This window comes from Nyctereutes procyonoides, unplaced genomic scaffold (assembly GCF_905146905.1).
Source record: "Nyctereutes procyonoides isolate TBG_1078 unplaced genomic scaffold, NYPRO_anot_genome, whole genome shotgun sequence".
Classification (NCBI taxonomy): Eukaryota; Metazoa; Chordata; class Mammalia; order Carnivora; family Canidae; genus Nyctereutes; species Nyctereutes procyonoides.
In genome coordinates, this window is record NW_026575135.1 from 33,036,526 (window position 1) to 33,180,704 (window position 144,179).

Consider the following 144,179-nt stretch of genomic DNA (forward strand, 5'->3'; position numbering starts at 1 on the left):
AAAAAAAAAAAAAAAGGCGTGGTTACTCCTTTGTTCAGACAATATTTATTGAGCACCTATTAGGGCACCTTGTCATGAGAAAGGAGGGGAAAGGCATCAACTAATGAACATACAAACACATGACTAAAAATTTAAACATCAATTTCATTGACTGGAAGATAGTATTTTTTTCTAAAAGGTAAATGGATGCTGCAGTAAGAGTACATAGCATGGATATTAAGACATCTGGATTTCAGACGATAAACTGTCAAGAGCTGGATCTTTTAAGATGGATGAAATGGGGAAGAGAAACTCCAGGGAGACTTCAAATTACCAGACTCACATTTGGCCTTCCATTACTTATTTGGCTGTAGGAGATGAGCCTCTCAAGATTTGGGGTATTTTGCCCTAAGCTCCACAGAAATATATGACAGAGTGGTCCACAACCACAAAGCCAGCCTCTGCAGCCTGCTGGGGGGGGGGGTGTCTGACCGAAGCTGCCCCCACGATGCCCCACCCAGCGCTCTAGAACTCCCCCACAGTGGCTACACAGGGCTGTGAAGAACCTACTCACCACCACTCAAATCAAAAGCAACTCCAGCTTCTCTGCCACAGCAGGAGGAGGAACATGCGTGGCACTAACTTCCGTGGAGGCCCAGAGGCCATGCTGCCTCCTCTGCAGCAGGGAACCATACCTTCATGACTTGTTTTTTGAGGTGCAATTCACAGAAAATTAACAATTTTAAACTGTACAGTTTGGTGGCATTTAGTAAACTTACAATGTTGTGCATCACCATTTATCTAGTTCCAAAACATTTTGATCACCTCCAAATGAGACCCTATACCTACTAACCATACTCATTAAATCCTCCCTGTCCCCACGCCCTGGCCACCACTAATCTTTTGTCTCTATGGATTTACCTAGTCTGTACATTTCATATAATTGGAAGCATACAATATGTCGCCTTTTGCATCTGGCTTCTTTCATTTGGCGTATTTGCAGTTCATCCATGTTGTAGCATATACCACTACTTCATTCCTCTTAATGGCTGAATAGTATTCCATTATTTACTCTATATCATAATGAATATTTGGGTTGTTCCCGCATTTTAGCTATTGTGATGAGTGCTATATTCCGTTATGAGTATTTGTTTGATGGCTTGTTTTCAATTCTTTGGGGTATATACCTAGGAGTGAAATTGCTGGGTCATATAATAGTTCAATGTTTAACTTTTTCAAGAACTGTCAAACTGTTTTGCACAGTAGCTGCACCATCAAATATTCTCACAACAATATACAAGGGTTCCAGTATCTCCTTATCCTTTGTAACACTTGTTATGGGTGTTTGTTTTTTTTTTCAGAAGCCATCCCAGTGGGGTTTGATTTGCATTTCCTTAATGACTACAGATGTTGAATATCTTTTCATGTGTTTATTGGTTATTTGCATATTTTCTTAGGAGAAATGTTTATTCAAGTCCTTTGCCCATTTTTAAATTGAGTAGTTCTTGTCTATGGCCACACCACCCTGAACACGCCCAATGTCATCTGAGTTGTTTTCCTTTTTGTTGTTAAGTTGTAAGACTTCTTTGTATATTATAGATACTAGACCTTTATCAAATAAATGGTTTATAAACATTTTCTCTCATTCTGTATGTTATCATTTCACTTTCTTGATAGTGTCCTTTCATGCACAAAAAACTAATTTTTATGGAGTTTGTTTTTCCCTATAGTAGAAGGTAGAGCTCTAACTTCATTCTTTTTCATGTGGATATCCAATTGTCCTAGCACCATTTGTTAAAGAGGCTATTCTTTGCCAGTTGAATGATCTAGGAATCTTGTCAAAAACTAATTGACTATAGAGGTATTGGTTTGTTTCTCAACTCTCAATTCTCTTCCATGAAGATATGTTTATCTTTGTGCCGGTTCTATACTATTTTGATTACTGTAACTTTGTAGTATGTTTTCAAAATGGGAACTGTGAGTACCCTAACTTTGTTCTTCTTTTTCAAAATTATTTTAATCTGTTTTTTTTTTATAAAGTTTTATTTATTTATGATAGTCACACACAGAGAGAGAGAGAGAGGCAGAGACACAGGCAGAGGGAGAAGCAGGCTCCATGCACCGGGAGCCCGACGTGGGATTTGATCCCGGGTCTCCAGGATCGCGCCCTGGGTCAAAGGCAGGCGCCAAACCGCTGCGCCACCCAGGGATCCCTATTTTAATCTGTTTAAAGCTTGTATCTGGGGTTCCTTGCAATTGCATACACACTTATGGATCAGTTTTTACATTCTACCAAAAAAAAAAAAAAAAAAGGCCCTGGGACTTTCATGGGAACTGCATTGCATATGTAGATCATTTTGGGTCCTACTGCCTGCCACCATTTAATATTAAGCTTTCCAATTCATGAACACAGGATGTCTTTCCATTCATTTAGCCTTTAATTCCAGCAAAGTTTTGTGATTTTTAGTGTACAAATAATGCACATACTTATTCCTATTTTATTCTTTTTTGATGCTACTAAAAATCCAGCTGTTTTCTTTTTTTCTTTTATTTGGACTTTTTCTTGTTAGTGTATAGAAACACAACTGATTCTGGTCTATTAGTCTTTTATCTTGCAGCTTCACTAAAATTGCTTATTTTATTTTTAGTGGATTCTTCAGGATTTTCTATAAATATGATCATGTGATTATCTGCAAAGAAGGTTAGTTTTACTTATTCCTTTCCAATTTGGATGCCTCATCTATTTTTTCTTGCCTAATTTCTTAGGTTATGATTCAGGACAATGTAATCTGTACACTTTTGAACAGAAGAAACAAAAACAGGCATTCTTTTCTTGTGCCTGATATTAGTAAGAAACTTCCTAGTCTTTCACCACTGATTATCATATTCACTATGGAAAAAAAAAACAAACAAACAACAAACCCTTAACCAGATTGAAGAAGTTCTGTTCATTCCTACTTTGTTGATTTTTTTTTCTTTTCATGAAAGAGTGTTGGATTTTCTCAAATTCTTTTTCCGCATCAACATGATGGTATGTTTTTTTCTTCATTCTATTAATATGATATATTACATTGATTGACTTTTATATGTCAAACCCCTTGCATTCCTGGGATAAATTTCACTTGATCACAGTGTAATTATTTTAACATTCTGCTAGGTTTGGTTTGCAAAGATTTTGTTGAGGATATATATTTTTTTCATCTATATTCCAAAGGGGTATTGGCCTGTAATTTTCTTTTCTTGTAATGTCTTTGCCTGATATTGGTATCAGGGTAATGTTGGCCCAATTGAATGAGTCAGGAAGTGTTCATATTCTATTTCTTAGGAGAATTAGAGAAGGACTGGTGTTAATTGTTCTTTAAACATTTGATACAATTCACTACTGAAGCCATCTGCTCCTGGACTTTTGTCAGGAGGTTTTTTTTTTAATTTTTATTTATTTATGATAGTCACAGAGAGAGAGAGAGAGAGAGAGAGAGAGAGGCAGAGACACAGGCAGAGGGAGAAGCAGGCTCCATGCACCGGGAGCCCGACGTGGGATTCGATCCCGGGTCTCCAGGATGGCGCCCTGGGCCAAAGGCAGGCGCCAAACCGCTGCGCCACCCAGGGATCCCTGTCAGGAGGTTTTTGAGTAAGTTTTGGTAGTCAGTGTATTTCTATGGGATTTGTCTATTTTATTTAGGTTTGCTAGCATACATTGTTCATAGTTTTCTCTTATAATCCCTTGTATCCCTTTAAGGTTGCTAGTGCTGTGTTTAAGTCTTTTTCCTGATCAGGAAGTTCACTTGGTTGCTGTAAATCAGTGACTACTTACTTTCTAGAGTTCCCACAAGGTGAATTCTGACGCTCATCTTTTTGGTGTGTCTGTTTAGGGATGGGCTCTTGGAGCTTCCAACCCTGTTATTTGCACTGATGTCACTTCTATTTTTTGTTTTCTATCAGAGTAGAAAGGCCAGCTGTCTGATGCTCCAAGTTCCTTCCCCCCTACATCCCGCCTGACTGGGATCCAGTGCCCCACTCCTGGCCCTCCTGCCATCTGGGTAACTGTCCCCCACTATTTCTCTGAATATCTCTAGCTCTGACACTGGGCTACGTTCCTTCAAATGTTTTCCACCTTTTCCCCTCCTCCCCAGGCTCCTCTGGACTGCAGGAGCCCACTCCTTTTTACTCCAGTCTCTTGCGCACACGCGCGCGTACACACACACCCACTCTTCTGCTCCAGTCTCTTGCGCACACGCGCGCGTACACACACACACACACACACACACACACTTTTTTTGCTCCAGTCTCTTGCACACACGCGCGCGTACACACACACACACACTCTTCTGCTCCAGTCTCTTGCACATACGCGCGCGTACACACACACACACACACACACTTCTGCTCCAGTCTCTTGCGCACACGCGCGCGTACACACACACACACACACACACACACACTCTTTTGCTCCAGTCTCTTGCGCACACTTGCGCGTGTACACGCACACGCACACGCACAGTCACTCTCCTACCTTCGGCCAGCAGGCTCCGCTGTGGCTCGGGCGCCGCCGGAACCGCGCTGGCACCGGCTCCCAGGCCCCGGGGCCTCCACGCGGCCCTGCGCCGCCGGGAACCCGCGGCGGCTCCACGTGCGCGTCTCCCGCCGGCCGAGCGCGCGCACGCCCGTCCGCCCGCCCGCGCGTCCGCCCGCCGGTCCGCCCGCCCGCACGCACGGCCGCGCCCCCGCGGAGGGGCCGAGGAGGCCCGCGCCGGGCCGGGCCGGGCCGGGCCGGGCCTGGGTCGCGCAGGTGCGCGCCGAGGGTAACGCGAGCTCGGCTTCTTCTGGTTAGAAAGGAAGAGCGGGGGAATCCCTGGGTGGCGCAGCGGTTTGGCGCCTGCCTTTGGCCCCAGGGCGCGATCCTGGAGATCCGGGATCGAATCCCACATCGGGCTCCCAGTGCATGGAGCCTGCTTCTCCCTCTGCCTGTGTCTCTGCCTCTCTCTCTCTCTCTGTGACTATCATAAAAAAATAAAAATTAAGAAAAGAAAAGGAAGAGCGGGCGAGAGAGAGGAGGGAGGGTGCGAGAAAGGGAGAGGAAGAAGAAAGCGCGAGGCAAGGCGAGGCGAGGCCGCCGGACCGCAACCCGGCGCCGCCGAGGCCGGGGCTTTCCCGTGGTAACCGACCGAACGTCCGAGCCACCCCCCCCGCCCGGGGGAGTGGGTGCGGGGCGCGGGCGGTAGGGAATGAAGGTAACTGGGAAAGGCGGTGCTGGACTGCGGCCTTTTGAAGCCGGCAGCCTGGGGCGGGGACTGGGCGCCGGGAAGCCGTCTTGGCCCCGTGGGCCCCGCGCACCCCAGGCAGGCGGCCCGCTCCCCGCCGCTCGGGTCCCACGTTCGCGGGTTAAGCAGCAACACTCAGATAAGCCCAGAAACATAGTTTTTGAATGAATACATTATTATGGGCCACCCCCGCCGCCCCACCCCCGCTTGAGCTTTTCGTTGAGTGAATGGCCTTCCGACGATTTAGTTTTCTGAATTCTCAGTTGTCCATCAGACAGCGGACAGGATCCTCTGGTGTTGCCGCAGCCCTTTCTGTACCTAATTTGGTCTTAGAGAACTATGTCTCTGGAGAGATTGCAGCCAAGGAACCGAGAAAACCGCTCTTAAGCGTTTTCTGCCTTGGACTGCTCGCTGAGATTAAGTTGACCTTTAAAGTCTTTCTGAACATACTGAGAATAATCATTGCCTAACTCCTGTCTCCTTTGAGGTGGGTGATAGAGCTGCCTCGGGTCCTACTTGCGCTCTTGTTTACTAGCAAAATGTGAGATCTGAAGGAGAGGAGGAGAGAGGTTCTAACGGGGAAAAATTATTGACAGACTAAAATCTCACCTGTTCCCCAACCAAGCCAGCCTTCTTGATGGGGTAAAGATTGCCAAAATTAATTTTTAATGAATAAGAGAACAAATCAGCATGTTCTACCTAGAAGCTATTGATAGTATTTTTTTCTTTATGGGAGGTGAAGAGAAGACAGAAATTGTGTTCCTCTCATTATAAATCACTCAATGGACTGATTTTTGTTGCTCTCATTAACTTTTGGTGTGAAAACTGTTATAGATGAAATATGAAGTTAAAAAAAAAAGAAATATGAAGTTAGCCACAACCCAGGAAGTAAATCAGGTAGGAAGATTTAGGATTTACTTCCTATGATTTACTTCCTACCCGCCAACTTCTAAGTAACCAAGTCTGATAAATTGCTATATGATTTTAAAGCTATTTTAACATGTACAAAGTTGTTTTTAAGATTTTATTTATTTATTCATTAGAGACAGAGAAAGAGAGAGAGAGGCAGAAACATAGGCAGAGGGAGAAGCAGGCTTCCCTGTGGGTGAGCCTGATGTGGGACTCGATCCCAGGACCCCAGGATCAGGCCCTGAGCCAAAGGCAGATGATCAACCACTAAGTCACCCAGGCGTCCCAACATGTAAAAAGTTTTTATTAGTTGCCATACTCTCATGTTTAGGTAGGAACAGCAAGGCAAAATAAAATTTGGCCTTACACATCAAGGAAGCTATATAGATGGGAAACTGAGAAAACTACCTTGCATAAAACTAGACAATAATCAAATAACATATTTTCTTAAGGATCCTTGAGATGAGATTGACGAAAGGGAAAAGAGAAATGGGGAAAGTGTGTATTTCTTTTTTGCTAGGGGAAGTACCTCCAGTAATTAGTTCTCAGAAAGGGGCAGGGGCAGTTGTCTACTGGGTTCACCATAGAACCAAAGGTAGATACTTCTGGAAAGTGCAATCAGAAAGTGACCCAGGGTGGCGAAGGGCCAGTCTGCCTCAAAGCAGGGTTGTCTGCTATATGGAAGAGCAGAATTAATCATTTCCATGCCCATCCTATGTGAAATAGATCAATCATGTATAAAGTCTTCAGAAGAGAAGGGAATAGATTTTACAGTTTCAGTTAGAAGGTAGTACTGTTTCAGGAAATGTGGGTGGTTGATGCAACTGCATTACCAACCCCTGGGTAAAGCTAAAAAAAACCTGTTTCATGCCTATATGCAAATAAGATAAATTTTTCCCCCTTTTCTTTCTTTTCCTCTTGTACAAAGAGTTTTCATAGTGTCAGGATGTGGATATATTGCTGGGGGGTGGTAGATTTATATAACATCCACAGAGAAAAATTAGTATTGAAAAATTTAAAGGAACATCTCTTTAAGTAATTCCACCTCTAGAATTTATCCACCAGACACATTTACACATTTGCAAAATGGCCCATGCGTAAGAATAGTAACTGTAGCTTTGTAATAACAAAAGATACAAGACAATTTCAGTGGCCGTGAATGGGGAAGGATCAGTGAAATTATGAGGCTTCCCTAAAATTAATCTTATATAGCTATTAAACAGAATGCAGCAGATCTAACAAAAATGTAGTTATTTTCAAGATACATTATTGAGTAAAAAAAGAATGGTATAAGATAATGTATATAAAATAGTTCATATTAAATTTTAGAGATATTTGTATATGTCCTTATACATACATAGAATATATCTGGAAAGACACACAAAATGTTCTTGACCGTTGCCTCAGGGGAAGGATGTGGATAGCTGGGGGGTGTGTGGAGGAAGATTTATTTTGAAAATTTATTTATTTGCCACCAGTTTTAAAAGTGTTTGAACTACCTAATACAAATAAATAACTAATGAGATAAGGCAAGCACTGGTAGCAGGAAGTTTTTCTAGAAGTGACCACATTCTATTTCATAAGAATTCTGCAACTGTCAAAGCTGCATTAACAGGAAGAGAAAAAAACAAGACATCAGGGTAAGTAATTCAGTTAGTTAGGTCTTCTCTAAGCCTTATTTTTCCTCAATTGTAAAATGGGTACAAGGGTGACTATTTTGCAAAGTTGTTATCTGGGTTAGATATAAAGGGTATAAATTATTAGACATACTAGTACACACACACACACACACACACACACACACACACACACTCCTCTGGCTCAGGCCTTCAGTTTAGCCAAAATAGTTCCCAGAGAAAGACCAAGCTGCATTTGAAGCAGGAAGAATTTAGGCAGATTGTGGTATCTTCTCACCAGCACAAGACTTAGCATTAGCAGTAAGTCCCATCCCTTTGGACTTCTTTTATTAAACAGACTACCCGTGCAGTACTGAGCTAGGTTCTTGGATACAATGATGAGCAAGACAAAAACTGTGCTTTAAACTATATTATGCAGTTTATACATGAGTGGGTTTGCATTCAGATTATATTGAACAAAACTAATGTTTCCCTTTGCTGCTACCCTTCTCTCCAGAGGTAACTGCTGATATCATAAAGGTGGGGGAGATCCTTTATGACTTGTGGTTTTGTTTGGTGTGTGTGGCATCATAAAGCTTGCACTGTTCTATTAACTGGCTAAAATATCAGTATGTCTTGGATTTTTTTTTAAAGATTTTATTTATCTATTCATGAGAAACACACAGAGAAGCAGAGGCATAGGTAGAGGGAGAAGCATGCTTCCTCAGGGAGCCTGATGCGGGACTAGATCCCAGGACCCTGGCATCACAACCTGAGCCAAAGGTAGACACTCAACCACTGAGCCACCCAGATGCCCCTTGTCTTGAAGATTTTTGCTTTGTAGGTCATAAAGATTCTCCCCTGTTCTTTAAACTGCTGCAGGTAGCCTGTTGTATGGATAAATGTACCATTTATTCAATCATTCCTCTATGGACGTTTAAGTTGTTTTCAGTTTTTATTAGTATGAAATGCCCTAAAGAACATAGTTATGCATAAATCTGTTTCATGTATTCAAACGCTTGTTTTTTCTTTTCCTTTGAGGCTATTAGTCCTTGGTTATACACATTACAAATGTTGTCTGCCAGCTTGTTGCTTATAACACTACTTTGTATATGATACTATTCAACCTACAGAATTTAAATTTTTCCAGGAAACACAAATGTTCCATACCAACCAACCTTTAAAGAAGATATCTTACAACTTTGTTGTCATGTTTAAGGTCTTTTACACACCCAGGATTATATGTACACATTCTTCTATACATTCTGTTATTATTTGACATTTACATGTTTTATCAACCTAAAATTTATTTTCAGTGTATGTTAAGTTGTGGTAGGCAGGATAATGTTCCTCCCCACAAGATGTAGGTGTTCTAATCTTTAGAACCTGTGAACATGTTAGGTTACAAGGCAAAATGAAATTAATGTTGGAGATGGAATTAAGGTTGGTAATCAGACTTTAAGATGATGTATTAGTTTCCTATTGCTGCTATGACAAATTACCAAAAATGTAGTAGCTTAAAACAACACAAATTTATCCTTTTACTGTTCTGTAGGACAGAAGGCTAAATGAAATAAATTTCACTGGGCTAGATTGAAAATGTAGGGCAGGTTCTTTCTGGAAGCTCTGTGGGGGAAGTCCCATACCTTGCTTTTTTACTGATAGTGGCTACTTGTATTGCTTGACTTTCTTTGCCTTTGAAGCACATCTCTCTATTCTCTGCTTCTGTCATTGTATCTCCTTCACCTTCGTGTTGTCAAATCTCCTCAGTCTCTCTCTTATAAGGATGCTTGTGAGTATATTTAGAGCTCACCCAGATAATCCAGTACAACTTCCTCATTGCAGGATCCTTAATTACATATGCAAGGTCCCTTTTTCCATGTAAAGTAACAATCATAGGTTCCAGGAATTCAAGTCCAGATATTTGAGGGGACATTATTCAGTCTGCCACATATGGAGAGATTATTTTGGGTTATCCAGATGGGCCCAACATACCACAACTCTTATAAATAAAAGAGGGAGGCAGAACAAAGAGAACTAGAGAGATGGCAGTGTGAAAAAGACACAGCTTAACGTTGCTGGCTTTCATGATGGGAGGAGGACACAATAAATCAAGGAATGTGGGTGACCTCTAAGAGAGTGGAAAAGGCAAGAAACAAATTCTCCCCCAGAGCCTCAAAAGGGAACACAACCATGTTATTATTAACACATTAGTTGTAACCCAGTGAGACCTATCTTGGAATTCTTTTTAAAACCTTTAATTTTAGGGGGCTCCTGGGTGACTTAGTTGGTTGAGCGTCCAGCTCTTGATTTTGGCTCAAGTCATGATCTCAGGGTCCTAGGATTGAGCTCCACATCAGGCTCCTTTCTCAGCTGGGAGTCTGCTTGGGATTCTGTCTCTCCTGCCCCCCTTCTCCCATCCTCCCCCCATGCCCCTCCCCAGCCCCAGTTCACGTCCATGTGTATACCCTCTCTCTCTCATAAATCCTTTTTAAAAGCTTTAATTTTAGTAAGAACAGTTAAGTGAGATTTATTCTCTTAACAATGTTTTTTAAAGATTTATTTATTGGGGTGCCTTGGTGGCTCAGTCAGGTAAGCAGTCTGACTTTGGCTCAGGTCATGATCTCAGGGTCCTGGAATGAAACCCCATGTCATTGGGCTCCCTGCTCAGCGGGGAATCTGTTTGTCCCTCTGCCCCTCCCCTCACTTGTGCATGCTTTCTCTCTCAAAATATTTTTTTAAATAAAAATCTTTTATTTATTTATTTTGTGGAGAGAGAGAGAGAAAGAATGCACATGCAGGAGGAGCAGGGGAGAGAGAGAGAATGAGAAAGAATCTCAAGCAGACTCCCCACTGAGTGCAGAGCCCAGTGCAGGACTTGTTCCCATGACCTTGAGCTCATGACCTGAGTCAAAATCAAGAGTTGGATGCTTAACTGACTGAGCCACTCAGGCAACCCTACCCTCTTAACAATTTTTTAAGTATACAGCACAGTATTGTTGACTATAGGTATAATGTAGAACAAATCTCTAGAACTTATTCATCTTGCTTAACTAAAACTTCATGGCTGTTGATTAATAATTCACATTTCCCCTTTCTCTAGTCCCTAGCAACCACAGTTACACATTTTGATTTATGAATCTGACTATTTTAGGTATCGCATGTAAGTGAAATCATGCAATATTTGTCTTTCTGTGACTAGTTTACTCCATTTAGCGTAGTGTCTTCAAGTTTCATCCATGTTGTTGCATATGACAGTTGCTTTCTTTTTAAAGTCTTCTTTTCCATTGTATATGTATACCACCATTTCTTTATTCATCTGTTGATGAACATTTATGTTGTTTCCACATCTTGGCTATTGTGCATGGTGCTACAATGAATGTGGGAATGCTAATATGCTAATATTTTTAAAAATATGTTATTTATTTATGGGAGACACAAAGAGAGGCAGAGATACAGGCAGAGGGAGAAGCAGGCTCGCTATGGGGAGCCTGATACAGGACTCGATCCCAGGAGCCCAGGACCACAACCTGCCTTGGGTTGACCCAAGGCAGATGCTTAACCACTGAGCCACCGAGTTGCCCCAGGGAATGCTAATATTTTTTAAAGATCCTTTTTCAGTTCTTTTGGATAAATATCCAGAAGTTGGATTGCTGGATCATATAGTAGTTTTATTTTTAATTTTAATCTCCATTCTGTTTACCATAGTGTTTACACCATTTTACATTCCCACCAGCAGTGCACAAGGGTTCCAAATTCCCTATATCCTTTACCCACACTTGTGGGTTTTTTGTTTCTGTTTTGTTTATAATAGACATCCTGACGAATGTGAAGTGATATCTCATTGTGGTTTTGATTTGCATTCCCTAGTGACTAGTGATGTTGGGGCATTTTTTCATATACCTGATAACCATTTATATGTCTTCTTTAGAGAAATGTCTATTCAACTCCTTGGCTCCTTTTCTCTTTTTAAGATTTTATTTACTCATGAGAGACACAAAGAGAGACGCAGATATAGGCAGAGGGAGAAGCAGGCTTCTGCAGGGAGCCTGATGTGGGACTTGATCCCAGGACTCCAGGATCACAACCTGAGCCAAGGGCAGATACTCAATCACTGAGCCACCCAGGCACCCCACCTTAGCTCATTTTTAAATCAAGTTTTAGGTTTTGTTTGTATGTTTGTTTTCCTATTGAGTTGTAGGAGTTCCTTACATATTTTTGGATATCAACCCCTTACCAGATATATGGCTTGAACATATTTTCTCCCATGCTGTAAGTTGCCTTTTCACTCTGCTAATTGTTTTCATTGCTGTAAAGAAGCTTTTTAGTGATGTAGTCCCACTTGACTGTGATGCCTTTAGCTTTGTTCTTTCTCAATATTGTTTGGCTATTCTGTGCCTTTTGTAGTTCTATTTGAATTTTAGAATTTTTTTTTCTACTTCTGAAAAAAAAAGCCATTAGGATTTTGATAGAGAATGCTTTGAATTGGTAGATCACTTTGGGTAGTGTGGACATTTTAACAATATCAGTTATTCCAATCCATGAATATAGGATTTTTTTCATTGATTCCATTGATTTATGTCTTTTAAAGTGTCATTTATCAATTTTTTAAAGTAGGCTCTGTGCTTAATGTGGGGCTTGAACTCACAACCCTGAGATCAAGAACGCATGCTCTACTGCCTGAGCCAGCCAGGCACCCCTCCTTTATCAATGTTCTGAAGTATTTGGTATACAAATCTTTCACCTCATTAGTTAAGTTTATTTCAAAGCATTTTACTCTTTTTGATTCTATTGCAAATGGTACTTTTTCTTTCTGCATAGTTCATTGTTAGTGTATAGAAACACAACTGATTTTTCTATATTGGCTTTGCATTATACCACTTTACTGAGTTAATAATTCTAATAGTTGGGTTTTTTTAAGTCTTTAGAGCTTTCTGCACAGATAATTTTACTACTTTCTTTACAATTTGGATGCTTTTTATTTTCTTGTCTAATTATAGTGGCTAAGACTTTCAGTACCCTGTTGAAGTGGAAAGTATAGGTATCTTTGCCTTGTTGCTGATTTTTCAGTTTTAGGAACAACTTTCCGTTTTTCACTGTTCAGTATATTAATCATAGGCTTTTCATATATGAACTTTATTATGTTAATTTTCTTCAATTCCTAGTTTATTGACAGTTTTATCGTGAAAGGGAATTGAATTTTGTCAAATGTTTTTCTGTATCGAAATAATCATTGTGGATCATGTTTTTCTTACTAATTTAATCTCTTATTATAGGTCTATTCAGACTGTCTTTTTATTCTCAAGTCAATTTGTACATTGTGTGTTTCCAGGACTTTGCCTACTTTATTTGGGATATCTAATTAGTTGACATACAGCTGTTCATTAGTATTCTTTTATACTAATAAAGAATACTTTTTATTTCTTCTTTTAAAGATTTTATTTATTTATTCATAAGGGTCAGAGAGAGAGAGAGAGAGGCAGAGACACAGCCAGAGGGAGAAGCAGGCTCCTTGCAGGGAACCTGATGTGGGACTTGACCCCCCGGGACTCCCAAGATCACACTGTGGGCCAAAGGCAGGCATTAAACCACTGAGCTACCCAGGGATCCCCTCCTTTTTATTTCTTTAAGAACAGTAGGAGTGTCTCATCTTTCATTTCTAATGCAGCAATTTGAATGCCATCTTTTTGTCTTGATTAATCAAGCTGAAGTTTTGTCAATTCTGTTGCTCTTTTCAGAGAATCAGCTTTTTAATTGATTTTCTGTTTTATTTATTTCCATTCTAATATTACTTCTTTTCTTCTTCTCTTAAAAGTTTTTAAAGATTTTATTTATTTATTCATGAGAGACACAGAGAGAGAGAGAGAGAGAGAGGCAGAGACACAGGCAGAAGGAGTAGCAGGCTCCATGCAGGGAGCCCGATGTGGGACTAGATCCTGGGTCTCCAGGATCAGGCCCTGGACTGAAGACGGAGCTAAACTGCTGAGCCACCCAGGCTGCCCTCTTTTCTTCTTCTCACTTTAGGTTTATTTTGCTCTGAAGCTCTGTTCCTTTTTCTTCATACTTTTGTCTCTGCTCTTCAGGTTGTATAACCTCTCTTGAACTTTATTAAAATTTGCTAAGTATAACCTCTAGTTATTTCTTAATCAAATCTACTGCTGAGCCCCTTGAGTGAATTTTTTAGTTATTGTACTTTTCTACTCTAGAATTTCCATTTTTAAAAAATAATTCCTATCTATTGATATTCTCTAATTGCTTCAACATGTTCTTTTTTTTAAAGATTTTATTTATTTATTCATGAGAGACAGAGAGAGGCAGAGACACAGGCAGAGGGAGAAGCAGGCTCCATGCAGGGAGCCCAATGTGGGACTTGATCCCGGGACTTCAGAACCACACCCCGGGCCAAAGGCAGGCGCCAAACCACCGAGCCACCCAGGGATCCCCATCAACATGTTCATCATACCTTTTTAACTCTTGAATCATGATTCCCTTTAGTTCACTGAACATGTTTATAATGGCTACATTGAAGACTTTGTTAAATTTGACATCTGGTTCTCTACAGGCAGTTTCTGTTGTCTGCTTTTTTCTCCCCAGTGTATGGGTCATACTTTCCTGTTTCCTTGCATGACTAATCATTTTTATTGGAATTTGAACACTTTAGATAATATATTGTAGCAAATCTGAATACTGATGCCTCCCCTCTGGTGCTTGTTATTATTGTACTTATTATTATTTACTTATTTGTTTAGTAACCAGTTTGTTCTCTCTCTCTTTCTTTTCTTTTCTTTCTTTCTTTCTTTTCTTTCTCTTTCTTTCTTTCTTTCTTTCTTCTTTCTCTCTCTCCATCTCTTTTTTAGTAACATTATTTTAGCAGAATCTTTTATTTATTTTTAATTTTTTTTATTTTATCAGAATCTTTTTGTCTCTGGCATCAATAAGCTTCTGATATTGTTCTTCAGAGAGCATACCCATGGGTTATGCACACAGTCACCCTGTTTAACAGTGAGGGTTTTTTCAAGGTTTTCTTTGGTTGTCTCTTTCCCTGATAAGATCCAGCTGTTAAACAATGGCTGGGTGATTTCTTTATTGCCTACAACAATATGCTGAGGCATAAGTTGCTCATAAACTAAACCACTGAAATTCATATTCCTTCAGAGGGATTGTTCTGGAAGTCAGTTATCAATATTTGTTCTGACCCCAGACAGCCTCCTGTCAGCTATGTTTTTCTAGGTAGTCTCATGCACACTTGCTGGTCTACAGTTTAGCTTATATGTCAAATGGTTCTACCAATATCATCTCAGTTGCTCTTCACTACTACCTTCACTGTATTGGGAGGCACCCTTAAGCTTAAACTTCTCCACACTGTTGCAAATGAAGTCAGTTCCTTTAGGAAAAGAATTGGAATCCTCTGGTTTATTGCCTACTGTTCCTCCAAGGCAAAATCTCTGACTTATGGCCATGGAGCTGGAAGTGAGGACAATGGCAAGCTTCTTGCTGAATGGCACTCCCAGTTTAGGAGCTGAGTGCTCAGTGGTGGTGGTTGTTGGTGGTAGAGGACAGTACCTTCAGCTTATTTTTGTAAAAATATTTATTTTATTTTAGAAAGAGTGAGCACAGGCGTACACATGCAAGCAGGTGGAAAGTGCAGAGGGAAAAGGAGGAGAAGCAGACTCCTCACTGTGTTGGGGAGCCCAACATGGGCTTGATCCCACAACCCTGAGACTATGACCCAAGTGGAAATCAAGAGTTGGATGCTCAACCAACTGCCAGCCAGTCACTCCTTCAGCTTTTTTTTTTTTTTTTTTTGATTCTTCCAGCATGTAGTCAGTGTCTTACAGGCTGGGGGAAGGATGATTGGGGTCCCAGTATTCTCAGCAATAGCACACCCAGGGTAGAGTTCCTTAGGGGCTGGGTAGAAAAAGAAAGACTCTACCCCTCACCTATGCTTGCCTCTTAGCCTCTTAACCAGCAGATATATGGGGCTAGGATGAGAAGTAGTGATGTCCTGCCCCTTCTGGGATGATAGCTCTCCAATTGAGAACTAAAGGAGATGATACTCTGCATTCTTGGCTGCATCAGTCTTAAGTAAAGTTTCCATCTTGTTGAATTGGGAGGGAGAAAGGGGGAAGCAGATCTTTCAGTTCAAATATCACAGACTGCCATGGTTCCTAATACATTTTAATAAGTTCTCTTGAATGTGTGTTTATTTCATTGCTAAGTGTGCTTCAACCATATCCAAAGGTTTTAACTAGTTGTTTAAAAATAATTTTCACTGGTTTTACTGGTGAGCTTGTCCAGAGTTCCTTATGCTGTCATGCTGAGAGTCAGAAGAATGCCACCCATCTTCTTTATTTCCTGTTTCTGGAACATGTATTCTCTTCAGTAAGCCTTATGATGGAACTTCTGCTGTGTTTTACCTGTCAAGCTGTCTGTCATGTTTTGTCTCTATTTCTCTGTACATTCTGAGTTTATTTTTAGTTCATAATCCAGAATCAATTTTCTCTCCAACCCTAATATTCTGAATTACTCTTTTGAGTTTCTAATTTTATTGGTTATATTTTAAATTTTCTTCAGTACTATTTAGTTTTTTTTTAATCTGCCTGGTATTTTAAGATAGTCTCATTGTTTTCTTATATTTTCTCTTCCCATGGCTTTGTTTCTATTTATCCCATATGTATTTCATAGTATATATCTGATCCATTCTTAAATTCTAAGGAATTTCTATTTTTTGTTTACTAACATTGTTTGCCATAAAGGACTGTTGAACTTTATGAAATGCTCTTTCTGTGTATATATTAAGATATCTATTTTTAAAATGTATTTATTCGAGGGAAGGAAGGGGCAGAGGGAAAGGGAGAGAATCTCAAGCAGGCTCCACACTCAGCCGCAGAGCCTGTTGGGGGCTCAAACTCATGGCCCTGAGATCATGACCTGAGCTGAAATCAAGAGTTGGACACTTAACCGACTAAGCCACCCAGGCACCCCAAGATATTTGAACTTTTGAGTATTCATTGCATATTTGATGCTATGAAGGAATTTTAATTTATTTTTAAATGTGCACTACTGGTATTGTGGCTCCCTTAAAAATACTTATCCTTTAGAAGTAACAATGAAAATACTCATGGATGAAATTATATGATGTATGTGAAATGCTTCAAAATAACATGGAAGGAGTGTAGTAGGTGAGAATATAGAAAAAACACATTAGCTATGAGATGATTTTTTTTAAAGATTTTATCCAATTATTCATGAGAGATACACACAGAGAGAGAGGCAGAGACATAGACAGAGGGAAAAGCAGGCTCCATGCCGGAAGCTCGATGTGAGACTTGGTCCCGGGACTCTGGGGTTACACCCTGAGTCAAAGGCAGACACTCAACTGCTGAGCCACCCAGGCGTCCCTGAGATGAAAATTCTTGAAGCTGGGTAATAGATAAAGGTTCATTACTATTCTTTGTTTTTGTATACATTTGGAACTGACTTTCCTAAAACTTACTGCTTTAACCTTGTAATCTTGATTCTTACAGGGAGGGATTTGTAAACTAAGGTGAGGTCAAAAAGAGCAGTTAAGGAACACATCATCACATTCCGATGTGTAGACTTTTTAAATCTGAATCATCTATAAAACTGAGAGCATCGTTTGAAAACACCAACAATCTCCTGTTAATTTTCTCTAAATGAAATCACCAAATGCTTTTGTTTTTGTTCTGAAACAAATGTTCTCTGTGGCAAAATACCTATGAAATCAAGCACACATCTTTTTCAATTATATGCTGAATTCTAAAACATTTAAGTATTTTGGTATTTGTACTTTTTCAAAAATCATTTCCTCAAGATCCTATTGATATGACCAGCTGTTCAATTTCTGTGTGTGTTCAATTTAAACTACTGATTGAGGTAACACCAACAACTTTTTATTGGTTGCTCATTAAATGTAAGGCATGGGCCAGGCCCTTGGGAATCAGTCCACCACTCACAGAAAACTACAATCTCCTTGGGAAAACAAATTACATGCCAAGATGAACAAGAAAGATGTAAATAATAGTAAAGGCAACAAATTATATATTTTTAAACTCAAGATTCAATACCCAGAATTCCTCATTCCCTCCATCTGAGGAATTTTTCAATTGTATTAAAACCTGACCAACCCCCAAATCTGCTAAGATAACAAGGGGACATAAATTGGGAAAATAGAAGAGAATGGATAGGGGGCTCTAGTAACATTCATTAAGGTACCAACATAATATCTGTAAATATATTCATTCCCTTCTTGGAAAATATGGACTTTCAGTGTCTGCCATGCCAGGACACTATGATTTTTATCATGAATTGAACTACTACAAGGAGCCAGACTCTGGGCCTGGGGAGAAGTTATTTGGAAATGGATGCATAACTAAAATATCCACAGGTAGAAGTGTCATGGATTTATACATTTAATCAATATATATAGTAACTCTTATGTGTCAGTCACTATGCTAATCACAATGAACTGGGCAATTATAGTGTGACAAGTAACAACTATAAATAGACAAGTACTATAGTAGAGCAGGGCATTTGGGGATCAGAAAAAGGACAGCCAGGCAATGAGCCAAATAAAGGAAGGTGGTGGTGGAGCAGTCTTTCAGGTAGAGACAACAAAGGGCAGAAGCAAGGAGAAAGTCCAGCCTGCTTGGATCTGAAGTGAAGAGCTGCTCTGTCCCATATGGTGGCTGTTAGACAAATGTGGTCATCAAACACTTGAAATGTAGCTAATTGAGAAATGGAATTTATAATTTTATTTTTTAAGATTTTAGTTATTTGAGAGAGACAGAGTGAGCATGGGGTAGGGAGAAGGACAAGCAGACCAGTACTGAGCACAAAGTCCAACTCAGGACTTGATCCCACAACACTGAGATCATGGCCTGAATGAAGAGTTGGACACTTGACCAACTGAACAACCCAGGTGCCCTGAATTTATAATTTTAGTACAAAATTTTAATGAACCAAAAATTGATGTTTCATTATACTTGCAATGACTTGGGTTTGTGGATCTACCTTTCATAGTAAAATTTAATACAGATCAAATTATTTCTGATAAAAATTTAGCACCTGACTTGAAATGTGCTGTTAGTGTAAAATACACAATCGATTCCAAAGATTTAGTATTTGAAAAAGAATGCATAAAATTTTTTGACTTAATATTGATTACAGGTTGACATGGTACTTTGGGTCAATTAGGTTAATATATTATTACAATTTCAATTTCATTTTTAAAAATGTGGCTTCTAGATTCAAAATTACATACTGGTTCGCATTATGTTTTCTATGGACAGCGCTGGTCTGGAGTGCCATCAGGTGTTGGAGGTAGAGAGAAGAGGCTGGAGTAAGCCAGAAATGTCAGAACATGCAGGGCTTTGCAAATATTGTGATAATCAGTAGGAAGCTGTACATTCAAAACAGTATTGGCTCAAAGTTTACGAAGGCCACATTCTGGCCACTTGGGATATATATCAGTGAACAAAATTTCTGCCTTCACAGAATTTTTATTTTGTAGGGAATGGGGGTGGAAGATACCAACAAACAATAGCAAGCAAGCAAACACAAATATTAAGGGTATGTTGGGAGGTGTTAAGAGCTTATGGAAAAACAAAAGTTGATTCAGGTGAGAATGGGCAGGAGTACTGGGGATGTGTAGTGAGAATCATTGCCCTGCATTAAATAGGATGGTTGGTGGGGCAGCCCCGTGGCACAGCGGTTTGGCGCTGCCTGCAGCCGGGGGCGTGATCCTGGAGACCCTGGATCAAGTCCCACATCAGGCTCTCTGTATGATGCCTGCTTCTCCCTCTGCCTGTGTCTCTGCCTCTCTCTCTCTGTCTCTATGAATAAATAAATAAAATCTTTAAAAAAAAGAAATAGGATGGTTGGGATTGATCCAGTGGGGTGATTTTTGAGCAGAGGTTTGAAGGTGATAGAGTGAATGACGTGATTATCTGGGAGATGTTTCCCAGGTAGAAGAAACATAAAGCAAGTACTCTAGCATTAAAGGCTGAAAAGGGCATGGTGTGTTCTAGGAAAAGCATGGTCAGTGGTACAGAGGACGGCAGGAAGTTCGAGATTAGGATACGTGCAGATCCCATGAGGATTCATGCACTACTGTGAGGATTTGGGCTCTTATTCTGAGTGAAATTAGCAGAAGAATGACTCATGTTTTACAAGGATCATTCTAGCTTCTGGGTTTCTATTAGAGTAGAAGCAGGAGAACCAGTTAGATTATTGCAGCACCCAGGTGAGAGGCGAGTGACTCAGGCCAGGGTAGAGGCAGTAGCTGATGTGAGGAAGTCAGTTTCTTTATATATATAATAAGATTTTATTTGAGGGAGAGTGGGTGGGGGAGGAGCAGAGGCAAAGGGAGAAGCAGGCTTCCCACAGAGCAGGGAGCCAAACATGGGGCTCGATCCTACAACCCTGAGATCACGATCTGAGCCAAAGGCAGACACTTAATCAACTGAGCCACCCACGCGCCACATTTCCTATATAAATATATATGTTTTTTTAAAGATTTTATTTATCTATTCATGAGACACAGAGAGGCAGAGACACAGGCAGAGGGAGAAGCAGGCTCCACGCAGGGAGCCCGACACGGGACTCGATCCCGGGTCTCCAGGATCAGGCCCTGGGCTGAAGGCGGCGCTTCAGCCGCCCGGGTTGCCCTCCTGGATATATTTTGGATGGTAGGTAGAGTGAACAAATATCTTGCTGGTGCAAATGTAGGTTTTGAAGAGTTAAGAATAACTCCACGTTTTTGATCTGAGGGATTGGAAGGATGAAACTGCCAACAACCGAGATGGGAGAGTGCTGGGAGAGATCGGGAGGGGGGCTGGAAACAGGAATGAGTGAAGAATGAGTGCTGGAGCAGGTGACACTAAAAGATCTGAGAGAACAGCAAAAACCAGAAAAGACTGAATAGCAACCATCGAGGTAGAAGGAAAACCAATTGTGGTGTCCTCGGAAGACATGTGAAGAATATTTATCAAGGAGGAGGGAGGGATTAAATGTATCAAATGCTGCTGATAGGAAAAGAAAGATGAAGTCTGAGAAAACTCACCAGTAGATTTAGTAAGGAGGTGACCTTGAGGATGGTGGTGATGTTGAAAATGGGTAGCACAATCTAGATTGGAGTGAGCTAAAGAAACAAGAAGAGGAATTGGAGACAGAGATCTTTGGGGACTTTATCCCAATACAAGGCAAAGCAATCAGACAGACACCACACTGAATTGTAGCCAAGAATTTTTTTATTGGGAGAAGTACCAGCATATTTGTGCCCTCGGAAAAATGATCCAATGAGGGAAAATTTGAGCATGGAGATGGGCAACCACTAGAGTGAGGTCTTTGACCAGCTGAGAGTGATGTAGGAAAGACAGGATTAGATTTTCCTTTTTCTTTTTTTTTTAAAGATTTTTATTTAGTTATTCATGAGAGACACAGAGGGAGAAGCAGGCTCCATGCAGGGAGCCCGATGTGGGACTCGATCCTGGGTCTCCAGGATCACACCCTGGGCTGAAGGCGGCGCTAAACCACCAAGCCACCAGGGCTGCCCGGGTTAGATTTTCATTTACACAAAGATTCCTTGAACTTGTGCTAAGTTCAAGGAACTCAGGATCCCAAGTGAAAAAGACAAAGGTTTTCCTTTTATGGAAGTTCATCAGATAGGGAGATGGGAAAGTCCTTAACTGCATACATCCCTTTAAATATTTTATCTCAAAGTTTTTCCTAAGCATTTGCTTATTATAAACAACTCCAGGATGCACTGGGGCTAATTTGCAAAACATTTCAGGTCTCAAATATAACCCTGGTATTCCAGGCTTCTCCATCTTTTCTTGGGGTAACACTCTACAGATAGAACTATTCAGGTTCATCTACAGAATCAATGAAAAACAATGCAAAATGATGCATTACCAATAGAGTAGATGCAAATACACTTATCAATAACTTGGCACTCTCCCAAAGGACTAGGTCACTAAGCCACAGCTTTTCCATTATGCCCATAATCCACTGGGGAAACTGAAATAAACTGTTCACCGTGTTTACTTAATTTTTTAGCTTAAAAAAGAAAAAGTGAAAGATCATATAAGTAAAAAGCACTCCAGGAAGAAATCAGGAAGATTATGTTGGTTTTGAATTAAGGAGCAGCTGATGGGAAATAGCAACAAAACAGGAGTATACTCCATGTGAGAAGTCTGAAAGTGAGGTTGCTACTCAAGACTGCTGAATCAAGGAAAGTGCCCCTTGGGATCCCTGGGTGGCTCAGCGGTTTGGCGCCTGCCTTTGGCCCAGGGCGCAATCCCGGAGACCCGGGATCGAATCCCACGTCGGGCTCCCTGCATGGAGCCTGCTTCTCCCTATGCCTGTGTCTCTGCCTCTCTCTGTGTGTGACTATCATGAATAAATACATAAAATCTTAAAAAAAAGAAAAGTGCCCCTAGAAGTTGGTGAGGGAGAACTGTGCTTTCTGAAGGCAGCAAAATGCTCACATTTTTGCCTTGACATCATCAGATATGTACTAAGAATGAAAGAAAAGTATATATATAGTATTACAGAGTGGCAGATCAGGGTTTACGGAGACAGGGAGCCCTGGATTCAGATCTGTTATGTGATGTGTGTTTAACTAATGTCCAGCCAGGGTTGAATCACTGCATTGGGGAATGTGAGAACCATAATCACTTGTAACCCAAACAGCTCAATATTAATGCTGGGGTGGGTGGGTAACTGGTTTATTTTGTTGATTACAACTAGCAGCTTATTATCTTGAGGACAGTCTCCTTAGACACAAACACACTGACTTTACACTCTTTAAACAGACAAGCTATATGACTAACAGACCCAGTAACAGACCACAGTGAAAAGTAGTAATTCTGAAGAAAAAAAGATCTCTTTATGACAGAAAACAAAACACATTCCTATAAAACAACAAAAAAGAGTAAGAAGCAAGCTTCTGTTTTATGAAAAAAATCCAAACCACTCACTCATGTAAAATAATCAACTCATAAAAAGTAGAAACAAAGGCCAAATATTAATTTTAAAAAAACTTGACACACTAGAATGTCTATTATCTCTCACAGAGTTTCAGACTCTGTGAGGATTAAACATTTTTTAAAGATTTTATTTATTTATTCATAGAGACACAGAGAGAGAGAGAGAGAGAGAGAGAGAGAGAGGCGCAGAGACACAGGCAGAGGGAGAAGCAGGCTCCATGTAGGGAACCCGACGTGGGACTCGATCCTGGGTCTCCAGGATCACACCTTGGGCTGCAGGCAGTGCTAAACCGCTGTGCCACCAGAGCTGCCCCTAAATTTTTTTTAAACATTTTTTTTTTTAAGATTTTATTTACTCTGTGATGATTAAACACCCACCTTTTCTCAAGTTGTTGCAAGCCCAATTATCGTTCTTACTATATACAGTTATCATTGATCTTTTTTTTTTTTTTTTTTTTTTTAACAAAATGAAGATGGAACTCAAACAGAACTCCTCTTAGGATTACCATCTTAAACTTTGCTTCACACCAGTATGTTTTCAAGAGCTGGATCTTTTTATTTTTAAGACAACTTTATTATTTGGTTATATTCATTGTAGAAAAATGTGAAGACAGAAAAATATAAAGAAAATTAAAATGATTCAGTGTCCCAACCCCAAATACAGTTAATAAAAGATTATATATCCATTTCTGGTCTTTTTGTACATTAATGTAGAACTTTAAAACAACATTAGCAATGTAAAATGTGTACACATACCCTTTTTTCATTTCATATTATAGAGCAACCATTTCTTTAGGACATCAAATATTATGTGAAAACAGGATCTTCAGTTGGCTGCTTCACAATCTAATTAGAACTATACCATAATTTACCTCTGACTGTTGGGATATTAAGATTGTTTTGAATATTTGCTATTATGACTAATGCTATATTAGACATCCTTCCTTATACACAGTTCTTTGTATCCCTGATAATTTTTTAAAGATAAATTCCTAGGAGTGGGGTAACCAGCACAAAGAGTATAAGTATTTTTAAGCCTTTTGATACATTTTACCAAACTGCCCTCCAAAAAGACTGTATGAAATTTATAGTCACACCAATAAACAGTCTAAGAATTCCCATTTCTTCTTCATATTTCCTTGGTAACATGGGAAACCCTTTATTATCACAAATTTACAAAGGTAAATGAGGTCTTATTTTTTTTCTAAAGTGTCAGATGTCAGAATTTTTCCACATGTTCATTGGTCATTTTTCTGAAGCAGTCTAACCCTTCTAGAAGGCATCTCTGATATGTGCACGTGTGGTCTAATTATGTTCTTCCTTAGTAGGCGAGGGCATGAGAGCTGCATGTCTTTTCCATGTTTTTTTCCAAGTTAAGCCGAAATTTCCCAAATGACTGGAATTAGCAAGTCTTCTTGTCCTCTAGGTGGCCATGCTAGTTTAATGTCTTGGTAATAAAACAGAAAACTGGGCCATATTCTAAAAGAAAGAAAACAGGCACAGATCACAGCTTGCTATAGGTTGTGATTCTTAAGATCAGGATAATCACCAGGAGTCCTTATTAAAAACCAGATTTTGATTTCAGAGACTTGAGGGCCCAGGGTATCCACACTTTCAATAAACTCAGAAAATTCTCATGTTCATTAAAACTTAAAAATAACCAACTAGACGTGGAACTTGCAATACAGCTCCTAACTCGTAGTTCCTCACTCTCCTTTCCTGCTAAGTGAGTTTTGCTTATCTCAAGAGGGCTGTCCAGGTTTTCCCAGATCTCCACCCTCTTTCATATCCACTAGGATATGTATTACGCACTAACCTCCAGCCTGGATTAATGTATATCAACCTCTGTCATTCACCTTATCCCACTGGAAAACACCCTTGAAATTTTAGTACATCAGTATCTCTAAACATAAGAGGATCATCTTCATCACCACAGGTCTTTTTTTTTTTATTTTTTATTTTTTTTTTAATTTTATAAATTAATTTTTATTGGTGTTCAATTTACCAACATACAGAATAACACCCAGTGCTCATCCCGTCAAGTGTCCCCCTCCGCATCACCACAGGTCTTATGTACCTTTGTAAACTACAGTTGGCCATATGGCAGGTGCTCACAGTTTCTGAAATGAGTGAATGCATGACACACATTTCAGTGTACAGAGGACTGAACACACTACCCCCAAAATACCCCCAAGAATAAAGGGTTATTAGTAGGGTGTGCCTTAATGTGTCACAACAAAGGCCATGATTCTCAGTTTCGCCTAGAGCAAAATGCTTCATTTTCTTTCTTTAGATCATATAACTCTTTGAGAATCTGATGAAAGCTATAAATATTAACCCTCTTTAAAAATGCACACATAGGGAAACACACTATAATTGCATACTTTCAGAAACTTCTCAGAAGGAAAGGAGAGCATGGATTTCTACCATCTAAGATTTATTTAAAAATGAAGCTGAAATGATAAATTTTACTCCTTGAGAAATTATATTCAAATTCGAAAGACTATGGTCAAAATGGGGTCAGTTGAAAAACCTAAAGAAAAAAATAAAACCCATCACGTCTTGCAGGTGACACTAGCCTCAGCAGCAGCAAAAAGTATGAGTCATATTTCCCACAATCAATAGTGTGCTTATTTAGACAAGCTAACGTCATGCTTTTCTTATTGCACTGCACCCAGGGAGATATAACGGTTTCCAGTTTAAACGGACTTTCCTCAGTTCTTAGAATTACTTTGTTTCCCTTTTCTTTGTAATTATTAACAAGGTTTGTCTCCATTTCAATTATGATGAAACACTTCATGGGGGAAAGAGGGGCTATCATTTAGTCATTTAGAATATTTAGCTCCTAGGTATAAAGGCTGAAACCAACACATGTATTTCCTGTCTCTTATGCACTTGAAGTCTAGTGGGAAAGACTGGAATACAAATTCCAATATTCCTGACTTGCCAGTCCTTAGGGCTGAGAGACACCTTGTTAGAGGGGTGTGTAGTGTAGCCTGCTGTATCAGTTTGCAAGAATCAGCTCTTTGGATCCATCAGTGGTTTTGGATTGATGGACTGAAATCGGCTATGCTGGAGCACTTAAACCATGGCTCCTCTGTGCCCAGCAGCTGTCAATCACTGACCACCATGCGGTGTCTTCATCACACTAAAATTGTGACTCTCATTCTAGGGCTCCTTGGTGGTAGTAGTTCAGGTAGGGAGGGCTTTTATCAACTTTTCAAATCCTCTCTCAACTACCTGTCATAAGACCTAAGAGTACAGTATGTTCAACACCTTAGGCCATGCTAGCTACTTTCTCTGGATAGTAGGGGAATATCCAATCAATTTGAGGCAACTCCTTATCCAGTATGGTTAATCAAGAGAATCAAAAAATGTCCAAATAAAAATCATGAGTCTCTGAGTTTAGCACTCAGTTTAAATGATATTCTGGGAACTAATGCTAGAGTTGAAAAGCTACCAATCTACAACCCATCCCATGTTTATCATTAATCACTGTCTTAGTCTGATATAACATCAATCCTAAGTACACTCCTGGCACCGTTTTGGTATTGCTATTCGTGTTTTGGCTTTAAAGGCTGCCAACACTTTGCCTGGGTCTGCCAAAGAGCAAACAGCTTTGTCAGGGATATAAGCCATGTACAGAACAAGCACTATCTTCAACCTTCTGTAGTATGACTTAGGAATATCCTGTAGAGCATGACAATATTAAGAACTTGGCAGACTAGATAATAAAACTCTCACCACCTCAACTTTCAGCAGCCTTGTATTACTAGCCAAAATCCGTAACTACTCGATTTCACACTGGTAGTATGGTAGGCAAGAGCATGAAAACTGGTAGAGAACCTCTAGACTAGTGTAAGGCAGATGATGGTCCATGGAAGTGTCTGCTTGCAGATGGCTGAGGGTACTTACCTTCAGGTTATGGAGGGTTTCTGACCATTCCATGGAACCTATCTGAGGTATGGTAGTGAGGAGTAAACTTTTGGCTTTATTGGCATTTTCTTTCAGGGTCTTTAAGACCCGGTCCACTGAAACCTAGAGAAAAAAAAAACAGCAGAAAATGTTACTAGCAATTTTACAATTCCACTGCTGTTCACAGAACTGTAGAGTCAGTTCACTCCAATTCCAATCCCCTGGGCACTAGCTCTGCACTTTTCAAGGCAGGCTTGGTCCCAGAGGGGAGATGGTGGAGGAATCCAATGGTATCTCTGAAAAAAACTGCTGGTTTTCAATATAACGTTTGAGAAACTTTCTCAGATGTATAATATGTTATCAGGTCTGGAAAGATGTGGCTAATGCTCCTTACATCCACAGTAGAATGGATTCCAGTCTTAAAACTGCTGCTACACTGGCTAGCCAATCACAAGATAAGCACATTTATCTTTCAAGAAGTCTTCCAGCTAATAAAGAGAAATGCTGGAATCAGAGTATTGTCATTTTTATAGCTCCCAATGAATTAATGGATGGACAGCTAACATCACAGAACAACGACAAAAACAAATCCCAAAACAAACAATCCACTTTAATGAGCTTCCTTACAGGAATCATATTAATTCAACACTTTTTTTTAAGATTTATTTATTAGTTATTTTTTTAAAGATTATTATTCATGAGAGAGAGAGAGAGAGAGAGAGAGAGAGAGAGGCAGGCAGAGAAGCAGGGAGAGGGAGAAGCAGGCTCCATGCAGGGAGCCTGACATGGGACTCAATCCCGGGACCCCAGGATCACGCCCTGGGCTGACGACAGGCGCTTAAACCGCTGAGCCACCCAGGCTGCCCCTCAACACTAGTTTTGACACCTGAATTGGGACAAATCTCTAGAACCAGCTGTCAATTTAAAGGAAATACAGAGGACAGAGGAATCTGTCAAACTACCCCCAAGGAGATGAGTTCAGTGATCCAGAAAGTTTCCTGTGGGAAACTCTACAGGACAAAAGACCTAGTTTCTCTTCAGAACACTTGGAGGTAAAAAGTTATGATATTTGGTATAACTAGAAATGTGAACTGTGCTTTGAAATATTAAGGAATTACCATTGGGATGTGATAATGATAATGTGGTTATGTTAGGTGTTTATGGATAAAATTATGGATCAGAGTCCAGATGAAATAGATTTGGCCCTAAGATGATACATTTACAATTGAAGCTGGATGTTGATTTACAAAAGCTCATACTATGGTCAACTTCTGTATATCACCAAAATTGCTTCCATAAAAACGTTGAAAAAAAGTTGTGAATGTAAGATGGCTATCAGAGGTAGAATACTTGTCACACCTCACTATACTTAGAGGGAATCTGGGGTTCAAGCGCACAAAGATTACATCTTTCTATTTCTTAGAGTTTATATAAACTCCAGACCCATCCCACAAACACGGAAATGTATTTAGAAAAAAATGACAAGCACTGTAGCCAATGGGAGTTCCATCACTGTGGGAATTCAAAGCAGTGACTAGCTGGGTGTTGCCAAGTACCTGCAGAAGCAAGTTTTAAGCAGAGTCTTCCAGTGCAGGCTCATGAAGCATCCAAGAGATTTACCTTATATTTACTGTTTTTCCTTTGATTGATGTGTTTTTTTAAGACTTTGAGAGCAAGAGAGAGAGAGCAAGAGACTTTGAGAGCAAGAGAGAGGGGGGTAGGGAGCAGAAGGAGAAGCAGACTCCCTGATGAACAGGGAGCTCCCAATGCAGGGCTTGATCCCACGACCCCGAGGTCATGACCTGAGCTGAAGGTAGACACTGAACTGACTGAGGCACTCCTTCTTTTGACTGATAATTGACTTCTTTGGACTCTGACCTCTCTTTTCTCTTTGTTTCTGCTGTTGGGCTCCATCCAAAATGCCCATTCTACTAACCTCTTCACAGCAAAATCTAACCCTCTGCTTAATGTCCAGCCTAAACAACAAGTTTTCTTCTCAAACATTTCTGCACCACCTCTCTCCATCATAGCTGCCTGGTGATAACCACCCTCTCTTAGGAGCTGGCACTATAGCAGCTACTCTACATTTGGTTTAATTCTCCCAGAAATCCTGCAAGGTTAGAAGTGTAAGTGAAAAACCTCCACCCCTCACCTCTGGCTCCATCCCACATAGGAGTAGATGGATTAGAGAACTTGTCCAGTCTCACAAGTAAATGGAGCAACAGGAATTTGAAGGTGGGTGTAGGCAACTCAAATCTTTGCACCACACCAGGCCGCACATCTGGTTTAAAGCTCAATGACACACATGGCTGGGTGATGATGTGATCTCCGTCTGTGCTTTTCTTGTGGCATTTAGCATTATCTGCCTTCGTGCCTTACCACTTACACACAGCTTAGCTTCTCTGCTTTCAACTCAAGTGGCTCCAACTGACTTCTTTCCAAACCTCATGTAGTAAAGGAAAGCACCATTTGATCTGCAGGAGGCAAATATTACTAGACTGAGCAGAAAGCCAGAGGCAGGAAGCAACCTGCTCTTAGGGTGTGGCAGAGGCTGGAGCCTCCTGCTAATTGGAAGAAGCTTCTTAACATCCAGAAGGTTGAGCGTGTCCCTTAGGTGACCAGAGCTGCCAAGTTAGAGATTATGCTGTGTCAGGATCTGGAAGTTTCTTACACACAAAATACCTTAGTAGTGCAGTGGTTAATTACACTGAGGAATCAGGACAAGGTACCCATGCAAAACAAAGAACCTGTGTTCAAGTACAACCCAAATTCCAAATACATAGATGGACTGACAGATGGATATCTTACGGTTTTACATGAAAATGGACAGCACAACAAGCATCTCTGAGATGGTGGGAAGGGTCATCTCGGAGAAGACGTCACCTCCCATAAATGTGCTCATAATAGCTACCCGTGCACTTGTTCTTTACTTCAAAACTCCTTGACTGGGGGTGCCTGGGTGGCTCAGTGGTTGAGTGTCTGCCTTTGGCTCAGATCATGATCCTGGAGTTCTGGGATCAAGTCCCACATCAGGCTCGCTGCGTGGAGCCTGCTTCTCTGTCTGCCTGCGTCTCTGCCTCTGTGCGTGTCTCATGAATAAACAAATAAAATCTTCAAAACTCCTTGCCTGTAATTTTGTCCCTTTTTCTATTTTATTTTTAAAAGATTTTTATTTATTTATTTGAGAGAGAGCAAGCAAGTGCGCACATGTACATGTTAAGGGGGAGGAGGGGCAGAGGGAGAGAATCTCCAGCAGACTCCCTGAGTGGGGAGCCTGACATGGGGCTTGATCCCATGACCCTGAGATCATGACCTGAGCTGAAATCAAGAGTCAGATGCTCAATAGACTGGCCACCCAAGCACCCTCTGCCCCTTTTCTCTATTTTAAAATCAGACAGGGGACAAGACAAATGATTCAGCTTCTTCCAGGGAAATGTAAGGAGTGAAAAGACAGATGGGGAATATCAGAAGAGATTTAAGAGGCAGATCATTCAAATGCAATGTGTGGATTATAAGGGACCCTGATTTGAACGTTTATATGAGACAAGAAGGAAAATGTAAACAGTCTGGATATTTGGTTACACTAAGCAATTAATATCAATATTTCTTGGTTACAATAGTGGTATTGAAGTTATTTTGTTATTATTTTAGTTTAAAAAAGAGGCCTTCTGGAAAAATATTTACTTCAAAGTAATGAAGGCAGGGGAGAGAGAAGTGGGTAGGGGCACTATATATAGGACACAAGACTGGCCATGGCTAACTGGAAAGCTGTGTGATGGGTAATTGGAGGTTCATCATACTAGACTATCAACTTTTTACAGATGTTTGAAGTTTTCCACAATAAGTAGAATATTTATTGGGACGCCTGGGTGGCTCAGTGGTAGAGTATCTGCCTTTGGCTCAGGGTGTGATCCCACCCCAGGATGAGTCCCAGGATGGAGTTCCACATTGGGCTCCCTGCATGGAGCCCGCTTCTCCCTCTGCCTATGTCTCTGCCTCTCTCTCTCTGTGTCTCTCATGAATAAATAAATAAAATCTTAAAAAAAAAGTATATTTATTTTGGAAGCCTGGCTGAAGTGGTCTAGTGTCTTCACACATCAGCTGGACCTTGCTATCTTTCCTGCCCAGAACCCATAATTGATCTCCCCTCTGAAATACTTACATAGTCTACTCCTTCTTTTCCACTCCACCCAAGGATGCCTGTCTATCCCACCATTCTTACACCAGAAAGCCTTTTCAGACTGCAAATATTTGGTTGGGTCAATTGGATATGTACTGTTCACCATACTATTTCTGTAGAACCCTGAGCTTCCTTATACTGGTCAGCTTAACCTCTGCACTTCCCCCCGCCCCCAACCCCCCAAAAGCCTCAGAATGTTTGCTTCTCACAGGCTTGTCTATCTGCTGTCATATTCCTACACCAACATCATCTAGTCATGGTAGGTTAAACAGATATGAATAGAGTCCTCTTATAGGGAAGAGGTAATAGGTCTTTCCCTTTGAAAACAAACATAATAACCAGTAGCACAGGATAAAGAAATGATAACCAAAACACATTTTCATCCTTAAAATAAGGCCCAAGTCGCAATATGATTCCCATCACACCTACATGTCCAAAATGTACTGTTTATCCTTGGATCAGTGTCTTTTTCTTCCCTGTGGAGATCATATCTTCCAAGGAGAAGTATAAAGAAAATACCTGACCACATAGGGAAAGCTAACTTTAAAACCTGGTAGAAAGGCACTTTCCAGACCCAATACAATGGAACTAATAGTTAAGACACTCCCATGATGCCTGGAAACCCAGGTCATACATGTTGAGAAGAGAATTCTACGTACCACTTCCTCATGCTCCTTCCAGCAATCATAATCTGTTGCCATGGCAATACTTGCGTAGCAAATTCCAGCCTCCTTAGCAAGAACCACCTCTGGAACCGTGGTCATGTTGATAACATCCGCCCCCCAGGTGCGGAACATGAAACTTTCTGCCCGGGAGCTAAAACGAGGTCCCTCGATTGTGACCATTGCCCCTTTTGAATGGCACCGGAGTCCTAACTTTTTAGCCGTCTCTATGAGGACCTAGAAAACAAAGAACCACAAACTCAAAACTTACAAACATAAGTAACAGCTGAGTTATTTTGGGGTTTTCCCTGATGTTCAACATGTTCCATTACTTAAAATTTTTACTGTAAATGGTCAGTACCTCAGGTCCTCAGACAGTGCCTGGAGATCACAAAAGGGTGTTTTCTAGACCCTCACCCACTTACGTAACCCTGTTCCCCCAGCCCCTTGCACACACAGCTTACAGATACAAAAGCAAACTGTGAACTTTTTCTATATACCGGCATTTGTTTATATACTTTAATTTCACTTATTTCTTTACAACTTGAAGAGACTAAGCTGGGTTGTGAACATGGATTTGAGTCTGATCCCTTCCCCTCCCAGGCTGAGCTAGGGTGCCAGTCCGACTCACATCTACTCAAAGACATGCTAAGAATGGTTTCCAAGCTCCTGATTGGTATTTCACACAAGAGCTAAAGACTTTTCTAGAACCCTTTTTTGGTTAGAAAACAATTTCTGGGTGGCTCAGCTAGGTAAGCATCCAACTCTTTGTTTTGGCACAGATCATGATCTCAGGGTTGTGAGATGGAGCCCTGTATCGGACTCCAAACTGGGCATGGAGATGGAGCCTGCTTCAGATTCTCTCTCTCTCTTTCCACACCCCCCAAAAAGAAAATGGTTTCTTCATAATCTCTTTAGCCTGTTGCCTCTCCCAAAACACATACAAAAACAGAATGAAGCTATTCTGGTTTTTTTCTAAGAATAAATTTATCATGATACCACTTTAAGGCCATGCATGGGTTTTAAAAACATTATTTAAAAGAATGATCACGGGCAGCTCGGTGGCTCAGCTGTTTAGTGCTGCCTTTAGCCAGGGGCCTGATCCTGGAGTCCCAGGATTGAGTTCCGTGTCAGGCTCCCTGCATGGAGGCTGCTTCTCCCTATGCCACTCTCGCTCTCTCTCTAATAAATAAATTAAATCTTTAAAAAAAATAAAAGAATGATCATTTTTTCCATAGTCTAATTATTAATACACATCTAATCCTCAGGTTATCAATTTCTAGCCTTTTTTAAAAAAAGATTTTATTTATTTATTAATGAGAGACACAGGGGTGGGGGGTGGGGACAGAGACATAGGCAGAGGGAGAAGCAGGCTCCATGCAGGGAGCCGGACATGGGACTCGATTCCAGGTCTCCGGGATCAGGACCTGGACTGAAAGCGGTGCTAAACTACTGAGCCACCCGGGCTGCCTAATTTCTAGCCTTTGCTTCAACATTCCTTTCTAATTAAAAAATAAATTTAGCTGGAAAAAAAAATTAACTGTTGGGATGCCTGAGTGGCTCAGCGGTTGAGCATCTGTCTGCCTTTTTTGATCAGAGCATGATTCCAGTCTGGGGATCGAGTCCTGCATCAGGCTCCCTGTGAGCTTCTCCCTCTGCCTATGTCTCTGCCTCTCTCTGTGTCTCTCATGAATGAATGAATGAATGAATGAATGAATGAATAAATAAATAAATAAATAAAATCTTTAAAAAAATCAATTAATTAATTGTTAACCTGATTAAGCACTGCCAAAAATTCACTTAATCTTTTAATGTTTTCGTTTTCTCATCTGTAAAATGGGAATAATTAGATTGTATTATAGAAGTATTGTGAGGATTAAATGAGCTAAAAAATAACACAGCAAAGAATTGTATCGGACACATTGTAAACACTGGATAAAGCTAAACCAGTCTTCTAACAATTACACTGGCACCTTCTACACTTATTTGCCAAATAATTGGCAAAGATTCCTGGGGTACTCTATATATAAAATAGTGTGACTCAGTGTCAATAAAGGCTCCAATTTAGGCCAAAGTCTAGCCTGCACATGTCAGAACCACATAGGCAAATTAACCTATTTCTTTAAAAATAATTTTCATTATGCTATAGCAACGGGAGAAAGAATTTTAATGAGAGCCCTGGCAACTCCAAATTTAGAAGCATGACAAGTCACAGACAATGAACAGTTGAGGTTATATCATGTTTATTTATTATACTATATATGCTGAAAATAGGATTTTGCTGCTTAAAAACTTTCCCCTAGAGTACAGATTATAAATTTGTGGGCCTAAATCATTCCTCCTACCCCTACCTATCTCCCCCATCCCCAAATTAAAATACAGCCAGCCCAGTCCTGTTTTCATTAAATATCTTTTAAAATCCTGAATAACAAAGCTGTATGTCTTAAGCAAACTTCAGTACTTCTAAAGATAAGTGAAGGAATATCACAACAACCTTGTATACTGGGCTGTGGCATATTGAGTTCTCACGTCACCCTGGGAGGCAGGTGCCATGATAGTGAGGAGGAGGAAGTGAAGGATTATGGATGTGGACCGGCCATAGAGACAGACTCTGGGGTCTTGTCACTTGAACCAGCACTTTGCACCAAACCACAGGCTAAGAGATCTCTGGGTCTGAGGCGAAGACTCTTTCATTTGCATGTTTGGAGCAAAGATAATGGAAATCCTGAATTTCCCACTATCCTGCAAATGTATTAGCAATATTAAATTACCCAAGCTAAATATATTTTATGTGTCTGGACTTTTGAAAAACTTGGCTTCTGATTACCTCCTAAAATGACTAGAGGTGAAAATATTTTTGGGGTAAAAGTGACATGGAACAAAACATTTACCCCACTAATGTGACAAGTATTTTTTTGTAGCAAACCACTTCATCCCTCCCAAGGGAAAAAAAAAAAAAAACTACCAGTTTTTTGGTTCAATTTTCCAAAAACACTATTTGCATGTAAATACTTTCATATTTACCTCTTTATATATACACAAGAATATGGTACAACCACTGTTCACATCTTGTTCACCACTTGACAGTTCACCTTGACAGTCCTTCCTCATCCGTACATGAAAGGTCATGTGAATGTTGAAAGTTAAAGAGATAATTATCAGGGGACACAGCACCAACTTCTCTACATTTCTGGATGGTATTTACAAATCTCTTTCAGAGTATGTAGGAATGAGGTCATATTTCAAAGACTTATTTTTTTCCTGTTTTCTTAAACCTAGTGTTCTTTTAGTCTTACATGGGAAGGTCCCCTGGCTTAGCTAAACCAAGAAGAGCTGAGTTAGTGTGGTCTCAAGGGAGGCCAAACCCTATTACTGGGAACAATCACCAAGCCACCACATTTGCATGTGTCTGTATACATCATTAGTATTTCCCCTCTCTTATCTTTACTGCTAGTACCTGAAATCAGTGTTCCCTCCCTGGGACAAAATCTCAGGCCTATTCTCTCCTTAGTCTATTTCTTCCTAAGCTGTCCCGATTTTGAAATGAACAAGAATCTTATATACATCTAATACCCTTGGAAAGCAAATCTATTATGTGGACAGATCTGTGTTTCAGAGGGAAGACTACCAGCAGCATTTGATATATTCTGTTGGTATCTGGAAACATATATTTCCCAAATACCCAAATACAAACTTAACCTGCCATTTTTTTTTTAAACAAACAAACAAAAAATGTATTTTCACAGAAATCACAGAGAAATCAACAAGCAGTGATATATCTGAAATGGCTCCCCCTGACTCCTGGCTTCAGATTCTAGATTTTTGTTTGGGTCCACAGTGAGGTTAAGGTGCCCTTGCTGTTAACTACAAGAAAACTACTTTTACACACTTAGGAGGGCTGGACATAGAAATTACAATAAATCTAAAAAAAAAAGTTACAATAAATCTGCTTTCCATAAGTAGGTGTTAAAATTATCTGAATGAGTAACATGCTTAAGTTGTTCCACTAATCTTTGTAGGGCTACCCCCTTAGTTTTAAGATTTTACTATAATTCTAGAGAGGAGGCTGAACAGTAATAGCCAAACTCAGCTCAAAGGCCAATGATACCAATCTGACAATTTATAGATTATCAAAAACTGAATTAATAAAAGCAGTTACCAGTTGTTGGATGTTGCATAACTTGACAGGTAGAGTTCAAAGCACTTTGTAAGTAATAACTCATTTATCCCTCACACAGTTCTATGAGGTACACGTTATCATTACCTTCACTTTCCAAACAAGGAAACTGAGGCCTGGGGGCATGGAATAACTTGGCCAACAACACACAACTCTTAAGCACAAGAGCAGAGATTGGATCCCAAGTAATCTAGTTCCAGACTATACACTCTTGGTTAATATGCTGTCCTACACTAAATTATTTAAAAGACTTCTGACAGCAAAATCAAAACCTATAAAAAAGGTAGGTCGCAACTTTGAGTGACAGAGAGTAGTGGAGGCAGTACTAACAAGGGGAGTCTTCTAGAAACCTTGCATAAGAAGCAAGCTTGAGAGAGGGAAAAGGGATCACCTGCTTAGCCAATTAATATAACTCTAGATGCCACCCAAGCCCTCCACAACTTATTTCGGTGCACCTTCCCAAAAGACTACGAACCTCTCTCGTTTTGGGGCAGAATGGTTCAGCCATGGGAATATGGCATACTCCTCTGGCACAGGCATGACTTCCATCATAGAAGGTCTGAGGCCTTTTGGTGGTCCTACAAAATAAAGTGAAAAGTTTTTTTTTTTTTTTTTTTTTTAAAAAAAAGCTATCACTCCATCCTCCAGGGGCTGGTGAATCCCCTGTATCGAGGTCAACACCTTGGTCCTTCATCCAGAATCAGGAGCTCTGGATAAGCTGAAGGCAATTGTTGGAAAAGCCCCTTCAGGACAGAATTCAGTTTTTCTGGCTCTGGGTTGGTGGCAACATGCCTTCTAACAGGAATTCAAGGGTGTGGTCTCGTGACTGATAGGACAACTGCAGCGGACAGCAGGTACAACTCAACTTTGAGCTTGGCAGGTTGGGTAAAACACTTAAGGAAGTCACTAGGAAATTCTGTCATTGTAGATGTAGAGAGCTGTACAGTGAGCCCCACACATCGCCATTACCTAGATTCAACCATTCAAATTTTGTCCACCTTGTTTCCTCTGTTAGCTTTTCCATGGTTGCAAACCTCAGACTTTGACGTTTCATGCCTACTTCAGATGTACCAAAATACGGGATTTTTCACTGTAATGTGATGATCACATTCAATAAAAATTAATTCCTCAATACCAACTAATACACAGACCATACACAAATCTTCCTGATGTCCTCAGAAGTGTCTTTCATTTATGTATTTTTAATTATTATTTCTCTTTAACAAATGCTTCTTTAGTTTCAAGTTCCAAGCAAGGTCCTAAACTTGGCATTTGCTTGGCCTGTCTCTGACGAGAGTAGCTCCTGCCCTCCACCCCCAACCTTAGTCTTTCATGCCTTTGACCCACTGAAGAATGCAGCTATTTGTCCTGCTCCGCGTTGGGGACTCTCTCTGCCACATTATTTAGCTTGTTTCTCTACCCGCTAGAATTGGTTCGGAAGTCTCTTAGTTCATCTTTTTGGTAAAACGTTTTGAATCCACAAAATAGAGGCTAAAATTAACCCGGAGCCAAGTCACCCTGCAATTTTTTACCCAAAGTTTTCAGAATAAAGCACCTTCTATGTCCTTTATATTGTTCTCAACTTGAACTCATGAGTAATACAGGAAAGAGAGTCTTCATCTTTCCTACAGAGGGGAGGGCCGGGGAGGGACAGCTCAAGGGAAAGGAGGGGGAGGCGGATGGCTCAACATCTACTTCCGGGAGCAGGAGGGAAAGAACAGCGTGGAGAAAATATACTGGTTGGGTTTATACAGCTGGTGTGCCCACCTACCAAAATTCATCTGTTACTTCCATCCTGTCACATTCTAAAAACAGTAGCACTAGCTGGCACCAAAGTCACCTGGCTTAATAACGAGGCCTCAGTGCTCTGCAGGGATGAAAACCTAGCCTGTGCTCCTCCCAGCCCTCTGTCCTATGTGTCTTAGGGGAAGGCCAAGTTAACACCAAAGCAGTCCCAGATGGGGTTGAAGCCAGGTCAAATGGCTGTCCTAGCCCACATACACAGAGGCTTTTCTCTTTTTGTACAATTAACCAATAAAATCGTGCCTCGTACTCCAGCTCTGGCTTGGTATCAGCCTTCCATGAGTCAAGGATTAGCAATATCCCCATTTACAACCGTGATGAAGTACGAAAACAGGGTCACAGAAACCTCCAGCAGCTATACACCCATAAATACCATAACACCCCTACCTTACCTATCTATGCCCTCTCCCTTCTTTTTCTACCCCTTCTTTGCCTACTCACTCCACTTCATTCTGAACTCCCATCTGAAGACAAAAACAGGCATTAGTTATGTCACATAAACTCAATACTCATTAACTATGGTTTTCACTCCTCTATCAAGTGGAACATTTTCCATTTTTCTCTTTAAACAAAGCTCTTGAGCTACTAGCTATAGGGCTTAGAGAGCAAACAGCCATATCTTTTTGATTCTCAATTTCTAATCATAAAATGTAGTTTATCCACCCAGCTTTTTTTTTTTTTTTTAAGATTTTATTTAGTCATGAGAGACACACAGAGAGAGAGGCAGAGACATAGCCAGAGGGAGAAGCAGTCTTCCTGCAGAGACCCCGGTGTGGGACTCGATCCCAGGACTCTGGGATCACAACCTGTACCAAAGGCAGATGCTTAACCACTGAGCCTCCCAGAAGCCCCAGCAATGAAGACTTTAATACCATTATTTCTAATAGTTTCTAATATTTCTAATGGCTATGTTGTTTAAGATCTAGGAAAAGGAAGGAGCAGCACATGAGAAACACCTCTTCACACAGCCTGCCCACCTCTCCGTGCTGTTCCACATAACTAACTTATGCATCAAACATTCAATGAAACATCTAATAACCTAAACTTAAATCACTGTAAATAATAATACTCCTGTCCAGCATAAAGTAAGGCATGATTAATGCTGAAGGCATTCTGACTAAGAGTGATGGGATTTACAATCACTGGGGTGGTGAGTGGAGCACACTTTTTCCTTAATACAGTATAGTGTATAAATGTCTTTTTCTCTTTCTTATGATTTTCTGTAGCATGCTTTACCATAAGAATATAGTACATAATATGTATAACAGATAAAATAGGTATTAATCGACTGTGTGTTATCAGGAAGGCTTCTAGTCAATGGTAGGCTATTAGCAGTTAAGTTTTTGGGAGGTCAAAAGTTATACATGGATTTTCAGCTCAACAGGCATGGGTGTCAGTGTCAACTGTAATTTGTTACAGCAGCAACAGGACACTAATACATGTACTTCTGTGGTTTAAGATATAATCAACCCCAGTAATGGCTTCCACAGCAATAAAGAAACAATGCTGAAGGTTGGCCCCCACTCTGGCTTCTTTAGCAAGGGGACTGTGAGTTTCACTTCCCCATTAGCTTGGGAGCCTCTGGGAGAACAGATTCTGGGACTGACTAATCCAGCTGGCTTTATCATTCACTTAGTGACTGTGTGCTTCAGGGAAAAGTCAATCTCATTTCTCTGCACCTCAGTTGGTATCCATTTTCTCATATTTAGAATGGGGAATAAATAACCCCACCTACCTTCCAAGGTCGATATGACGACTTAAGGAGATCCAGGAAGCAAGTGCTCAGCACTACCAACTGCCATTTATGGGAAATCTGACTCTGTACTTCTCACTTGCCAACTGGAGGGCCTGACACGTTTACGGACCTCGCGTTCAAAGTATACAAAAACCGTGGAGGCCAGCAAACAGGGATCCAGGCTAAGAGAAGTCAAGTGTGCTTACACAAAAAAACTGCCCATGGAAGAGTGAAGGAGGCAAAATTGTGTTGTGTATTGGCAAGGGAAGTAAGTTCCAGACTGCCAAGGAGAAAACACTGGGCACTTACACATACAGAACAGGGACAAGCCCAGAAAAAAACTGACTGGTAGGTTGTTTCTGAATCAAGACTCTTGAATTGGCTCTCTGAGAGCCATTGGTTAATAATTTTCCTCCAAGAAAAAGTTGAGCAAACAACAAGGAAAACACTTGTCCTACCACAGAAGCAAACACAACTGCACATCTCTGAGGAGGCACATGTCCCCAACAAGCCTCAGCATGCAGGAACATGAGTCAATTAATCTACTGGCAAAGCAGGGCCAACGGCTGCTTCTAAATAGCATAGTTTTGGGGAAATGATTCCACTCATGTCTTAAAAGATATCCAAAAAAAAAAAAAAAAAAAAAAGAAAGATATCCAAGTAGTAATGCGCATGGACAAACTCAAACTCAGTTTCTAAGAAAACAAAATAAAACAAAAAATCCTCCCAATCTCTCTTTTCTTCCTCTTTCTCTTTCTCTTTCTTTCTTAAGATTACTTATTTGCCCCAAAGAGAGGGAGAGTGGGGGATGGGGAGACAGAAGGATAGAATGCAAGCAGGGAGATGGGCAGAGGGAGAGGACAGGATCTCTAGCAGACTCTCCACTGAACTCAAGTACAACTCAGGGTTCAAGGGCTCGATCCAACGACTCTGAAATCATGACCTGAGCCAAAATCAAGAGTTGGACTCCCAACTGATGGAGCCACCTGGGTGCCCCCAATCTCTTTTCATTAAAGCCTGAGCTCAGAGAGAAAGTGGAGGTATTCTCCGTAGCAAGTTTGTCACAGCCACCCTGACACCCAGTAGCTCTGCTAGCAATTTATCCTACAGGGATATTCACACAAATAAAAGACGAGTGGGCATGACATTGTTACCTGAACCACAGTCAATAAAAACTGATTTCCCACTGAGAAGGCAGCTTAAATAAACCACATACCCAACACTGGAAGAGTGTACATGTGTTAGGAAGAACACAGTGGTATCTGACTTCAAGTGTGGAAAGCTAAGAGAGATGGTTAAAAGGGAAGACAACACATTGTGAGCTAGGATAGAATAAAAAGAAAAACTGTTCTTTTTCTAGCATTCCTACAGTCACATATTGTTTTTTTTTTCGTGTTAAAAAATACATAAATGGTATGCAATATGGACAGTCTCACAATATGCTTGATTTAATGATGACAGACCATTAAGACTTTTCTCTATTAGCACATATAAATCTTGTTTCAAGTTTTGAATAGAAGGCGATGGATATATCAGTATATTTAAGTAAATATACAAAAAAAAAAAGGTAATTAAAGCGGTGCCTAGGTGGCTTAATAGATTAAACATCCGCTTTTGGCTCAGGTCATGATCCTAGGAACCTGAGATCGAGTCCCTTGTCAGGCTCCCTCCTCCACAGGGAGCCTGCTTCTCCCTCTCCCTCTGCTATTCCCCCTGCCTTGTGCTCATGCTGTCAAATAAAATCTTTTTTTTTTTTTTAAGAATTTATTTATTTATTCATGAGAGACACACAGAGAGAGAAAGAGAGGCAGAGACACAGGCAGAGGGAGAAGCAGGCTCCATGCAGGGACCCTGACGTGGGGCTTGATCCCGGGACTCTAGGATCACGCCCTGGGCAGAAAGCAGGCACTAAACCACTGAGCCACCCAGGGATCCCCTGTCAAATAAAATCTTTAAAACACAATGGGTAATTAAAAATGGCATAACCAGTATCTCCACATGAACTGTCTTGTGCATGGTTCTCAAAAAATGAAGAGGGGATCCCTGGGTGGCTCGGCGGTTTAGCAACTGCCTTTGGCCCAGGACGCGATCCTGGAGTCCCAGAATCGAGTCCCGCATTGGGCTCCCGGCATGGGGCCTGCTTCTCCCTCCTCCTGTGTCTCTGCCTCTCTCTCTCTCTCTCTGTGTGTCTATCATAAATAAAAAAATATAAATAAATAAATCTTAAAAAAAATGAAGAAAAGCAATTTCCAGTGAAAGGTCACACACATTTTCAAGTTTAATGGTGAGATTTCACCAATTTTCCTTCAAAGGGCTATAGCAAGGCATACACCCACCAGAAACATAAGAGGGTTTCACTTTTGCCATATTTCCTTTTTTTTTTTTTTAAGATTTTATTTATTTATTCATGAGAGACACAGAGAGAGAGAGGCAGAGACACAGGCAGAGGGAGGAGCAGGCTCCATGCAGGGAGCCTGATGTGGGACTCGATCCAGACTCCAGGATCACACCCTGGGCCAAAGGCAGGTGCCAAACCACTGAGCCACCCAGGGATCCCCACCATATTTCCTCCTATACTTTTTAAAATTTATCTCATTATAAGTATCATTCTTTAAATGCTCTAAAACACAGGTATGTTGGATATCATTTTAGTTTTGGCATACACTAGAACCCTAAAGACAATTTAAGTTAAAAATGTTAAAGTATACAACAAATAGGTGAAGATGGCAAAAAACAACAACAAAAATAAGGCCAAGTCACCAACTGTTTAAATCAAAATGATACTTACATTCTAGGAAATATGAGTAATTTTAAGATCAACAGGATTGGGATCCCTGGGTGGCGCAGCGGTTTGGCGCCTGCCTTTGGCCCGGGGCGCGATCCTGGAGACCCAGGATCGAATCCCACGTCGGGCTCCCAGTGCATGGAGCCTGCTTCTCCCTCTGCCTGTGTCTCTGCCTCTCTCTCTCTCTCTCTCTCTCTCTCTCTCTCTCTGTGTGTGACTATCATAAATAAAAAAAAAAAAAAAAAAAAAAAAAAAAAAAGATCAACAGGATTATGAGAAAGTCTTCTAAATTTCTAGGTGTGGGTGTGCACATGTGTGGATGTGCACACACATATTTATGGACAGCACTGTTGTGAGCATGTTTATTAATTAAAAAATTTAAAAAAGATTTAAAGAAAGAGAGAGAGAGTGCACAAGTGGGAGGGACAGAAAGAGAGGTAAAAAGAATCTCAAGTAGATTCTGTACTGAGTGCAGAGCCTGACACAGGGCTCGATCTCACAACCCTGAAGATCATGACCCGAGCCAAAACCAAGAGTGAGATGGTCAACCAACTACCCCACCTTGTTGTGAGCATGTATGTAAGTGAAGGATCAAATCTTAGAAGATTTGGGTCATGGAGTTAGGGCATATAAGGTTCTTATCTGGAGCAGAAATGTAGGGCACCTAGGGGGAGGAAGAGAGTTTAAAACTGCAGTGGGAAGGGGCACCTGGGTGGCTCAGTCCATTAAGCATCTGCCTCTTGATTTCACTCAGGTCATGATCTCAGAGTCCTGAGATTGAGAACCATGTCTGGGTTCTGCACTGAGAGCAGAATCCACTTAAGATTCTCTCTCTCCCTCTCCCTCTGCTCCCTGCTGCTCCCCTTATTCTCTCTCTCTCTCTCTCTCAAAAAAAAAAAAATTAAAACTCAAGTGGAGAGAAGTAGAGGAAACTTTGACATGAGTGACAGGAACGGCAACTCATTATGACATGGAATGAATCTGTTCTATTAATCAGAAGGCAAATAAATAAATAAATAAATAAAATCAGAAGGAACTGAGAGTTTCTGTATTTGGACAAATCATTAAGATCTCACTATTGGTCTATCTAATGAGTGATTATGGTGCCATGGGAAAGAAAAAAAAATCAATAATGTTTAGATTCCAATGAGGCAAGACTGCCTAATAAACATGTACAGTTCTCCCTTCTTATTTTCTACTTTTCATGAGGTCTTGCTAAACAAAGCATGCAGAGCAGCAGTGCAAGAACAAAATCCTGGCTCTGACATTGGTGGTGAATAAAGTCTCTACGGGCCTTGGTTTTCTCATCTGTACAAGGGGGTCATAGGGTACATTAATGACGCTGTGATAATTAGCAGCGCCAGGAATATAGTTAGGACCACAGAAGCAGCTTTGTTTCACAATCAAGTATCATGCATATGGCTCCCGGTCAATGTATGATTTAACAAATCCTGTTTACAACTTCACTACATTCCATAGGATGGCTGTTCAACCACTGCTTTAGGCTCTTCACTCAAGAAGCCATCACTGTACATGTGTCTAGAAAAATACACCATTTGGTGGTTTTATTCTTAGGACTACAAGTCACAAAAGGGAAGGCTTGTTGGAAAGGCATGTATATTTTAAAACTTATTAGTAAGTCAGACTGCCTTTTAATGAGTTCTAGGGGCACCTGGGTGACTTGGTCAGTTAAGTGTCCAACTCTTGCTTTTGACTCAGGTCATGATCTCATGGGCTGTGACACTGAGCCTGGCACTGGGCTCTATGCTTAACACAAACTCTGCCTGAAAATTCTCTCTCCTTCTGTCCCTCTTCTTACTCGTGTGCTCTTCCTCTCTAAAAATAAGTAAATTTCTTTAACAAAATTAAAAAAAAAAAAAAAAGAGTCCTAACTATCTCTACCAGCAATAGGCATGTGAATGTTAATTATCCAGGACCAAATAGCATTTGACATGTGGGAAGAGCTTAATATTTCTTCACTTAAAAATTATCCAGAAATAACAACTTCATGTTCAGAAGAATAGATGTAACCAGTTAATAAGCATTAATATTTCACTGGGGAGAGGGAAATGGGCAGGGATACTTAGTACAGAGGCAATGGAAGAAACTGCCACAAAGGTGATGATATTTTTAAGTACACGTCAAAGATCATCAGCATTGATGACAAAAGGAACTAGGAAAAAAAATCACATCAAATTACAGGAAGAGCTGAGGTTTTCTATATAGAGAGCTTGTTAGGACATTCTTTCCTCTCGGACTGTGCTATTAACTCCGAGCTGGTATTAATCACTGCTCGGTAACAACCTCAATCGAAGATGAAGTTCCAGGGCAAGACCTCCCAGAGAGGACCAGATGCTGTTTTCAGCACTTTTTTTTTTTTTTTTTTAAAGTAGATTCCATGCTGGGCATGGAGCTCAATGCAGGGCTTAAACTCAACCCTGAGATCAAGAGTTGGGCATTCAACGGACTAAGCCACCCAGGCATCTCTCCAGTACTTTTCTGATCATATCTTCCTTTCTATTATATTTTCAGGGAGTAGTCTCAAAACTGGCTTTGCAGGAGGCATGCTGGTTAAAAAAAAAAAAAAAGAACAACAGTGATATTAAAGAAAGCACTGATCAAGTGAAGGCAGTGGTGACAAAGAGTGGAGGATGGCTCCAAGCACCAACACGCATGACCTGAAGCCGGTCTCTCCATGCAGGGGTGGCAGAGAGCCATAGCAGTTGACTGCCAGGCCATGGCAGTGCCACAGTACGATCAACCTCGTAATTTACCAAGTAGGGAAGAAGGAGCTGAGGTGGGGTGAGAGTGTAAGTGTGGGGTTAGAAGGCATCCAAGGGGACTCATTTAATCTTGAATTATAAAGCACGAGGTATCTTTGGGACCCTGTCCCATACCTGGAGGCCAGTGTGAATCTGAAGCGGGGAGAGCAGAGCTGGAAGTCTGTGTGTAAGGTCACAGGCTTTGGACGTTCACAGAATTCAAACTCCACAGGTCCCACTTACTAGGCAATGACTAATATTTTTGGGTTTCAAGCTTCCTCAACCATACACTGCGAAAACTACCCTTGTATGAGGTGAACGGATTAAGTGATTTGTGGCACTCGGTAGTAACTCAAAAATTCGGAGCTGACCAGATTTTTATTAAGGGAAGGGCTCTCAGGTGAGGCAGTGATAAGACAACTAGGTTGTGGAGAATGTGGGAACTTTGGGAACATGTCCTGCTTCCAGGACAGGTGTAGGCAGGGAGATGACAAAAGGCAGGCAGGTACACAGCTGGTGAGAGGGAGGGGGTAGGAACATGGCCCGCTGATATCTAATGGTTTCTGTTTTCTTATAAAGAGGTGACATTCTCAACTCAGAGTGCAGGAGATGGGCGGGAAGCTGCGAGAACAGTAAGAGTTTGAAATAGCTGCTAAGAGGAATGGGAAAAGAGCCAAGGGAGGGCTTCCTGTGCAGACTCTTTACCAGAACCCCGACGTAGGTGTATAAAAATCCACCCTCTGCCCCACAGATTCAAAGCTGGTGATTAATGGACATCAGAGCGCATCTCAGCCTCTGGAATAGTCCTTCACAGGGGCGGGTACCAACAACTTACATCATGACATGGAGATCAAGGGGAAAGCACAGAGCTCTGGGAGGGGGAAATAAAGTGACATAATCCCTTACCACTGTTTACAGCGGGACTTTCCTGATGAATAAGCCAGCAAGCATCAGAGGCACAGTTTAGTCAAACCTTGCCCTATTCTAGTGAACAAACAGGCCTCCTAAAAGGGACGACATTAGAACTCAGGAATCGACGCAACACCCTCAGTGTGCAGATGAGGACACTAAGTGACAAAAGAATTTGGGGACAGAGCCAGGAAACAATTCTGGATGTTCCCACTTCCAAGCTGGGGCTTCTCCCACTGCATTCTTCAAGCAGAACCTAGCTGGGTGGCTCAGGCATATCAGGCCAATGTGTTAACAGTGTTTTACAGAAAACATGTGCCTCTAGGCATCACACTCCACTGTTTTTCATCTTAATTTTTTTTTGTTGTATTCTTCTCATTGTCCAAAAAGAAAAAGTCCTTATCTGCAAAACATTCCTGATAAAGACCACTATTAAAAGTATGAATCCCAGGACGTCTGGGTGGCTCAGCAGTTGAGCGTCTGCCTTCAGCTGAGGGCTTGACCCTGGGTCTGGGGATCAAGTCCCACATCGGGCTATCTGGGAGAAGCCTGCTTTTCCCTCTGCCTATGTCTCTACCTCCCTCTCTCTGTGTGTCTCATGAATAAATAGATAAAAATCTTTAAAAAAATTAATAAAGTATGAATCCTATCCTTGTCCTTAATGGATACATTTGCTGGACCCAGCTTTAGACAGTGACAACAGCCAGAGCAGTTTAATGGGTCCTCCTAATTTGCATCCTTCTTTCCTTTTTTAAGATCTTATTTATTTATTCATGAGAGACATAGAGAGAGGCAGAGACACAGGCAGAGGGAGAAGCAGGCTCCCCTGTGGGTGAGCCTGATTTGGGATTTGATCCCAGGACTCCAGGATCACAACCTGAGCCAAAGGCAGACCGCCAACTACTGAGCCACCCAGGCGTCCCCTGCATCTTTTTTTTTTTTTAAACTTAATAGAATGTGGGCATATTTCCAAACAGTTTATAGATATGTGGGGAGTTCAATCCTTTTCCATGCTAACAATCAGAAGTGATGGTGAAAAGGAGAAAGGTCATGTGTTCAAGTGCTAGAATTCTCTACCCTTGTGTACCCTGCATGGCATAGCTCGTTAGTAGTCTGGGTTGACAGGTAATGCTGCACATAAAGGGTCTGTATCATAGAAGAATCCCCAAATTATGGATCTTGGAGTACCTCCCTTGTGAGATCCTTTTAAAGTGTAAATAGCCTCACAAGGGTCTCCTGGGGCAGAAGAAAGGTCAGATGCACTCTTTCCCTAGTTCAGATGGACTGTGGAATGGCCATCAAGAAGTGAAATTAGATCTATTCTTAACCAGGTTTTATATCCCAAATTGTCGAATGACTTGTGGCTCTGACAGCAAGGACCTCCATCAAGGCAGAAGAAACGGGATCAGTCAAACCCAATTCATCAGGCACTGAAGGAACTTATCGTGGACCAGCCTCCTGTGAGTTCTTCGTATTAACTATTTTTAACTTTGGTACCGTGATTGCATGTGGAGCCCCCAGACCCTGGGGCAAAGGAAGAGTCAAGCAACCCATCACTGTACGTAAGAATGGGAAAGTGACAAAACCAACCCAGTACTGATATTTAAATTCGAGGACGAGAACCATTTTGCTTTCCATAGCTGCCCTGATCACAAACACCAAGAGGATTATTTTCACTTTATATATTAGCTAAGGCATCTCCTTGCATGTCTGAGAACGAGACACACGACTGCACACATCCCCAAAAACACCTGGAGCCACTCCCGTCCCCACCTGTCTGTTGTCCTGTGCTCTCCAGGTCAGCCACACCCCAGATTCCCCTTTTCTCAGGCCCGGCTTTCCACTTTTCACAGGTTGGAACACAGCTCGAGAGAAAACAATTATTTTTCAGAAGACAACAAGCTTATTTTCTTAAAAAAACCTTCCAGCCCATTAGACTCCTTTAAGGGTATATTCCATTTTTAGAGTAGAAATCTAATGTTTTTAAAAACAACCATAAAATCAGAGCCACCTGTCAGTCTTCAACATTTTAATGGCCTCGAAGGTATACACACATGGCTGATAGACCAGAACGGTGGTGTTCTTCCCTATGCTGGGCACCAGGGGCAGAGGACGTAAGGGAGCTTTAGTTCTGCCATCTAGTAAGAACAGCCACACTACTCCATCCTGATTCTTCATCACAAATTTATGTTAGGAAGATTAAAAAGATTCCTCTAAACCCCTGAAGACCCCCTTAGGACAAGAATATTTTTTTCTAAGATAATGTGCCAGCAAAGTGGTGGCAATAAGGAAACATGAGTTTCCAGATCAGTCCCTGGGGAAGTGACTGGGTAGGGAGAAGATGCCTCAGCCATGGTGGAGCTCAACCTTGGATTCTGAAGAGAGAGCCACAGGTCATTGATTTGCCTGAGGCCAAACAGCCAAGACAAAACTTCTTGACCCAGGGCTCCTATCCCCAGGATTATAATCCACTGGCTTTGTAAGGTGCTGCAATTTTGTCACCCAAGCTGAGGCTGGGGACACAGCAGTGGGAACCAGGCTATGAACTGCACAGCCTCTAGCCCACCATTGTATGCCTGAGAACGCACCAAGAGGACACATCAGGTGCCTGCCTGAACACACTAAGATTTACCTTAAACAATGTGTTATTAGTACAACACATAAAGGCCATTACTCATAAAAGCAGAAAGTGCTGATTCTCTTCTCTTCTGAGACATACAGTGAATCATGTATGTACTGAAGCTTGGTGAAATGACTCAGCCAGTGGCAGCATCATTCAGAAACACTGTCCAACAGCAATATAATTCAAGCCACTTAACATAATATTAAATCTCCTAACAGTGATATAAAGAAAACGGGAAAGAAACAGGTAAAATTAGCTTTAAAATCTTATCTAACTCAATAAACTCAAAATGTTATCATTGTAGTAGCAATGTAAAATTTGAGATTTCTTCTAAATGATACTCCCGCAGGGATCTTCCTTTTAAGAGAACTTTTCTTCTGCTGTTAACTACAGACCCCTTCAGCCAACACACCATATTCAAAATAATGGCACCCATGTACTGGGCAGGCAACAGGTGCTAGATCCCATAAAAGGCACTTGCTAGAGACTTTGAATTTCCAAGGCAAGAATAAGGAGTCAGGTTATCCACACACCACCTAAAACAAGATAGATACCAGAAGATCTTAAGGTTACACGGCTAAGGAGTGCTACGACAGAATGAAACCAGATATGATGGTAACACCGGTTTTCTTTCTATTCTTCATCTTTCTGCCCCAACTACTTTCTTCAAAGAACCAGGACGTAACATTTACATTTGCTATTTGTGAAGAAAAGATCCGGCAAATGTGACAGTGTACAGTTACACCTTTTATGTAACAGATTAATCTGAGGTTTAATACCCAAGTCAGACTTTTCTTTCCAGGAGCATCTATGATACTTTATATATCTGGATCAGTCTGAATAGGAAGCTTTATATTCTGCTTTATTTTTTTAAGTAGTCCCCATGCCGACTGTGGGGCTTGAACTTATGACCCTGAGATCAAGTGTCCCATGCTCTATGGACTGAGCCAGGCAAGCAGCACATACACTGCTTTATTAAACAAGCATATTACAATCATTTTCTTAAATCATCACTTCCAAACAAATGGACTTTCATAACCACAGGGATCTTCGTCAAGAATTCCAGTCTCTCTTTTCTTCGAATGATCATTTTCATTCAATTGCTCTAAAAATAATGACTGAGCAACTACATGCACTGTTGTGAGTGTTAGGGATAAAGTGGCAGATAGGATTTTTGTCCTCACATGGCCTGTATTCTAGAGGGAAAGATGAATAATACATACATAGTGTCAGGTGTTGAAAAAATAATAGTAAAAGTGATAAGTAAAGGGCATATGATTTTAGTCTATCCCTGTTATTTATTAGGCTAAGCTACATGAAAGTGCTGATTTTCTTTTTTTAAAAAATTTTTATTGGAGTTCGATTTGCCAATATATAGCATAAGACCCAGTGCTCTTCCCGTCAAGTGCCCCCCTCAGTACCCGTCACCCAGGCACCCCAACAATCCCACCCACCTCCCCTTCCAATACCCCTGGTTCGTTTCCCAGAGTTAGGGGTCTCTCACGTTCCGTCACCCTCACTGACATTTCCCACTCATTTTCCCTCCTTTCCCCTTTATTCCCTTTCACTATTTTTTATATTCCCTGTATGGGTGAAACCATATGTTTGTCCTTCTCTGACTGACTTACTTCACTCAGCATAATACACTCCAGTTCCAGCCACTTCGAAGCAAATGGTGGGTATTTGTCGTGTCTAATGGGTAATATTCCATTGTATATATAGACCATATCTTTTTTATCCATTCATCTTTCGATGGACACTGAGGTTCCTTCCACAGTTTGGCTATTGGGGACATTGCTGCTATAAACATTAGGGTGCAGGTGTCTCGGTTCTTCACTGCATCTGTACCTTTGGGGTAAATCCCCAACAGTGCAATTGCTGGGGCACAGGGTACTCTATTTTTAACTCTTTGAGGAACCTTCACAGTTTTCCAGAGTGGCTGGACCAGTTCACATTCCCACCAACAGTGCAAGAGGCTTCCCCTTTCTACACATCCTCTCCAACGTTTGTGGTTTCCTATCTTGTTAATTTTCCCCATTCTCACTGATGTGAGGTGGTATCTCACTGTGGTTTTGATTTGTATTTCCCTGATGGCAAGTGATGCAGAGCATTTTCTCCTGTGCTTGTTGGCCATGACTATGTCTTCTTTGGGGAAATTTCTGTTCATGTCTGTTGCCAATTTCATGATTGGATTGTTTCTTTGCTGTTGAGCTTAATCAGTTCTTTATAGATCTTGGAAACTAGCCCTTTATCTGATAATGTCATTTGCAAATATCCTCTCCCATTCTGTAGGTTGTCCTTTAGTTCTGTTGACTGTTTCTTTTGCTGTGCAGAAGCTTCTTATCTTGATGAAGTCCCAATAGTTCATTTTTGCTTTTGTTTCCGTTGCCTTCATAGATGTCTCTTGCAAGAAGTTGCTGTGGCCAAGTTCAAAAAGGGTGTTGTCTGTGTTCTCCTCTAGGATTTTGATGCATTCTTGTCTCACATTTAGATCTTTCATCCATTCTGAGTTTATCTTTGTGTATGGTGTAAGAGAATGGTCTAGTTTCATTCTTCTGCATGTGGATGTCCAATTTTCCCAGCACCATTTATTGAAGAGACTGTCCTTTTTCCAGTGGATAGTCTTTCCTGCTGTCGAATATTAGTTGACTATAGAGTTGAGGACCCATTTCTGGGTTCTTTATTCTGTTCCATTGATCTATGTGTCTGTTTTTGTGCCAGTACCATACTGTCTTGATGACCATAGCTTTTTAGTACAACCTGAAATCCGGCATTGTGTTGCCCCAGCTTTGGTTTTCTTTTTCAATATTCCCCTGGCTATTCGGGGTCTTTCCTGATTCCACACAAATCTTAAGATGATTTGTTCCAACTCTCTGAAGAAAGTCCATGGTATTTTGATAGGGATTGCATTAAACGTGTAAATTCCCCTGAGTAGCATTGACATTTTCATAATATTAATTCTTCCAACCCATGAGCATGGAATATTTTTCCATCTCTTTGTGTCTTCCTTAATTTCTTTCAGAAGTGTTCTGTAGTTTTTAGGGTAGAGATCCTTTACCTCTTTGGTTAGATTTATTCCTAGGTATCTTATGCTTTTGGGTGCAACTCTAAATGGGATTGATTCCTTAATTTCTCTTTCTTCAGTTTCATTATTAGTGTATAGAAATGCCACTGATTTCTGGGCATTGATTTTGTATCCTGCCACACTGCCAAATTGCTGTATGAGTTCTAGCAATCTTGGGGTGGAGCCTTTGGGTTTTCTTTGTACAGTATCATGTCATCTGTGAAGAGAGTTTGACTTCTTCTTTGCCAATCTGAATGCCTTTTATCTCTTTTTGTTGCCTGACTGCTGATGCTAGGACTTCTAATACTATGTTGAATAGCAGTGGTGAGAGTGGACATCCCTGTCTTGTTCCTGATCTTAGGGGAAAGGCTCCCAGTGTTTCCCCCTTAAGAATGATATTTGCTGGGGGCTTTTCATAGATGGCTTTTAAGATGCTGAGGAATGTTCCCTCTATCCCTACAATCTGAAGAGTTTTGATCAGGAATGGATGCTGTATTTTGTCAAATGCTTTCTCTGCATCTATTGAGAGGATCATATGGTTCTTGATTTTTCTCTTGATGATATGATCTATCACATTGATTGCTTTACCAGTGTTGAACCAGCCTTGCATCCGGGAATAAATCCCACTTGGTCATGGTGAATAATCTTCTTAATGTACTGTTGGATCCTATTGGCTAGTATCTTGTTGAGAATTTTTGCATCTGTGTTCATCAGGGATATTGGTCTATAATTCTCCTTTTTGGTGGGGTCTATGTCTGGTTTTGGAATTAAGGTGATGCTGGCCTCATAAGATGAGTTTGGCAGTATTCCATCCCTATCTATCTTTCAGAACAGCTTTAGTAGAACAGGTATTGCTTCTTCTTTAAGCTTTTGATAGAACTCCTCTAGGAAGCCATCTTGCCCCGAACTTTTGTGTCTTTGGAGGTTTTTGATGACTGCTTCAATTTCCTCCCTGGTTATTGGCCTTTTCAGGTTTTCTATTTCTTCCTGTTCCAGTTTTGGTAGTTTGTGGTTTTCCAGAAATGTGTCCATTTCTTCCAGATTGCCTAATTTATTGGCATATAGTGGCTCATAATGTTTTAAAATTTGTTTGTATTTCCTTGGTATTGGTTGTGATCTCTCCTTTTTCATTTGTGATATTATTAGAGTGTTTTCTCTTTTGTTTTTAATAAGGCTGGCTAATGGTTTATCTATCTTATTCTTTCAAAGAACTAACTCCTGGTTTTGTTGATCTGTTCCACAGTTCTTCTGGTCTCTATTTCATTGAGTTCTGCTCGAATCTTTGTTAACTCTCTTCTTCTGCTTGGTGTAGGTTTCACTTGCTGTTCTTTCTCCAGTTCCTTTAGGTGCAAGCTTAGCTTGTGTATTTGAGTTCTTTCCAATTTTTTGAGGGGCGCTTGTATTGCGATGTATTTCCCTCTTAGGACTGCTTTTGCTGTATCCCAAAGATTTTGAATGGTTGTATCTTCATTTTCATTAGTTTCCATGAATCTTTTTAATTCTCTAACTTCCTGGTTGACCCTTTCATCTTTTAGCAGGATGCTCTTTAACCTCCACGTGTTTGAGTTTCTTCCAAATTTCTTCCTGTGATTGAGTTCAAGTTTCAAAGCATTATGGTCTGAAAATATGCAGGGGACAATCCCAATCTTTTGGTATCGGTTGAGACCTGATTTGTGACCCAGTATGTGGTCTATTCTGGAGAAAGTTCCATGTGTACTTGAGAAGAATGTGTATTCAGTTGCGTTTGGATGTAAAGGTCTGTAAATATCTGTAAAATCCATCTGGTCCAGTGTATCATTTAAAGCTCTTGTTTCTTTGGAGATGTTGTGCTTAGAATATTAGTCATTTGCAGAAAGTGCCATGTTGAAGTCTCCCAGTATTAGTATATTATTATCTAAGTAGGTCTTTACTTTGGTTATTAATTGATTGATATACTTGGCAGCTCCCACATTAGGGGCATAAATATTCATGACTGTTAGGTCCTCTTGTTGGATAGATCCTAGTGTCCCCTCTTCATCTCTTACTACAGTCTTTGGGATAAACTTTAATTGATCTGATATGAGGATGGCTACCCCTTTCTTTTGAGGACCATTTGAATGGTAAATGGTTCTCCAACCTTTTATTTTCAGGCTGTAGGTGTCCTTACGTCTAAAATGAGTCTCTTGTAGACAGCAAATAGATGGGTCCTGCTTTTTTTATCCAGTCTGAAACCCTGCACCTTTTGATGGGATCATTTAGCCCATTCACATTCAGAGTTACTACTGAAAGATATGAATTTAGTGTCATCATAATACCTCTTCAGTCCCTGTTTTTGCCGATTATATCTTAGGGCTTCCTCTTTTCTTAGAGTCCCCCTTAATATTTCTTGCAGACCTGGTTCGGTGGTCACATATTCTTTCAGTTTCTGCCTATCTTGGAAGCTCTTTATCTCTCCTTCTATTCTGAATGAGAGCCTTGCTGGATAAAGTATTCTTGGTTGTATGTTCTTCTCATTTAGGACCCTGAATATATCCTGCCAGCCCTTTCTGGCCTGCCAGGTCTCTGTGGAGAGGTTGTTGTTAATCTAATATTTCTCCCCCATGTAAGTTAGGGATCTCTTGTCTCTTGCTACTTTAAGGATTTTCTCTTTATCTTTGGAATTTGCAAGTTTCACTATTAAATGTCGAGGTGTTGAACAGTCTTTGATTTTAGGGGGGTACCTCTCTATCTCCTGGATCTGAATGCCTGTTTCCCTCCCCAAATTAGGGAAGTTCTCAGCTATGATTTGTTCAAATATGCTTTCCGGCTCTCTGTCCCTCTTGGTGCCCTCTGCAACCCCAATTATACATAGATTTTTTCCTTCTGAGGCTGCCATTTATTTTCTTTAACCTTTCCTCATGGTCTTTTAATTCTTTTTCTCTTTTTTCCTCAGCTTCTTTCCTTGCCATCAAATTGTCTTCTATGTCACTCACTCTTTCTTCTACCTTATTAACTCTCCTTAGGACCTCCAGTTTGGATTTCATCTCATTTAATTGATTTTTAATTTCAGCCTGATTAGATCTAAATTCTGCAGCCATGAAGTCTCTTGATTCCTTTATGCTCTTTTCCAGAGCCACCAGTAGCTTTATAATTGTGCTTCTAAATTGGCTTTCTGACATCGAATTGTAATCCAGATTCTGTAACTCTGTGGCAGAGAGTACTGTGTCTGATTCTTTCTTTTGTGGTGAGTTCTTGTTTCTAGTCATTTTGCTCATTGCAGAGTGGCTGTATGAGTGGGCTGCATCAAGAGTATCAACCACAACCTGAGTAAATTTCACCCCAGATGATTCTGCTAAAGTCAGAGACCAGAAATTGAAAACAGAGATCAGAACGAAATAAAACAAAAGAACCACTAAAATGAAAAACAAATTTTAAAACAAAGTAGTAAAAAATAAAAGGCCAGGAATCCTAAAGAAGAGAGAAAAAGAAAAACAAAGAAAAAAAAAGGGGAGGGGGGACTGGGAGATGGTGGTGATGACGAAGTGGTAGTGGAGGGAGAATGTAGTCTACCTGAGGGGTCCTAGAAGGGTGATCCTCTTGTTTCTGAGTATATTAAGTTATGTATGTTAGAAGATGCTCAGTCCCAAATTTATATAAACCAGAAATACTTCTAGAAGGCCCCAGTATTGACCACCAAAACATAATAAAGGAGATAAAAGAGGGAGGCAGAATGGGAATGAAGAATCTCACAGAATGAATCAGCACAGTATACCACTTGGTTCTGGGTGCATACTGGTCATGTTTTAGAAGGTATTAACTTCCACCATTGTAAAACAAAATGAGGCAGATTTCTCAAAAAACGCAAAACAAAAACAACATATCTTGTATATCTCCCAAAATTAAGTTGCATATGTTGAAGAGAATCTAGAAGTGGAAAATATATCTAGGACCTGTAATTGTAGAAATTAATATTAAAGTCAAAAAGGAAGGATCTTAAAAATGAAGAGGTGGTAAAATATTGTAGTTAAGGTGGGAAAAGAGAAAAAAATTGGAAATTTATAGTCTGATATAAAAATGAGTTGTACTGGAAAAAGAGAAAAAAAAAGGAGGGGTATTCTTTGGTTCTACATACTGTAAACCCCTCAACTTCCCCTGGAGCTTTCCAGCACTGCTTGGTCAAGAACTTGTTCTTCCCATTCTTCCAGCTGGTCTTCTGGGGGAGGGGCTGCTGTGCTGGTTCTCAGGTGTGTGCACCTGGGGGAGCTGCCCCACACCCCGCTGGGTGCCAGGCTCAGTGGGAGCTGTTTGTCCTGTGAGGCCCCTGTTCCCTGGCGGCCCCACCTCTCCCAGGCACAGGGTGACATCAGGAAGAACAACAGTGGCGGTGGCCAGCTCTCCAGTTCTGGAATCAGCTCCCGCAGTAACCATTGCATCCCCCATTGGATTCTTTTTTTTTTTTTTTTTTTTTTGCCTTCCTACCCTGTTAGAACAAAAACCCTTCTCTCTGTAGTGTTCCGGCTATTCTCTTTTTAAATCTTAGGTTGAATTCGTAGGTTTTCAGGATGATTTGACAGTAATCTGGGTAAGTTGGTGGAGCCTGGTGAGGTGAGGACCCTACTCCTCTGCCATCTTGCCCTCCCCCCTACAAAGTGCTGATTTTCAATAATTTCTTCTTCTTCTTTTTTTTTTTTTTATATATTTTATTTGACACACAGAGCTAGCGCAAGCAAGAGGAGCAGCAGACAGAAGGAGAGGGAGAAGCAGGCTCCCCACTGAGCAGGAAGCCTGATGCGGGGCTCAATCCCAGGACCCCAGGATCATGGCCTGAGCTGAAGGTAGACACTTAACTGACTGAGCTACCCAGGTGCCCCTCAACCGTTTCTGACCTACAGAATGGTCAATTTCACACGGTTCAACCTAATAGTCTCACTCCATCAGGAAACCATCAAGAATGCTTCTGATAGACTCTAAATTAGATCCCTAACAGGAAGAAGACTCAGAGAACTGAACTGAATAAACTTTCCTCCCATGGAAGAGGTAAGAGGCAGTAAACTCAGAGGCGGCAGATGGGGAGGGTAGGACAGAGATGATGCTCTGGGGACTTCAGCAGGATCCACCAAATGGCTTATACTCTGTGCGACTTCTCCCCACCATTGACTCCAGGCATGGAGTGCAGACACCTGTCTCTATCCAGAACATCTTGGGAGGTGGTTCCTTTCACTAGGAATTGTAAGGGGGCAGGGCACCGTGGGAAGCAATCCCCTGGAGACCACTCGGTTTCCCTTGTGATTTCTTCAACTTTTTTTTTTTAAAGATTTTATTTATTTTTTTATTTGAGAGAGAAAGTGGGGAAAGGGGGGAGGGAGAGAGAATCTCAAGCAGACTCCACGCTGAGGGTGAAGCCCAATGCAGGGCTCAATCTCACGACCCAGAGATCATGACCAGAGTCTAAATCAAGAGCTGGATGCTTAACCAACTGACCCACCCAGGTGCCCCTCTTCAACTAATTCTAAATGCTGAAAAAGCCCAGGATCTTGCAGTCTAATACTGGTGATTTTTTTGGGGGGGACAATTAAATAATAAAAGTCCCTAACTCCCAAACCAATTGGTCAATCTTAACACCAAAGACAACCAGACATTACACGCCTGCTGATTTGATGCAGAAGGGAGGTTTCTTGCCAAGAATTTGAACCCGGTTCTCATTCGGCCCTCAGAGCTAATGCTGGTTTACAAGTAACCTGTGTTGGCAGCAGGGGAAGACACTAAGTGACACTTAAGGATGCGGTCAGTAAAATCCGGACTGGGGACACCATAGGACAACAAAAAAAAAGGAAAAAAGGTGGCCAAAACATTATCAGCTCATGCATGTAATGAGTGGAGCCCCTCTGGCACCTTTTTGGAAAAAAACAAACAAGGTCTGTGAGACAACAAGGAAAAGAGGAGCACTGTCTAGATAGCCAAGACTAGGGAACTATTAGGTGATGTGCTTGTTTCTAGGAGAGTCCTTATCTATTCAAGTTACAGATTGCAGTGAACTGATAAATGGCAAAGCTGGGAACTGGTAACCTGAGAGTTGATTCTTATTCTGGTTTGCAGATGTTTAAAAACATCCCACAATGAAAAGCTAAGAGCAAGTCTGTGGGCCTGCCTCCCCCTTCTCTCCTGGGTCCCCATACAACATCTGCTTGAGTTGGGAATGATTTTACATGAGCCTAAAGCATCTCAGATGACCTGCTCACCTGTCAATGAACTGATCAATAATGACGATATCGCCAGGCTGAATCTCTTCCCTCAAGGAACCGCAAGCTGTGGTCACTATGACATGTGTACAGCCCTCCTCCTTCAGAGCCCAGATGTTCGCCTGGTAGTTGACATTTGAAGGCATGATGCTGTGCTGTCTCCCGTGCCTGCGAGGAGTGAATGCAGAGGGTGAGTGAACGGGGCACTCGAATACCGGTAAGAAGAGAAAACTAATGTACAGCAGTGCCTTCTAGCCCTTTCCATCAGAGCACATTTATGGTCACAGAAAGAATGGGCAGAGGCGAGGCTGTAACTAGCCTACTGCAAATACAAACTATTTGGTCTTAAAGTGCAGGCTGCCTTTATGTGGTATGTATTTATGTTCCTATCAAGAGCAGGTAAGAAAAAAAAAAAAAGAGCAGGTAAGGAAGACATAGACTGTGTCTATCCTCTGGTGCACCCACTCCCCCAGAGTCTGAGGCAGATGGTTTCACAGGAGCCCCAACATGGAAAACAAGAGGTGCCAATGAAGAAAGGTACAAAAGAGAAATAGAAACTCAAATTTCCAGTTGACCTCTCCATTCCTTTGTCTGATCTGATCACCCAAGTAAGTCAATGAAACCTTAAAAATAATTCCCTGCTGTTATGACACTAGCAGGTTTCATCCAAGAACTAGTCGCCTCACATATGACCACCTGTTAGTGCCTGAATTGTGTGCCTGTCCCCCGTGGTTCTTATTTTGAAGTTCCAATCCCCAGTATGCCAGAATGTACCTGTATTTGCAGAGACTCTAGTAAGATAATGAAGTTAAAATTAGGTCATTATGGTAGACCCCAATCCAGTGTCCTTACAAGAAGAGGAGATCTGGATACAGACTTGCACACTGGGAAGAATGTGGGAAGGCACAGGCAGATGGCCATCTGCAAGCCAAAAAAAAAAACCACAAAAAAACAAAAAAAAGAGGCCTGGAATAGGTCCTTCCCTCCAGGCCCTCAGAAGGCCCATTCTGCTGACACCTTCATCTTGGAATTCTAGCTTCCAGGAACGGTGAACAATCAAATTTCTGTTTTCACCTATTCTGTGCCAGCTCCAGCAAACTAATACAACCACCAATGACTTCCTACCATACTTCAAATAAAATCCAAACACCTAATGATGGCCCTCATACCACTTGGGTACCAGTGTACTATGCAGCCTCAGCTCTTGACCGCGTTCCTCCCATCCTAAGTCAGCCTTACTGGCCTTCTGGCTCATTCCTGCTTCAGTCTCTGGCCGGTTTAGGTCTCGACTCCAACATCAGCTCTGCAGAGAAGTGCTTTCCATAACCAGTGGGTCAGAATCACATCACTATCTTCTTTTCTTTCTATCACCTGTTGTTAGCTCAAACCACAGTTCCTTTTCCATGTCTATCTTTCCCACTAGAATTAGCCCCGAGAGGGTAAGGCCCTTATCTCTGCTCCTCGCTGGAATGCAGAACACGACCAGGAGTGCCAGTAAATGGCCAGTCAAGGGAACCCAATTTCTAAAATTATTTTTTAAAATTCACATGTTAGGTGATACACTTATCTATATATTTAAAGATTTTATTTATTTACTCATGAGAGACACACAGAGAGAGGCAGAGACATAGAGGGAGAAGAGGGTTCCCTGTGAGGAGCCCGATGTGCAACTCGACCCCAGGACCATGACCCGAGCCAAAGACAGAGATACTCAACCACTGAACCACCCAGGTGCCCTGATGATACATTATATAAGCAGCATTTCATAAAGAGTTAAAATTATTCTGGGCCACTTGAGAAACTACCAATAGAAGGGTGAAACGGTCCACCACAAAAAGGCAGTGTTGAGTCCAGGGTCCTTTATGTGTGATAATGCAGAAACAGGCTTTCAAGAAGTAGGTGAACACACAGAAATCTCACTTTCTACACTGACGATTAAGTTTGGGCTTTAGAGTAAAACTGCCTGGTTTCAAGTCTTAGCTTTGCCATTCACTAGTGGTGGGGCCCCCTCATAGCCACTCAGTGCTCTCAGCCTGATTTTTTCCCATTTGTAAAATGGTTAATAATACTCCCTGCACATAGGATTATTTTTTAAAGATTTTTAAAAAATTTTATTTATTCATGAGACAGAGAGAGAGAGAGAGAGGCAGAGACATAGGCAGAGGGAGAAGCAGGCTCCCTGGAGGGAGTCCGATGTGGGACTCGATCCCAGGACCCCGGGTTCATGACCTGAGCCAAAGGCAGATGCTTAACCACTGAGCCACCCACATGTACCACATGTTGGATTGTTATTAAACAACCCTTGCTTAATCTCGTATTAATATTGAGAAAAAACTTTTCTGTTCACCAACAGGACTGTGAAAAACATCAGAATGCTCTGTATGTAATTTCAGAGAGGCAGAGCACGTCAGGGTTTTTACCGAGCAGACAGATAACCTCTCAGAAGGTGGAGGTCCACGTAAGCCCAGGAAGTGTATGCATCTTCCTAAGGCTAGTTTCCAATACACTAATCAGGATTCTCAATAGAAATTAAAAAATCCAAAGTCGTTAAGAAACATGTGCATCAGAGGGACAGAGTCCACAGTCCAAGGCGATTCCGTTCAATGAGTGGGAGCATAAAAGCCTCACCAGAGGGCCACACCACCAGCTGCTTTCTCCTAGAGCCTAGAAAAAAAATGAATCAATCCTCCAATAAAGGAGGTTGCCTAAAATGGACTCCATGTGACCATCTAAAACTACAATTTAGTTTTACTGGATTCAGCAAAGTCACTTCTATTTCAGAACTGTGGCGTGGCAGACAGATTATAGGGTGATCCTGCCACTGCAGGTGGACCTGAGATTTGCTTCTGGCCAATGGGCTCCACCAAAGGTGCTGGCGGTCACCTCCATGATGAGGTTTCCACCTCACCAGCATGCCCTCGAGAGCCCCTCGGGAACCTGGAGGACACCACATGACCAAGAAGGTGAACAAGCCCACAGGAGCTGAAGGCCCCAGGCCTCCAACTGTGAGGATGCCCATTCTGTCAGCAAGCAGGTAAGCCTGAATGAGAACCTGGGGCTCCAGGTGAGAACCAGGCCCTGAGTTGACCTTATGGGATCCTGAGCAGAGTAGCCAGTTAAGCTGCACCCACGCTCCTGGTGCTCAGAAAATGCAGGATGCTATGTTGTCAGAAGCCGCTACATGTGTGATCATTTGTTCCACAGCAAGAGAAAACTCATACATGTAGTCTTACTAAATCCCAACTGTGTGGTAAAAATGATGTGCCCCTGCTAGTCTTGTCCAGGAAACAGTGTGGATACCAAAGGGAACCCACTCCTGGTAAACCCGTAACTATTATTCCACAAGGAACAAATGAAGCATTCTTCCTGAATGAAGAAGTTATCTTGTTACTTAGGAGAAAAACAATAAACAAGGGAAAGCATCTCCCCTCTTGCAGTTAGAACTAAAACCAGAAGCTTTGATTTTAATCAGACTCCTTCCATGGCTCACTGAGGATGCTGACTACTTTTCCAGCCTAAGGGGGGTGGGGGAGTGGGTGAGATCTCTGACCTCCAAAGTCACTACAGTTTGCTCCCAAACTGTGAGTGGGGTATAAAAGTGCCCGAGATGCTCTGGCTCTAACACCAGACACTCACACACCCACACCATTACACTCTCCAGAATTTCATCCCTCCTTTAGCAGCAACATTCAAAAAGCTTAAAAGTATCTTACCTTGCAAGGAGGACACAATCGACATTCTTGATCTTCCCCAAAATTAAGGCATCAGAAGGCTTGAACATAAGGGAAAATGGTTACAACCTAAGACTTGAAAACATTCACAGGACAATTTAAAAACCATCATTTCAGTTGTTTGACCACAACAGGATTCATGGAAACTTGGAAGATCCACTGGAAGGAAGAAGAGTCCAGATTTCACCAACTTAATCACTCAATAAGGAATGCTTACTGAGCCCTCTGCAAGCACAGAGGTTCATGGGACTGGGAGGGTTGTCTTGGGTGCATGAACAGATACTACCTAGTATGATCTATTTGGAGCAAGCACCCCGGGGGACTCTGATGTCACACTGCTCAAATACAGATGTGTCAACGGTATTTGGTAGCTATGAGAAGAGATGTGCAAGTGACAGGCAATAAGGAGGCCACTGTCACAGAATTTAAGAACTCAGCATTGGAACCGCTTGTCGGGTTAACCAAGTCTAAGGCGGCCACAGGATACCCTGAGGCAAGGAAGGGGATGGCCATGGGATGACTTAACGTAAGGGAGGGGGTGGCCATGGGATGGCCTGAAGTAAGGGAGGGGAAGGTCCTGAAAACTGGAGACGGTTAACCAAACATGAGGCCTTGAGATGAGCTAAGCTGAGAGCAGGTCCTAGAGAACATGAGGTCTGAGGACCTGGCTGGAAAGAAGGGTTGGGTTGGGCTGCCAGATGCAGGGATCCTCACAGGAGGACCAGAAGAACTGCTGTGTTTGGAAGCAGCACTATGGAATTAGAAGGTAGACACCTCATCCTGATGGATGACACAGGAGCTAGGAGAACATCATTTTAACAGAAATGGGAGAGTGTGTGATTTTTAGTTCAGTTATGCCATTGCTTTCTGGATCCTCAGGAAATCCCCTTGGGCTAGGGCTTACTAAAAAAGGGCTACTTTGCATTATTTATTTCTGTTTGCCATCAGTCTGTCTAATGAGCGTGGAAGACGTAGAAGCAAATGAGGACCTAATGTGAATGCAGAGATCTGAAGAAGTAGTTGCTATCTCTGAAATGAGAATCTGGTTTCTAGAGATAAAAATTATAAAGTCATATGTGCATGTTCATAATCTGTGAAGTCTAAGGCATTCTTAGGAACACTGTCTCAGCTGTTAGGACCCAATGACAGGGCCAGTGACCCCTCTCACCCTGGGGCAGACAGCTCTGTGCTTCCAAGATGAAGGTAATTAAAACAATTTTTTTGTGAACTTAAAAATCAAGCCAGCAAGAAGAAAGGAAAAAGCTGGTATGTCTCCACTAAATGGATATTAACCTTGCCAAATGGAGTATCCACATATTTTTCAGTTCTTCCTTCTAAGATTTCTGGATCATCCAGGCCTGTTCCACCAATTATCCCAATCTAAAGGAGACAATAAAAAGACAACAGATTTGATCATTTTTCATTAGAAACAAAATCATTATTTCAAGCAAACTCTCCCCCCCCATATATATACACTCTTCTCCATTCCTAAGCCCCAGTTGCTTTTTTAAAAAAAATTAGTTCCAGAGATAGAATTTAGTGATCTATCAGATGCACGTAACACCCAGTGCTCATTACATCAAGTACTCTCCTAAATGCCCATCACCCAGTTACCCCACCCCCCACACCTCTCCTCTATCAACCCTCAGTTTGTTTCCTAGAGTTGAGCGTCTCTTAGTTTGCCTCCCTCTCTATTGTCGTCTTATTTTTCCTCCCTTTCCCCTATGTTCGTCGTTTTTATTTCTTAAATTCCACATGGGTGAAATCATATGGTATTTGTCTTTCTCTGACTTACTTCGCTTAGCATAATACCCTCTAGTTCCATCCATGTTGTTGCAGATGGCAAGATTTCAATCTTTCTGATGGCTAATATTCCATTGTACATATACACCACATCTTCTTTATCCATTCACCTGCTGACGGACATCTGGGCTCTTTCCATAGTTTGGCTATTGTGGACATTGCTGCTGTAAACATTGGGGGGCAGGCGCCCCTTCAAATCACTATGTTTGTATCCTGTGGACAAACACCTAGTAGTGCAATTGCTGGGTGGTAGGGTAGTTCTTTTTTTAACTTTTTGAGGAATCTCCATACTATTTTCCAGAGTGGTCCACCAGTTTGCATTCCCACCAACAGTGTAAAAAGGTTCCCTTTCCTCTGCATTCTCACCAACATCTATTGTTTCCTGAGTTGTTAATTTTAGCCATTCTGACCAGTGTGAGGTGGAATTTCATCACGGTTTTGTTTTGTATTTCCCTGATGCCGAGTGATGTTGCGCATTCTTTCGTGTGTCTGTTGGCCTTTGGTATGTCTTCTTCTGCTCATTTCTTGACTGGATTGTTTGCCTTTTGGGTGTTGAGTTTGATAAGTTCTTTATAGATTTGGATACTAGCCCTTTATCTGATAAGACATTTGCAAATATAGTCTCCCATTCTGTAGGTTGTCTTACAGTTTTGTTGACAGTTTCCTTTGCTGGGCAGAAGCATTTATCCTGATGAAGTCCCAATAGTTCATTTTTGCTTTTGTTTCCCTTGCCTTTGGAGACGTGTCTAGCAAGAAGTTGCTGTGGCTGAGGTCAAAGAGGTTGCTGCCTGTGTTCTCCTCTAGGATTTTGATGGATTCCTGTCTCACATTTAGGTCTTCAATCCATTTTGAGTCAATTTTTGCACATGGGGTGAGGAACTGGTCCATTTTCATTCTTCTGCATGTGGCTGGCCAATTTTGCCAACATCATTTGTGGAAGAGACTTTTTTCCCATGGGATATTCTTTCCTGCTTTGTCAAAGATGAGTTAACCATAGAGTTGAGGGTCCATTTCTGGATTCTCTGTTCTGTTCCACTGGTCTATGTGTCTGTTTTTTGTGCCAGTACCATACGGTCTTGATGATCAAACTTTTTAACATAGCGTGAAGTCAGGCATTGTAATGCCCCCAGCTTTTTCTTTTTCAATATTCCTTTGGCTATTTGGGGTCTTTTCATACAAATTTTAGGATTGCTTGTTCCAGCTCTGCGAAAAATGCTGATGGTATTTTGATGGGGATTGCATTGAATGTATAGACTGCTTTGAGTAGCATAGACATTTTAGCAATATTTGTTCTTCTAACCCCTGAGCATAGAATGTTTTTCCATTTCTTTGTGTCTTCCTCACTTTCTTTCATCAGTGTTCTAATGTTCAGGGTACAGATCCTTTACTTCTTTGGTCTTATTCCTACATATCTCATGGGTTTTGGTGCGGTTGTAGATGGGATCAATTCCCTGATTTCTCTTTCTTCTGCCTCATTGGCAGTGTACAGAAATGCAACTGGCTTCTGTGTGTTGATTTTATATCCTGCCACTTTGCTGAATTCCTGTATCTGTTCTAGCAATGTTGGGGTGGAGTTTTTGGGATTTCTATATGGAGTATTATCTATGAAGAAGAGTGAGAGTTTGACTTCTTTGCCAATCTGGATGCCTTTTATTTCTTTTTGTTGTCTGATTGCTGAGGCTAGGACTTCTAGTACTATGTTGAATAGCAGTGGTGAGAGTGGACACCTCTCTCGCATTCCTGATCTTAGGGGAAAGGCTCTGGGTTTTTCCCCCATTGAGAATGATATTCGCTGTGGGCTTTTCATAGATAGCTTTTAAGATATTGAGGAATGTTCCCTCTATCCCTACCCTACAAGGAGGGGGGGTCTGGTGCTTGCTGGGCCCTACTTGGAGAGCAGTCACCCAACCGCAAAGCAGTCAGGACCGTGCCACGGTTAGTGCTTTATGCCGTCCCCGAGCCGAGATCTCACCTCTGGGCTCGCTGACGGCAGCCTGCAGCCGGCTGCCCCTGGTTTTCCTGTGACCCGTGCACTGTCCCACCTAGCATTCAGCCCTGTGCCACCCCAGTGCCTTTCAGCAGGGACGTCCCTCAGCACAGCAGAATCCTTGAGGTTCCCATCTCGGGCTCTGCTGCTCTGTCGCTCCCTAGCGCCAGCTGCCAGAGGCTCCCTCCCCAGAACGTATCCTCCAAGGTATCACCCCAGATGCATGTCTCCGCACCTCCTACCTTCCAAAAAGTGGTCACTTTTCTATTTGTAGAATTGCACCATTTCTTTTCTCAGATCTCGGACTGATTTCACAGGTGTTCAGAATGATGTGATAGCAATCTAGCTGAATTCGTGGGACCAGGCAAACTTAGGGTCCCCTACTCCTCTGTCATCCTAACTCCTCTCAGCCCCAGTCCTTTTTAAAAATTGTACATTACTGAAAAACAATCACCCATTCAATAAATATTTGAGGGCCTTCCATACTCCAGAAATAACCAAAACAGGGGTCATGCTTTTGGACTATAGGACATTTATTGCTGACTCTGCAAATAACAAATTAGCACAGAAAGATACTTTAGCTAGCTTAAGTTAGAAAACTAAACCTAGGGGCACCTGGGTGGCTAAGTGGCTGAGTGTCTGCCTTTGGTTTAGGTTGTGATCCCAGGGTCCTGGGATTGAGTCCTGAGCCAGGCTCTCTGCTCTACAAGGAGCTTGCTTCTCCCTCTGCTCTGCAAGGAGCCTGCTTCTCCCTCTGCCTCTCTCTGTCTCTCATGAGTAAATAAATAAAATCTTAAAAAAAAAAAAAACCCAAGAAATACATGTGTGGTTGCAGACAGTACTTTCTAATGAATTTTATTTTGTCTTCTAAATGGGTTATGAAATAAGGAATGTTCAAAAGACCTCCAGGACAGAAAATATTCTGTATACCAAGCTGGTAATGTTTCCTCCTCATTATACCATTTGATAAAGAAACAAGAAAGATTCTCTTTCCTATGCCACTAAAATCACAGAGCTGTAAGAGATCATGGATAAGAGTCTGGAAAAGAAGAAAGTTAGCCTCATGTATATTTATAAAATCAAACCATCCCTCTTATATAGTCAATATGAATAATGCAAAGGTAGTTCTGGATTTTTTAAAAATTTCAAGTGTTGTATTGCATTTTGCAGAGATGAACTTAACAGCTATCTTCGAGGGCTAATGGGAGTTACAGGAATCTGGTACTGTGGGCAGCCCCGGTGACCCAGTGGTTTGGCGCCGCCTTCGGCCCAGGGTGTGATCCTGGAGACCCGGGATCGAGTCCCACATTGGGCTCCCTGTATGGAGCCTGCTTCTCCCTCTGCCTGTGTCTCTGCCTCTCTCTCTGTGTCTGCCATGAATAAATAAATAAAATCTTAAAAAAAAAAATTAAAAAAAAGAAAAAAAGGAATCTGGTACTGCAACTCCAGGGTTAATCTAATTTGATGACTAAGAAACACAAACAAGAACAGTTACAAAGACAACTAAATATTAACTGAGGTGTTGACTAAAAATTAAGTGACTGAAATCATTAAAGCTTCACTGGGTTGATAATTCCTAAAGGAAAAATAATTTTTAAATTATCAGTGACAGGTTAGAGAGAGGACACTTTTACTAAAAACTGAATGGAAAGCGACTATTGTTATTTTTTCAATGAAAAGCTTTAAGCCTATTGTTGCTTGAGTAAAATTTCTACTAAATGAAAAACACAGCTCCTTGAGAAAGAAAAAAAAAATCCCAGAGTTAAGAATTCACTGAACATTTGAATAATTTTCAGATCAGGTTACACAAGTTGACTTTATATTAATATATGGGGAAATGGTGATCTCTCTGGCTCCCAGTTTTCTGGAAACGAAACAAAACCATAGGGGCAATTTAGTGAGATTTTACTGAAGAACTGCTAGTTACGTGATTCAGAACTTGGAAGTGTCCCCACAACTTCCTAAAGTTGGCTAAACTAGCTTTTGAAGTTGGTGCCACCTTGTGGTAGGTTGTTGAAACCACAGCAGGTTACACATTCTGTGCCAACCCCACAGCTCTCTCCTACCTTGCTACCACATTAACATCCTAAGATTAACCAATATTCCAGTTTTCCCATCAACAGAAGTGTTCGTTTAAGTCAGTACACTTAAATCATGCCAATGTACTAGAAAAAAAAACTTTAAATAGGTTTTATAGAATCTTAATCCTTCCTCTAACTGGCTACTCCATTTTATCCTTCATTTCATACATCCCTGAAGCACCCCAGATCATGGGATGGTGGGGACCCAATAAGCTGCCCAGCCTGTGTCCTCACCCCAGGTCACAAAACTGAACTAACTCTGAAATTATACTCAGCAGTTGGGGGATTCTGTTGCTCTTGAAAATTTCTGCCTTTTTTCTCCCCTCTTTTTTTTTTAAGATTTTATTTATTTATTCATAGAGACACAGAGAGAGAATGAGGCAGAGACACAGGCAGAGGGAGAAGCAGGCTCCATGCAGAGAGCCTCACGCAGGACTCGATCCAGGGTCTCCAGGATCACGCCCTGGGCTGCAGGAGGCAATAAACCGCTGCGCCACCAGGGCTGCCCGCTCTCCTCTTTTTAGAGGTTTCTTACCACTTTGACTTGGCTCTTTCTGGAGGTCCCCTGGGCCATGGCATCTCATATTCTGGATTCAACACTGGAGTCTCAGATTTGCACATACAAAACAAAACTGACTGTGGTGAAACCACCTCTCGGTTTGGGGCATGCTAGCCTAGCATCACAGCAGTGACTAGGAAACGCCCACCAGAGAGGTCCTGCCAAAGTTCAGCAGCCTTAAGCCCGAGAGGTCAGCAGCCTCAAGCTTCAGGCCACAGCTCCCAGGCTGCATGACTGCATTAGGAAGCCCTGGAAGAGAAACATGTACTGGCCATGAAAGCAAGACCTGCTACTGCTCCCCAGAAACGCTGGGATGGGGTCTCTGGCGCTGGAATGATCTGTAGGTGAGCGTGTCCAGTCACCCAACAGGCTCCAGTTGTTTACAGACAGTCGTATCTTGCAAGGTACACAGGACAATATAGCCACAATGGGAAATGGTCCACTAACCATCTTCCTGCAGCAGAGGGAGGACCTCAGCGCCAGGATGGGGCAATGTCGCCCCTGCTGGCCCCACAGCAAAGGATAACCAGCATGGAACTCCCAGGCCTGGAGCCTCTGAATCCAACAGCTGACTCTGTACCTGCCTCAGTGATAAAGTCACTGTGTCTGAGTACTGAGATGTGCCAGGCACTGGGCCAAGTGCCCCAGCCACCTTACCTCATCTGATCTTCACAACCACTCCGTAAGATACGCCTTACAGTATTATACTCATTTTCCCAAAGACAAAAGAAAAGTATCAAATTAAGAAACTCCTCTTCTAACAAATCGTCAGAAGCAAAGCTGGAGTAGGAGTGGCTTTTCACGCTCAACTGTGATGATTTACTGTCTCTTGATACCCCCTGGAGTCCTTTATATCATACCCCTTTAGGAAAGTTGTATTCTCTCCATGTACTGAGGAATCTGATGCTCAGGGAGGTCACGTTCTGGGCCAAGGTCATAGGGTAAGTATAGAAACAATGACCCTGGGCACCTAAGCTAACACTTCCAAAGGGAGGGGCCTCTCCATCAGTGACCTCATCCACACTCAGGAAGCAAGGACAAGACCTTACTAGGCTCCTGAGCCAAAAGCATCAGTCCTTAGTCCAGGTAGTCCCAGGCTGCCTAGAAATATATTTGAGGACTGGGATGGAATTTCTGGGCCAGTCCTGCTCAGCTGGGACTTCTTTACACAAGATAAGGTTCTGAAATAGAGAACCCTTGGTCAATCATGGTCATTGCCAACTTTTATTTTTTTATTTTTTTTTAAAGTTTTGTTTTTTTTTTTTTAATTTTTTTTTTAAATTTATTTATGATAGTCACAGAGAGAGAGAGAGAGAGAGAGAGAGAGAGAGGCAGAGGGAGAAGGAGAAGCAGGCTCCATGCACCGGGAGCCCGATGTGGGATTCGATCCCGGGTCTCCAGGATCGCGCCCTGGGCCAAAGGCAGGCGCCAAACCGCTGCGCCACCCAGGGATCCCCATTGCCAACTTTTAACAGCTACGGGTTCATCCCATACTTTCCCACAGCAGGCCACTGCATCAATTTCCTTTAAAAAAAGAGGGTTTGACTTCCTCCCTGAGAGTGAAAAAGCATTTTATCTGAATGTTGGCCAGAATGGTTATTTCCAGCAATGCTGAAAGGGCTCATACGAACCCCTACCCTGTGTCTATTTCCCCTAGGACCTGGACCCAGGGAATTACACATATACTACTTGGTTTCAAGAACCACTCACCATCACGTTGAGGCCTGGATACATTACCTTAAAGAAACCAGCACTGCATGACGGCATTCTTAAAACACCTAAGCCCAAGCAATCCAGACTAACTCCTGCTAGGGAGCTGGGCTGCCTCTGAGTGCTTCAAATTCATGATGAGGCGAGAGGACCAGAGCTCAAGCTGGCAGCGATCCCTGATCTGAGCACTTCAGTCCTTCAGTTCTGGTTGCCACTGACATATCTGGCAGGCGCAACAGACAAAAGTTCTCCATTTATTAAGACAACCTGGCTTTGAGCCTCCCAGGGCCTTGTAAAATCCTGAAAGGCCAGCTGTATGGAGAGAGAGTGGCCAAATGTCTCAGTCTGGATGGCCTGTTTAAAACCTGCAATATGGTCCACAGAGATGGCTGGGGGCTCTATCTCGGATCTGATGCTCCTCTCTAAGCCACCCTTGTAGGCATTGGTCATGGTGAACTGGCTCAAATTTATATGTTGAAGCCCTAACGCCCATACCTCAGTATGTAACTATTTTTGGAAAAAGATCTTTGATGAGATCATTGAGGTTGAATGAAGTCATGGGGAGGGCCCTAATCTACTATGACTGTTGTCCCTATAAAGCAAGATTAGGACACAAGCACACACCGAGGAAGACAGTGTGAAGCACAGGACGAAGCTGGCCGTCTGTAAGCCAAGGAGAGAGGCCTCTAAAGCAACCAACCCTGCTGACACCTTGATCTTGGCCTTCCAGCCCTCAGGCTATGAAGAAAGCCATCCAGTTTTGGTACTTTGTTATGGCAGCCTAGCAAACTAGTACAGTAAAGCAACATTTTGGTCAGAGACAATCTTATGACACAGAACATCCATCATTTTTACTTATCCAATCTCCTCTTACAAAGTCAGGATGCTATTCTAATGGGTAGACACACCCTCTTGAAGATATAGTTTACCTCTTGAAATGGCCCATTTTTTTTTGAGAAGCATTTTCCTCAATGTTTATTGTATTCTATAGAGCTCCCTCCTACTTGTGGGACAACAGCAGGAATCTTCCTGGTGCCCCCACCTGGTAGTTCCTCAATTCAAGAATCCCACGGGGAGTTTTCAATACCAAAGCTCAGGTCCAAGATACTAGAGACTCTTTTAATCGGGAAAGGAAGAGTTTGTTTTCTTAAAACTCCACAGGTAGTTCTAATGTGCAGCGAGCACTGAGCACCTCACTCTAGGGCCCAGACCAGGAATTTCCAAAATCTGGGCTCACTGAAGGTCACTGTCTGTGACTATCTGTGTCCTAATTCCCAGAACCTGTGAACGTCACCTTACCTGATTAAATCAAAAGCTCTGAGATAGGGAGATTATCCTGGATTATCTGGGTAGGACCTAAATGTAATCATAAGCGCCCCTGTAAGATGGTCCAACGAGGAAGAAGGCAACATGATGCCAAAGATGCTGGTGACTTTTAGAAGATGGAAAAGGAAGGAAACAGACTCTCCCTTGGATCTCCCAAGAGAAGCTGCCCAGATTTTAGTCCAGTAGGACTCACTCTGTACTTCTAATCTCCAGAACTGTGAGAGAATGCATTTGCACAGTTTTAAGCCATCCAGTCTGTTGTGACTGTTATAGCAGCCACAGAAAACTAGTACATCACGAATCACCTGGCGAGCTTGTTAAAAATGCAGATGCCTGGGTCTTCCAAGCTCTCTGGGTCACCACTTGTCACACTTTTGAGGGCATCTGAATATACTGAAGCTCTTCATTTTTTTTTAAAAGATTTTATTTATTTATTCATGAGAGACACACACAGAGAGGCAGAGACACAGGCAGAGGGAGAAGCAGGCTCCATGCAGGGAGCCTGACGTGGGACTTGATCCGGGGTCTCCAGGATCACACCCTGGGCTGCAGGCAGCGCTAAACCTCTGCGCCACCAGGGCTGCCCTATACTGAAGCTCTTCAAAACCCAGATTGCGGGGCCCCCAACCCAGTGCTTCTGATTCAGCAGGACTGGGACAGGGCCTAATAAGGTGCATTTCTAACAAATCCCCCGGCAGGTGTGGATGCCTCACACACTTTGAGAATTACTACTTTAGATGCTTCTGAGGCACAGACTAGAATACCATGATCACAATCACAGTGAAGGATGAAGGTCCACTGCACACAAAAATTTCTATCACCTGTTTGCTCATCTGTACGGAAACGGTCAGATTCTTCCTTAATCCGCAGAATTATGAGAATCCAATGAAATAACGCATTAGTACCCGTCATTATTTCTGTCTATCCCCCCATCTCCAACAGAAACAAAATAAAAAACATCCCTGCAAGCAACAACAAAAGTCTCCTTATCTCTTGGTCTTTCTCTGCTGGTCAGGATACAAAGTGGGCTCTCCTACCTCTCCTCACCAGTCTCTGTATCAGGGATCTGGCCCAGGTGCCTCAAACCGAGTGTGTACTGGCTCTCCCGGAAGTGTGTGGAAACCCAAGGGGACATTTCTGGCTGCCACGAAGACTGGGGCATTTTGTGGGGAGGTGTCCAGGATGCGCTGTAGGTCTTGCAATGCTCAGAACAGTCCTACAAAAGGAGGGACTGTCCTACCCAAAATGCCACTGTGGACTAAACAAAAACATGAAGGCTAGCTGGTTCTTTGGCTTCCAACTGGGACTTGAGGGTTGCTCCTTGGTTTCTGAGAGTCACTTAGGGACTTTCAGTCCGAAGGCCTTGGCCAGCTATAATCAGGGAGCCAAAAGGAGAGCTTAAAAGGTCCGTCGTCCCAGTATAGACTCCATGACTTGTCCGTCTCTCAATGCAGTTTTACTGTAGGCCACTACCCACTTATGATAGGACTACATCCCCACCTTGTCCTGAGAACCATGATTAATAAGGCTTATCTTTAACCCTCCAGAACAAAGGCTGGGCAGCTGCCTGGGGGAGCCATAGCCCATTGAAAGAGCCCTTTAGAATGTTCTGTCTGGGTGCCAAAGACCTGTTCATCCCTCTGCATGGTCATGCATACCACCTGCCCATGTCTGACGCTGGAGGATCATGTCTCCCTGAGGTCCTCCCAGACAACAGCTGTCATGAATAACATGGGCAAGTGTCCATGGCGGGGGGGGGGGGGGGGGGGACAGGTGGCATGATCTCCCTACTTACATAATAAAATGGGGCCCAAAGACCCCATGTTAGATTTCAGAACTGCCTTACAGCATCTAGTTGGTGGAACACCAGTTTCTAGGCCCAATTCTTGATCTAGGTCCATCTGTGTAACTCTGAACACCTTGGTCAGCCTCTCTGGGACTCAGCTTTATGTCCACCAAAAGGGGTCTGTGTGGCTATATGGTCTTAAGAAATGTTCCAGTTCCGCAGTCTATGATCAGAGGATAGGGTATGGTTTTTATGAACCTGTTTTGCTCTGCACACTGGCACCTGCCATCTCCTGTAGAGGATGATGCCTCAGCAGTTTGGGGGACTTGGGTGTCACTGTCATGGATTCTCAGAGCAAAACTGTCACCTCTCTAAACTCAGAGAGCAATCAGCAGGCTGGCCTAGCACTATTTGTACCTCTTAATTTTATATTCAGCATCTTGCCAAAACCAAAAATATACATCATTCAATATTTACATCAGGGCTCTAATCAGCGCCCATTCTGCACTTAAATGCACTGCACTAATTTTGCAGGGAAGCTGCGTGGCTGGAAAATGCCAAACAAGACTGAAGTGAGACTGTTTTTTCAGAATCATCCCTCTTTGCAAGGGAGGCAAACCATAAAAGACTCTTAACTACAGGAAACAAACTGAGGGTTGCTGGAGGGGATGGGGGTAAGGGGATGGGATAAGTGGGTGACAGGCATTGAGGAGGGCACATGATGTAATGAGCACTGGGTGTTTTATGCAACTGATGAATTACTGAATTCTACCCCTGAAACTAACAATATGGTATATGTTAATTAAATAGAATTTACATTTAAGAAATTTTTTTAATCATCCTACTCTTAACATGACTTTTAAGTGTATTCCTGTAAGGGAAAGTTGAGCACTTCCTGCTTACCCACTGAAAGCTGTGGCCTAGTAACACTTATAATAACCTATAAAACACCAGAACTGCTGGAAAAAAGTCATGCAAGATTAATTTCACACCCCCTCCGCCCCCCATTAAGCACTAACTTTTAATAAGTTTCAACCAGTGCCAGACAGATAATTGGAACCATCCCAGCAAACCCTGTAGGAAAATCTCCATTTACAGATTGGCTCCTAAGGCCCTGGCTCACCTACTTCGCACATAAGCTTTGGAAAAACGTTCTGCCTTGTTCTCTGTTACTGATAAGGGAGAGGCGATCTACAAATACTTGTTAAATTCAAGATGCTTGGGATCCCTGGGTGGCGCAGCGGTTTAGCGCCTGCCTTTGGCCCAGGGCGTGATCCTGGAGACCCGGGATTGAATCCCACGTCAGGCTCCCAGTGCATGGAGCCTGCTTCTCCCTCTGCCTATGTCTCTGCCTCTCTCTCTCTCTCTCTCTCTCTCTGTGACTATCATAAATAAATAAAAAAAAATTTAAAAAAAAATTCAAGATGCTTTTCAAAGTGGCAAAACAAACTTCATGTCTCTAAGTATGAATGCAAACACTCTCCACCCCACCCCTTCTCCTTCTAAGAGCCTAAGAGCCCGATAAGCGAACCACTGGCTGAGTAACACACCGGAGAGATCTGGAGACACCCGAAGGAGGATCTATCCCAGACCTTCCTATGCCATCAGGCAAGAATTTCTAAAGTCAAATTAACTGAGTTCTCAGCCAACCAAACAACCTAGAAGAGATCTTAAGTTCTAGCATCAATTTTCCCACTGCACTGTAATTTGACACACGCTCTCTCCCAAGCAAGACACCAACCAGGTCACAAGCGTTTGAGAGCCCCAGGGCAGGTGGGCGCACGCTTCAGCCCTCGTGCCCACCTCCCACCGACAGCGATCCCCTGTGCCGGGACCCGTGAGGTCTGCGGGCGCAAGCAAACTGAGCTCTAACTTTGAAGGCTGCAAACAAACCCCGAGGCCTCCAAACAGGGAGCGGCCCTGGGCTCCATCCAGGTCGGGAGTCCAGGAGTCTCGGCACTTCCCCAAGCGCTGCCGCAGGGAAAACTTCAGGACGGCAGAGCCCCGCGTTGGGAAGAAGAAGAAAAAAAGCCGGAAGCTCGCAAAAGAGCCAGCACCCAGTTCACGTGGGCTCCGCGAGCCGAGGCGGGGCGGAAGCCGGAGTCCGGCCGGCGGGAGGCGCCAGGAGCCCCCGGGGCGCCCCCCCCAGCCCGCGCCCCCCGCGGCCCCGGGGAGGGCGCGGAGGCCGGGAAGGCGGGCGGGAGGCGCAGCCCCTGCGCACGGCGCCCCCCAAGGGCTTGCCCGCTCCCTGCGCCGCGCGGCTGCCGCGGAGCCCACGGGGGCGCGCAGGCGGGGGCCTCGCAAGCGTTCTCTCTCCCCCGGCCCCGGCCCCGGCCCGGCCCCGGCGCCGGGCGAGCCACCCCGGCCGGGCCGGGTCTCAGCGGCGTCAGGCCAGGCGCGTGGCCCCGGGGCGCGGTCCCCCGGGGCGGGAGCGAGCGCAGGGGCCGGGCGGCTGCAGCCCCGGGACGGCGCCTCTCACCTTCACGGCCGTGGGGGCGGCCCCCGAGGCCATGGCTGCGCGGCGCGGCGGCGGCGGCGGCGGCGGCGGAGGCGGCGGAGGTGGAGGCGCGGGGCCCGGCGGCCGAGCGGGCGGGGGCGGCAGCGGCAGCGGCAGCGCCGGACTCGCGGCGCGGAGCCCCGGGGGCGGCCCTGGCTCCTCCTCTTCCTCCCCAGGACAGCTGGATTGGCTGCTAGTGCGGGATCGCCCCCGCCGCCCCCTTCCTCAATTCGAGGTTCCCGCGTCCCGCCCCTTCTGCAGACCTTTCCGGTTCGCGGTGCTTTCTTTCTCCACGCGGGTTCTGAGTAGCGGGTTCCCGGCGAGGGTAATGCCGGAGGCCGCCGTGAGCGCTTGCACAGCCCCACACTCGGCGCTGCACTTCAACCGGCTCCGGTAACTTCTGCAAACCCCCCCCCCCCGCCCCCGCCTCCGCGAGCCGGCCCGGCGCGCTCGGCCTCAGCGGGGAGGTCGGGCGGGGGCGCCTTCCACGAGTCCTCGCGGGAGGGAGCTCCCCCTCCTCCTCCTCCTCCTCCTCCTCCTCCTCCCTCTCCTCCTCCCCCTCCTGGGGGGGTGGGGGCTGCTCCGCGACCTCCCTCCAGCTGCTGACGCGGCTCACCTTGCTCTTCCCACCACCTGGACCCTGAAGTCCTGGGAGGCAGAGCACGGGCGGCGCTGACCCCGGACTCGGGGATGACAAGAAGGAAATAAACAGACCAACGTGCTCCTGGATAACCTGATGTGCAGACTGTAGCCTGCTCATCTTCAATTTCAGGGGAGGCGGAGACACTGCCAGCCCCCCCTCCCCCCCACTCCGCCCTTTGGCTTGACGCGGCCAAGGCCATCCCTAACCTCTCCCAGCTCGGCCAAAGGCCAGTTCACCTAGATTCAGAATCCAGACTCACGGGGTCACCGTCGTTCCCGTGTCCCCCTCTTCCCCAGCGCATAGCACCGGCCCTCCACTGCGACGGTCCCTTACTCTCAAAGTCTCCATCCCTTCCCTGCTAGGATAATCCACTTTACCTCCCTTGATGGATTAAGCTCTCCTAGAGTAAATGCTGGGTGGCAGCAATGTTCTGAGACACAAAAACTCTGGGTGGAGAAGGATGGCTGTGGAAGAGTATACTGCCTTCTTTCCCTACAGCAGCAAAACACTGAAACGAGACACAAGTACAGTTTCATCTACAGTATCACTGTGGGGGTGCCGCCCCTCTAACCTGTTCACTGAAGTAGTATGGACTTCCACTCTCTTCTATTTATTTATTTATTGCTCGCTCTAAGTCTGACTTTTTTTTTTTTACGATGCAAGTTTTTTTCTGTCTCTTAAGTTATACAATGAAATGGGTAATGAATAGATTGGGGTGTTCCTTTGAAAGGGCAGAAGCCGGAGAGTCCCCCAAATGTGGTTTTCTAGGAGTCAGTCTGCTGATTGCTCTATTGGAGACCAGGAAGCCCTCTGATCAGAAGGGAACCATTGCAGGGACCCGCGTACCCTGGGGTTTATCACTGCTATGTAATTAGGGGATCTTGACCAATTTAGGTGCTTTGATGTGATCAGCAAGTCCAGTGTCTACTCAGTACTGTGTCTCTGCCTAAGTTAGACCCTGCAAACAGGTCAGATACCATAAGCCTTAGAAGACCCTCAGAGAAGGAGGTGGAAACTTGGAAGGGGTTACACTGGACTTCTGGACTTTTCTACTGTGACTTGTAGGTCTGGGCTCAATCATTTGCTTTTGACCATGTGATATCTGTGAAGGGAAAATTGTCCCAAATCTGGTCAAGTTTTTTGAGTGATGTAATTCACAAGCCATTAATGGGAGACAATTAGCATTTCTAGATAAAATTTAAGCAATTTTCTAACCTCTTGTAAGAAACCAGGCACCTATCCACCAGCTGATTGTGAGGCGGTGTGTGTGTGTGTGTGTGTGTGTGTGTGTGTGTGTGTGTGACATGTAGTTTAAGACCAATTCGTTCACCTCCCAAGGAGACTCCTGCAGTTTTCATCATTATGCATTATGAGAAAAAGGCATACAAATACTTAGGAGCATGGGACTGGCAAACTATAGGTGATTTGAACTCACAACAGCCACTACAGGGTTCTCTTAATAAAAATCCATTTTAGAAGAATGAGTCAAAGTAAATTTTCATAAAGTTGAAAACATAATATTCAAATAAATGTATAGTCAGCCGGTTCAGAGACGTACTTAGCTTATCAATAAAGGAACCAGGAGAGTGGCAAAGCAAATTCAAAGAAGGTTATAAGAAGCTGAACAATAGAAAAGAGAATGATAGAATAAGGTGGCAAAATTAGAAACAAAACTGATTTATGTTTTACAAAAAAATAAAACCATAGCCTTTGGGATTATCTTGTCTACCAATAGATACTATTGGAAAAAAAAAAGTAATCAACCATAACAAGATATTACCACCGGAGTCTGAACACTTTTCAATGAGAAACAATAAAACAAAGTTACAGCCTTTAGGTAAGAGGTCTACAAACCTTGCCTATTAAGAGGCAAAAATCAAGGAGCACATGAAGCTTGAAAACCTAGACCATGTCTAATTGAATGAACATGGCTATATCTCCTTCTTTTAAAGATTTTATTTATTTATTTGAGAGACGGAGTGAGGGAGAGACAGAGCACACATGAGCAGGGGCAGAGGGAGAAGGAGAAGCAGGCTCCCCACTGAGCAGGGAGCCTAACATGAGACTTGATCCCAGGACCCTGAGATCATAACCTGATCCTAAGGCAGATGCTTAACTGACTGAGCCACCCAGATGCTCCCAAACATGGCTATAGTCCAATACAGCTTTATGGATACTAAAATTTGAATTTTTTTACAATGTTTACATATGACAAAATATTATTCTTCTTTAGATTTTTTTCCCCCAACCACTTAAGATTGTAAAAAAAAAAATTTAGTTTGAATCTAAGCAAAAACAGGTAGAGAGCTGGTTTGGCTAGGGTGCGGGCCATTGTTTATTACTCACTCCCAGAAGATGATGACCTTTGGGCAAACTTGTGTCTTTTTGGCTTATTTCCAAGTTTTAGATTATTTTTTCTTACTGAGCCCTAGAATCAATGGAAGACAATATTTGCCATAGTTAGTAGTCTCTCTTTTTCATTAGTAGGGGAGAATCCTCAACAGGACAACAGGTATCTGAAGAGTCTGCCTATGAAAGTAACATCTTGCTCTCCTCATGTTCTTGCCCTATAAAGTCCCTCTGTTCACCTGTACCCTTGTTTTTCTCACACAATTCTAAAGAAGTACCCAGGTCACCTTACAACAATTCTGATTATGACAATGCACAGATATTTCAATAGCTTCTTCTTTTTCAGGGAGTCCTTCATCCACACCTCCCCAACTTCCAGCTCTTAGCCAATGATGCACTGAGATGGTATTGCCAATGGCTGTCCATATCACGTCTTGAGCAATGGTTTTTTATTCTCCCATGGCCCCTTTGTAGGGAGAGAACTTCCAATAACTTGTGTTTTTAATTATTTTTTAAAGGTTTTATTTATTTATTTTTAAGAGAGAGAGACAGAGTGAGCACAAACAGTGGGAAGAGGGAGAAACAGACTCCTCACTGAGCAGGGAGCCCAACACAGAGCTCAAACCCAGGACCCTGGGATCATGACCTAAGCTGAAGATAGATGCTTAATCAACTGAGCCACCCAGGTGCCCCAATTAGTGTCTTTAAATATGACTATATGATATGCTATTTTGTAAGACTTCAAATCATTCCAGGATCATCAAATATCCAAGAGGAAATTTCATGCAAATGTGTGAAGTGTATCATCTCTGTTAACCATATCAGTTTTTCCAGTGAATAATCACATCTCTTGCTCCTGACCGGTGTGTCAGTGCTGGATGGATCCTCCAAAAGAGACCCAAACTGTTTGGTGACCCCTCCTCAAGTAGGCATGTTAAAGCTGTCAAATTGTTATAGCTGAAGGAACCCACGTAATTCCCCACCACCTTTTAGAAATTTGGGCCAAAATAAAAATTCTAAATAATCTGAGAGTGTCTTTGCAGAGCCCCAATTTCTTGTGACTCAGATCTTGTTACAGTATTCCTGTATCACAGATACTATGGGTAGTGATGTTTTGGCCGCTGCTTTTATCAGTGGATTACAGTCTGGCATTGGAAGCTAGGAAAAGCCACTCTGGATGTAGAGGCACATTGTCAACTAAATATCTTGAAGAAAATATGGAAATTAATAGAAGTAATAGTAGATTTTAACAAGTGTCACCTCTTTGGATTTCCAGCTGGGCAAGCCCATGATGAAGGCACAAAGATTCCCAGAGATGTCTGAATTGCTATCGATTCAGGTTTGGAAACCTTAATGTCATCATTGTACACAGTGTGGTCATTGAAAAAAAAATTAATCCCAAATAGACACGACAAACCTTAACAAAACTGTGTCCAGAGAAATTTTTCTATAGGTAATATTCAAAGTAATTAACTTCTCTTTTCCTGCCACCAGGAATAGTGGCTGGTGTTTATTAGGATAAGAAGTAAAAGATATGCAAATAGGTACCAAGCCAGCCTATAGGTAAACATTCTGTAAAAAAAAAAATAATATTATTTGGTATGTAAATATTTATTTATAATTCAACATTCCCGATTTAACATTCCCGATTGTGGGAAATAACTGGATGAAGTAAATTATTTTATTAGCTTTTAAAAATAGAGTTGGGGGATCCCTGGGTGGTGCAGCGATTTGGCGCCTGCCTTTGGCCCAGGGCGCGATCCTGGAGACCCGGGATCGAATCCCACATCGGGCTTCCGGTGCATGGAGCCTGCTTCTCCCTCTGCCTGTGTCTCTGCCTCTCTCTCTCTGTGACTATCATAAATAAATAAAATTTTAAAAAAAATAAAATAAAAATACAGTTGTGTATCTTCTCACTGACACCATCTACTGTAGGCCATAATACCATGTAACATTAATATTTTAGTACTAGAGACTGGGATTAATTTTGTCACAAAAAGCTTAATTTATTTGATCTTTCTAAGTTCTTTATACTTGTCTTATAGGTCGCTAATTATTACTTAGACTAAAATTTTAAGAAAAAAATAAAGAAAAATGGCTCATGCTCCTGTTGTCAGAGTAACGTGTCACAAAAGGAGAAAATATTAAGTCTAATTTTTTTATTATAAATTTATTTTTTATTGGTGTTCAATTTGCCAACATATAGAATAACACCCAGTGCTCATCCCGTCAAGAGCCGACCTCAGTGCCCGTCACTCAGTCACCCCCCACCCCCTGCCCACCTCCCCTTCCACCCCTACCTAGTTCGTTTCCCAGAGTTAGGAGTCTCTCATGTTCTGTCTCCCTTTCTGATATTTCCCACTCATTTTTTCTCCTTTCTCCTTTATTCCCTTTCACTATTTTTTATATTCCCCAAATGAATGAGACCATATAATGTTTGTCCTTCTCCGATTGATAATGTTTGTCCTTCTCCGATTGTTTAAGTCTAATTTTTATAATGCATTTCTTGTAGGCCACTTAGTAGAAGGAATCAGAGGTTAACTTCCTTAAAAAGTGTAATGCCTGAGAAATGTATTTATAACACATTTTAGGTAGCAATCCCTAATAATGACCTTTAATAAAAGTAGTGTCCAATAATAAAATATAACTTGGCATCTGTATTTATGGTTGAAGGAAGGACTACATGCTTTGAAATGAGATAAGCAAGGTCAATTCCGATGATCTATTTTTAACTTGGTGTGCTCCAGCCACCTGGTGATTCCTGGCTATTTAACTGTCTTGTTCCAATCCTAATCAAATTCCACTCATTCAGTTTTCTCTTCCTTCTATTCTAAGTCCATTTGACCCCAGAGATGGCTAGAAATAGCTTCTATTCCAAGTCATCTTATCTCTTCTTCAGTGTTCACTTCAAATTGTATCTATCTTTTCATTTCTGGAGACCCTACTGAAGATGACTCCAGTTTCATATAATTTGGATTTATGGAAGAAAAATCATGTCTAGTTTTCCACTCTCCCTAGAATAATGCCCATCAAGAACCTATTCTGGTTAACAGAATGACCATCTATCCTGGAATCCCAGAGTCCTGGGATCCTCACATCCTGTGAGGCCGATATTATTATTTCTATTATAGGATGAGCAAATTGCTAGAGCAAGCCCTTAACCCTACACACCTCCCTTGGTGAGGGAGAGAATGTTTGAATTTGTTCTAAAGAGACATGGGCCTTTCTGTGTTCTGTATAGAAAAGAAGCAGAAAGTTGCAAGTGCTCAGATTTATTTTAATATTACAGCTGCAGCATAATCTGTTCTGTTTAGCATGTCACAATCTGAACTATGTCAAGTATTATCGACTGAGTGTTTGTGTCCTTCCAAAATTGGTATGTGGAAATCCTGCCCCCCCCCCCGCCCCGGTGCTGACAGTGTTAGGAGGTGAGGTCTTTGGGAGGTGATTAGGTCATGAGAGTGGAGCCCTCATGAATGGGATTAGTGCTTTTACTTTTTAAAAAATATTTATTTTAGAATGAGTGTGTGTGTGTGTGTGTGTGTGTGTGTACACATGCATGCTAGCATGAGTGAGGTGGGGAGAGGCAGAGGGAGAGAATCTTCAAGGAGACTCCCTGCTGAGCACTGAGCCCAAGGATTTGGGGCTCCATCTCATGAGACCCATGAGATCATGACCTGAGTAGGAAGCTTAACTGAGTAAGCCACCCAGGCACCCCAAGGGATTAGTGCTTTTATAGAAGAGACCCCAGAGAGCAACCCAGTCCCTTCTGCCATGTGAAGACCATTGAGAGAGGATGGTCATCTATAAACCAAGAAGCAAGCCCTCACTAGGCACTGCATTTGTCAGTACCTTCGTCTTAAACTTCCCAGCCTCCAGAACTGTGAGAAATAAGTTTGCGTAAGCCACCCAGTCTGTGGTATTTTGTTATAGCAGCCAGACTAAAGCAGGGAGAGACTCATAGGTTGGATCCTTGAGTTGTTTCTGCTCTTTAATCTTTTAGAACTCAAAGCGAACCTATGGTAGCAAGGAAAATATAAGAACTAACTCGAAGCATTTCTTATTTTCACTGCTAAATCCATGTGTTGTCTGTAAATAGTCTTTTTTTAAAATAAAGTCTAAAAAATAAATTGAGAATGAGGTCATTTTTGTCTTCTATCTTCAAAAGCAACAATAAAGTAGTTAATATTTATTGAAAACAATCTAGTCTTCATTTAATCCTCATATGCTGTTCTAATCTCCATTTCACAGATGAGGAGATTAAGAGACATTGGCTTCCCCTGGCCTCTCTCTCTCTCTTTTTTTAAATCTGCCTCTATCAAAGCTTCTTTGATTGTTTGGGGTCTCCCCGGCCATCAAAGAAGTTGATGAAATCTATTATTTCTGTGAAGTTTTAAGTGTCCAATAGCAGTTTAAGATGTTACTCTCCTAGGGGGTCTGTGATTGCATGAGATTAAAGAAAATTAAGATAAAACTCCAGATGGAATGTGATGCTTGAGAAAGCACAAGGATCGGAGTTATTATCTCTATTGTCATGTTAAGTCTTCTCAAATTTATGTAACTGGGATCATTGGGATTCAGCCCTAGATCTGTCATAACAGCAAAGTCTGTCTCTTTATTGCTACTCTATGTTTCCCACCATGTTCTGGTTTTAGCTAAGTTCTGAAGATAGAGATGTGTGACCTCTACACTCAGCCCTTAAAGAACTCCAGTATGGTGAGAGAAGTCAGAGATTATGAAACAGTGTGCTAAGTGTGAGGTCTGAGACTGCCTACTTGGTCCTGTAAAAGCACAGAGCAGGGTTCATTACGTTCATTACCTCCTCTTCCTAGAGAAAGTGATATTTGAGCTGAGTCTTAAGGGATGAGCCAATAATGGAAGTGAGGTGTGTGTGTGTGTGTGTGTGTGTGTGTGCATGCATGTGAGGGTGGGTATAAAGGGACCTAAAGTTGCTAGAGAATAATCATTCAGATAATTCACTACCATTTGGTCCATTAAGATTTGGAATGAAAATGATTGATTAGTTTTGATTATTTGATTTTTAGGAAGTTGTCAATGACGTTTATCCTTAGCATGAACAAAAATTTGTGGTTTCAGATCAAAGCCAAAAAGAAGAAGAAGAAGAAGCAGCCAAAGCCAATGAGATGAGATTAAAATAACTTTATAGAATTGCAAATGGCTGGGAATATTAAAATGAATTTATGTTGGTGGTGGTAGAAAAGTTGGCCTACCCAAATCAGGCAATAAAAGGGAGAAAGAGTAAAGAATAAGGTAAGAACCTGGGAAATACAAATCACAAAATCACTATGAACCATATAAACTTGAAGTTGCTAATTGATACAGCAATTGTAAAGAGACCTCGCTGGTCTATCTTTAACACTGATAGAAACACTTAGAAAGCAGTTAACACTCAGGTCCTATCACCTGGTCTGAAATCTCTGACCTGTATAACTGTATGTGGTTAGGAACTCATGATCCAGAAAGTTCTGCTCACCCAAATTGGAAACTACTTCCTGTACTTGGATAAATATGAGGTGACTTGGCTTGTTTGTGACAATCCTAGTTTATCTCTGATATAAATTAACACATTTTAATTCTTGTTATTATTACCACTTTCCCTCTCAAAAGTGTCCCAATTTAGAAAATACGTTTTATGATGATATCCTTAAGTAAGTAAGTGCCTTGCAATCTGGGGAAAGTTTTGGGTTAAATATAGAAATGAAATAAAGTAAACATAGTATTAATACCTTCATGTTAAATTGAGGGTAAATCTCTATGTCTCTTATTTAAATTTTGTAAAATGTATCAAATGAATAGAATTTCACAGATTATCCTTACAATTCTAATTTAATGTACAATTGATTTTAAGCTAAAAGGCAGATAATTTCACTATAAATTTTTACACAGTATCAGGTCATATAAGATATTTTGTATAGCTATTTAATCAATATTTCCTTTAATTGGATGTTCATGTTATTTCTATTTTATGTAAATATTTGCTTAAATATAATTTTTTCCTTAGGATAAATTTCTAGAAGAGAGGTAGAGAATCAAAAGGAATGGGCATTTTGCAAGCACTTGGTAGAGTCAAATTATCTTATAGTAAGCTACTGCCACCTTGCACTGCTGAGAAGAAAATGAAATTGTTTCCTACACACCAATAATAAGCATTATATATATAAATATAAAATCCATTGTGATATTAATTTGTATTTCTATAACTCCTCATAAGTTTGAGCTATTCATATTTCATATTTCAGCATTTTGACTTGGTCCATATTTTGAATTAAAAACACTTTAAATAGGGGATCCCTGGGTGGCGCAGCGGTTTGGCGCCTGCCTTTGGCCCAGGGCGCGATCCTGGAGACCCGGGATCGAATCCCACATCGGGCTCCTGGTGCATGGAGCCTGCTTCTCCCTCTGCCTGTGTCTCTGCCTCTCTCTCTCTCTGTGACTATCATAAATAAATAAAAATTAAAAAAAAACACTTTAAATAGATATGTGTAAATACTTGCCTTTTAAACCCCAATTTTATATTGTAATTCTACAGAAATAGTCAGCTATACTTTCTAACTTGAACTAGTAAGAGAACTCACTATCTGAAAGGACATTTATTAAAATAATATCTACCATGTCAATTATATTACGGTTACATGTGAATTACACAACAATTTAATCTCCTAAAAAAATCTGTAAGATAGAAATCCCCCACCCCTTTTTATAAAGAAGAAAACTCAGGATTGAGGGATATCAGGTCACTTTCCGTTTTCCACAAGGATGAGACATTGGGACATGATAAGATGTATATATATATATATATATATATATATATATATATATATAAAATGACATATATGTGCATACACGTGTATACATGATAATGGGGCTGGGATTTTCAACTTTGAACAGTCAAATTTCTTAGTGTGTCCTCTTAAAATGGTGAAATTTGTCTTCATATCTTCTTGAGAAACCTGAATGTTCTTTGATGTTTCTTAATTTTTCTATAGAGTGACTTACTTCAGACTAGTGAATTTGTAGTGCAGGGATAGGGCAGCTGGATAAACAGGACTTGGGGAGGAGAGTGATGATCAGAAGAAAGGAGTGCCAAGGGAATGCCAGGGTCTGTCCCCAAGAAGAAGAATGTTTTTGTAGGTTCAAGATACTCAGATCTAAGCAATAAACTAATGACTGAATCACTTGATCACGTTACTTTACTCGTGGTAATTGACAAGCTCCACAAAATGGAGCAAGACTCCACATTTTTCACAAAATAGCAAGACTCCACATTTTTCACAAAATGTTGACAGAGTACTTTACATAAATATTTGGTTTTCTCTCATGACTGTTGATTGCTCTTTATGTTGACACCAGCCTGGAGCTGTTGCATTAAGTTGGTTGAGAGCCTTGACTTTGCAGTGGTGACCATACTGGTTTTTTTAAAAAAATTATTTATTTATATGAGAGAGAGCACGAGCAGGAGAAGGGGCAGAGGGAGAAGGAGAGGGAAAATCTCAAGCAGAGTCTGCACTGAGAGCAAAGCCTGACATGGGGCTTGATGTCCCCTGAGACCCTGAGATCATGACCTGAGCCAAAGTCAGTGGCTTCACTGACTGACCCAGCCACCCAGGCATCCTGTGACCATATTATTTTGGACGACATTTATCAGATAATCAAATTTCCTAAGAAATAATCTCAAGTAGGATTAGCAACGATCTACCTTCCGTGGACAAACTTACAAAATGCCATATGAGTCTTTGTGATCAGCTGGTTATAAACTAGAGAGTTCAATGGTCCTTGCAACTATTTATGGTACAAAGTAATATTTCTCTGATGGGATGGATAGACAAAATTGGGAAATATCTGAATGTAAAAGCAACTACTGTTATTTAAAATCATTGCATTCCCTTTTTGGCCTGATTATAGAAAGCTGTGGGTAAAAAAAAAAAAAAAAAAGCCCCCAAAACAAAAAAAAATTGGTTTGCTATATTTCTGAATAATATAGGTAATTCTAAAAGTATATAAATAATTCCATCTAAAAATATTTGAGTTCTTGGAAATGCTTTACTTATAGGTGTCGTAAATGTGTCCTCTCAGGAATGTGAAATGCTTCAACATGAAATAAAATATGTAATATTTTTGAAAAATGTTTAATTTAATTGTAAAAAGAGAACTGAAGAAAATTATTCAGTTTGAGATAGAAATGTTAACCAATAAAAGTTAATGCAATCATCAGTGAAAGAGCAAAGATGATATTTCTCATTGTACCCAATATATAAATAGAATAACATTTTTTAATGCTATAAAATTTTTTAAGTTTAAATTCAATTAATTTAAATTTGTTTCAGAGGTAGAGTTTAGTGATTCATCAGTTGCATAGAACACCCAATACTCATTACATCACGTGCCCTCCTTATTGTCCATCACCCAGTTACCCCTCTCTTCCCCCTCCCTCCCCACTTCCCCTTCCACAACCTTCAGTGTATTTCCTATAGTTAAGAGTCTCCTATAGTTAAGGTTTGTCTCCCAGTCTGATTTCATCGTAAGAAGTAGAATAACAATTTTTCAATTAAAAATAAATGCTTAAGGAATACTTAAGACTTGTTTTTGATTTTGTGTCCTTAATAGATTTAATATTAATTTTAAAACCAAAAGACACTTGTTTATGCATACAGAGTTCTCAACTCCATCTGACTCAATATCAAACATAAAAACAAAACATTGATTATTCCACCAAGAGCAGAAACTGTTGAAGAGAATAAGCTGTGGACTGGAAGTGAGGAAAAGAGACAGTAGATGCTCCCTTTATAAAGTCTGGATGAAAAAAGAAAGACATTGAAACATAAGAGGATAGGAAGTAAATGTTGGTTTTCTTCCCCTTTCCTACAATGATGAGAGAGCTTTGAATATGTTTGGGAAGAAGTTCACCCAGAAGGAAAAATGGAAGATACTAACAGAGAGGGATATCTAATGAGGCAGGATCTTGGAGTATTCCAGAGGGATGGGATGAGAAGTACTGATGGGGAGCATGGTCCCATATCAGAGGAAGGAGATACAGGTCTGGAAAAAGGGAGGTAAGAATGAGGGCTCTAGATAAATTTAAGAGAAGGTGTTTTGAACCTGCAGGAAATCCTCCCTGATGGCCTAATATTCTCAACAAAGTAAGAGATGGTGTTGCAAAATGACTTTGAAGATAGATGGCATATTTTTGGCATGGCTGCAGGACCATGTCAGATTAGGGATTATAAATTTGAAATGGTACCAGTCTACAAGGATATATTTTTCCCTGCTAGGCTCCTATTGTCTGACTTGATAGAGTCTCAAGGAATGGAGGGTGTTAGGGGGTGAGTTTATTTCTTCAACTATGGGAGTCTGGCCTTGCAGGAAGCAGAGGCCAAGAAGGAGCTGGGTGATGGTGAAGGAACAGGGAGACTCAGAGAAGCCTCACCCAGTGCTGATAAGGTGAAGGGGTATGAAAGATACAGGAGGGCAGGTCCTGGAGGGAGATATTGAATCTCAAGGTTTTACAAGAATTGTAACCCCAGATTAAGGACATCCAAGAAGTGAACAACTAAATGAGATCATCACATAGGACAGAAGGTGTTCTTTGTGTGCATTGTCTGAACTCATACTGCATCTCCCCAGCCTATGGCAGAACTTGGGGAAAGGGGTAAGCCAGGATCCAGTTGCTGGAGGGGCTAGAAAGAAAGAGCCACAAGGCTGGTCAGAGATATCACAATAGTATTATTTTTATAGACATCAGGAAACAAGCCAATCTGGAGTTGGCAGTGAGGAACCAGCAGTCCCGTGATATCTGGGGAATGCTGGAACATTTGGCCTCCCCTGGAGAGAGTCATGGAGGGAAATGGTTGGCTAGGATTCGGTAGAGGTAAAGATGTGGAAAGGACCATCCAGAAGGAGGGCGAGGCTGTGGAGGAGGTTACTAATAATTAAACGACCATTCCACAGAGTGTGGTGGAAAATGTATTTATAAAGTGCTGAGAGAAAATGGAAGACAGGAGTTCTTTTTAATCAACTGATAGCTCAGGAAGACTCAGGAAAAGTTTCCCAGAGGAGGTGATAGGTGGATCCTGAAAGACAGTCCCTCTTTAGTTAGGTAAAGTGGGGAGGGAGGACGTCAGGGAGAGGTAGGTGATAAGATTCAAGCCAATGGAAATACGTCATGAAGATATTACGCCATGTGGTACGCCATACAGCCCAAATGGCAGAACCGAAGAGCAGGTTTTGGAGCATTGGCCATCACTGAGGTAACTTCTGGGCAAACTGAAAATATGTTTTTGGCCAAATAGAGCACAGGCTAGTAAAAATGAAACATGGTGTTGCTGAGAGTTTCATAGGTCTCCCCACAGATCTTATAGCAGATGCAATATTTTACTCTAGACCATCCGACAATAACGGCCAGAATTCAATGAAAACATTAGACACAAACCTTGCTCCAGAAGGAGCACACTCCTGTTAAATTTGTCCAGCTTCTTTCTGAAAAGTTCTATGCTTATCATGGACTTGAAGTAAAAAAGGAAGCAGCTGATGCTTCCCCCTTATGCTGCCATGAATGGATCACACTTTGTTCACTGGGCCTTGCCCACTCTCTTCTCTCCCTCCCTCTCCTTGCCTGCCCTCCCCTTCCTGCCCCTCCCTTCCTCAGACTGTTACTAAGGCAGGCATCACAGATTTGATACAACTGAATTTATGGACCTTAGGGACATTTAAAACGTATTTTCATGTCACTTTGTCTTGAAATGCTTGGTTTCTCTTTCCTTATCTCATTGGTCAGGTCTGTGTCCCAGGCATCTTGCATCTTGCATCCATCATGGTTCAGAGGTGCAGAGTATGGTTTATAGTAATTCATTGAATGAATAACTGAGTGCGTAGCTGGATCAATAAATACATGGAAAACAAATATATTTATTAGGCTTTTAGTTTTAGCAGGAATGAAAGCTCAAAAATGCTACGGAAATGAACAGCAGAGGGCAGCAAAACTTAGCTTTTTTTTTTTAAACTGCAAGTCAATATTGCCTAACCTTTGTCGTACTGACTTTCTATGAGACACGCATACGCACAGAGGTGTTAAATTTTAAAGGTCAATTCTAAAGTGACAAGTGGACTCTACTTGGGTTGCTTCTAACAGTGTGTGTGTGTGTGTGTGTGTGTGTGTGTGTGTGTGTGTTTTCACAGTCCTTTTTGCAAGGATCACCAAATATATCAATGGCCAGCAGATGGCAGTACTTCTCATGGATCAGGATTACAGAACATTTTTTTTTTTTTTTTTAAGATTTTATTTATTTATTCATAGGCACAGAGAGAGAGGGGCAGAGACACAGGCAGAGGGAGAAGCAGGCTCCATGCAGGGAGCCCGATGTGGGACTCGATCCCGGGTCTCCAGGATCACAACCCAGGCTGCAGGCGGCGCCAAACCGCTGTGCCACCGGGGCCGCCCCAGAACAAGATTTTTGAGAAGAAAATAAAGCATTTAGAGGGCATGATTTTTTAAAAGATTTTATTTACTTATTTATTTGAGAGAGAGCATGCACAAGGGGAGGAATATAGGGGGAGAAAAAGAGTCTCCAGCCGACTCTGCACTGAGTACAGAGGGAGGCACAAAATCTTTATTTTAAAAACTATAGAAGTAAGATCAGTATGAAGTAGAGGATGAAATCTTCAAGGTCTCAAATGTCTTGGTGAAAGAAAGGTAGAATTTTAACCATAGGTGCATTGTTCATTTTAGAGCAAGGTGATAACGAAAACTAGTTAGTTAGGTAATTGTCAAGTTTGAGTCTTACAAAAGGTGAGCTGTAATTGATGGCAAGCATTTGGATCGCACTGTGTACTTTTAGAATGTTCCTTTATCAGATTTTCCAACGATCAATTCGCAGATGTTGGCCAAGGGAAGGACACTTGCACACTCACACAATGCTTGGAGATTACTGATTAATAGCAGTAGATGACTTCCTGCGTTGTCCTTGGCTACATTATTGAAGTGTCAACAGAGTACTCACAGGCTCTTACATCTTATCGGGTCTTCACCTTTTTTAAACATTTAACTACTTTAGTTGGCTTTTAATAATCAGATTAAAAGTAGGAACAATACCTGTGGTTGGACTACTTGAACAGCAAAGAAAATTGCAGGCCAGCTGGCTTTGAGAGGGACAGCCGTGGCCCTGACTCTGCACATAGGATGAGAAACTTCCATCTGGGTGAAGGAGCAGAGGCCGGTCTAGTGCTTGGCTTCTTTTTAGATCTTCCATTCCTTAGCCATGCAGATAAACAATAACTGCTTGGATGGGAATAAAAGCATTCCGTTGCATTTCTGCATGTAATGAAAAGTCCCTCCCCTCCTCGGCTCTTTGATTTCCCACATGAAGCCCAATTTGGATTTTACTACAATAACAAAGCACACTAGAAAAAACAGAAGGGCATATTTGCTTAAATTGCTGTTTGCACCAAAAGAAACTCCCTAATGGGGTTATCACTGGGTCAGGCTGCACTCTGTTTTTCACCAAGGCTGAATCGAGGGAAGTTGGATTCAGAAGGCTAGATGGGTTTAGATTCTTTGAACACCACTATTTTAATAAAGTTTGGCCTTCTTGGCAAAACAGACCCTGAGCTCTTCTATTTGATTAGCAACTGAAAGGTACATCGAAAGGGATTAGAGATCCTGAAGAATGGTCAACTACCAGGAAATGACCCTTGGATTTCATTTTCTTTCCAAAGAATAACACTGCTCCATGTGGAAGGAAATATGGTCTGGAAGCGTGGCCTCTGACCCTAGAGTATTTTGGTGTCGAATATTGTCACATTCTGTGCTTCAATTTCCTCATCTGTAAAATTATGAGGATGATAGGTTGGAGGGAGAGTTCAAGCTAACACTTGTAAAGCACGAGGCATGCAGTAAGAATATGTGTGTTAGAGATAATGATCTCCCAGGCAGTGCATGAAGTGCTGAGAAAACAGATGGATAAGATGGAAAACCCACTATCATGCCAGGATGCAGACCGATCTGGGCGTCAGGGGCTGGAGAGAGGAAGCAAACTGTGCTACTGAGCTATGCTCATCTCTGTGAAACCAAGTTACAACTTCTGAGTCACATCTAGTATTCGTTGAACAAACCTAGGGCACCTGCTATGTGCCAAGTTCTTGACAATTCGACTCTGCTTTTAGGGAGTCTCTTGCTTTTGGAAATGCTTGGAGGAAGGGTACACTTGAATGAATAAGACACAAATTCTGACCCTCAAGGAGCTTATAACCTCATGGAGGAAATCAAGTCTGCAAATAAATAACTATAATTCCGAGCAGAGAGACATGAAAGTGTACTCGAGAGGCAGAGTAGACAGCTCCCTGCCTGGAAGAAGCAGCAATGAATTCTGATTTGTGGGAGGCTCAAATAATCAGGTCTTTGAAAAGAAAAAAGTGAGAGTATATTTCCCCCCAAACGTTCTGTTGAGAATGCCCTAGGAATAATTCCTAGAAAAGAGATACTAATAGGATCTCACAGCCTGACAGAACCAACTAGAGGCAAGTACATTCTAACCTCCCACTTTACGTAGAAACTAAATCCTAGCAAAACTCCTGTAGCTTGGGGGCCCCTACGTGGCTCAGTTGGTTGAGCATTTGCCTTTGGTTCAGGGCGTGATCCTGGGGTCCTGGGATTGAGTCCCACATTGGGCTCCCCACAGGAAGCCTGCTTCCCCTTCTGCCTCTGCCTCTCTCTGTGTCTCTCATGAATGAATAAATAAAATCTTTTTTAAAAATTGAAAAAAACCCACAAACTTTTGTAGCTTGAAGGAATTAAATTTTCATTCCCGTGTCAGGTAGCAGATGCTCATTCATTTTACTTCCTGATTACTTTAAGGAAAACCAAACACACTGGCTAAAGAAAATGTACTTTAGGTTGTTAAAATTTAGAGCTGTGAAATCTTTCCTCTACTTTTGTTCAAATCAAGTTACAAATTTTAGACCAAATCACACTTTATTTACAAAACATCTTCCATCCAATGAATCTTCATGCCCTTCTCTAAATGTACTTACTTTTTATTTTTATTTTTATTTTTTTTGCACTTACTTTTTAAAACATAAACATAAATTTAAGACACTATTTTTTAAGTGAAGTCCCAACAGGCATCAATTAATACATGTCATGCATAGTATGCATCCATTTCTCCCTCAATATAGCAATGCCTCTTTATTATTATTATTTTTTTTTAATGTGAATAGAGTATTTTTTTTAATTTAGTCATTTTTCAGAACAAATGAATGCCACCAAAAACAAAACAAAACAAACAACAACGACAACAACAAAACGGTATTAGCAGTAAGACTGGGAATATTTCAACCAGGCCTCACACACTATTTCCCAGAACCTTGGGAGGAATGTTCACTTATTTTGGCAAAATGGCGAGCAACTCTCTCTACTACTGGATATTTTAGCTGGGGTCAAAATCGCAGATGGAAATAACCTCTTGGAGAACAGTTCAGCAGTATCGCTTCGCTTTACCACATCACGAAGAATGCGCTTCCAAGATATAAAATCCGGGACTGCGGGGCGAAGGGCAGGGAGGGCGGTACCGTCTACGGCATCAGCGTCTACAGGCTCGGGCCGCGCCAAATTCCTCGCAAGAGCGAGTAGTGAGAGCTCGGGGCAGCTCGTGTGTTCCGAGGATGCTCCGCAGGCGAGAACTCTGGTCTGTGCTTAGACAATTTGCCAAGTTCCTCGTGGAGACCCGTTCCCTTTCCTTTTGTTTCGTGTCTTCTCTTTATCAAATCTGCGTGGAAAAACCCACATCCAGGGGTAGAGACGGCACAACAAAGCCCTGAAATCAAAGAGACACCCTCGTCATCCTCAATCAACCCGCGGCGCAAATCTTTATTATTTTTTTAATAATAAATTTATTTTTTATTGGTGTTCAATTTACCAACATACAGAATAACACCCAGTGCTCATCCCGTCAAGTGCCCCCCTCAGTGCCCGTCACCCATTCACCCCCACCCCCCGCCCTCCTCCCCTTCCACAACCCCTAGTTCGTTTCCCAGAGTTAGGAGTCTTTATGTTCTGTCTCCCTTTCTGATATTTCCCACACATTTCTTCTCCCTTCCCTTATATTCCCTTTCACTATTATTTATATTCCCCAAATGAATGAGAACATATAATGTTTGTCCTTCTCCGATTGACTTACTTCATTCAGCATAATACCCTCCAGTTCCATCCACGTTGAAGCAAATGGTGGGTATTTGTCGTTTCTAATAGCTGAGTAATATTCCATTGTATACATAGACCACATCTTCTTTATCCATTCATCTTTCGATGGACACCGAGGCTCCTTCCACAGTTTGGCTATTGTGGACATGGCTGCTAGAAACATCGGGGTGCAGGTGTCCCAGCGTTTCATTGCATCTGAATCTTTGGGGTAAATCCCCAGCAGTGCAATTGCTGGGTCGTAGGGCAGGTCTATTTTTAACTCTTTGAGGAACCTCCACACAGTTTTCCAGAGTGGCTGCACCAGTTCACATTCCCACCAACAGTGCAAGAGGGTTCCCTTTTCTCCGCATCCTCTCCAACATTTGTGGTTTCCTGCCTTGTTAATTTTCCCCATTCTCACTGGTGTGAGGTGGTATCTCATTGTGGTTTTGATTTGTATTTCCCTGATGCAATGCCTCTTTAAATACATATACATAAAGGTTTCCCCTCAATACAGCATTAAAGATAGGTAATGTAATTAAGAAGTGTTTTGCCCTTTGTAGGAAAAAAAAAAATCCCATTAGGAGAATCTTAAAATGGTTTGTAAATACACCCTGGAGTAGGTTTTTTTTGTTTTGTTTTGTTTTGTTTTGTTTTTTAATTCATGAGAGACACAGAGAGAGGCAGAGACACAGGCGGAGAGAGAAGCAGGCTCCGCACAGGGAGCCCAACGTGGGACTCGATCCCAAGACCCCAGAATCACACCCTGGGCCAAAGGCAGTGCTAAATCACTAAGCCACCCTGGCTGCCCCTTGGAGTAGGTTTAAATCATTGTTCTCTCCCTCATCTGGCCAGTAGAGAAAGCAAGACTGATTGTTAAAATGCTTATGCCAAGTTGAGAAGCATCAGCAAAGCTTAGACTGTCTGCTGACATCATTCTGTCCCGGAAGCCACATTGTCTATAGCTGCTGGTCAATCATTCAGAAGGCATTTCTGGAGTCTCATCTCTAAATGAATTTGCTTGGTAGTTGGTAAAAAAGGGAGGATAAGTCAGTAACTTCTGTCCACTTACTGAACAACTTACTGGACATTTTTTATACTATCTGGGTCACCAAGATGAGAATCTCCGGAAAAAAATCAGCCGAGCCTGAATAGTTTGGAGCACTCCCAGAGAATAAAAGCAATTGCTAACCTAAAGGTAATTCTATGGGGCTTATTTAAGCTGAAAATTAATCTTTATGTCTTCCTTTTTTCCTTCTTCTGTCTCTGATCTATCTTATCATTGCTTAGGACTTGTAGGAAAAATCTCTGAAATATTTAAATCTTAAAATATTTAAAGTGAAATAAATTGATTCATAGGAATGGGCTCTAGAGGAGGACTAGTTTGGAGTGATAAATCCATATTTGGGGTCTGCTGAAAATTCACCACATCCTGCCAGAGAAATCGGTAGACTATGCCACTACAGAAGAATCTAAATTGTATGTATGCAGGATGACACTCAGATTTACTTTTGGTTATTGAGTGAAAGCATAAATCGAATGCTGTGACATCTGGCAAAAATGTTCAAGGCAAAATTTCCTGTGGGGTTTTATTTATGATAAATGAAAAAAAAAACCCCAGTTGTTGTAAGCCCTTTTTTTCTAGCCTGCTTCTCTGCATTTATCCACACAGGAAAACATGATTTTCTATGATTTAATTGTTGTTATTTCTCCAGCCTGGGAGCATTCGCCTGTAATTAAGTGCGTGTTCACCAGGTAAATGAGAACACATGAATATAATCTTTACCCCAGCATGCACAGTGAAGATGATTATTCCAGGGAGCAGAGAGGGAGCAATATTAACTCTCCCTGAGTCAAGTTGTAGTGGACACTAGAGTCTATTGTATCACATCTTCACTAGCGCATGGATTATTATTAATCCAGTTTGGCTCAATTGATAGGATTAAACTAATATTTTGATTGTTATTTTTTTGTTAATTTTCTTTACAATTTCTATCTCTGTGTGAAGTCATTGCTTATATCCTTTGAATATTTAATTATTAGGATTATTTTTCTTACACACTTGAATATGGACATTAATCCTTCACATTTGATGAAAATATTTTTGCTTTCGATTATTGTTTTGTGATTTACCTATTTGTGGTTTTATAAATTTTTGCATATTTGCATATTTTCCTTTGAATCTTTTTTATTGCATCCGGGTTGCATCAAGACAGAATTATCCTGTTCTTTATTTTTCTTCTTTTTTCCCGCCTCACACATAGATTCTTAACTTTGGGGTTTATTTTGATTTGCAGCATAAGAAAGAGTTTTAGAAAAACAGCATTCTAGCAAACTACCAAATTAGGTTAAATAGCTGTGTTAAATATTTGTGGTTTTGAGATACGATATTATAAACCAGGGTGAAAGACAACAGGATTCTACAAGAGGCTGGGAACAGATAGCTGATTCTTGAGGAGAGAGAGCCTCTTTGCTTTTGCTTTGTGTTGTGTTGTCCCGATTCCAAACAAAGGGAGAAATCTCTTTCTTCCTTTGCTCTTAAACAGAGCAAAAAAGTTTAATACTGATCTAATTTATCTTTTCTTTTCATGAAATTAATCTTAAGTGCACACACTGTTCATGCTCCCGAATTAAGGGATGCTTAATGTACTTAGTGCGAGCTAGAAATATCGATTTCTTAATGTAATACTTAAACACATATATTATGGCACCAATTCCTGGCAGAACTGTTTTAATTTAATTCTTTTAATGACTAAAAATAAAAGTGCTGTTTGTGGTTAGAAATGTAAGTGTACTTAGCAATAGGTCCAGCCTGGTAGGGTTACAATCCAGAAATTCTAACAAAATACTGTGTCTCACTTGGTTACTTCACTTAGACACAGAAAGACCTTGTCTTTGGCTTTTTAAGCATTTCATTTCAGTACATCAAACATTTATTAGGTACCTCCTCTTTACCAGGCACTATGCTAGGGTGCTGGCAGTAAAAAGAAAAATAAAGAAAAGATTTTGCTGAGGCAATTGAAAACCCACTTGTAGACAGGCATATAAATAGCTAATTGCAATATAATTCAAGTCCTGAGATTCAGAGCATTCAAGTGTTTGAGTCAAAGATTTTAAGGGATCATACTCTATTCTTTGCAGGACGATTCTCCTGCCCTCAGTCTAACAGAAAAGGGCTTTAGAGACACATAGGCTCCCCTCCCATTACCTCACCCACCAGTTCCTCCGCCTGCTTCATTGTCATCTACCAGCTAAGCACCCTATCCCACGAAGGAAGCTATACTTAGAATTAATCTCCCCCTTCCCCTAAGAGGCCATGGGACTAATCATCATGTCTCTCACTCTCACTGGTCTTAGTCACCAGCAGTCCAAGCCTCTCGGATCAACACTGGGACTCTTATCCATACATTTCTGGATAGTCCTTTATATGAACCACTCTGCTGTTCCTTCCCAAACTGTTGTCCTTTCCAGTATGGTCTTTGGAACTCAGGGCTTGAATAGGAACATCCCTCTTACTTTCAAATTCTTCTCTGAATCCTCTTCCCAAACTCTTTGTTGAATACCTTCATCTTCTTGCTCTAAGACCTGGATCTTCCCGCTGCATCTTGCCTACCCGCAGCCCTTTCAAATGGTGGCCATGTTTTGGTTCCATGCCCCATGTTTCCAGGTCCTGGAAGTGAGAATGGAAAATAGGTATTCTCCTTGTTTCTCATCACCACTTCTCTTTCAGAAACTCCAGCTCCCTTGAGGAGTGCTGCTTTCGTTTCCTAGTCACTCTGCTTCATGCATGGCAGATTTTAGCAAACGGCTCACTGCATTTCCTTCCATTACTGCTCCTGACCTCATTTTTGATGACATCAACATCCACATGGGATGGTTGGTCCTCAAATTTGCTTGCATATTTGAAACACTTGAGGATGTTTTTAAAGATTACCTGTGCTCAGGCCCTCCCTGAGCCTCAGCGATACTGATTTAATTGGTCAAGGTAGGATTGGGGCATTAGGGTTTTTCTTTTTCTCTTTCTCTCTTCCTTCTTTCTTTCCTTCCTTCCTTTCTTCCTTTTTTCCTTCCCTTCCCTTTCCTTCCCTTCCCTTCCCTTCCCTTCCCTTCCCTTCCCTTCCCTTCCCTTCCTTTCCTTTCCTTTCCTCTTTCTTTCTCTCTCTTTCTACAAACCTGCAGGTTGATCTGAACAGGCAGGCAGGATTCAGAACCATTTACTTAGGCGATCAATTCCAGTTCCCTAACCTCACTCCAACACCTCCTCTCCACCCACCTTCCCACCATACTTACTTGCTCCCACAGTTATACCCTAGATCTTGTTATTATCACCAATCTCCAAACTCCTGTTTTCCATCACCCCACTTTGTGATATCCACAGCATCTCTTCCTCACTCAAAAATGACATCATTCCAGTAATTCAGGGATCCACCCCACAACCTTTCCCCTGTCCAATTCTCACATCTTGGCTTACCCAGTTTAGATTCCAGAGTGTCACTACAACATCCTTGGATGCACCGTCAACCCTTTTGTCTGTCTCCATCTCCACTCTGCTTCTCTGACAATACCCAAACTCTGCTAATATTCAACTCTACCTTCCCCATATCTGCAGTCAAGCAAATGGATGGGATGGGAGAAAAAGACGTTTGCTTTACATGCATTGCCACAAATCTCAAGTGAGTTCTCAGAACCGTAGGATAATTCTGCTAGAATGCTCTGTTCAGTTTCCTGTCCACTCTTTCAGATGACTGTTGTTATACCTTCTCTCTTTTCAAACCTCCAGCACTCCCTCCCGGTCGTCACTCTCAGCTTATACCTCAGAAAATAATTGCAAGCAGAAGAGAACTGCTTCCTTTCCCCTTTACCAAGTCACATCTACCAGCCTCCTTGCGCCACACCCTCATGTCTGTCTTCCCTTTGGTCCAAAGGATGAGTAACTCCTGCTCTTCCTAAGGATGATCTCTCTACTCTGAGCCCATTCCCTGCACTTTGACTTCTCTGCCTCACTGGATCCTCCTCATCAGCATACAAACAGACCTCTCATCTCAGTAAAGCAGTAGCAAACGTTTCCTGGACCTATTCTCACACTCTGGCTTCTCTTCTGGTCTCCTCTTTATACAAAACTTAACAGACTTTCCTGTATTCCCTGTCGTACTCTCTCACCTTGCAGCTCTTTAACTCATTTCAATAGGGATTTATCCTCACTACTTCCCTGAAATCGTTCTGTGAAAATCACCAGTAATCTCCATATTGCTAAAGAGCAGTGGTCCATTTCTTCTTCTTCTTCTTCTTCTTCTTCTTCTTCTTCTTCTTCTTCTTCTTCTTCTTCTTCTTCTTCTTCTTCTTCCTCCTCCTCCTCCTCCTCCTCCTCCTCCTCTTCTTCTTCTTCTTCTTCTTCTTCTTCTCCTCCTCCTCCTCCTCCTCCTCCTCTATCTCTTTTTTCCTCTTCTTCTTCCTCTTCTTCTTCTTAATAATTTTAAATTTTGAGTATGGTTGACACACGATGGTACATTAGTTTCAGGCATACAACACAGTGATTTAACTTCTCTGTAATTATGCTAGGCTCACAAGTGTAGCTTGCCATCTTGCAGCACACCTTACAATACCATTAACTCTATTCCCTGTGCTGTGCCTTTTATTCTCATGACTTATTCATTCCTTAACTGGCAGCCTGTATCTTCCACTCCCCTTCATCCACTTTGGTCACACCCCATCCCCCTCCTGGCAACCATCAGCAGTCAATTTTTAGTCTTTGGGTTATGCAACTTCCCAGCAGATTGGACACAACCATCACCCCCTCGGAAGCACTTTCTTGTTGGCACTCCCTGCACACCTGGTCCTCCCATCTCACCTTTTTTGCTCCCAGCCTCCAGAGCTGTCAATGTTCGAGTGGTCCAGCTGCAAGCTCTTGGTCCTGCCCTCCTCACAGGCTGTAATCGCTCCCTTACTGATCTCATCCAGGCAGGTGGCTTCAAATAACATCTTCATGCTGGTGAGAATCCCTCTCTTTCCTTTTCCCTAAGCTTCAGGTTAAAAACAAAATTATTAAATTTTTTCTTCTCAAATCTGCTCTTTACCCACCTTCCTTTTTTAGTAAGTGGCATCACCATTGCCTGCATTGCACAGATGTCTAGGTGTCATCCCAGGGTGCCTGGGTGATTCAGTTTGTTGAGCTTCTGACCCTTGGATTCTGCTCAGGTCATGATCTCAGGGTTTTGAGATCGAGCCCCACTTGCATCCCCGTGCTCAGTGGGAGTCTGTTTGAGATTCTCTCCCTCTCCCTCTGCTCCTCTCCACACTCCACACTCCCTCTCCCTCTGCTCCACTCCACACTCCACACTACTTAAAAACAATGTCTAGGTGTCATCCTTTAGTTCCTTAAATTTTACTATTCTTCAGCCACATCTTGTCAGTGGTACTCTCAAAACATGCCCTGAACCTGACAATCCTCACTACATCTACCTCTATTATTTTGGTCCAAGGGCACATGACATCTGACTGTGGCATTAATTAAATTCCTAACTTGTCTTCCTATTTTTGCTCCTGCCTTTTTCCAACTGGTTCTCCACACAGCAGCAGATTATGTTTTCAAAACATAAGGAAGCCTGCTTACAACCCTCCCATGCTTGCTATTACACATTGAGCAAGGGAAATTCTTACCAGGTCTTACAAGGCCATCTGTGACCTGGCTCCTGAATCACCTTCCTGACCTCTTTACCAGCTCCCTTTGCCTGGTCTATTTAAGTCAAGCAGTCTGGCTTTGCTTTCTGGAACGCGCTATGCTTGTTCTTCCAGGTCCTTGTATTCTTGTGCATTTTTGCAGAGAATGCTGCTCCCTTCTCCCTTCATACCACTCATTTCCTCATTTGAAAGAAGGGATACTTTCTGTCAGAAGAAGTGCGCAGACCTCCTTGTCTTCTCTTCCCTTACTTTTCTTTATTTCCTCCATATTACTCATCACCTGAACTCAAACATTTATATTTACTTGTTTGTTATTTGTTTCTTCTGCTGAAACAGAAGCTCCCGGAGGGTAGAAATCTTAACTATCTTGTTCAAAGTGGTATCCCCATCCTGATGCTTAGAAACAGAGCCTAGAATCTGAGAGTTTCAAGAAATATTTGTTCAATCAATGAATGAAAGGCATAAATCATCACTAAAACTGACTTAAGTATTCATGCCAAGCAGACTCATATTGATATTACCATATTACTCATTGAAAACAAACAGGGGAGGCAGCCCGGGTGGCTCAGTGGTTTAGCACCGCCTTCGGCCCAGGGCCTGATCCTGAAGACCCAGGATCGAGTCCCACATCAGGCTCCCTGCATGGAGCCTACTTCTCCCTCTGCCTGTGTCTCTGCTTCTCTCTCTCTCTCTCTCTCTGTGTGCCTCTCATTAATAAATAAATAAAATCTTAAAAAAAAAAAAAAAAAAAAAAAAAAGAGGGCAGCCCTGGTGGCGCAGCGGTTTAGCGCCGCCTGCAGCCCGGTGTGTGATCTTGGAGACTAGGGATCCAGTCCCGCGTTGGGCTTCCTGCATGGAGCCTGCTTCTCCGTCTGCCTGTGTCTCTGCCTCTCTCTCTCTCTCTCTGACTATCATAAATAAATAAAAAAATAAAAAATAAATAAATAAATCTTTAAAGAAAAAAAAGGAAACAAACAGGGGTGCCTGAGTGGCTCAATTGGTTAAGTGACTTTTCTAAAAAAGGATTTTATTTATTTATTCATGAGAGACACACAGAGAGAGGCAGAGAACTCTCCCCTTCCCTTTGCCCCTTCCCTGGCTCACGCTCTCTCCCCTTCTCTCTCTTCCCCAAGTTAATAAAGAAATCTTTTAAAAACTCCAAAAACCAAAATAAAACAAAAACAAATAAATTCTCACATGTTTTCGTACCACTTAAAATCATCTTGCCTGACTTTGAATACTACTGTGGTCACCACACCAGCACTATTGTCCACCTTATGATCATACGATCTCTGGTAACCCTGAATCGACCAGGGGTGGGACCCTGGCTAAAGAACCACCAATCTATTGTTTGATTACTGACCAACTAGTTGGCCTGGCTTATGAATCTGATCAAAAGGGGCGTTACTACTTAGGTTGAAACCTGCTGCTGGATAGGATAAAATAGCTAGCAGCAGAACATATCATCAACTGTCTGGTTCATTATACTGGAAAATTTAGAACACCTGGAATTTCCAATATTAGAGGACTGAGTAAATACATAGTATAGAATGTTACACAGCAGGACCCTTGGGTGGCTCAGCGGTTGAGTGTCTGCCTTCGGTTCAGGGCATGATCCCAGGGTCCTGGGACTGAGTTCTGCATTGGGCTCCCTGTGTGGAGCCTGCTCCTCCCTGCTCCTCTCTTTGCCTGTGTCTCTGCCTCTCTCATGAAAAAATAAAATCTTAAAAAAAAAGAATGTTATGCAGTCACTGGAATGATATCAATAAAAACTTCTGAAATATGCTTACTATATATGGTATATTGTTGAGTGAAAAAGCAGAGAGCAAAGTCGTTAATGTTGTAAAACTTCAATTTTGTTGATTTCCCTGCCTCACATCTCTCTTCCTTTCTCCCTCTCTCTTTCTATATATATACTTTCTCTCTCTATATATATATATATTCTCTCTCTATATATATATGCTCCCTCTATATATGTATATGTATATATGTGTATATGTGTGTGTGCATATATATACACACATATACACACTCTGTCTATCTATATCTTCACAAGAAAAAAAGAAATATACTAAAAATTTAATAGGGTTTCTTTTTACTTGGATGGTGTCAATAAGAGTTATAGGAATATCCCCATTATAGGTGATTTTATTTTTTCTTTACACTTTTATGAACTTTTTAAGATTAAATTAATTATGATAAAAAGCCACATTACCTAGACAACTTTCATGAAAAGCTCACTCTAAGATTTAATACATTGTTTGAAAGTATATTTATACTTCTACATTATATATACATTACATACAAAACCATGTGAATAAAATATTACACATAGCTAAATGTTATATATGTATTTGTATCACCTAACAGATTAGAATATGTTGCACATATTATGTTTATACACACACACACACACACACATAACTTCATAGATTAGTGAATTCCTGGCAGCCTTGAACTGCTACTACTTCAGTTCAAATTCTGAAGTATGATTTTATGATAATTCCTTTAAATGATTGCCAAACATTTGTTTTTTTATTCTAAAGAAAATGCACTAAAGATAAATAAGTTCAAGTGCAATTATATCATTTAATGAGAATTAAAAAGTTAAAGTCCCATTGTTTAAAGATTGAACTATGAAATAATGAGAGCTTAATTTTAATATTATTATTCATTTTATAAATTCAAATATATCCCTGGTGGATTATAATGACCTTCCCTTTAATGCCTAACTGCTGCATGCAAGCAAAGTAGAAAATTGAGCTATTCCATAGTAAATCTCAAAGAGTAGTTTATTATAATTCAAATATTAAGGCCTATGATTGATAGGGATTTGAAATAACTTTAAAGACAATATGAATAAGAGAAATAAAAATGTATTTGGAGTTGAGAAATAAAATTAGTGGGCTTAGTTTGTATTTAATTAGGAAGTCTTTCTGCTTGTTTAAAATTCAGGTTTAGTCATTGATTCTTTTATTTGCTTATTTGATAAGTATTTATAGAGCATCTGCTGTGCCAAGTGCTAAGAATACAGTGGTGAAAAAGAAATGAACCATATCTTCTTTTGAAATAGATCGTGCATTAGTCAACTGATTGCACAATTTATCAGGGAGTTAAAATGATGGTGCCTGTTAGGAAGTTAAAGTGGGTTGAACATAAGGTTGGAAGTATAAATGTTAAGTATAAGTATAAGATCTCAAGCAATCCTTTCTTCTAAAGACATATTTAAAGCTTCTAAACCCTAGTCACCTAAAGTACCCTGCCAGGGGGTGAAATCCATTTTTCTTTGTGGCCCAGATGAAAACTGATTATATAATTAGTCATTGACATGCTTGTAATTCTGTACTTATATTTCCCTCCAAGATATACCCCAGGAATGAGAGCAAAGCCAGGTATTTACCAACCTCCAGATGGTGTGCCTCTGACACACCCCCACAATGTTAGGATCCCAAATCATTATTTGTCTTGTGACAAATGGTCAAATGTTCAGTGATCATGCTGAACCAACAAACACATTTCTGTGGTAGGTGCTGGATAATGAAGCAGAGACAAGGGGGAGAGGCTAAGGAAAAGAGAAGAAAATAAGTCCCCTTTTTTTGATCCCTACTATGGGCCAGAAGGACTGCAGGTTTATGTCCAATCCCCCCAAGAACTCTGTAGCACAGATATTTTCATAATTGAAAGATGGCAAAACAGGTTAAGAAACACAGAAGGACTCATTCAGGGATACTTAGCCAATCTAGAGTAGATTTGTGATTCTTAATTCAGATCTTTCAAACTCCAGAGCTAGAACTGTTTTTAAACACTTCAGTGCTAGTAGCAGAGTATCTACGCAAGGAGGAAATAGGAGAGTCACTGGAGAAGAAGGTGTGGGTGTATGTAATTACCTACAGATGCAAGGATGAAGGATGCTAGCAATGTAATTTATAACTTTATAAAGTTTATAACTGCCTAATTTGATTTATTGCCACTCTAAATAACTACAGTTTGCTTTTTTAACCCTCCTCCAGCCCAGGAACTGTTTTAACAGGAGGCTCAACATCTCCTACACACATGGGCCATCATGGTAGAATGAATTTGGGGTCTCAATTCTTCATTCTTTCCTGACAGATTTCCATCATTCCCTCCCTCACCTTGCTTCCATATGAATGAAATGTATTTTTCCTACTCTTCAGCTTTGGTCTTGGACACGTAACCTGCTTTGGTGATGGAATGATGGTGACAAAAGTGAGACCAGAAACATACCTGAACAGTTCTGCTTGCCCTCTGATGCTCCAGTGTTCCATGAGAAGAACATGTCTTGCCTGGATAGCTGTTTCCCTGCCAGCCCAGCCCCAAAACAAAGACACGTAGAGCAGACTTGAATTGAACCTGTAGCCAAGAGCCAAAGCCAGCAAGCCGCAGCTGGAAATTAGCCTAGATTAGCCAGGTTTGGCTAATCTTGTAAAGATCTTGTAAAGATCCTCAAGTGTAAGAAAAAAATGTTTATTACTGTGAGCCATGGAGTTTAGGGATCTTTTGTTATGTGGCAATCTTGTGCCCCTAGCTGACTAGTACAGCCATCCCGTACTCATAAAATTACTGGAGGTGCAGGAGAAGAAAGATAGTTTTCCTGATCTTAATTCTTTCTGGGTCAACGATACAGAAAGTTGGAAACAAAGGGCCATGACTAAGGGACTTGAAGACATGGCCTGAGCACACGTGAGAACACTTCCTGTATGTTTATTTGCACAAGTAGGGGAGAGCTAGAAAGTGAGGGGTGAAGGAGAGCCCTGCCAGTGTGGAATGCTGTTCCCCAGCCAGACTCCAAAAGCTTAGCCCTGGGAGCCAAGTGACTGCTGGCTGTCAGAGGGAGAAACATGATAAGGAAGGAAGGATTACAGCAATTGTCTCGGCTCTCAGCTCTGCAGCCTTACAAATGAAACGAATAAATTGCTAAATGTAGTTTTTATGTTACTAGCTGCCTTCATAATAGTAACCACATCTCATTTCCCTAGAGAATTATATTTGAAGCCAACCAGGGCTTAGGCCTCATTAGATATATTGGCGTATACTTTGCTCATGAAGTAAGCTATAGATTAAAGTCATTGGAACAAAGTACTAAATATGAAGGTGCTTGTGGCAATTTTAATCTGAGTATAGATCATTGCCCAGTGAAGGATTTACCACAGAAATGTATTATTCAGACTTATGCAGGTGAGGATTTACAGTAATATTTAGTAAAAACAAGACATGGGACTTATCATGAAATATGCTCATGTGATATGTCTGACATGCCTACGGAATTTGGCACAAACACTAAACCTCCACTACGTGATGCCAAAGACACTAATATCAGGTGGTTTACTTCCAGAGACACAACTATTTGATTTATACAGACACCAAAAAAAAAAAAAAAAAATTAAAAAGAAAGCAGGTTAGCTCAGTTAAAAGTATCCGTATGCTGTTCCCAACTTCAACCCATTTTCTGATAGATTTAAACCATTTTCTGATGGGTTTTTTTGCTTGGCTAATTCCTTTTTATTGACTTTTTTTAGTTCTTGGACTTCTTACATGGAAAATAGTACTAGAACGCAGAGGATACTTCTGCCACTTGAATTATATGAAAAATTTATCCCATGATTCTGAGATGAAGAAGATTTTCCAGAAGCATGCCTTTAATATGAGCAGGCCAATTTTCTAGTTTGTGAAGCCATGCGCTCGCTATATGACACTTCAGTGCAGCCAACCAGTGCTTCACAGCTATTTTTAGGGAGGAGTGGCAGAAAGTATAATGTCATTAAAGAAATCAAACAGAAGTTTCACTTTTTAAATCTTCTTCATAGTCCAAACTGTGAGATTATCTTCCAACAAAAGTATTTCTGTATTGAGGTAATTAGCTTCCCTTGGTTTGGACTCAACATTTCTCATCTCCAATGAAGGGGAATAATAGTATCCCTTGTATCAGTTTCTTGTTGCTATTGTAACAAAAGTATCACAAACTCAGTGGCTAGAAACAACACACATTTATTTTTCAGTTTTGTAGGTCAGAAACCTGATGTGGGTCTCACTGGATTAAAATCGAGATGTTGGCAGGGCTGCACTCCTTCTGGAGATCCTAGGGGAGAATCAGTTCTTTCGCCTCTTCCAGTTTCTAGAGGCTGACATTCTTTGGCTTGTGGCCCCCTTCCATTTCCAAAGCTAGCAAGAGCCAATTAAATCTTTTTCACATTGTATCATTCTGGCATTGATTCTTCTACCTCTCTCTTTCATATTTAAGAACTCTTGTGTTTGGGGTGCGCTGGCTCAGTCAATGGAGCCTACAACTCTCAATCTCAGGGTTGTGAGTTCGAGCCCCACATTGGGTGCAGAGATTACTTTAAAAAATTAAAAAATGGGGACACCTGGGTGGCTCAGCAGTTGAGCACCTGAGCACACGTGAGCAGGGCGTGATCCTGGAGTCCCGGGATCAAGTCCCACATCAGGCTCCCTGCATGGAGCCTGCTTCTCCTTCTGCCTTGTCTCTGCCTCTCTCTTTGTGTCTCTCATGAATAAATAAATAAAATATTTTTTAAAAATTAAATTAAAAAATAAAATTAAAAATTAAAAAAAAAAGAACTCTTGTGGTTACTTTAGGCCCATTTAGATAATCCAGGTTAATCTCCCTATTTTTAAAGTCAGCTGACTAGCAACCTTAATTTCAACTGTTATTTTGTTTCCCTTTTATACTATAACATAACATTCATAGGTTTTGAAGGATTAGGATGTGGACATTCTTTTGGAAATCACTATTCTGCCTTCCACACTCCTTTTGTAGGATTGTTATGAAGATTAAATGAGACAATACATATGTACATCTGGCCCATAGTGAATAGTCAATAAATGCTAGCTAACGTTATTATTGCCGCTTTATAAAGGCAAGGTTTCAGATGTGTTACCTTCAATCAAATGCTCACCAATCACAAATACTACCACCCTTTATATTGGGGTAAATATTCATGGGGATTGGATTTTGAAACCCCGAAACCTTAAGCAGGCTTTGTTGCTAGGTATTTGGGACCTCAGTATCTGCCTGTTGTGTAAAGAGTAGAATCAGGTAACCAGGAAATGCTAAGATTTTCAGAACATGGCCTTCATTGATAGGATTGGCATTGTAGACGTGCCTAACAAACCATTTTTCAATGCCCATAAGGACCAAAAAGTAAACTAGTTTTCAGTCTAGGCTGGTGTTTGATAGCCATGGAAGACAAAAGCAATTTTCTAAATCATTAGTGTGGCTTCAAGTGGCCTATTTGGTTTGGATCAGGGCCCCCGCCAATGGATAAAGAGGGTATAGGATTTACTCATATTAAAAGGCATCTTGATAACTGGGGTCCAGCCAAGGGCAGCTCTAGGCCTAACTGGGCAAATGGTGGAAACTAAAGTTCAAGTTCAACACTGAACCCTAGAACTAAAGAGCCAGTTGCTGAGCAAATAAAGCAGCCAGGTGGGATCCTCTAGCACACTGATTACTCTGTTTAGGGAAAAAAAGACGAATTCTAAACCAAATCAGCGGATCAGCCTGAAGCTACAAATATTTAACTTCTTTGGCTGGATTTGGATCAGGGTGTGGGCAGAGCTTTCCTTGCTGATCACAGGCCATAGCTGTCCAAACTTGGGGAAAGACAGCGAGTGGCGTGTTATTAGATTCATATAGTTTAACATTAGTTACTAATTTAGCAAATAGTGACTGAACTCTGTGTACATATGTGTGTACGTTGAGGGGGCCTAAGGAAAAAGTAGTGGAAAGAGTACAGGCTTCATTTATAGAGAAAATTGTATTTAAGTTCTGCTTCTAAGAGTTACATAGTTTATGACCTACAGCAAATTGAAAACCTGAGCCTTACTTTCTTTGTCTGTAAAGCTAAATAAAAGGTTGTGTGGATTAAATGACCTAGCACATAGTAGAAATGCAATAAATAATGATAAATGTATACCAATTTGACAATTGAGGAGAAAATTCTGTTTTTTTTTTATTTTCCAACTACTTTAACCAGGTATCAAGAATTTGTCCTCATGGGGAGAGGAAGACCCTTTGTAGGGCTTTTGACAAGCTGTGTAAAGTGAGCCTCTGTGCCTATCACTAAAGCAAACTCAAAATATAATTATTTGTATTTATCCTGTTGGGAATTCCCTGAGTTCTCTGGATCTTTGGATTACAGTGCTTAATCAAATTTGGAAAAATGTTGAGCTATTATGTCTGTCATACACATTTTTTTAACCCATTGTTTTCTGCTGAAATTCTAATTACACATTAGACTGCTTGATACAGTTCTAAAGATTATTGAAGCTTTGTTCAATTTTTTCAAACTTTTTTATCTCTGTGTGCTGAAATTTGTATGATTTTTGTCAGGCAGTTTTCATAATCATTGATCCTTTTTGTATTGTGTGTAATCTACTGATAGTCCCATCAAACAAAATTTTAATTTCAGATATTGAATTCAAATTCTAGAATTTCTATTTTTGTTTTTGTTCTTTTCAGTTTTCAAATTTCTCCTAGAATTTTTCTCTTCACCTACTGAAACCATATTTGAAATATTTACTGATTATCATAGTTTTTTATGAATCAGTATTAGAAGTCTTTCTATTAATAAATTTTTCTCTTGATTTTGAGACACTCACCTGTTTCTTTACATTAGTGGTAATTTAAAAGAAATGGGGCACCTAGGTGACTCAGTCAGTTAAGTCCCTGCTTTTGGCTCAATTCATGATCCCAGGGTCCTGGGATAAGCCCCACATCAGATTCCTTGTTCAGCAGGGAGTCTGCTTCTCCTTCTCCCTCTGTCCCTCCACTCAAGCTCGTGCTCACTCTCTTTTGCTCTCTCTCTGTATCTCAAATAAATAAAATCTTAAAAAGAAAATATTTATATATTTATTTTAGAGAGAAAGAAAGAGAGAGAGAGCAGGGGGTGGGGTAGGTGGGAGGAGCAAAGGGAGAGGGAGAGAGAGAATCTTAAGCAGACTCCATGCCCAGCATGAAGCCGGACTTAGGGCTTGATCCCATTATCCTGAGATCATGACCTGAGCTGAAACCAACTGTCAGATGCTCAAATGACTGCATCATCCACGTGCTCCACATTACTAGTGATTTTTAATGGCATATGGGACATTATGGATGTTCCATTGTAGAGACTCTGGGTTATTATATATTCCTTTAAAGCATGAGCTGGAAAAATTTGCTGTAAAGGGGCAGAGAACAAGTTATTTAGAGTTTGTCGGTCACCTGTGGGTTTTGTTGTTTCTTCTTCCTCTTCCTTTCCTCCACCTTCCTTTTCTCCCCCCTCCCCCTCCTCCTTTCCACTCTTCCTTTTTTCTTCTTCATCCTCCTCTTCTTTTTCTCTCCTTTTCCCACCTCTGCTTCTGCTACCTCTTCTTCAATGCTTTTTTATTATTATTATTATTTTATTTATGATAGTCACAGAGAGAGAGAGAGAGGCAAAGACATAGGTAGAGAGAGAAGCAGGCTCCATGCACTGGGAGCCCGATGTGGGATTCGATCCCGGGTCTCCAGGATCGCGCCCTGGGCCAAAGGCAGGCGCCAAACCGCTGCACCACCCAGGGATCCCTTCTTCAATGCTTTAAGAATGTAAAAATCAGGGATCCCTGGGTGGCGCAGCGGTTTGGCGCCTGCCTTTGGCCCAGGGCGCGATCCTGGAGACCTGGGATCGAGTCCCATGTCGGGCTCCCGGTGCATGGAGCCTGCTCCCCCTTCTGCCTGTGTCTCTGCCTCTCTCTCTCTCTCTCTCTCTGTGTGACTATCATAAATAAATAAAAATGTATATAAAAAAAAGAATATAAAAATCATTCTTATCTTGAGGGTCGTACAAAAACAGGCCATAGGCCACAGTGTGCTAACCCTCACTCTAAACAGGTTTCCTTCCAACAGACAGTTAAATTACAGGCAAGTCATTTTGAACTTGCGGGGTTTGATTTTGCAATTTGTTAAATCAGGTCTATTTTAGTTTTGTCTTTAGTTCAAGAGAAAATCCCGTAGTCCTGGAATGTAGCCTTTACTTTGAACACTTTTCTGGATTTTCGATGAAAATCCCAAATACTCACCCAGCCCTGCTAATTTGACTGGACTTGAACTCTAAACTGCTTCTCTGCAGCAGGTACTACTTGAAATACCCGATTAGCATTTTTGGCCTTTTGGTCTTTCATCTGTTCTTTTCTCTCTGGCTTTCTTGGATTTTCTTCCCCACACATGAGCAGTTGAGTGGGGAGCCAAGGATTTGTGGGGATATTTACATGCAACTTATGAAACCTCCCTTCTGTGGCTTTATCTTTTCTGGGAGGCAAATCCTTAATTTGACTTCCCAGGCCAATAAGACTGCAGATTTCTTTGGAGTTCTATATGCACTGAGACCACAGAGGCCTCATGGGAAACACTGTATAAACCCAGGGAGTCCCTGATTTCTGAGGTCAAAAAGGTTCCAGTGTCTGCCTGCTTTTCGGTCACTCTCCAGTATCTTTAAGCTGGTGCTTTTGAAATATTTTGTGTAGGGTTTATAATCGTTTTCTGAGGAAAAGTTAGTCTGATACAAAATGTGCAAGGTCATAGTGTTTGAAATTTCCTTAAAATCTTTCAAAGAATGAGTAAATGTTACATATTGAAAGAAGTGAAGGAAAGGTGATTAAGGGAAGGTGATTAAGACCTGGTGAGACCTAGTCTGATCTATGTTTTAAATTGATCTCCCTGGGAAGCATGCTTCCCAGATTTTTATTTTGGTGCGTATTGACAGGAGCAACCCGTCACCGAAACAGGTAACATGGGAGGATAACCAAATTCAGGGACAGGGCGGTGAAGAGTTTTGTTACTCTTGTCACATGTACATATCCGGGGTAGGCTTTCAAATCCTTACCCATCATAGATTTGCTATAAATATTTTTTAGGGGGCAGCCTGGGTGGCTCAGCGGTTTGGCGCCACCTTCGGCCCAGGGCATGATCCTGGAGATCTAGGATCAAGTCCCGCATTGGGTTCCCTGCGTGGACCCTGCTTCTCTCTCTGCCTGTGTCTCTGCCTCTCTCTGTGTGTATCTCATGAATAAATAAATAACATCTTTAAAAAATAATAAAAATAAAAAATAAATATTTTTTTAGGAATAAAAGGCCCCTAGAAAGCTCAGTATTTCAAGATGATATATTGATGACAAGAACTTCGAATTCACTACGTGTCTCTCTAGTAATGTTGGGTGTCTAGAATATATTCCTCTCACACTGATACTGAGCAAACAGAATTCCAACATTTATTTTCAGTATTTTTTATTTCCTTCCATCTTCTTCAACATTCATTATACTTTCTGATAGGAACTCTTGGTAGGTGGCTGTTTTCCAGTATCTTTTCTCATCAATAATTTCTGTAGATATAGAACACATAATAAATATTTTAAAAGAATTGCATATATATAGTGAAAATCCCTTATGCTGTGAGCAGATCAATATTCTGTATTCTTTTAGTAATCCTTTAAAATGGAATCTAATTATGGGGTCCATTAAGATTTTGGTTGTTTCAATTATTTTTACATAAAGACTATGTTAATTCTTCATATCTCTTAAGAGAATTGATAATGTCATGTAGAAAATATGCTTTATTGCTGTGTAATTCAAACTACTTTTCATCAAAATTTTCCCAATCTGTACTTTCTCAAATTATGCTAAGTAGATCAATATTGTACACACATATATTTCATAGTGTTAAAAGTGTGAGCATTGGATTTCTTCCCACATGTGGGGGTAGCTAGCTGGTCTGTATGAGAATCCTTTCACAGATAGCACTGCGGATTTAAGGTAGAGCTAGGGATGACTTGAGAAAAATTAAATTGCTTCTTAGCACTGAATGACTAGGAGATACTTTCAGAACTGTCGAACAAGGCTCTGAGTCAAATTACTTTTAGTCTTTGATGAAAACAAAGCTCTATGCTTGAATTCCTGGAATCATTTTTTTGAGCACAGTAATAGCCTCATTTTTCAAGCTATTATCTTGATTCTTTATTATTCTTTTCCCATCTTCTTCTCTTTCACCCTGCCCTTAGTCAATTTGACTTTCTAGAACTCTCCTGACTCTATGCATTTCCCTCTCTTCACTCTGCCTCTAGCCTAGTCCAAATTACCACTACTGTTCACAGCCTCTTACCTCATCTACATCCTGATTTACCCCTAATCTGGTGGCCACATTGTTGCCAGTGACACTTTTTTCTAAAATAAGAACTCCTTCAATTGTTTCTATATTCCTCAAGGGGGGAAAATCCTTAAGGTGGTTTGCAATTTTCTTCCCCTCACCCTTGGGGTTCAGCTTCATCTTGTACCTTCCACTCTTTCCCTTTGAATTCTAGCCACTCTGAATTTCTGGGTTCCATGTCCTCACCTGTGTTTTCATTTGCACAAACAAATTAATGCTTTGGTGAATGTTTCAAACATCAGTCTACCCCACCCCTACTCCTTCTTTTCCTAACTCCCATCTACCCATCCACTCACCCTTCCGGGTGTTTTTAGGTAGCACTTCTTTGATAAGGTCTTTTCTTGACTTCTCCTTGACAGTACAGTACCCTGAGTATCCTCTGTCATAACACATGTCAAACTTTGTCATAACTTCTCAGTTAGTTAACTGCCTTGATTCTATACTGCAAGTTCCATGGGAACCAGGACAGTGTCTTACTGGTTCTTGTTGCTTGGTATTTACTAGTTTCTCAATAAATATTTATACAAAAACATTGTCTGTTTTTTAAAAGACTGATTTACTTATCACTTGAGAGGCAGGGAGAGTGGAGAGGCATGGAGGGAGAGAGAGAGAGGAAATCTCAAAGAGACTCCCTGCAGAGCACAGAGCCCAATGCAGGGGCTCAATCCCTGGACCCTGAGATCATGATCTGAGGTCATGCCCTGAGCCAAAATCATCAAGAGTCAGAAGCTTAACAGACAGAGCCACCCACGCACCTCTGTCTTGTCTGTTCTGAGACTTCTTAAACAGCATGGCATACTACTCACTATTCTACTAAGTTTAAAACCTTAAAGTCAGGAATTAGAGCCTTAGGTTTAACTTGAACCCAATCTGTACCAATTTCAGACTCTTCTAAATTCCTCTGACTTCAGTGGAAAGAGCTTCCTGACATCCCACTATCATTATCTGTTTTAATTATATCTAAAGGGATTTAGAAACTTGGGGGATGTTTGTCAAGAAAGTTGGAGCTGTAGACTATTTTTCTCATTGAACAGTTAATCAGCATCTTTCAAATATGTCTATTGAGGACTATGAACTGGTTAAAAAGCCAAGTCATGGTAGACTAGTCTGAGATCTATGTCAAGAGTGTGCCTTACAGTGTTATATGTCAATTATATGTCAATAAACCTGGGGGGGGGAAGAGTGTCTTAATAATAATAAAAAAATGACGCTACTTGGAATTCAACACTAGGAGAAACTTTGAGGACAGCAGTCGAGTGAGAGCAGTGGTTATACATTCTGAAAGCCACAATGGCATTCCAACACTTCCATTCATGGTGACTCAGACAAGAACGCTTGAGCATTTGATATTAATCACATAAAAGTCATATCTACTTCTAGCAATAGAGACCCAGAGAAGAGCACTGCAGAACAGAAATAGAAATGTGGTTGATGAAGTTCACGTGGCTGGAATGGAAAGCCTGCATTTGCAGCTCTGGATTTAGAACAGTTATAAAAGTACACAAAAACTGTGTACCTCTAGAGTACGATCCTGTTACCAGGAAGTGACTGGGGGTGGGGAGTGTAGGGGGATGTAGAAAAAAATTCAAGAAAGGTTAAAAACACAAATTTAGGATGAGGGGGAGGCAAATCCAGCCTAGCAGGGATATGGTTCTCTCCTCCCCACACATCTGCTTAAGAACATCACCTCTACCCTGGTGTATGCCGCAGTTATGTTTTTGTTATTTGTCATTAGTTATGTATTTGTATGCTTGAAAGAATCTTTTTTTTTTTTTTTTTTTGCTTGAAAGAATCTTAAAACAGCTTAAAGACTCAATCAAAAGATCTCTGGTTATCTGGGGGAAAATTTGAACCTCTGGCCATTAAATGATTGTGTTCATCACCTAGGCATTTCAGAAACCTTCTGAGATTGATGGACTATTCCCGTTTTCTTTCAGATGTTTGTATTTAAGTTGGTAGTATTTCAAATATTTCACATAAATGAATTGGTTTAGCACCTGCATTCTGAGCCAATTTCTAATAAAAATGAATATGAAAACAGATCTTAAAATCTGGACATAGAAATAAAACCTCAAAGCAGTAGCCATATTCCTGCTCTCAGTCTCTCTCTCTCTCTCTCTCTCTCTCTCTCTCTCTCTCTCCCACTATTCCCTGATTCCTGCACCCTCCCTCTAATATGTGGTGGAAAATGGGGCAGCCCCGGTGGCTTAGCGGTTTAGCTCCGCCTCCAGCCCAGGGCGTGATCCTGGAGACCCGGGATCCAGTCCCAGGTCGGGCTCCCTGCAGGGAGCCCGTTTCTCCCTCTGCCTGTGTCTCTCTCTTTCTCTCTGTGTCGCTAATAAATAAATAAAATATTTTTAAAAAATATGTGGTGGAAAATGGAATCCAAGGTAAAATTGTAGGTTATTTCTCTTTTATCCACAGTCCTCTCACCCTCAAGAAAATTGAGTCTCTAAATAATTAAGTTAAAGCAATGTGTTGCAATTTTTCCAGCTCTTGGACCAAATTCAGTCCTTAGGGAGGAATAAAAGGTCTAAAGTATTTTGGAGCAATGCCCCATAAGCTATGTAAATAAATTGTCAATAAGGCCTCACTTCTAAAAGTTTATGTATTTCCTCTAACACATGTGCATAATGCTGTTTTGTACAAGAAATGCTGGCATATGTATAGTACTGCAGTTGAAAATCCTTTAAGGCGGTGAAAAAGTAATTATCTGCTTGGGAAAATAGAGCTTTGAAGAAACAATGTTTCTTTTTTTTGCTGTTATTTGCAGATTCTTGTTTTGGCGAGCTTCCACATGGTCTTTGTAATGGTGATGGTTGGCAATGGTTGGCAAAAAACTTGATCAGGAGCCATTATCCCTGGAACCCACCTGGAGGTGACATCCCAGACTCCCCTCTGTGGAGTGCAAATAAGTTTCTTTCCAAGTTGGAGACCAGAAGGGGGTCCTGAGGCTAGAAATGAATGCATTCTGGCAGCTTGTCATATTTAGGGAGTGTTTGCTCCACTTTCTTGTTTTCAACAAATTTCCTTTTACTTCAGAATCTATCTTAATAGGGAATGGCTATAGCATGTGAATTGATGCCAGAGAAACTTCTCACCTTGATGTTCAAGTGAGCTTTTCATTCATTCATTTATTTATTTTTGACAAATAAAAGTTGTATATATTTAAGGTATACGATATGATGCTTTGATATACATACATATTGTGAAATGATGACCATGATTAAACTAATATATTCATCACCTCCCATAGTTTCTTCTGTGTGTGTGTTTTGAGAACACTTGAGATCTACTTTCTTAGCAAATTTCAACATATAATGCATTGTTATTAACTGTAGTCCCCAAGAGATACATGAGGTCTCCAGTCCTTATTCATCCTATAACTGAAAGCTTGTACCCTTTGATCAGTAGGTCCTTTCCCCCTCACCCCCACACCCCCTCAGGCTCTTGTAAGCACCGTTCTATTCTGTTACTATGATTATGCCCCCCCCCATGCTTTCTGTGTCTGGCTTATTTCACTTAGCATAATGTCTTCCAGGTTCTTCCATGTTTTTGCAAATCACAAGATTTCCTTCTTCTAAAGGCTGAATATTACACTGTATATATATATCACATTTTCTTTATTAATTCATCTGTCAACAGACACTTAGGTTGTTCCCATATCTTGGCTACTGTAAATAATGATGCAATGAACATAGGAGTGCAGATATCTCAGATATACGGACTCTGTTGCCTTCATATTTATTCTCAGCATTGTGATTGTTAGATCATATGGTATTTCTATTTTTAATTTTTTGAGGAATCTTCGTGCTGTTTTCCATACCGACTGTACCAATTTACAGCCCCACCAACAGGCAGTGAGGGCTGACTTTTCTCCACATCATTGCCAACACTTGTAATCTTTTGATTTTTTGATAATAGCCACAATAACAGGTGTGAGGTGTTATCTCACTGTGGTTTTTATTTGCATTTCTCTGATGATGAGTGATGCTGAACATCTTTTCATATATCCATTAACCATTTGTATATCTTTTTTGAAAAAGATATCTATTCAGTTCCTTTGCCCATATTTAAATCAGATTATTTGTTTTCTTGCTATTGAGTTATGAGTTCCTTATAGTTTTTGGATATTAATCCATTATCAGATATATAGTTTGCAGATATTTTCTCCCATTCCATAGGTTCTTTTTTCATTTTGTTGACTGTTCCTTTTGATGTTAGTTTTTATAGTCTCACTTATTTCTGTTTTTGTTACCTGTATTTTTGGTGTCAATTAAAAAAAAAAAAAACATTGCCAAGACCAATGTCAAGGGATTTTTTTCTCTATATTTTCTTCTAGATGTTTTATGGTTTGGGGTCTTACATTTAAATCTTTCATTGGTTTTGAGTTGATTTTTGTGTATGGTATAAGATAATGGTCCAATTTTGCTATTTTGCATGCAGATATTCAGTTTTCCCAATGCCATTCTTTGCACTTTTTTTGAAAATTAGTTAATTATTTATGTATGGATTCTCTATTCTGTTCTATTGGTCTATGTGTATTTTTTGATGCCAATACCATACTGTTTGGGTTACTATATCCTTGTAATATAGTTTGATATCAGGAAGTGTGATGCCTCTAATTTTGTTCTTCTTGTTCAAGATTGCTTTAGATACTTGGGGTCTTTTGTGATTCCATATGAGTTTTAAGTTTTTCTTTTTTAATATTTAAAAAATGTATTTATTGAGAGAGACAGCATGCACACACATGCACATAAGCAGAGGGAGGGCCAGAGGCAGAGGGAGAGAGTATCTCAAGCCGACTCCATGCTGAGTATGCAGCCTGACATGGGGCTTGATCCCATGACCCTAAGATCATAACCTGAGCCAAAATCGAGAATCAGATGCTTAACTAACTGAGTTACCCATGTGCCCCATTAAGTTTTTCTATTTCTGTGAAAAATGCATTGGAGTTTTTGTAGGCATTTCATTGAATCTGTAGATCACTTTGGGTAGAAGAACATTTCAACAATGTTAATTTTTCCAATCTGCAAGCATTTATCTGTGTCTTCTTCAATTATTTCATTAATATTTTATAGTTTCCAGTGTATACAATTGTCTTTTTGGCTAAATTTATTCCTGATATTTTTTTCCCTTCTGTTGCTATTGTAGATGGAATTGTTTCCTTACTGTCTTTTTGGATAATTGATGTTAGTGTTTAGAAATGCAATTGATTTCTGTATGTTGATTTTGTACCCTGTAAGTTTATTGAATTCATTTATTAGTTTTGATAGTTTTTTAGTAGAGTCTTTAGGATATTCAATATGTAAGATTATTTATGTGCAAATAGAGACAATTTTACTTTTTCCTTTTCAATTTAGATGCTATTTATTTATTTATTTATTTATTTATTTATTTTTAAATTTTGCTTAATTGCACTAAGATTTCCAAGACTATACTGATTAGAAGTGATGGTAGTGGACAGCCTTGTCTGGTTCCTGATCTAAGAGAAAATGCTCTCAACTTATCACTATAAAGTATGATGTGACCTATGGGTTTGTCATATATGGCCTTTATTATGTTTAGGTACATTTCCTCTTTGCCAGTTTGGTAAGAGTTTTTATCCTGAAAGGATGTTTTTTGTCAAATGCTTTTTCTGCTTGTATTGAGATGATTATATGATTTTTATCTTTTATTCTATTAATGTGGTGCATCACATTTATTATTTGTATACAATGAATCATTTTTTAAAAAAGATTTTATTTATTTATTCATGAGAGACACACAGAGAGAGGTAGACACATAGGCAGAGGGAGAAGCAGGCTCCTTTCAGGGAGCCTGATGTGGAACTTGAACCCTGGACCTGGTATCACATCCTGAGTTGAAGGCAGATGCTCAACAACTGAGCTACCCGGAGTCCCTGTTGAGTCTTTTTTTTTTTTTAAAGATTTATTTGTTTATTTGAGAGTGAAAGAGAGAGAGAGAAGGAGGGAGAGGAAGAGGGAGAGGGAGAGAGAGAATCTCTAGCAGACTCTGTGCTGAATGTGGAGTCGTATGCAGGGCTCCATCCCATGACCCTGAGATTATGACCTGAGCCAAAACCAAGAGTCAGTCTCTTAACCAATTGAGCACCATTTTTTTTTTTAAATCAGTAGGTTTCATGCCCAGCATAGAAACCAAGGCAGGGTTTGAACTCATGACCCTGAGATCATGGCCCGAGCTGAGATCAAGAGACAGAAGCTTAACCTACTGAGCCACTCAGGGTCCTTTATGTTGAATCATTTTTGTAATCCAGGGAAATAATCCAACTTCATCATGGTAAATGATCCTTTTAATGTGCTTTTGAATTCAGTTTGCCTATAGTTTTTTGAGGATTTTTGCATTTATGTTCATCAGAGATATTAGTGTGTAATTTTCTTTTATTGTGGTGTCCTTGCTTTGGTATCAGGGTAGTTCTGGCCTCATTAAGTGAGTTGGGAAGTGTTCCCTGTTTAATATTTTGGAAGAGTTTGAGATAGATTGGTATTAATTTTTCTTTAAATGCCTGGTAGGATTCACTAGTGAAAGCCATCCAGTCCTGGAGTATTGTTGGGAAGTTTTCTATCACTGAGTCAATCACTTACTAGCAATTGTCTGTTCAGATTTTCTATATTTATTTCTTCATAATTCATTCTTGGTCAGTTGTATGTTTCTAGGAATGTACTTTTTTTCTTCTAGGTTGTCCATTTTGTTGATGTATAACTGTTAATTGTAATTTCTTATGATCCTTTGTGTTTCTGTGAAATCATCTGTAATGTTTCCACTTTTGTTTCAAATTTTGAGTCTTTTTTTTCCTTAGTCTAGAGATTTATCAGTTTTGCTTATGTTTTCAAGAAAACCAGCCCTCAGTTTTATTGATCTTTCTTTTTTTTAATAAATTAATTTTTATTGGTGTTCAATTTACCAACATACAGAATAACACCCAGTGCTCATCCCGTCAAGTGTCCCCCTCAGTGCCCGTCACCCATTCACCCCCACCCCCTGCCCTCCTCCCCTTCCACCACTCCTAGTTCATTTCCCAGAGTTAGGAGTCTTTATGTTCTGTCTCCCTTTCTGATATTTCCCACACATTTCTTCTCCCTTCCCTTATATTCCCTTTCACTATTATTCATATTCCCCAAATGAATAAGAACATACACTGTCCTTCTCCGATTGACTTACTTCACTCAGCATAATACCCTCCAGTTCCATCCACGTTGAAGCCAATGGTGGGTATTTGTCATTTCTAATGGCTGAGTAATATTCCATTGTATACAGAAACCACATCTTCTTTATCCATTCGTCTTTCGATGGACACCGAGGCTCCTTCCACAGTTTGGCTATTGTGGACATTGCTGCTAGAAACATCGGGGTGCAGGTGTCCCGGCGTTTCATTGCATCTGAATCTTTGGGGTAAATCCCTAACAGTGCAATTGCTGGGTCATAGGGCAGGTCTATTTTTAACTCTTTGAGGAACCTCCACACAGTTTTCCAGAGTGGCTGCACCAGTTCACATTCCCACCAACAGTGTAAGAGGGTTCCCTTTTCTCTGCATCCTCTCCAACATTTGTGGTTTCCTGCCTTGTTAATTTTCCCCATTCTCACTGGTGTGAGGTGGGATCTCATTGTGGTTTTGATTTGTATTTCCCTGATGGCAAGTGATGCAGAGCATTTTCTCATGTGCATGTTGGCCATGTCTATGTCTTCCTCTGTGAGATTTCTCTTCATGTCTTTTGCCCATTTCATGATTGGATTGTTTGTTTCTTTGCTGTTGAGTTTAATAAGTTCTTTATAGATTTTGGAAACTAGCCCTTTATCTGATATGTTATTTGCAAATATCTTCTCCCATTCTGTAGGTTGTCTTTGAGTTTTGTTGACTGTATCCTTTGCTGTGCAAAAGCTTCTTATCTTGATGAAGTCCCAATAGTTCATTTTTGCTTTTGTTTCTTTTGCCTCCGTGGATGTATCTTGCAAGAAGTTACTGTGGCCAAGTTCAAAAAGGGTGTTGCCTGTGTTCTCCTCTAGGATTTTGATGGAATCTTGTCTCACATTTAGATCTTTCATCCATTTTCAGTTTATCTTTGTGTATGGTGCAAGAGAGTGGTCTAGTTTCATTCTTCTGCATGTGGATGTCCAATTTTCCCAGCACCATTTATTGAAGAGACTGTCTTTCTTCCAGTGAATAGTCTTTCTTCCTTTGTCGAATATTTATTGATCTTTCTATTGTTTTCCCTGACTTTATTTTGTTTCTGTTCTGATGTTTATTACATCCTCTTTCCACTAACTTTAGCTTAGTTTGTTCTTCTTTTTATATTTTCTTGAGGCATATAGTTAGGTTGTCTATTTAAAATCTTTCTTTTTTCCTTAAAGTATCCATTTATTGCTACTTAGAACTGCTTTTGTGTATCCTATAAATTTTGGTGTTGCATTTCCATTTCAATTTGTCTCAAGATATTTTTTGATTTCCCTCTTTTTTTTTTTATTTACGATAGTCATACAGAGAGAGAGAGAGAGAGGCAGAGACACAGGCAGAGGGAGAAGCAGGCTCCATGCACCGGAAGCCTGACGTGGGATTCGATCCCGGGTCTCCAGGATCGCGCCCTGGGCCAAAGGCAGGCGCCAAACCGCTGCGCCACCCAGGGATCCCTGATTTCCCTCTTGATTTCTTATTTGACTCATTGGTTATTCAAGATTGCGTAGTTCAATCTTCACATATTTGTTAATTTTCCAGTTTCTTCCTGTTATTGATTTCTAGTTTCAGACGTCAGGGTTGGAAAAGATACTTAAAATGATTTTAATCTTCTTAAATTTATAAAGACTTATTTTGTGGCCCCAATATATTATTTATCCTGGAGAATGTTCCATGTGTGCTTGAGAAGAATGTGCATTCTATTGCTGTTGGATGGAATGTGCCGTTGATGTTTGTTAGACTCATTTGGTCTAAAACATAGATTAAGTCCAATGTTTCCTTATTGATTTTCTGTCAGATGATCTATCCATTGTTGATAGTGGGGTGTTGAAGCTCCTTTCTATTATTGTATTGCTGTCTATTTCTCCCTTCAGATCTGCTTTGTATATTTGTATAATTTTGTATATTTGCTTTGTATATTTATGTGCTTTAAGGTTGGGTGCATAAATATTTACAATATTATTTCCTCTTGATGAATTACCCCTCTTACCATTATATAATGACCTTCTTTGTCTTTTATTACAGTTTTTGGCTTAAAATTTACTTTTTGGATATAAGTGCAGCTCCTTTGCTCTCCTTTGGTCTTCATTTATATGGGGTATTTTTTTTTCATATCTCTTGATTAGAGAATTTTGATTAGAGAATTTTGTCCATTACATTTAAAGTAATGATAGGTAAAGACATCACTCCTCCTCCCCAGTTATTTTATGTTTTTGATGTCACAATTTATATCTTTCTATATTGTGCACCCATTAACAAATTATTAGAGTTATTTTTGCTCCTTCTTTTAACCTTTACACTAGAGTTATATGTGATTTAAACACCATGATTACAATAATGGTGTATCTTGAATTTGACTTTATTAAATGTAATTGCCTTTGACAATAAGTTTTATACTTTTGTATGATTTTATGCTACCAGTTAGAACCCTTTCTTTTCGATTTTGAAGAGCTTCTTTTGTTTTTTATTTTTCACTAATTAAGGATGCCAACTGCCTATGATGTCCCAGAAACCATTCCCTTATTCAGTGATTTACACATTTCTTCACTAGTTCCTTGAACAAATATTTATTGAACACCTACTATATATGAGGGATTGTACTGAAGGGAAGGGGTGCAATGACTCTAAAGATGAATAATACCATGTACTACAGAGAAAGAGGCATAAACAAATATTCATAGCATGTTGTGACAAGAGGCATAACCAGAGTAGTGATTGGCTATGGAACAGGAGGTGGATAAGCTAGAATTCCTGATGAGGTGGGAGTAGGGTAGGGGAACTACGGGTGTTTCAAATGGCACTCATATTCTGGAAGTTTCAACCCCACAGGAGAGAGGGATAATCCCCTACCCTAAACCCTGCCACTGCTTTCTCAGATAGAATCCCACTGAGCCACAATAACTACCAGAATCATGCTAGATCCCTGGGGTGCTGAGGCACAAGGAAGGTTGAGAGACATTGAATTCAGAGGATATACAAACTGCTATGGGACACTGAGGGGATCCTGGGGGACTTCATTAAGAAAGTAGTATTTTTGCTGCATTTTGAAGAAGAAATTTTTAAGTTCAAAGGATATTCTGGGCAAAGGATACAATGTGCAATGGCTGGGATCAGAAGAGAGAATTTTTTCTATTTAGGAAACATTGAGAATTTGTATAAATGCAGCATAGATGTGTGTGTGTGTGTGTGTGTGTGTGTGTAAATGGGCTGGACATAGTTGAAACTGTTTTGATAAGTGAAGTGTACTCCACTACAAAGTTTTGAACCTGTTTTTTTTTTTTTTTTTTTTTAGAATGAGCATTAATTGTCTCCACAGTCAACACCTTCTCCAGAGTCAAATTCAGATTTCAGGAATAGCCTGGATTATAATTAAATTTTTCTGGCCTCTCTCCTGCCCCTATCTCTTCTTTTCTAGACAACTGCATCTGCAGATTTGATATGAACCAGTGGCTGAAAAAAATTCCTTCTGTCAACTAGTTTATCTTGTTACTGACATGAATAATCAGATTCAATTGGATTAAACAAGCTGTAACACACTGTCAAAATCCATTAGTGATATAAGAGCTTCCAGCCATAAAGAACTCTTTCTGTATATCTTGGAGTTTTCCTTGTGAAAGGAAAAACTCAAACTGAAGGAAACAATGTTTCATTTATAAGCACTGAGAGTACTAGGGTCTTCTCACTGGATCTCTGGTTTGATTTTTTTCTTTTCTTTTTTTTCTGGAAATTAAGAGCAGGGCTATCTTCTTGACATATATATATATATATGACTCATTTATATAAATACATATATGTATATGTATATATATGAAAGATGCTTTACATATATATGTGTATATATATACATACATATATATATGAACGATGTTTTCTTGGCAGGATTAAAAACCTGGATACATCAAACTTTGCATGTTATCTGGATTTTCAAACGGGAAAATAAATGAGGGAGTATAACCAAAACCAAGGCAGAGGAAACTGATACCTCCTTCTGCCTTTTGAGAGATTATTTTACCCAATTCTGGAACCACTGTGGTATTTTCCCTGACTCAATGGCACCATACATCTTCTAAATTCAAATGCCTGACAATTCCCTGTAGATACACTGGTAGAGAGTTTGGCTAATTGGCAAGGTGTCAACAACTCATGGGATTGTCAGAGGTGAAAACTTAACCAAGTTGCAAATGGACGCACATTAAACAATCCTATTGCCGCTTCCAGCTGATCATTTTCCTTTAAAGAAAATACAATCGCAGGCAAAAACATTATCTGGTGCCTTCAGTGTAAAAATTGTATTAAAATGACAAGGGAATAGAGATTACTTATGTCTCTGCCTTTACAGGTATTTGCAATATACATGTGGTCCCTGATGAAATGATCAAATCAAGCCAGATATTCAAGATGAAATATAAACCCACATCACTATTTTCCCTTTTCTTCTGGAATCATCTCATATGATGATTCTGGATGGAAGTATACAAGATGAAAGGAGAAAGAAAAAAATGGAGGCATTTTAATGCCTCCTGTTGATTCATTTTCACCAAGTCCTAGAGGGTGATACTATAAATAACATTTTTGTGCATTGGCCACCCTGCTCCCCAGTACCTCACACGGATTTTATCTTTTGTGAAGTTTAAGCAGGAGGAGGCAAGCTCCAGTCTTAACTGAATCCTCTTGTATCGGAGATTTAGCTAAATCCTTCAAGCTTAATCTTGACCTTTGTTTAGAAAATAAATGGTTAATCTCCAATGGCAAGCTCTGGGAGTGCAGTTTGCAAGGCGTGCTGCCAAGGACCCTTAAACACTATTCACACATTTCTTGTGAGAACATGCCTTGAAGAAGCACTCGCTGTCCAGGGGAAATACGTTGCTAGAAGGCCTCTTTATTCCAAGCTGTGGCATGGGAGCAGACCCACACAGGAATCAGGCCTGCTAAGAGGGTTCTGTTTATCTTCCCTGTCCTACTGGGCACCAGAATATAATTGCAGTGGTCAGCTGGAATTCCCCTGACCTGGTTTCCCATTTTCAATACCTAGAGGGGTCTTTTATCTCTAGACTTTTTGAAAAAAAAAATAAGGGATTAGTTAAAATAATTGAAACTACACTTTGGAATGGAAACTACAGAGAGTTTACAATACTTTAACTTAACCATAATTACTTATTATAAATTAAGAGTACAATATGTAGGTTTCTGCCAAAACTTCAAATCCTTTCTTTCTGAGACTAAGCCAAGTATTTGTTGGCTAATTGTCTTTGATTTGAACTAATTCTGATTTTTTTAAAAAGATTTCATTTATTTATTTGAGTGAGAGAGTGCATGCTCACAAGTCGGGGTGGGGAGAACAGGCAGGGAGAGGAAGAGGGAGAGGGAGAAACAGGCTCTCCCCTGAGCAGGAAGCCCAGTACAGGGCTCCATCCCAGGATCCTGGGATCATGACCTGAGTTGAAGGCAGATGCTTAACAGACTGAGCCACCCAGGCACCCCTGATTTCTTTTCCTTTGTTATATAGATCCTGTTTATTCTCATCAGTATGACCCTTGCTGTCCTCAGCTGACCTTCACTAAGATGGTCCATTCTTTGTATGTTGGTATTTAACAGTAATAGCAAAAATGTCTGGATTATTTATGGTCTTTATGAAGTATATAGAAAGATGATACTTCCCTACCCTGCTGGCCTCTGGGTATCCCTCTGGGCCAATTTCTCTATTTGCCTGGATCTACTGCTTTCTGCCACTTTTGGGCACTGCCTCATTAGCATCTTTCATTCCATCTGTTTCTTCCATATTCTCCTTAATAGTAGAACTGGAAGGAATTATAATATTTGCACCTTACAGAAAGGATAATAACTTACAAACTGAGTTTGAGTTAAAAAATTGACCCTCCACTTGATACAAAGATGGATGCTACACTTCCTATATAAACATTATTGAATTTCCTCTGTGGCAGTAGAGGTTCAGGGCATTAGTCTTTGAAGGTCATTCTTATGTGATATTCTATAGGAACATAAATGGTTTTAATACATATCCTGAGGGGATCCCTGGGTGGCTCAGCGGTTGAGCATCTGCCTTCGGCCAGGGTGTGATCCTCGAGTCCCTGGATCGAGTCCCACATCGGGCTCCCTGCATGGAGCCTGCTTCTCCCTCTGCCTGTGTCTCTGCCCCTCTCTCTCTGTATCTCTCATGAATAAATAAATAACATCTTAAAAAAAAATAAAGACATATCCTGAGGATGCCTGTCTGGCTCAGTTGGAAGAGCATGTGACTCTTGATCTCAGGGTTGTGAGGTCGAGCCCCTTGTTGAGTGCAGAGATAACTAAGAAAAATAAATAAACTTTAAAAAAAAAAAAGAAAATGAAATATCCTGAAATCCTTTCCAAATGGTCTTGAAACATAAAAATAAATTCATAAATATCTTGGGATAATTTAGGAAGAAATGAATCAGGAAATCCAACAACTTCCAGTAATTAATCAGCGAACAAACATTTGTTGAACACCTATATCACATCTCTTTTGGCTTGTCTATATTCTGTTAGCAATGAGAAATTATGTACAAAGCACATTAATGTGCTGTTACTTCACTGTGATACAGGGCAACTTTCATGTAATTATAAAACATTTTAAAAATGCATATTGGGGAGATTACATCATGTAAATATGACAAAATAAAGAGGAAGCATTGTGAATACTGACAACATACCTATAGTCTGAAGATAAATTATGTGAAAGTACATATAAGAGTATATACATTTTGACCAAAATGGCTTTTTTTCCCTCAGTGGAACTGAACTTGAGACAGGCATTAGAGGCCCTGACCTCCATTGTCTTAAAGTATTTGCATAATAAATCTTGTCATTGTTATTAATTCTTTCTCTTCCCCTTTGAAAATGTTGTAAGAGCCTCTCACCAGTTTTACACTCAGGACTGTCTTTCTCAATGGCCTGGGAGACATCGCTTTGGAGTATAATCATCAGGAAAGCTAGCACCCCTATCTCCCAATCACTAAGGAAGGGTGGGAGTCTGCACAATAAATAAAAAACACAATGGCCCGAGTATAGAGAAAAACATGGCATTCTGTTATAGCCACCCAAACCGTGTAATTCGGGGTCCATCTCCCCCGTGACTATCTCCTGAAGTCTGCCATGCTCTGGCCAGGTATCCTCCACCAAAGGACTTGCTGCCTGTGAGGATTTCCACTAGCTGAAGACCTCCAGGCATCTCCTTTACAATCCACCTCCGCTTTCAAACTGAGGGCTTGCCTTTCTCGAAGTACTCTGGAAGATGATGACTAAGTAGCTGGAGAAAAGTAAGGTTGTGTGCTTCTCAGGATAGCGCAAGGTAGGGGCAGCTTTTCCACAAAGTTCACGATGACGCTGATGAGCAAATCTTGATGTGGAGCTCTCCTTTGGCCTGGCCGGCCTCATCAGTGTGCAGTCTGTAGGCTACCTCTGCTCAATCCTGTCTGTTTTCCTTTCACTTTCTCCCCCGATAAACGTGTCACTACATTTTATGGTTTGCTTCCCAGGGAAAGCAACCCCAACACTTCTCCGAAATAATCATGTATATTAATAGACATGAAAGCTAAAACATCTAAATATTAAAACAGAAAGGAGTAAATGCTGCCTGCAATCAGGAACTGCCCATGAAATTTCTGATACAAATACAGATCAAGTCATCAAAGGATTTCCACTGTGCAAAAGGGTTAACCACAGGCTCTTATTACATCCAGGGTTGTATTAAAAATTAATTTAAAAAAATTTTAGAAAATATGACTACTGAGAACATTAAGATTTTTCTTTAGTGTGATTTTCATAATAAGAAAAACAAAATGAACTGTCTTTTCTTGAGGACCTACTGTGTGCCAAATATTACGGTTTTCATCTTACATATATTTTCCTTAAATGTGTTTTGTTTTTTTGCTCAGTGTCCTTCTCCCTCCCCCAGTTTTATTGAGATACAATTATCTTACTTAATCTTCACAATAACTCTATGTTGTTGTCTCTTATTTACAGGTGAAGAAACCAAGGTTTAGAAACTACATAAATTGCCAATGACCCTGCAGAGGCAGGATTCAGATCTAGGTGAGAACAGGACATTCAGGTTCTTGGCCCTTGCGCTAGACTAGAAGCTCATACATGCCAATGTTATATGGTTGCTGTGTTGCATACCTTACATGCACTATTTTTAAAAAGATTTTATTTATTTGTTTGAGATAGAGAGGGAGAGAGAGCATGAGTTGTTGGAGGGGGAGAGAAGAGGGGGAAGCAGACTCCCTGCTGACCTGGGAGCCTGATGTGGGGTTTAATCCCAGGACCCTGAGATCATGACCTGAGTCAAAGGTAGACGCTTCACTGACTCAGCCACTCAGGCACCTCCTTTCCATGCAGTATTTTTGTTTAATCCTCACAACCCCCCCCAAGGGAGGTACGATTGCTATTTATGTTTCACACATAAAGTTATGGAGACCAAGTGAATTTGCTTGATCCGAATGGATTAACCTAACGAGAATGACTGGGGTTTAGAACCAAGGCAATCTGATTTCAGAGCTTATTAGTCTGCTGTGATGCTTCCATCAGATGTAAACACAGTCTGTCCTTGACTTGCGCTAATCCAACTTACATAGATCCACAGTAAGAGTATTACCAGGTAAACCAAGTCAAAGTCATCACAGTATCCAGTGTCAGTTTTGCTAAAGGACGTACTTTACTTCTTAAACTTTAGTCTCTACCTAGTGTTGACATGGCAGGATCCTATCAATCAACATCATTTGCCTATTAAACCTGTCTTCTGCTTTTATAGAAATTGAAGTTGATTATGCAGTAAGCCCCAGAAAGTGGTGCATACTTTGATGTGCTTAGAGACTTTCCAGGTGTTCAAATAAGAAATGACAGACTGGTCTTAACTTTCCACTGAAATGTTTAACCAGAACAGTCTTTGGGTCTGAGCCTTTTCTCTTTGAGATGTGACTGAGGAAATAATAGAATGTCTGCCGACTTGCCATTCCTCCAGCTCTTCCCTCCCTCCAAAATTCCTTTAACCTCCTTCCATGTCTGCCCTAATCCTTTTAAGCCTTAAGATCTGGGTTCAAACCTTACTTTCTCTGTGAAAACTCCCCAACCTTTTCCCTCTACAACCACCAGCCATATTCTTTGAGAGATTGCATGACTTCTGTGTTCCCAATTCTAGAGTCTTCCATCAGGTATGTGGTGTATGCACATCCTATGGTATGTGGTACTGCACAGGTACATGCACATCCTAGACTATTAGTTTTTTGAAGGCGAGTATCTTACTATTTTAATTATTCTTGAACTTGTTTTTCCTAGCATAGTGTCTGGCACATACAAATACCCAGTTTTTAGATTGATATTTAAGAATATTAAAAAAAAATAATCTGGGTGTTATTCTGTAAATTGGCAAATTGAACACCAATAAAAAATAAATTTATTATAAAAAATAATCTAAGAATATTCAAAGGCATAAGAGGGGTATTAATTATCTAACCAGATTCTACAGGACTGAAATTTCCAGTAGATGTGTCAGGAACAATTCACTAATCCACAAATCAATGAATAATCTTGTCTGGAACAGTGGAAGGCAAGGACCATGTTCATCTTATTTCGCAATAGCACATCCAGCGTGTGGCATGATGTCTGGCACATAGTAAGTGCTCTGCTCATTATATAGCTACTGAGTCAGCATTGTGAGACCATTATTCTTCCAAGCCTGCCATAGAGATACAATGTACACTCCTACTGTACATTATTACTATGAAAATGCCCTTATTTTAAAAACAGTATTTCCATGCCAAAAAAAGATGCAGGGTGGTGGTGGAAAGAAACCCTTAGTCAAAACAGGCAATTGGTGACCTGCGCCATCAGTGTACTTAAAAATTTCTTCTTTTAGGGATACCTGGGTGGCTCAGTGGTTGAACACCTGCCTTCAACCCAGGGCCTGATCCTGGAGACCCGGGGTCGAGTCCCACGTCAGGCTCCCTGCATGGAGCCTACTTCTCCCTCTACTGGTGTCTCTGCCTCTCTCTTCCTCTCTGTGTCTCTCATAAATAAAATCTTAAAAAAAAAATTTCTTCTTCTAGGTGCTCCATGATATAATTTAGCAACAATCCAGATTCCTGTGGTTTTCCCATAGTTTATTGGCTCATTTTATAACTAATGGTTAAAAGAATTCTGATAAGTCACATATTTTTCTTTTTTTTTTTTTCTCTTTTTGGTAAATCATATCTTTATGTGAACAGTGAAGAACAGCTTGATGAGCTAATAGGCCAGGTGTACTGCATCTAAGTCGAACGCCTTTCCTTTTTTGGCAGGGCTTCAACCACTGCATTTAAGTCTAACTTGATTTGGCCAGCCTTTCCACACCTGGAGAGACCTTTAATGCTTCTGAACACAAATACAGCCCTTCACATCCACACCCACCCACGCACCCACCCACATGTCTTTTCCCAGCCTGAGCTTCATAAAGGACTTGCTGCTTCATTTACAGTGACACTTTCATTGTCCCCTGAGGGTCCTTGTATATTCTTCAGTAAACTTAGTGCCATGCAGTTGTTGAACAAATAGATGGTGAGTCAGCAGTAAGAGCAGATGATAATAGTGTATTTAAAATAAGAATGATGAGAGGACCAGAGAGAAAATAAGAAAGGTGGAAATTTGCCAGAAATCTGCTCAAGAAAATAGAAGTTTTTGTGACTACATTCATTTAGAATAGGTTTTAGCCTTAGTAAAACACAAAGTTTTTCCTTTCATAAAGAAATTTTCAGGGCTCCTGGGTGGCTCAGTTGGTTAAGTGTTTGCTTTTGGCTCAGATCATGATCCCAGAGTCCTGGGATCGAGCCCCCATTTGGGCTCCCTGCTCAGTGGGGAGTCTGCTTCTCCCTCTGTCCTTCCCCCTGCTCGTCCTCTCTATCTCTCTCTCAAATAAATAAATAAAAAGGACATTTTCTACATAAATGTCTATAGTTGTATTACTCATAATAGCCAAAAGGTGGGAGATGACCGAAATGGCCATCACGTGATAAATGGATAAACAATGTTTATATTGGTACATTCATGTAAGTCCACATATATTCATATAATAGAATATCATTTGACCACAAAAACGATGTATTACTGATACATGCTTCAGTGATGAATCTTAGAAACCTGCTAAATGAAAAAAGCCAGTCACAAAACACCACCCATGTGATTCCATTTATATGTAATGTCCAGAATAGGTAAATCTTCAGAGAGTAGATTAATAGTAGGGGGACCAGGTGATAAGGTGTTGATAGCTAAAGGATACAGGGTGTCTTTTTGGGGTAATGAAAACATTTTAAAATTGCTGCAGTAATGGTTGAAGATCTAGTATATTTGGGAATACACTAAAATCCATTGAATTGGACATTTTAAATGGATGAATTGTATGGTATACTGTCTTGCTAAGGTTACTGTAGCAAAGTATCACAGATTAGGTGGATTCAACAACAGAAATGTATTTTCTTACAATTCTGAAGTCTAGAACTCTGGGATGAAGGCGCTAATGAAGGATCTATTCCAGATGTCTCTCTTCGACTCACTGATGACTGTCTTTTCCCTGTGTTCTCACATATTCTTTATGTATGTGTCTGTGTCCACATATCCTCCTCTTATATGGACACTAGTTGTTGAATTAGGGCCCACTTTAATAACCTCATTTTAACTTATTACCTTGATAAAGACCCTATCTCCAAATACAGTCACATTTTGAAATATTAGAAACTCCAACTTCAAAATGTGTATTTTGAGGGAATACAATCCAGCCTATAGTATACAGTATGTGAATTTTATCTCAATAAAAGTGTTTACAGAAAAAGATTTCCCACTAGACATTGAGCGTTCTTCTTAGATAGAGTTGACCTGGGTAGAGGAAGTTAAATTAAAAACACACCTGTTTGCCACAAAGTGGTCCTTTGCTGCTTCCAGGATTGGTCTGGGTTCACTCTACCCTACAAGTCCACAAGTGTGAAACTATAGGAGTGTCGTAGGAATAAACCAAAGTTCATAAAATAAGACTCATAATTTGAACCCAATAACTGACTTATTTAGCCTGCGTAGTGTTTTCACAATTTTTGAATTTCTATCTTTGAAGTCAAGGTATGCACATACTACAGTTTGTTACAGTCCTCACCATCCCCTATGGTCTGACACGTGGCATGCTTCATTCATTTGCTAACCACTTGAACGTTTTTGAGCTTGAGGCCTCAGGAACAAACATATATCACAGGTCACAACATTTCTTGGCACATCTAACACATAGCACTATTGTAAAAAAAAAAAAAGGTTTTATAACTTTCTGATTAAAAGTCACAATGCAGAAGGACACTTACATGACAATTTGGATTCAGACTTACTGTAGAGATTAGTTTTGCTGGACTGTGCACAGCAGTTATAAAGATAGGCAAAATCTAAATCTAACAAATTCAGATATCAAGGGAGGGTTGCGTAGGTGGTGATTTCAGACATAAACAAATAATCTTCACTTAAAATTTACATCTATAGGTACTTAAAATACACACTTACAAGACATTATCATCTTAGCTTAGTAAATCACGTATGTAGGCAAGTAGTCTAGGATTCTGTTACAGTGTAGTTACGTATTTGTGAATACACCACATGTTCCATTATTTTCCTCCTATTACATACCATGAAGACCTATTTATCAGAGTTACTCTATACAAGTGTTTTTTTGAAGCCAAGAGTGCATCATCTGGAAGGCTTGTTAAAACAGACTTCTGGACCCCATCTCCAAGGTTTCTGATTCAGTAGGTTTGGAGTGATGTCCAAGAATCTGCATTTTTAAAAAATGTTTATTTATTCATGAAAGACACAGATTCAGAGAGAGAGGCAGAGACACAGGCAGAGGGAGAAGTGGCCTCCATGCAGGGAATCCAACATGGGTCTCAATCCCGGGACTCCAGGATCATGCCCTGGGCCAAAGTCAGGTGCTAAACCACTGAGCCACCCAGGGATCCCCAAGAATCTGCATTTTTAAGAAGTTTCCAGGGAGTGCTGCTGGTCCAGAATCTCACTCCAAGAATCACTGGCCTCAAAGAATGTGAGCCTATCTCTCAATTGCAGCTTAAATATGGTCTCATCCTAATTTTTAAAACCTTTGAGAAATTCTGGGAAATGTGTCTAACTGACCATTTTTGTAAGAGCCCAGACCTCCAATCAGTGAGGTTGGCAGTCTATTTGTAGAAGGACACAGGGAAGGCATGCTGAGCAGCCTAACACAATCAATGTCTATACTCTGATTAGGGAAGAATAGAGTTTTAAAGGAAACATTCTCTTGAGTCTTATAGAATCATTGGCTGATTTTCTTTTAGATTTTGCATTTTGAGATTGTCAAATCCAAAGACTTCAACAGATGATTAGTATTCAATAGACTTTTGTGTTTGGAATCATGAACTAGCAAACGAAATGTAGACAGATGATGTTTGTGACATGTACGATGCCCTTCATGGGTCATGAAAATGAGGGGAAAAATGGGAAATATGGAATAATGTGTATTCATTTGTTCTTAGAAGCTAGGCCTTATTGTATGATAGCATAAAGCTGTTTTTTTTTTTTAAATCTTTATTTTTTATTTTATTTTATTTTTTTATTATTTACGATAGTCACAGAGAGAGAGAGCGAGAGAGGCAGAGACACAGGCAGAGGGAGAAGCAGGCTCCATGCACCGGGAGCCTGACGTGGGATTCGATCCCGGGTCTCCAGGATCGCGCCCTGAGCCAAAGGCAGGCGCCAAACCGCTGCGCCACCCAGGGATCCCTGTATGATAGCATAAAATATCTTTTGTCAACCTGAGCTAATCTCAAAACTGTATTTCTTCCAAAGTATGGCCACATCCACTGAGGTTTTATTTCTGTATTTACTAAAAATGCTGACAGTAATAATTGTTCCTGTTAAATCCATACTTTTCACATAGGTGCTTTGTACATGTTAACTAATTTGAGCCTTATGACAACCCTATCAGATATCATTATCCATTACAGGAATTGAGGCTTAGTGTTTTGTTTTTAAGATTTTATTTATTTATTCATGAGACACACACACACACACACAGAGCAGAGAGAGAGAGAGAGAGAGAGAGAGAGAGAGAGAGGCAGAGACACAGGCAGGGGCAGAAGCAGGCTCCATGCAGGGAACCCGACATGGGACTCAATCCCCGGTCTCCAGAATCACGCCCTGGGCTGAAGGCAGGCGCCAAACTGCTGAGTCACCCAGGGATCCCTGAGGCTTAGTGTTTTAATCACTTCCTTGTGGTCACAGTTGCACAGTCTGATTTGCTCGAGGGCCTTGTTCTTTTCTGCTTTCAAAACTTCTTACACATGATTTCAAAGGACTGCACCAGATATTCACAGCAAGAAACTGATTGAGGGCATGAGCATAGTAAAGCAAAATGGTGATTCTTGAAGCTTCCAGAAGTTTTGCTCCCTTGAAAATCAAATTGAACATTGGAATTGTTTTTGGAAAGTATCATCTAATTGTCGAAAAAAATAGAATATAATTTATGTATTTTGTTACATTTGCCCAGTGTTTTAAAGCCAATTTTTCACTAACTTGCTCAAATTTTGAGAGCAAAAGAGTGCTAAGAACCACAGGGAATAAAGAAAAGTACACTCTGAAAGAAAAAATATTAAGACCCAAATTTTACAACAGGGTAAACTTACTTTGGTAGGGAGTCTTCAACATTAAGAGCATTTTACTGCATTATTTCATGTCTGCACATGCATCCAAATTTGCATTTTTTTCCTTCACAGCTCCTGATTGTAGATTTGGTAAAAGCCCACATGATTTTCTTAAGGCTCAGAAAACTCAGTAGCAGACTCCCTGCAAGACCCAACCACAGGCTTGTGGAGGGTGATGTCAACTCCCAATTAACGAGACAGGAATAGTATTTACTGTCATGAAACTTAAATGTGTGCAGACCATATCCTGTCCCTTAAATGACACACTGCAGTAGTTAATTCACGTGGATTTATAAAAGACATAAGAAAATAGCCACCTATTAGTTTACTTTTGCGTGTGGGCACAAACGTACAAATCTATCTTCTCATATTGGGCTTGATTTCTTCTCCAGGTGATTGTACTTATATATAAGGAGTCCAACTTTCTGACTGCTCAATCCCAAAACACTAGGATCCCACTTGACTCCTCTCATTCTCTCCCACTCCACACCTATCCATGAGCATTTGCTGCCAGCATTAGCTGCAAAATGTATTTGAAATCCAGCCATTTCTCACCACTTCCGCTCCTTTTACCCTGGTCCAAACCACCAGTGTCTCTCATTTGGTTCACCGTGAGGACCTCCTCACTGGATTCTCTGCCTCACCCTTATTCCCTGGCAATCAATTCCAACAAAGCAGCTAGAGTGATTCCAACAGGGTGATCACACAGAATATATTTTTAAGACTCATTAGTATGCTCAAAATCTTCTAATGGTTTCTCATCACTACCCAGGGTAAAAGCCCTAGTACAACAGTCTGCACGACGGCTCCTCTTCCCCTGGGAGCTCATTTCTCTACTCCCTGCCCCCCATCACCTCTATGAAGCCTCACCCTCACTTTCTTCTGGTCCTTGCTCAAATGTTGACTTTCTCCATAAAGTCTTTGACTACCTTATTTAAAATTGACAAACTGCCTGCTTCCCGATACCCCTTCTTAATTTATTTCTATTGCGATCATCATTTTATCTACTTTATACATTTAGTGTGTTTACTCTTTAGTACCTATCTCCTTCCTCCAGAATGTAGGCTTCAGGAGGGCAGGGATTTTGTTTGTTCATTGTTGTATCTATAGTGCTTACAATACTGCTGGTTCTTATAATAGGTTCTCAACAAATACTTGTGAAATTAAATGCTTTCCAGACTAAAGTCACTTCCAACTGCAAATATATACTTGGGGGCAAAGTCAGAGATGAGAACATTCTTCCCTTCTGCTTTCTACTAGCCAGAAATGTGACAGGATGCAGAATCATAGGGTAAGGTCCACTGTGATATGCAGTGTTTCACAGCAGGGAGTATTTTCGGAAGGAACCGTACCAGTCCAACTTTTGCCCCATCTCTGCAATTCACTTGTGAGTTAGATAGTTGTGTTTATGGCTTTGATTAGGATCATGAAAGATAGAAAGTTTAAAATTTATAAGGATCAAGCCATATCCTTGCCTTTGGAGAACTCTCCCCACCCCCGCCCTCGGTAAGTCAACCAGCCACTTATGCCATTTATTTCCAGGTGGTGTTAAACACTGGGTATCTAATCCAGATTTGGAGGAGCCAAGAAGGAGCAATCCCTGATGAGGCAAAGGCGTGTGAGTGAAGTAGCTCTGTGATTTCCCAAGGTAGAGGTCTGTGTGTTAGTTTCATGGAATCCCTGGGTGGTGACATCTCTTCTTCTACCTTCCAAGGTCCTAAGCTGACAGCTGTGACCAACAGCTGCTAAGTGCCAGTCTTCTTGGCCTTGTAAATTGTCACAATCACTAAATAGGCTCTTTTTTCTTTTAAAAGAGACATGAGCTTTTGTGCTTCATAACCCCCAACAAACATGCCAAGCAGCTTAAGCAATTATGCTGAATCAGAAGGAAAACAGGCTGCCAATTCACACATGCCAAAGGTTTCTTAGCACCACTCAGAGTTTGCTTTGACTACCGAAGCCTATGATGGTAGGTCTGAGTTTCCAGCAAGTCTGGAATGAAGAATCTGGCAGAATGTTTTATGTTATTTTTTCCTTGACAAATTTCCCTCTACATTTTCCTGACTCTCCTGATACCCATTATGTCATGCCCCATCATGTTAGGCCAAGCAACATCCCACAATGTGGTGGAAAACAATTTTAAGAAAACTAGGGTGTTAGGTGCCCATGTAGAGTTTGCTTTAGAGCCTCAGCTGAATAGCTCCTGGGTACACAAGTTTATATGGTCATGGGTGCTAACACCTGAGACTTTGGGAGTGGTTGCTCCATTGGGCTATTAATTCAGGAGTGAAGCAAGGCATTAGGTCAAATTGATGTGATCTTGATGAAATGCACATCAGGCCAAAAGCTAGAGCTATGGGGGAAACAAGCAGAGGTTAGAAAGAATCATGTGTCTGTCTGTCTGTCTTTCTATCTATCTAGCTAGAGAGCTATGGAAGAGTAGCAGAACCAGTGGGAAATCCTTAATATAAATATGTTTTCAAAGCACTATTTTCCATGGATTTTAATATGTAATCTTTAACTTTTTCTAATTATAAATACCATTTCATAAGGTAGAGTTCCTGAAATAAAGGTAGTAATAATCCCAGTGTTTAGACATTGTTTCTTGCTCAGTGTTTTGTCTCATTAACCCTCCCCATCCTTCCTCGCTCCCCTGTCCCCCAGTGGCATTATTCACCTTCTTTGCCCCGCCCTGTGCCTGTGTTTCCTTGCTAGGCCTCTGGCCGATATGGTACTTAGTACCAAGAGTAGCCTCAGGAAACAGGCCTTCTGGAAAGAATTCTGAACTGAGGTCTGTTCACATATTTTATGAACACATGAATGACCCCTTTGCTAGAAACTGAACTGTGGTGATAGGTGGCATATAGTGGTGTCATGATTCCTCACATTATCACTGATGATGGTGTGAGCTGGTGAGCTGGTGGAAAGCAACATTTTGAGTGACCAAATAGAGGTTACATCTGATAGCTATGCAACAATGATGGCTACAAAGGTTAGATCATGTGTTAACTGCATCTGATTGTGTTAGAGAGCTTATAAAAATGAAAATGATAAGCTTAGAGCCTTGAATTCCCAACTCAAAGCAAAAGTGAGGAGCCAGACAACTTTTATAATGGCAGCATTATGGCTATGTGTGAGCTCAGCAGCGTGGAATTCACATCACCAAGGCTGTTCTTTGGTGATGTGAATTCCAATCACCATTGCTGCAGCACAAAGGCCAACAGTGAGACCCTGATATATTATTGTTTCTAGGGAAGATAGCTAGGTACCTGGAGAAGGCAGAGGTATGTCCTTATGGAATAGGTATGTGTGCTAGATTCAAATTTGCTTTGAATGCTTGGCCAAGACCACCGTTCCTATCTGGAGCAGGGCTTTTCTTTTTGTGTTGTTGAATTATTAAAAAAATTCCAGCATAATTAACATACATTATTATATTAATTTCAGGTCTACTATATCGTTATTATATTAATTTCAGGTCTACAATATCGTGATTGAATAATTCTATACATTACTCAGTACCCATCACAACAAGTGCACTCCTTAATCCCTATCACCTGTTTCATCCATACCCCCCTCACCTGCCCTCTAATAACCATCAATTTGTTCTTTATAGTTAAGAGCCTATTTCCTGGTTTGTCCCCTTTTCCTTCTTTGTTGATTTGTTCATTTTCTAAATTCCACATGAGTGAAATCAGATGGTATTTGTCTTTTCCTGACTGACTTATTTCACTTAGCATGATAGTCTCTAGATCTACCCATGTGCTTGCAAATGGATAGATTTTACTTTTTTGTGACTGAGTTACATTCCATTGTATATATACCACATCTTCTTTATCCATTTATTGATGGATGCATGGGCTGCGTCCATATTTTGGTTATTTAAATAATGTTGCAGTAAATATAAGGGTGCGTTTATCTTTTTGAATTAGTGTTTTTGTATTCTTTGGATAAATAATTAGTAATGAAACCACTGAATCATATGGTAATTCTATTTTTAATTTTTTGAGGACACTCCATAGTGTTTTCCACAGTGGCTGCACCAGTTTGGATTCCCATCAATAGTGCATGAGGGTTTCCTTTTTGGAGCAGAGGTTTTAAAAGGGTTTTTTTTTTTTTAAAGGTTTTATTTAGTTGTTCATGAGAGACACACACACACAGAGAAGCAGAGACACAGGCAGAGGGAGAAGCAGGCTCCCTGCAGGGAGCCCGATGTGGGACTTGATCCCGGGACTCCAGGATCACGCCCTGGGTGGAAGGCAGGCGCTAAACCGCTGAGCCATCAGGGGATCCTCCTAAAAAGTTTTTTTGGTAGTCTCCCTCCCTTAATTCTTTCACAGTCTGAAGTAGAAAGCTTTAATCTGTACCTGAGCATTGTACTTTATAAGAATTAATTAGAGTGCAAGCATCATACTATAAAAAGGATCTTGGTATCTCTTCAATTAGATTCAGATCATTAAATAAGACAGAAGGGCACCTGAGTGGCTCAGTTAAGCACCTCTTGGTTTTGGCTCAGGTCATGACCTTAGGGTCCTGGAATCGAGCCCCACAGTGGGCTCTATGCTTGGTATGGAGTCTGCTTGAGACTTTCTCTTCCTCTGCCCTTCCCCTTGCTCTCTCTCTCAAGTAAAATAAATAAATAAATAAATAAATAAATAAATAAATAAATAAATAAATCAGTTTAAAAAAATAAAAAATAAAAAAATAAGAGTGAGAACAACTCAAGGCCAGAATATTAGGATATTAGGAACCATTATTGAGTATGAATCAATCAGGAAATAAAACAAGTGAATATGAAATTACACAAATGAAGATAGATGAATCATTAAAAAAATTGTTTCTTTCATTTTACCAGATAGGATGATAAAACATTCATCTGCTCTGTTTAATTCTGGAGACCTAGCAGATTCTTTAAGTGTACCGGACATCACAAACAATTCTTCAGAGGTCTTGGGCTAAATGAGGAGGGGAGAAGATAATGATGGGATTAAGTTGGGCAAAAGAAGGGAGAGACCTCTTGGCATGTCTATGCTATGCCAGAAACCATCTGGATTTCAAGGCTAATTTCATCTTTTAGGTGTTCAGGCATAGTGCTTGGGAGCTTTCAATGCCAATTGTACTAGACATTATTTGTCCTGCCAGATGTGCCGCCTCCCCAATGCCTTTCATCAGCACTCTGCTCCTGACCCTCAGCCTCTGTATTTTGGGCTACTAGAGGCTTCACTGTCTGTCTGAGGACTGTCCTTGGGCACAGCAGCTGCTTTATCAGTAAGGCAAGTGCCTGGGAATGTTCCCATCCCAATGACATACTGATGTGAGGGTACAAAAGACTGGCTCTTTGCTTCAAAAGTCAGAACAAACCCTGATGTGTGATTTATGTTCCAGAGGCCCCAGAAGATCAAGCTGAGGCTTCGGCTTCATCTAAAATCACACTCCTGCTTGGCTTCTTCTTCTTCCATGTCTTGTCCCTGCCCACTGCTCCCAACTCCTGGAAGCACTTCTGAAATAAATCATCTGCACATGAGTCCTCATCTCAGGTTCTGTTTCTCTAGGGTGTGAACCAAGACAATGAATAGAAATATTTCAGTGCTAAAAACAAACTGATACCAAAACAAGAAAACTACCAAATTGAAATAAATACATATTTATGTGTAATATATACACAAACACATAAATAAAACTACCAAATGAGATAAATTCCCATAAAATTTGACAATGTATCAATGAACAATTGAATTTAGGAGACATAATTATACATAATGTATTTAATCTATAATGGGAATATATTTTAATATGTGAACTGTGATCTTCTAATTTTTCTTTTTTATATATAAATTTATTTTTTATTGGTGTTCAATTTGCCAAAATATAGAATAACACCCAGTGCTCATCCCATCAAATGCCCCCCTCAGTGCCCATCACCCAGTCACACACCCCCCCACATCCCCTTCCACCCCCCCAGGTTCGTTTCCCAGAGTTAGGAGTCTCTCATGTTCTGTCTCCCTTTCTGATATTTCCCACTCATTTTTTCTCTTTTCTCCTTTCCCCTTTACTCCCTTTCACTATTATTTACATTCCCCAAATGAATGAGACCATATAATGTTTGTCCTTCTCCGATTGACTTACTTCACTCAGCATAATACCCTCCAGTTCCATCCACGTCGAAGCAAATGGTGGGTATTTGTCGTTTCTAATGGCTGAGTAATATTCCATTGTATACATAAACCACATCTTCTTTAAATAAATAAAAAAATTAAAAAAAACCCACATCTTCTTTATCCATTCATCTTTCGATGGACACCGAGGCTCCTTCCACAGTTTGGCTATTGTGGACATTGCTGCTAGAAACATCGGGGTGCATTGTATGTGTAAACACCTGGCATTTAATTGCATCTGTATCTTTGGGGTAGATCCCCAGCAGTGCAATTGCTGGGTCGTAGGGCAGATCTATTTTTTTAACTCTTTGAGGAACCTCCACACAGTTTTCCAGAGTGGCTGCACCAGTTCACATTCCCACCAACAGTGTAAGAGGGTTCCCTTTTCTCCACATCCTCTCCAACATTTGTGGTTTCCTGCTTTGTTAATTTTCCCCATTCTCACTGGTGTGAGGTGGTATCTCATTGTGGTTTTGATTTGTATTTCCCTGATGGCAAGGGATGCGGAGCATTTTCTCCTGTGCTTGTTGGCCAGGTCTATGTCTTCCTCTGTGAGATTTCTGTTCATTCTTTTGCCTATTTCATGATTGGATTGTTTGTTTCTTTGCTGTTGAGTTTAATATAATTTGTCATCTTCAAGGCAAGAGAGCTATAGCCATGCCAGATTGCAAAAGCCCATGAGGAAGGGCACTATCGTTTACCCAAATAACTTATAGCATGAATTCTGCTCAGGAAGCAGGGGCCCATTTGGGAACGACCACAAATTTTACTTGAAGAAAAGTCCCTTTCCTCTCAAATGAGATAAATCTAGTATGACTTGCAGTTGTCTGAAGTCTACTGAATAGGAGAAAAAAAAAACCTGCCTTCTATTTTACAATTATAGTACAAAGGCAGAGAGTAATGTTGCAAATATCTCTCAAATAATACCTAGACTGACAGTCACACTAAAGTATTAACTAAAGTTTAACTCACTAATTTGGATAGATAACCCATGTCAGATCCTTTCCATTTTGATTGGAGTGGAGACCAAGTTTTTTTTTTTTAATTTTTTAAATTTTTAAAGATTTTTATTTATTTAAAAAAATTGTTTTTGATTTATTTATTCATGACACACACACACACACACACACACACACAGACATAGCAGAGGGAGAAGCAGGCTCCATGCAGGACGCCCAATGCGGGACTCAATCCCAGGTCTCCAGGATCACGTCCTGGGCCCAAGGCTGGTGCTCAACCGCTGAGCCATCCAGGTGTCCCCGCTGAGCCACCCAGGTGTCCCGAGACCAAGTTTGATAGGTACATTGAAGGCAATTGGGATCATGAAGAAGGAGTGGTGGTAAAGAGTGTAACATAAAGGTACTCACAGGAAGGTTCTGGGACATAAGACAAACTCAAGACAATTATGTTCCAGCACAATTTATCCTTTCTTCAGTTGAGTGGTGACAGAGGAACCATATTTTGGAAACCAACTCCAAGGAGATTCAATATTATCTCCAAAGTAATTCAGTATGATGAAAAATCATTGCAGTTTTCTTCTGTTTCCTAATTTAGGTCTTATTTTGTTAGAGTAGTGGTGTTGGGTTAGTTTTTAGAGATCCTTTCAGCTGATGCTCAGCCAGAAACTTAATTAAATATTAATAGTAATAATATTCACCTACTTAATGCCAGAAATGCTTCAGGTACCTCGGCTTGTGTGACTTTCTCTGGGGAACAGTACTCAGTTTGTGGCTGTTCAAATGTGGTCTACAAATTATTTTCGTTGGTCTTTGGATTGGAAAAGACTAAGACCGAATATTTGCCATAAGTGTTACAAAGTGTACATGAATGCTGATGGTTTGCTAGAGATTTTCTTCCCTTGCAAAGAACAGAGACACATGGGACACATTGTGCTGATTGCTGATGTAAGCTTTTTAATATTATGAAAAACATTCTTTTCAGATTTTCTTGAAATAGAGCCATTCTCCAACCAATCCTCTTTACATCAGCCACTTCAGGATAATATTTCCTTTGATATGTCTTCTTCTTATCCTGTAGATCTCCTTATCCTGTAGATGCTTCAGGGCTTCTCACTACATGAAACAATGGGTTTCGGTGCTTTGGGGGAAAGATGTCAGAGCATAGTCCCCAGTAGAACACAGGGAATCTATTCAGCTTTGTCAAATTAAATTTTAGTTTGTCTCTACCACTTGAAAATGAGCTCAAAAGGTAGGCTTTGTTAGTAAAAAAAAAGATGTCATAAATATCTTTAGCATATCCAAGCTCAAGTCTGATAGACTCAGCTCATTTTTCTCCCATAGCACAAAGAGGATGCCCCTTCCATCTGGGATCCCAGGCATGAAGCTTGCTGAATAAAAAGCAGATATGATGAGGAGTAGGGCCTCTCAAACTATTTAAGTTTTCAAGATAATTTGCACCTATAATTTTGTAAAGTATGATAAAAATGAATTCTGAGAGAAATCAAATAGAAAAAAAGACATAAAATAAGAGCCCTATATTTTTATTAGATTCAACGTATATAACATTACTTTGCCAAATTGCTGTAAGTGTATTCAAAAATTTACCCTCAATTTCTGTGTATTTTGTTGTGAGGCAGTAATAGCCCATACCTTGGCATCAGTTTGAACAGCACTGGGGTAGAGGAATTGGAAAGACAGAAATTTACTTTGTGACTGCACCCTCCAGACCTAGAGATTTTAGAGAAGAGGAGAGAGAAGCAGAGTGAGAAGATAGAATATAAGGCTCTTGTCTTCTTCATATTCCTCTATCCCCCACATTAGCTTTGTAGAATTCAGCTTTGCAGAATCCCACTGGCATCTATTTCCATCATGGCCAAGGCAATGGCATATCTCATTGACAGAATGTAGCAAGGGAGGCAGATAAGGAACACAAGAGGTACCTGCATGGTCTTTGGCCAATGCTGAAGGAAGGTGAATTGTGGGTAAGGGATCTACCCTAGTCCCCAAAGCAAGGCATTGAGTCGCTGCGTGATAGAGGCTTTGGGTTGGGTAGCCTCTGCCAAGATATAAATGGAGAACATGCCAGGGTCTTGCGGGGGGGGGGGGGCGGTCTACAGCACCATCGTGACCACAGCAAAGCCAAATCACTCAGAGGTATTAGGATGTATAAACCGAGAGAGCCAGCTACAAACCTCAGCCGTAGATCCCTCAAGCTCAGGGATGGGATCAGTCATACTCTGGTTCCTAAGAGCAACCAGACTGCAGCTCAAAGCAGCCACTCCAGCAAAGAAAGGAGAGGACAGCACAAAGCACAAATCCATACATCCAGGACCTGAGAGGGGTCCTTGGAGAGGGGCTGAGTCTTTGATCTGGAAGATATCAAGCATTTAACCTAATAGGCTATTTATTGTATCAGACTAAACTTATGAGGTTGAATTAAAGCCTTCCTGCCTCTAAGTATTAAGGAAAATCTGATAGATTACAGAGAAAATAAAGAAACTGTATTTTTTCTGTACACCTGGGCTGTAAGCTTTAAAATTGCATCAAGAGGAATGGGTATATCTGTGGATGGGAAGAATGAGCCCTTGGTAAGCCCTCGGTAAATTAACACCCTGTACCTACCCTGACAGCTGTCTTTGAAGAAATGTAGAGACAATAACTTTACCTACAGTTGTATCATTTCTGGGGTAGACATGGGCAGCAGAAAGAGTTCCAATGATCTAATCTCACTATAATTTATTTTCTTTGAGAATGTCTGGAAATGACTGTAAAATGGTATCATCTACCTCCAGTCAAGTCCCTTGGCCTTTCTTCATGCCATTCATCCAGAGCTTTCCTACAGATGGTGACTACACTTAATCGTGGCGAGCATTGCATAATGTATAGAATTGTTGAATCACTATGTTTTACTCGTGAAACTGATAGAACATTGTATGTCAACTATACGTCAGTAATAAAATTTTTTTTAAAAGAATATATTGGAAAAAGAAGAAAAGGATGATTCAAATCCCCAAGGCTAGTAGGCTCTTAGATGAAC

At 40.9% G+C, this 144,179-nt stretch overlaps 1 protein-coding gene across 2 annotated transcripts; it reads right to left on the bottom strand.

Annotated features, from left to right (window-relative positions):
- Window positions 1-21,043: 21,043 nt before the first annotated feature.
- Window positions 21,044-75,194, bottom strand: MTAP (methylthioadenosine phosphorylase). Of its 2 annotated transcripts, none has more exons than XM_055302324.1 (8): window positions 75,051-75,194; window positions 62,613-62,699; window positions 61,302-61,360; window positions 57,589-57,756; window positions 36,186-36,288; window positions 31,531-31,770; window positions 26,692-26,814; window positions 21,044-24,255 (listed from the first exon to the last, which is right to left on the bottom strand). In XM_055302324.1, exons 1-8 carry the CDS (start codon window positions 75,081-75,083, stop codon window positions 24,217-24,219), a joined length of 852 nt encoding a protein of 283 aa, XP_055158299.1. In that variant the 5' UTR covers window positions 75,084-75,194; the 3' UTR covers window positions 21,044-24,216. The 2 variants fall into 2 exon arrangements, with proteins under 2 accessions (XP_055158299.1, XP_055158300.1); XM_055302325.1 differs by lacking the exon at window positions 75,051-75,194 and adding an exon at window positions 69,487-69,531.
- Window positions 75,195-144,179: the final 68,985 nt, after the last annotated feature.

What these genes read in the sequence shown, in the direction of transcription:
- MTAP (XM_055302324.1), bottom strand. Translation starts at nt 75,083, where the DNA reads ATGGCCTCGGGGGCCGCCCCCACGGCCGTGAAG. An exon ending in GATTGTGTCCTCCTTGCAAG is followed by an intron (nt 57,757 to 61,301) that starts GTAAGATACTTT and finishes CACTCCTCGCAG; the next exon opens with GCACGGGAGACAGCACAGCA. An exon ending in AAACCCTCCATAACCTGAAG is followed by an intron (nt 24,256 to 26,691) that starts GTAAGTACCCTC and finishes TCTTTCTTTTAG; the next exon opens with AATATGGCCCAGTTTTCTGT.